At 41.5% G+C, this 106,301-nt stretch overlaps 10 protein-coding genes and 1 non-coding gene across 15 annotated transcripts; 5 read left to right on the top strand and 6 right to left on the bottom strand.

The window, feature by feature from the left end:
• Nucleotides 1-4,596: 4,596 nt before the first annotated feature.
• On the top strand, nucleotides 4,597-25,104 carry phf21aa (PHD finger protein 21Aa). The gene is made up of 14 exons (XM_045222737.1): nucleotides 4,597-4,647; nucleotides 12,776-12,949; nucleotides 13,088-13,342; nucleotides 13,735-13,818; nucleotides 14,451-14,777; nucleotides 15,306-15,428; nucleotides 15,541-15,592; nucleotides 15,748-15,827; nucleotides 16,093-16,153; nucleotides 17,487-17,653; nucleotides 18,202-18,357; nucleotides 20,173-20,248; nucleotides 20,353-20,456; nucleotides 20,575-25,104. The coding sequence occupies exons 1-14, from the start codon at nucleotides 4,597-4,599 to the stop codon at nucleotides 21,028-21,030; spliced, it is 2,166 nt and encodes a 721-aa protein (XP_045078672.1). The 3' UTR covers nucleotides 21,031-25,104.
• zgc:110699 (uncharacterized protein LOC325371 homolog) lies at nucleotides 23,702-29,669 on the bottom strand. Its single transcript, XM_045222430.1, has 7 exons — nucleotides 29,122-29,669; nucleotides 28,595-28,675; nucleotides 28,240-28,296; nucleotides 28,069-28,142; nucleotides 26,765-26,912; nucleotides 26,091-26,184; nucleotides 23,702-25,781 (listed from the first exon to the last, which is right to left on the bottom strand). Exons 2-7 carry the CDS (start codon nucleotides 28,671-28,673, stop codon nucleotides 25,592-25,594), a joined length of 642 nt encoding a protein of 213 aa, XP_045078365.1. The 5' UTR covers nucleotides 28,674-28,675; nucleotides 29,122-29,669; the 3' UTR covers nucleotides 23,702-25,591.
• Nucleotides 29,670-30,638: 969 nt separating this feature from the next.
• On the bottom strand, nucleotides 30,639-32,481 carry harbi1 (harbinger transposase derived 1). The gene is made up of 3 exons (XM_041886893.2): nucleotides 32,401-32,481; nucleotides 31,351-32,033; nucleotides 30,639-31,226 (listed from the first exon to the last, which is right to left on the bottom strand). Exons 2-3 carry the CDS (start codon nucleotides 32,018-32,020, stop codon nucleotides 30,850-30,852), a joined length of 1,047 nt encoding a protein of 348 aa, XP_041742827.1. The 5' UTR covers nucleotides 32,021-32,033; nucleotides 32,401-32,481; the 3' UTR covers nucleotides 30,639-30,849.
• A 191-nt stretch (nucleotides 32,482-32,672) lies between these two features.
• atg13 (ATG13 autophagy related 13 homolog (S. cerevisiae)) lies at nucleotides 32,673-45,087 on the top strand. The gene is given in 19 exon segments (XM_041885186.2): nucleotides 32,673-32,871; nucleotides 33,203-33,283; nucleotides 33,403-33,483; nucleotides 33,592-33,711; nucleotides 33,847-33,893; nucleotides 34,011-34,151; nucleotides 34,267-34,307; nucleotides 34,419-34,515; nucleotides 34,701-34,799; nucleotides 34,929-35,019; nucleotides 35,495-35,593; nucleotides 40,473-40,568; nucleotides 42,593-42,726; nucleotides 42,854-42,974; nucleotides 43,122-43,199; nucleotides 43,317-43,344; nucleotides 43,347-43,429; nucleotides 44,544-44,672; nucleotides 44,928-45,087. Coding segments are annotated over 18 exon segments (1,635 nt in total). The 5' UTR covers nucleotides 32,673-32,871; nucleotides 33,203-33,211; the 3' UTR covers nucleotides 45,006-45,087.
• Nucleotides 45,088-46,055: 968 nt separating this feature from the next.
• arhgap1 (Rho GTPase activating protein 1) lies at nucleotides 46,056-54,238 on the bottom strand. Its single transcript, XM_045222429.1, has 13 exons — nucleotides 53,919-54,238; nucleotides 52,313-52,460; nucleotides 50,626-50,721; nucleotides 50,438-50,525; nucleotides 50,143-50,274; nucleotides 49,786-49,872; nucleotides 49,607-49,705; nucleotides 49,352-49,459; nucleotides 49,114-49,218; nucleotides 48,856-48,920; nucleotides 48,573-48,701; nucleotides 48,284-48,387; nucleotides 46,056-48,063 (listed from the first exon to the last, which is right to left on the bottom strand). Exons 1-13 carry the CDS (start codon nucleotides 54,018-54,020, stop codon nucleotides 47,893-47,895), a joined length of 1,434 nt encoding a protein of 477 aa, XP_045078364.1. The 5' UTR covers nucleotides 54,021-54,238; the 3' UTR covers nucleotides 46,056-47,892.
• Nucleotides 54,239-54,351: 113 nt separating this feature from the next.
• On the bottom strand, nucleotides 54,352-59,360 carry f2 (coagulation factor II (thrombin)). Its single transcript, XM_041885185.2, has 14 exons — nucleotides 59,185-59,360; nucleotides 58,860-59,020; nucleotides 58,652-58,676; nucleotides 58,263-58,334; nucleotides 57,973-58,078; nucleotides 57,746-57,879; nucleotides 57,259-57,567; nucleotides 57,013-57,123; nucleotides 56,797-56,923; nucleotides 55,734-55,901; nucleotides 55,392-55,565; nucleotides 55,102-55,280; nucleotides 54,691-54,761; nucleotides 54,352-54,589 (listed from the first exon to the last, which is right to left on the bottom strand). The coding sequence occupies exons 1-14, from the start codon at nucleotides 59,258-59,260 to the stop codon at nucleotides 54,431-54,433; spliced, it is 1,872 nt and encodes a 623-aa protein (XP_041741119.2). The 5' UTR covers nucleotides 59,261-59,360; the 3' UTR covers nucleotides 54,352-54,430.
• A 173-nt stretch (nucleotides 59,361-59,533) lies between these two features.
• Nucleotides 59,534-64,426, bottom strand: znf408 (zinc finger protein 408). Of its 2 annotated transcripts, XM_045222427.1 has the most exons (5): nucleotides 63,528-64,426; nucleotides 63,098-63,317; nucleotides 62,933-63,000; nucleotides 62,546-62,814; nucleotides 59,534-62,408 (listed from the first exon to the last, which is right to left on the bottom strand). In XM_045222427.1, exons 3-5 carry the CDS (start codon nucleotides 62,992-62,994, stop codon nucleotides 60,457-60,459), a joined length of 2,283 nt encoding a protein of 760 aa, XP_045078362.1. In that variant the 5' UTR covers nucleotides 62,995-63,000; nucleotides 63,098-63,317; nucleotides 63,528-64,426; the 3' UTR covers nucleotides 59,534-60,456. The 2 variants fall into 2 exon arrangements, with proteins under 2 accessions (XP_045078362.1, XP_041741124.2); XM_041885190.2 differs by lacking the exons at nucleotides 62,933-63,000; nucleotides 63,098-63,317; nucleotides 63,528-64,426 and having other exon boundaries at nucleotides 59,534-62,427; nucleotides 62,546-62,624.
• On the top strand, nucleotides 63,668-68,928 carry LOC121574498 (PR domain-containing protein 11-like). The gene is given in 8 exon segments (XM_045222428.1): nucleotides 63,668-63,756; nucleotides 64,632-64,736; nucleotides 65,772-65,878; nucleotides 66,190-66,449; nucleotides 66,603-66,759; nucleotides 66,762-66,857; nucleotides 67,337-68,012; nucleotides 68,128-68,928. Coding segments are annotated over 6 exon segments (999 nt in total). The 5' UTR covers nucleotides 63,668-63,756; nucleotides 64,632-64,677; the 3' UTR covers nucleotides 67,657-68,012; nucleotides 68,128-68,928.
• A 10,599-nt stretch (nucleotides 68,929-79,527) lies between these two features.
• Nucleotides 79,528-93,271, bottom strand: syt13 (synaptotagmin XIII). The gene is given in 7 exon segments (XM_041885193.2): nucleotides 79,528-80,209; nucleotides 80,344-80,427; nucleotides 80,430-80,466; nucleotides 86,237-86,538; nucleotides 88,307-88,444; nucleotides 89,960-90,182; nucleotides 92,620-93,271. Coding segments are annotated over 7 exon segments (1,263 nt in total). The 5' UTR covers nucleotides 92,794-93,271; the 3' UTR covers nucleotides 79,528-79,904.
• A 1,873-nt stretch (nucleotides 93,272-95,144) lies between these two features.
• Nucleotides 95,145-106,301, top strand: fbxo3 (F-box protein 3; the record flags this gene model as incomplete). Of its 4 annotated transcripts, none has more annotated exon segments than XM_045222700.1 (11): nucleotides 95,145-95,279; nucleotides 99,675-99,764; nucleotides 100,093-100,256; nucleotides 100,465-100,579; nucleotides 100,719-100,923; nucleotides 101,888-101,933; nucleotides 102,516-102,600; nucleotides 104,506-104,628; nucleotides 104,751-104,866; nucleotides 105,090-105,271; nucleotides 105,503-106,301. In XM_045222700.1, coding segments are annotated over 11 exon segments (1,350 nt in total). In that variant the 5' UTR covers nucleotides 95,145-95,187.
• trnav-uac lies at nucleotides 102,281-102,356 on the top strand. The gene has a single exon. It is a non-coding gene; the product is annotated as a tRNA-Val (tRNA).

The raw sequence follows: 106,301 nt of genomic DNA, 5'->3' as shown, positions 1-106,301 counted from the left end.
GTATATTGTCTATATTTATCTATACTGGCCTGTTGTGGTCCTCTGTAGCTCAATTGGTAGAGCATGGCGCTAGTAATGCCAGGGTAGTGGGTTTGATCCCCGGGACCACCCATACGTAAAAATGTATGCACACATGACTGTAAGTCGCTTTGGATAAAAGCGTCTGCTAAATGGCATATTATTATTATTATATCATTGTATGTGCTTGTTTTTGTATTGTGCAGGGCTCATTTGTGAAAGAGAATTTAGTCTCAATATGACTTCCCTGTTGAAATAAAGGTAAGTCATCCGAATATTTCTCAGAAAATCATTTTTACGTTCGAAGAGGGAAGGTGCTTTTCTTGTTATTGTAGAGACTCAGTAGCTTGTCTTGTGTTTCTGAGCGTTATGGTAGCTCTGATGTCTGAGAGTTGTCTCATTTTCCCACAGATAACATTTTATTGGCTTTTGAGAGGCATGTCGCTGAGGATGACTGTGATAATAAAAGGGGTTCAACCTCTGGTCAGACCTGGCCTGATAAACCTGGGACACATGGGGGCAGAAAATGCTGAACCTACCTTCTCTGATAATGTACTCCAGGGAGGCTGTGTGTGTCAGTGAGCTGTCTCTTTGTGGGTTGGCATAGGATTTATCCATATTTTCAAGCAGGTTTCAAGCAGCGGAGTAAAGTTGCAGCATTCTGTATTTATGATACTATGTGGTGGTCCCTTCCTCTTTTAAGAGTTGTGCTATTCAACTTGCCCTGCATAATTCAGAAAAAAGGCTGCTGGCTCCCTTTTTAAATGAGGAAGCTCTATTGTCTCGTAATACCTGTCTGCCTGTGTGGCTCCCTAGCTCCCACCCAGGGATAATAAAACACCTTGAGCTCCTCCACTGTATAAATAATGATCCATGGCACTGAAACGAGGCACAATTGAATCGATTTAGCTGCAGTCTGTCCTTTCTTTGACTGCCTCAATGGTCTGTATAGTACGGGCCATTTTATGAGGAGGGGAGCCCTGTGGTTCCAGAGAAATGTAACTGCGATGAATGCTTGGGCAGGTCTCAATTGGCCTGCCCAGTACTGAATAGAGGGGAATCAGACAGACTGGCTGTGACATGTGACGTTATGGCTCACTGTAAAAGTCTCACAGCTGTTGATAAGCTAGTTGCACTTGTGCCATTTGTGAAAACGTGAGGAATAGAAAGACTGTATGATAATATGCTAGATAATGGAAGGACAAAACCATTGATGCCAAGGAAAAAACCTGCTCCTCGTCTATTGTTATCTCATGACTTGCCTTTTCAATACTGTTATTCGTGAGTCACATACATTATCAAGATGTTGTAAATTGATTTACAAAGACTTGCTATGCCCTTATATTGGTTGGCACTGTCTTTGGCCAGCTCTGGGGACACAGGTTTGCTAGTGGAGCATTTTTGGGCAGGGCTGTTTTATGGCTACTTCAGGGATGGTTCAGGACTGCTTGGGGCTGGTTCAAGGCTGGTGCAAGTCTGGTTTGGGCTTGGTTCAGCGGGGGTAATCTGGCACTCAGTCTGAGCTATATTTGCAGCCTCTAACGAGAGTCCCTGCTGCGAGGCCCAGTTATTGTCACCGCTGCTCCTCCATGCGTGGAACAATTGAGTGAGTCTGGATGTGTGTCTCTGCTGTGTGCCCAGGGAAGAGAAGAGGAAGGTAGGGAGGAGAGAGAAGGGTGGGCATAAAAAGAGCTGAAAACTAAAAGTGCTTCACAGTATTGCTCTAAAATGAACCGAAACAATTCCTGCATACAACATCAGGTTGTCCTCCGCTGCACTCTTCTAAATGCAAAATATGCAGACAAACATTGTTTCACGCAATTTCCAATTGAATATACATCAAATGAAGTATTCTGACTCTTTTTAATGTACTTTTTAATTATTAGCACACACTGAGGCAGTATCACACATCAAGTTGTACTTTCCCCTCCTCACACCTTGAAAACACACACAGTAGAAGCATACACATTACATTCAGCCCACCAGGTAGGCTACTATTTCTTCTCTGTGTTAGGTACCTGCGTTGGAGTCCGTCTGCACAGGGTTCGCTGATCTCTGTTCCTTAGCAACAGGTGAGCCATATGGTTGTTTCTGGCACAGAGTCAGAGTCTTTTTGTTTGGCGTGAGCAGCTGACTAGACATTTTCAATTTTTTGTTCTGTGGGCGCTTGTAGGGCGATTAGGGTTGCACCTGTGGCTGGTACAGATGTACTGTATGTCAGTGATCTTCCAGTCACCTCCCAGGGAGTGATGACACATCTTCCATAGACATCTAGCTCCGTCTCAGATAGGAAAGTAAAGAGCCAGCCCCCTCACTGACCTCCCACTTCCCACTTACAGTTCAAAGGTTAGCGAAGTAGCTACACCTCCATTCTACCCTACAGACCCTTAAAGAACATCCTCAACACTTTAAAAGCTAACGGGGGAAGAATGCGTCTATTCTCTTTAAACTGAAAATAATCTGAAAATCCCTATTCCTGAGAAGCGCTGTGGCAGCACGTTGCTAAGTCACTGTTTTGAAAGCAGAGGGTGGGAGTGTGTGTGCCAGGAGGATGTGCTTTAATCCAGCAGCACGGTGCCTCTCTGTGTTAGAATGTCAGCTCCACTCATCCACACAGATGCTCCCTGCTCTGTGGTCTGGAGAGGAGACTGTGGCAGGCCAGAGGAGAGCAGCAGAAAGGGAGCAGCCTGGCTGGCTGTCACTGGGAGAGTGGGGCCAACCTACCATGCTCTCTGGGAGCCGTGTGGGGAGGAGTTTCACTAAGACATGCCCCCGCACTGTTCCACTGCAGGCCTGTTCTGTCCGCCCCCGGAAACCTAAAACTACAATCCGGGATAATCTCCTTGATGTCTGACTAATACAGTGGAAATCAGAAATGAGCCTTATATACTACCTCCTGGGGTGTGCTTTCCTTTGGCGTGTTCTTAAAACGAATGACCCCACCTGCTAGTTCTCTGATACTTACATCACGATCACCATTCTCTCAGTAGATTAACATTTGCTCAGGCTGAATAAAAACATGTTTGTGTGCCATGTGCTTTATAGAAAGCTTTGAAGGTTACTACAGACAATGAGCTTGTTGAGTAAGTGGGTAGATGGATGCTGTGTTCTCTCTATTGTTTTCTATTCTGTACTAAGAAGGATTTGCAGTATGTGTCATACAAGAAATGGTGTAGGTAATTACGAAAGATTATAAATCACATTTCAAACATTATTTTGTAAATATTAGAAGAAAATAAACAAATCACCCAATTGTTAATACTATTAGTTGCTTTATCTATTTCAAAGCAGATAAAGCACTGCTCCTGGTGGACTCAGTAAATTGATTTTAGAAATTAAGTATAAACCAGATTAAACACACATTCATGGTAATGCTAATCCTTTTCCTGCTCAGGGGGCAGTTTACATTGTTCAGCACTTTGTGCTTTGAAAGTAGATTCGTATTCAGTGCCCTACACTTCCTCCCACCCCACTAGAGCGTATCTGCAGGGAGCAGTGCTGTCTGGATAGAGAATAGGTTTTATACATTTACATTTTAGTCATTTAGCAGACGCTCTTATCCAGAGCGACTTAGTGAGTGCATACATTATTATTATTTTTCATACCCCCGTGGGAATCGAACCTACAACCCTGGCGTTGCAAACACCATGCTCTACCAACTGAGCTACATCCCTGCCGGCCATTCCCTCCCCTACCCTAGACAACGCTGGGCCAATTGTGCGCCACCCCATGGGTCTCGCGGTCATGGCCGGCTACGACAGAGCCTGGATTCGAACCAGGATCTCTAGTGACAGCTAGCACTGCGATGCAGTGCCTTAGACCACTGCGCCACTCGGGAGGTTGCTGGTTATACCTGCTTAACCCACTTTCACAGCGCTCTGTGGCTGACTGAGAGACTGACTGAGTAAAAGAGAGCAGCGCATACCCCATGATGCATGTAGTTGCTGAGTAAATACATAATTCTGGCAGTGATGTTCACTGTGCACTGTGCCAGGGTCTGTGTGTGTGTGTTTATGAGGAGACTGTAGAGCTTTTACTATTGTTGCCTCCCTGGGATTTAGCTCTAGGTGTTGTGGTCTTGATGGGGGGTGGGTGTAGAGCTAGGTCTGCTGGGTTATGTTTAGCTTTAAGGCTGACAACATGTGAACGTGCCTCCTGAGGTCAACCTCTGTACTGTGGCCAGCCATGATTGCATTAATAGCAGTGACACATATCCTATTTGACACTGAACAGAACTGTGCAGATTTGTCTGTAGATATGCTTTGCCAGAGGTTTAAGGAAGGCAGATTGTAGCCTACAACCTCTACTACTATGCACGTTTATCGGATGTAATTGATCAATTTACATTTTTTTTTAACGTATATGCTTGTGTATGCTTTTAGAGGCCTTATGATAATTTACTAACCACCCTCTTGTTCAACCTCTTTGTCTCCACTCCTATCTAAAATACAAAAAAGAAGCTGCCTTGTGTTTAACGCTCCCCAGCTAATTGATATTAATGACTACCATTAATGTACAACTGCATAGTAAATATCCCAGGATCCCAGATCCTTTACAGTTCTCCTGTTGTCGACTACCATGATGCCATCCCAAGGTAGCTCTGACTTTAACCCTCAGCTTCAGGCTCTTGTGAGAGGAAGATGAAACTGATGGGATGACCACCATTTTATTTACTCTCTTCTACCATTTGACTATTGTCAAGCAATAATTTCATAATGTAACTAATAATGTAATGTGATAATGTCAAGTAACAATGTAACAGAGTAGATATAGATATCGATACCGTATGAAAGCACCAGAATATAGTGCAACTGAGGTGGCCTGACCTGCGTTTTTAAATCACACTCGTACTTACTGTAATATGCATTCGTCACTCTGCCTTTGTGAAGAGCGTTGTCTTGGCAGCGGAGGGTTTGACAGTTAGGGAAATTGACTATCACTTTAACTGTAACCGGGGTGATAATGAAAGGCACAGGGAAAGGGCAAACGGTGGATAAGGGTTGTGTGGAGGAGCTACGTGATGTCACGCACAGTCAGGCTAGGACAGGATCACTGCTCTTCCTTTCCTGTCACACTCAATGTCTCATCCTCAATATCAAGTGTCATCATCTTTCACTCGCTCATGTTCTCAGTATTTTGCACACAATCTCTGTCAGTTTGTTGAAATGTGCTCTCGTTTTAGTGAAAGAGTGTGAAAATTTGACCTTGCCTTCATTAGACAGCTGTGGCGTGAAAATAATCTCCAAACAATACAGCTCTACCTCACACTTGGTACTTTCTAATTGTCTGTGTGTGCGTGTGCGTAACTGCGTATGTGTGTGTGTCTGTTGTGTATTTGTGTGTGTATGTGTGCTAATAGGATCTTTTGAGCAGTGAATAATTGTAGCTGACGCATTGCATCCTCTGGTGTTTATTACTTCCTCACTAATCTTTGTTAAGAAACAAAAGGACAGAAGTAGCCCTCTAACTCATGGTTTCTCAACCCTCTCCTCAGGGCCCCACCAGACGATTTACATTTTAGTTTTAACCCTAAACTGGCACACCTGATTCAATTAGTCAAAGGCTTGATGATTAGTTGACTAATTTAATCCGGTGTGCCAGTTTAGGGTTAAAACAAAAATGTGAAATGTCTGGTGGGGCTGAGGAGAGGGTTGGGAAACCCTGCGTCTAACTGAGAAAGGCAAGAGGAGTCTACTGCAGGGGTAGGCAGTTCAGCAGACACCTGGAGCTCCGCAGGCACCTGGAGTTCCACAGGCACCTGGAGTTCCGCAGGCACCTGGAGTTCCGCAGGCACTTCATGTTTTTGATTGAACCGACCTGGAAGACCAGGTAGGTTGAATTTAGGCAATCACTGAACTGATCAATTAGCTCAGTTGGTCAGGTGTGGTGCCTAGTTGGAACAAAATCCTGCAGTACCTGCAGCACTCCAGGAACAGGGTTGCCTACCCCTACCCCTGCTACTGTGTGTGGACAGATAGCCCAATGTAATCTGTAGTTCTTTGTATGTGTGCGTGTGTGTGTGTCGTGCGTGCATGTCCAAGCATGCCAGTATGTGTTACAATTACACACACTGGCTGCAGTAGGGAGGCTTTGTATGTGTCATATGGATCTGCCCAGATGGAGCGAGAGGAGAGGAGAGTTGTAACGTGTTAATGTGTGTCTGTGATGGGTTTAGTTCTAGTTCATAGCGAGAGAGAATGGAGGGAGAGAGAGAGAGCGGGAGAGGGAGGACTGTGAGGGAAGAGGTAGTGTGAGAGGAATTTCAATCAAGGGCTCAACATGCTGTTTAAATACCATCAGCACAAAAGGGGAGGGGAGACTGTCAGGGGGATAAATCCTCACACCTGAGAGGCTGAGAGGAGGCAGGCTGGACGGAGGCAGGCAGGCTGGACGGAGGCAGGCAGCCCCAACCCCACCAGACCTCCCTCCACATGGCTGGGAAGCGCCAGATGTGCCGCTCACATTTCATCCTGTTTCAGAGGAAGATAAACATTTAAATATAAAAATGAGAAAGAGATTATGGAGGGAGAGGAAAGCCAGAGTCAGCAGGTCTTAAGCCAATGACGATAGCAGAATGCCAATACACAGTATCCGACTTTTATGGCGAAAGAGAAATCTTAGGGAATATTGATGATTAATACTGGATGCCATCATTTATAAGTCTGTTTATCTTGAGAAACTCAAGTTTCTAGTTTTTGATTGTCACGTGCACAAGTACAGTGAAATGCCTTTCTTGCTTTCTCTTTCCCAACAATGCAGTAATTAATATCATTAGTACTATTAAAAAAAGGAAGTAGAACAAAAAAATGTGTAAGTAAGCTATATAGTCCGTAAATAAGTTTTCTTTTTTACCAATTAAATAAAGCTCAGGTTAGTCATTTAAAAGTATACTGAACAAAAATATAAACGCAACATAGTGTTGGTCCCATGTTTCATGAGCTGAAATAAAACATCCCAGAAATGTTTCATACACACAAAAAGCTTATTTCTCTCTGTGCACAGACTTGTTTACATCCCTGTTAGTGAGCATTTCTCCTTTGCCAAGATAATCCATCCAACTGACAGGTGTGGCATATCAAGAAGCTGATTAAACAGCATGATCATTACACAGATGCACATTGTGCTGGGGACAATAAAAGGCCACTGTAAAATGTATATATTTTTGTTCAGTATATATATCATATGTACAGTATTTGGCCCAGATCTGCTGTACATGGTTTCCATGCTACATCATGACATGATGAGGAGTAGTGGGTCTGAACAGAGATGCCCCTTCATTCCATCTGTTATATCCCTCCCCCGAGATGAGATAGGAAATAGAGAAGCTTGTGTTTTTATAAAGTCAACCTCATCTGTGAGTCACTGCTTCCCCTTCCCTTTGTGTGCCATTTGAAATGACTGCATTCTGTCCTCATTGACAGGGGGATGGCCATTGAAGGCTGTGTGATGTAGTGCCATTTACCCTTGCCTGTCACTCACACACTAGAGATCCCAGTGAGTGATCGAAGTGTCGTAGGGGACTCATGACAAAGAGGTCTGACAATGTCACCTAATAAATAACTGAATAACGGCAATGCAGATGAAGCAAGGACTTTTTAAAACATGCGCTATGGGTTTTGACACCCCCTGAGGAAAGCTAGCAGAGGAAACAGCTGATGCTGTGAAGCCAGAGACTGAAGACCATTTAGCAGAGCATTGGTTCAGATTTTTCCCCTGCAGGCAGCCTTTGGACTTTCCACCATGTATAATTTGTGAACTACAGACCCTCCCAGAGAAAGTGAGAGGCAGGCCAGTTATAGGGCGCCCTGCTGTGAGTGCTGAGTGTGCGCATCTTGAGCACTGGGCCTTTGATTAGCCAACCACTGCTTTGCGCCCTATGTTCAGCAGCCAAGTCAGCACTTCAGAAGACAAACAGGGCTTTCTGCAAGGCCTCCGAACACCCCAACAAGCATCTGGAGTTGACTCACTTGTGGTTAAAATCTATAACTGGAAAGGAATTGTTGCTATGGTCTCTCAACAAATTATTTTAAGAAAGTATATCAGACTGATTGTGTGTAATATTTTGCTATATGTTATTGTCCATTCCTGTTTTGGTTTTTGAGAGATTCCGGTCTTTTGACTTCTTATTTATTTATAATTAATAATTTAAGCCTTGACTACATTTTCTGTACATACAACTGATAAACAGTGTACCCCCATCAAATAATTAAACACTTTGATTTCGCTCTTCAGAGGCTGTAAGACACCGTTCAGTAACACCTGTGACCATATTGTGCCCTCTGGAGGTCATCTTTGCCTGTGCAGGTTTTCTTACCATATCCTACTGTGCTGTGTTCTCTCTCAACAAAAAGCATTCCATCACTAGGGAGACCCCAAAAGGAAATGTAGCTGGCTGAACTACCATATGCCCAAGGACTTCTGCATAATGAAACTTATCCTGCTGTGAAAATGGTCTCTGAAAAGCTGTCAGCTTAGTCTAGCTATTACTGAGCATCAGAGAACACTGAATGGTTATGCTAAAATCACCTAAGGACAGTAGTTCACATACTGTAGCTGTATGTGGTGTAAGAGATGTGGAAAATTTGAGGATGATACAAGATGTCTTGCATTAGCCCAAGATGTCCCAAGACCTTAGCGGCTGATAGCTGTTGTCTGAGAAGGACAACTGTCAGAATCATAAGGGTAGTCTCTGATGAAACCTGTCTCACCATGGCAGCTGTCCTGCTTTGTGCGTGTGCGTGCACATTTGTTTATTTGTGTGTGTGTGTGTGCGTGCATGACATAGAAAGTTATTTGTCCATCAACTCAATGTAGCTGATGGCAATAACAGCAGAGAAAGCTTGAATGTGCCCAATTCTTCTTTGTGGAGCACTAAAGGGCAGCTCATGCATATGCATCAATGACCTTGCCAAATCAAAGCTAAAGCATTACACTGACTTTAAAAAAGTAATGCAATTAATGTAGAGTCCTTTACACGATCATCTAATTAGAATTCTCATAATAAGCGGACTGTAAAAGTCTCGTTTAAAACGAAATCATTAGTTAAACACAAAGTATAAGAGCAATCACTGCATCAGTCCTCAAGGCTTAACAGGAGTGCACTGAGCAGATTATGAAATTACAATGTTGACCCTTTAGTGCTTATTAGTAGTGTTGCATGGTATACTGAAACGTCTGTACTTTTTCGATACTATAACATGAAAAATTGTTCTGTACTAGAATTTGTGCTATTTTCGGTACTTCTGTCAAATGTGTCACGAATCAAGCCTGTCTATCACCCTGCCTGCTCCACTTACTCACTGCTAGCCTGCACTGGGAGTCTGGGCTGCCTCTTGTTAGCTCCCACTCATGCTGCACAGAAGTTAACACACTTGAATAATGCGACACGGCATGTAGAAATGTTGCAACTGTTAATTACTTTTTGCCAAACAGGCTAGTCCATTACAGGCTAGAACACTTTAAAATGGAAGAAGATACTGGTAGCTTCCAGCTTTGTAAGCAAAATGTCCTTGCTAGCTCACAGCTAAAGCTAACATCAATTCACTACCCTAGTACTTTGTTTGTGATAATATGCAACCATGAGGCAAAATATGCAGATTTTCCAAGCTGATTGCCACCAAAAACATTATTCATTCACTTATTTGGTGTCTCGCTCACATCTCTCCCAAAGATTATCTATAGAGAGCATTAGTAATGGCGTCTTTTTGTAGGCACTAACTCCACCATGGTCCGTTGGACAAAGCCCTATGGGGAAAATGAATGCCGTTTTTAGGGGGATTTTGGATCAAATCGCCAAAAAATAAGGTCTGTGGTAAACGCAGGCTTAGGAGATCTTATACGTTTTGTTCTATGAGATAATCTTCATCAGCTAACGTCACTTTTTGTGAATTTTGAAGAATTTATGTAATAAAGCACATAAAACATAAAGGTCATGTTAACTGACTGCTATTATCTCAAATGGAAGGGAAACAGATTTTTTGTCATCTGTAGCCCCATGAAATCAGTCAAAACACATGGATGTCTCAGAAAATTTTTTATGTACAAAATATTATATGCAAATGTAATGATATTGAACTCAAAAGATGCCCAACGATTGAACAGAGCAGTAGCTGAGTTTATCAGTCTGGTTCAAGTGCCATTCTTTGACTGGCTAATATACCATCTTTATTTGCCGTTGTATCGTTTTGGTATCGAGTATCGTGATGGCTTCGAGTATTGTAATACTAAACCTGGTATCGGTATTGAAGTCAAAATTCTGGTATTGTGACAACAGTACTTATTAGTCCTTCATACACATTTCTCTATCTTTGAATAATTTTTGGGTGGAAAGCTGCAGTGCCTGTAGCAGTTAAATAGGCCTGATGCAGAGGAGATAAGGATAAGGGAATGTGAGCAGCATCACTCTAGTAGAGCTGACAGTACCCTCACCTCAAGCCCAATGAAAGATTAAATTAGAGGTGTGCAGTGGTGGGATTATAGATCAGAGGGTGGATGTACTGCATGGATGGAAGGGGGAAGTCACTGGCTAGGACTGATACATCCACATTTGTTCAACTAACACACAAACACATCAGTCATTCACAACAGCACTTCTAAAAACCTCATGCTTATTGCTCTTCCCTGGAGCTGTGTATTTCATGAGGTTGGCCTTTGTTCAGACACGCCTGTGTTTGGTTATTCATTGATGAGGTTCTCATGTGGTCTCCGAGAGTGTTTGTGCATGCATGTCAGATCTATTTCCAAATAGGCTGTTCCATACTACTGCATGATTTGATAAAAACAATATATTCGATTTCAATCAATAGAAAGAAACATAAAGGTTGTTTTCCTATGGGGGATCAAATTAAGTTTAAATGGTATTACAGTGAAATGCTTACTTGCAAGCTCTTTCCTCAACAGTGCAGTATCAATATAACAATTGTCAATGCCAGTAATATATATATAAAAAAGAGCATGATCAATACTGTACTAAGTCAGATAAAAGGTAAGAAAGAAATACATTATTGGGATTTATATTTATTCATTAATGGTTGTATTTTTATTGTAAAGCTACAGTTTAGTGTTTTTGCTTGCTCTGACAGAATGTACGTAGACAGTCAGTTACCCTTGGTTCAGATGACGCTCTCCAAGAAGTTTGGCTCAGCCTGCCCATGGCTTCTGAGAGGGCATTGGCTCACTTTTCACTGCAGTGAGTGTGAGTGAATGGACAGAGGTGAACTAGAGCGGTCAGACTGTTCCGTCTTATCAGACGCAGGCAGCAGAGAGGGGGAGCGCTTTCACTGCATACGTCAATAGAGTGAATGTGAGGGGAGAATGAACTGCGTCTCATTGTGCTGCCTTCATCATGCGTGTCCTCTCCTATCTCCCTGGCTGGCCCGCGAGAGGCAGTGGCAGTGCCAGAGGCAATGCAAACTAGTCTGAAGCCAGGCCAATTGGCAACTGGAAACTGTTTGTGGATGTGTGTTTATGCATGTGTGTTAATCTGAGTGAGTGAGTGAGTGAATGAGTGAGTGTGTGTGTGTGCATGGTTCAGCAATTAGCTCTCTAGACATAAAGGAAAGCAGGAAATAATTATAAACCGTAAAGCGTTCTATGAGCCTACCAGAAAAGGATTGATGCTCACTGTGTGGTAAGATTGCAGACCATTGAGAATGTTTGCAACTCTCTGAGACTTGCTGTGTCAGAACCAGTATAAACCTGTTGTTGGGGGATGGCACAGATGATTTGCCTAGAAGCAGGCTGCTCATGACTGGGTAAGTGTCCTACGTGCCGTAGCCAGAGGGAATCTGGGACACCTGCCACTTTGCTTGCTGTCAAACTGGAAGGGGGTGAGCCTTGTGTGTCTTTGTCACAGTGTGTGTAGAACAGTTTCAGGCTGTATTTTATTGGACCAAATTCCAAAACTGAATTTCAGCACTGATTGTGCAGGAGGCTAAAATGATTGTTCATCCTCATTGGCTTTCTGTTCATGTTTAGCTGTAGTAGTTGGTTGTGGTTAATATATAAACATATAATACTAAATCTGTGCCTTTTTGCCATAACAAAGGGATAGCTAGACGTCTCCAGGACACTTCCTGGTATTCCCCAGTGAGGGCTACTCTAACAGGATTTAGACCTACATGCGTGTGAAAAGAATCCTCATGTAATTTTAATAAGGTCTAGTCAGACCAAAAATGTGGAAACATGGAACATAGTTTTTTGTTCAAAAATATCTACTGGATAATGTACACAGTTTGGATTACACCATTGCTTTAGTTCAGTGCGCGATGTGGCCATTTTTTAAAAATTTCGCTGTGAATTTAACCTGAGGCAGATACTGTTCTCTTCGGTGTGAATTTAACCTGAGGCCGATGCTTTTCTCTTCAGTGTGAATTTAACTTGAGGCAGATGCTGTTCCTCTCTCTTCTCACCCTTTCTGTTCCCATTTACCTCACCACTTCCCTCTGCCTTAAGCAGAAAGCATTTCTATTACGTTTAGGCAAACAGTGCCTTTATTGCCGTTGGAGATTAAAAAAAAATGTATGACTGAGTCAGCAACAGAGGGAATTGGGTTTGTATGAGGTAAAGAATAACATTTGTCAAGGACAGTTGCTTGTCTCTTTTTTTACTTTTTTTAGTGCTTTTGATATTCTGGTACTGGACAGTTTTGTTTGAGTCATCATTATGTATGTACCTCTCTAGCACAGCACAATCCACATGAAAACTCTGAATTCCTTCTGTCGACTTAAATCTGTCTGTCTCCTCCTCTGTCTTGCAGAAGAAGGTGGTGGAGCAGCTGAGGAAAGAGCTGCTGGTGAAACAGGATCATCCAGAGGTCCAGGCCCACCAGCAGCCCCAGCACCCAGTGCAGCCTGATGGGAAGGCCTCTGCCCTGCCTAACCTCCACACCCCACCCTCCCTACCCTCGCCTGACAAACTGAGCACACCACAGGTACTTGCTCACACACACACACACACACACACACACACACACACACACACACACACACACTCTGCTGTAATAGTAATCTGTTGCTATGTGTTGTTGAGGGTAGCCCCATATTCAACTCAGCTTCTCTCTCCTGGACAGAACACGATGACGATCACCCCAATCATCGCCACTAAGACTCTACCTCTGGTACTGAAAGCTGCCACCGCTACCATGCCTGCTTCCGCCGTGACGCTGCGACCCTCCGTCGCCAAGGTCACAGCCATCAGCAACACGCCCAAGGCCAGCATAGGTCACCCTGACTCACTGAGTGCACCTATCAACCTTCAGACATCCAGCAAGTTGACCAATCAGGGAGTGGAGCCGGTTCGGATAGTCTCCAAGAACACTATAGTTGTAAGTGTACTGTATGTACCACATGTCATTCACTCAGCCTCATTGTCTGCACATACAATACATTTACACTGAACTGTCCCTTAAGTCCTGATTGTGTTAATGGTATATTTCTGATTTGTAAACAAACATTTGAAATCACAGGGCACAGATGTGGTTGCTGTCTCCTTTAGATAAGGATGATGTGTCGCCATTTTCTGTGTCGTTGCAGGAGTTTCTGTAAATGCAGATTTCATAAAGAATGAGTCGGATCTGGGATCTATTTTTCTTCACTGTGTGAATTGTACGTGTGAGTGTGTGTTTATGAGTGTGTTCTCATGGTCTATCTTGTTGAGACTGCACATCTGTGTGTTTTCACAGTCCCTAATGTGTGTAAATGGATGGTTTCATCACAGGTGCAGGCCACTGCCCAGCCTATCAAAGTTCCTCAGTTTATCCCTCCACCTAGACTGATGCCTCGACCTACCTTTCTACCGCAGGTTCGTCCACATGGATCTCCCCACCCCTCACCCTCTCTCCAGTAACACTAACAGGGGGCGTTTGGATTGGATATCAGTCCTAGAATGATAAGCTTCTAAGCTTTAATTCATTAGCTATCATCTGACATCATATAACATCAAATGTACTCAATTTGAGGCAGTTTGATTGGATAGCCTACCACAATGGTTTTCTATTCAGAAGTCTGAATAGGAATTCTACTGGAGGGGACTGGTGGAGCAAGTTCTTTTAATTTGTTGTGTTTGTCTTGTGTCCTTATGTGATGTGTGTTCCTGCATATGCTTTTTGTTCAGGACAGAAGGCTTGGCCCAAGACCTGTTTCAGTGGCATTTTCGTAACCCCTTGCTAACTACCTGGCTTCTTCTATGTCAGCAGTGTTGTTCCTTACCACATGCTTTGGCTGTTCCTTCAATCTACATGCCCAGTGCCAACCCACCTCCTGCTAACCTTTGCTGTGAATGTGGCATGCTCTCTGTTGTTTCTGCTTTGTGTGTTGATTACAGAGGGTTAATGACAAAGCTGTGTAATTTATATGCACTTTTCTTGCTGTTTAAAAGACATTGGCCCTTACATACTGTATACGCACTATCTTCCTCTCTATATTGTGGACCAGGTTCGACCTAAACCAGCCACACCTACACCCACTTCCACGGTGCCCATCGCCCCTGCGCCCCCTCCTCCCATGCTGGCTGCCCCTCAGCTCCTCCAGCGGCCGGTCATGTTGACCACCAAGCTGACCTCCACCTCACTGGCCTCCACCACCGGGCCCATCCACCAGGTACGCATCGTAAACGGCCAGCCCTGCGCCAGCATCACCAAGACCCTGCCATCTGCCCAGCTGACTGGCATCGTCATCACCTCGCCAGCCACCGTTACGGCCACCACCCCCCTGGCAACACATCAGACCCTTCAGATCAGAAGCCTCAGCCCTGACACCAAGGTGAGAGCAGGGGGAACGGAGAGGGGGCAGGCGAACTTGATTTGTCTAGATTACATTAATCTCAAAGGACCCAATCAAATGAAATCTATTAGCTTCCAGCTAATATTTTGAGTAGGGCCTTCAGTAGTAGAATTACCATTTTTGTTGCTGTTAAACCAAGAAGCACCCAGCTGTTAGCCTTGCTATTTTGTGTTCATCACAGGCTTCTTACTTAACTCAATTTGGTCTGCATAGACACCCTGCTTTGTTGATGTGCATGGATAGGTACTTGAGCGGCTGCCACAACTCTATTCCAGAGTGAATTCTTAGATGCAGTGAATATTGGAAGACCTCTCAATAACATTCATGAATGGAAAGTCCTCCACCTCCATAAGCCAGGTCATCACCACCCTCTGTTCTGGTTTGCTGTGTGTGAAAATATGTGTTTTTCTCATGGAGAGAGGTCTCTAATGAAGGGGCGTAGCACCCACCATGGAGCGACTGTGGCTCTTGAAATGTGTGGCTAACTCTGTTACTTCTGTCCTCCAGACTGCTAAAGCTCGGGGTGTTACAGAGCCGAAGACATCGGCCAGTGCGCCCTCCTCCCCCTTACACACCGCTAGAGGCACCCCTTCACCCCTGCTGAGGAACAAGAGAGAGGACAACCCCCAGGTGGGCCTATACTCTATACACAGATGCAATGAAAACAGGAAAAGAATAGTATATGGTCAGCTTTGTTTCTGACACGTTTAATAAAAATGTGATTTCTTGTTCTCTCCCACAGAAACTTGCCTTCATGGTGTCCTTGGGACTTGTGACATATGACCATCTGGAAGGTTGGAAGACCCAAATGGAGCTTTGCTTTTTCATAGCACCCCTCACCCTGTTCTGTATACATTTTCACAATAATGTATGCACTTGCGTGAAGACAATGTAACATCAGATATATCCATAGTGTTATACTGACTTGGTCTATTCGATACCTGTGCAGAGATCCAGAGTCGGAGGCAGGAGCGCAAGAGGAGAACGACAGCAAACCCAGTGTACAGTGGAGCAGTGTTTGAGCCTGAGGTACAGTATATAGGCCACTAAGGTTATTATTATGGCATTATGATGATACTGTCAGGGTTGGGGTCAATTCCATTTAAATTCCAGTCAATTCAGGAAGTACATTACAAATTCAAATTCTCTTCAATGGGGAAAATTTGGAATTGGAATTTGGTTTACTTTCTGAATTGACTGGAATTTAAATGGAACCGACCCCACTCTACTGTACCCATTTAACTCTGCTGTGAGAGAACCCTACCTAAGTAGTAAATAAAACGTATATTTACAGCGTAAGAAGAACGGCGTCACATACCTGAACACTCCTCTACACCAAGGCACCAGGAAGAGAGGTCAGTATGAATCTCCTGTCAGGTTATGGAAACACCTAGCTGCTCAGGGTTGTGTGGAGTGTCACACCTTGTAACCTTGTTAACACCACCGTGTCAATTGGACCGCACCCCTGCCTCCCAAATACCAGCAGGAAGGCTATGCTGTCATATCTCATAACTGTGGAGACTAGTATACGTTATTTTGTTGTACTGTGATACTGTCCCATCACAGACTTACTGTAGTAGCTCTGTTGGTTGTGCTGTCATGCTAATGCAATGTAGCTGGCTCTTTCCTTGCCTTGCATTTCCTGCTTTAATGCCGCTTGACTCTGTGATTTTTCCCTGTCAGTAATTAATGCTACTTAACCAGCTCTCTTTGCCCTCTCAGTAAGATGCCTTCCCACCCTGCTCTGAATGTATTGTTGAGGATGGCTTCATAGTTCTGTGGTCCTCTGTAGCTCAGCTGGTAGAGCACGGCGCTTGTAACGCCAAGGTAGTGGGTTTTCCCCTCCAAAAATGTATGCCCATGACTGTATCGCTTGGATAAGTCTGCTAAATGGCATATTATATTATTATATTATTCTGCCTGTACTGTATGTGCTCACCCCAGGACTCCACCAAGCAAAACCCCATGTGGATTTGAGCCATGTCTCTGTCTGAATGCTATGTGTATGGCATTAGCCTGGGTACCAGTCTGAGTTATCATTCCACTCCTTGTCATGTTTAGCATGACACGGAGTATATGGAGTGGAATGTCAACAAAACAGGTTCTGGATTTCAGGCTAGTATGCATGCCAAGCCAAGTCAGACTTCACTGCTAATTTGTTTGTAACATACTTAAGAGGCCTGTTATGTAACAGATTTAGTGGTACACTGCGGTTCTATGGGTAGAACATTTAGGATAATTAATCCTCATATGAACCAAGCATTTGCTTCCCACGTTCTGACTGACAATGTTGAATGTAGCTGTATTTGACCTATTGTTTCATATAGTACATTGAAATAATATTGATATTAGCTGATATTAGATTTTACATTTGTTTCAACAAAGTTTTGCTCTGCGGGTCGATACGATGTGGCTTATATCTTGCTTTGACCTGGTTTGTTCTCAGAACGACTGTCTAATTAACTGTCAGCTTTGCCCAGCTCACCCTTCCTCTTGACCCGACTTCACGCTGTTCCCCCTCGCTGTGTACTAACGCTTCTGTCTGTGCTCCTCCTCTTCCTCTTCCTTATGCGCTAGCCAATGAGGACCCCTTGTCACAGGTATGTCATGAGAATGTTTTTTTATTTTGTTCTCCCATTTTCCTTTCTTTTGTTTTTGTTTTGTTTTGTCGTGTCTCATCTCACCCAGGTCGCCCACCCAAATACAGCAGTGTTCCTGAGCTGGGTCTTCACACCCCAACATCCCCCACCAGCAGTCATTCCGCCTCCCCGGCCCACCATCGGCCAGAGAGGGGGGGCTCTCACTTCCCCGTCCACCCCCACACCCTCCCTCTGCCTAGCCCCAGCTCCGGGGATGTAAGTAGCTGATGGAGAGCCCACTGCACCTACCAGGACTAGAGGAAGCCTCCCCCCAAATCTCCCCTCAGTGGTATCTCCCTGAGTTCCTATGGTTTCAGGACAGACCATACCTCGTTACAACATGAAACCTTCCACATCCATTCACTTTTACACCCTACATGCCATTACATCCATCATTCATTTATGTGTGACAATCTATGTGTGTCCTGGTGTCCATAACCTTACAAAGTGAAAAGTCCCATCCTTTGGCTGAGGATGTTTGGATCAACGCATCACACGTCAGTGCTGTTGACAGTGGTGTTTGGGGTTTGGTAGGGTACCTTGACCAGCAACATTACTCGCGGTCATCCAGTGAAAACTGTGGAGTGTGAACAACACCCAGTGCCCACAAACACAATTACAATGTGGACAGTTTGAAAGCACAGTCAGATTGGACAGGTGTCATTCAGTGAAGTTCGACTCCCTCTCCTCTAGTCCCACATATCCAGGTATGATCGGTTGGGCGTAGTGGCCACAATACTGATTGATGCAATTCTTCCTGACAGGGAGACATCCATGAGGACTTCTGCACTGTGTGCAGGCGCAGTGGTCAGTTGCTCATGTGTGACACATGTGCACGTGTTTACCATCTGGACTGCCTCGCTCCACCCTTGAAAACCATTCCCAGGGGCATGTGGATCTGCCCCAAATGTCACGACCAGGTAACAGCAGCATCTGTCCCTGAAGTCTCAGCCACTTAGAAGCTCCCCCAGCAGTTCCCAGGCTGGTTGTAAACTAAATGCAGCTAAAACAAGCTCCTGCTGAGCCCCAGACACCCCTGTTTATCCAAGGCAGTTTGTAAGAGTGAGATATTAGAAGGTGAATCCTCAGTGAGAACTACTCATGCCACCTTGTCCTAGTGCTCTCAGGAATCTCAGAGCTTGTCTTATTGTAGGGTGGCTGAGCAATAAGACTGTTCCTAGCTTTGTAAGTTCTCCCAACAAAGTTTTTGAACAGGCATGAGAAAGCGCCATGCATTTCATTTCATTATTTGTACAAAATGCTTCTTGCACTGTCATCTTTTTTTTATTTTTTTATCTTGTCCGTCTGATCTCTGAAAGATTTGTGTGATGTGTTTATTTTTTATTATTATTTTTATGTGGAAGTTCTCCACAGGGGCCCTGTATGTGTCCCTGGGCTTTTGGTAGCTTGGTTGAAAGGGAAGACGAGTTATGTTGATGTCCCTCTGTGCAATGATTCCATAACATACAGTATGATAACCTACAGCAACCAATAATCATTTGATTCATGGCCTTGTCTCTCTGTCCTAAAATCCATGACAACAGCGTTCAGAGCCATGATTGTATAAACATCTAAAAGTTGGTGAAGAAATCAGGCAACAAAGATGAGCAATAATGACTGTATAAAATAAATAATTGAAATACTGAGCTATATTTTATGCAAATAGAAATTGGGAAAGTATATTATTTTATACTAATACAATTGTTTAGAGAAAGATTTTGTTTAACAAGTAATAATGTTTTTCTCAAAAAGGTAGCTGTCAAAATTATTGACACCCATAAATACTCGTATAATTAAAGTCGTCAAAAGGTTAGTATTTGGTCCCATATTCATAGCACGCAATGACTACATTGTTGGATGCATTTGCAGTTCATTTGATTGTGTTTCAGATTATTTTGTGCCAAATACAAATGAATGGTAAATAATGTATTGTGTCATTTTGGAGTCACTTTTATTGCAAATAACAATAGAATATGTTTCTAAACACTTTTACATTAATGTGGATGCTACTGTGAATAATGATGAGTCGATAAAGTTACAGAGGGTCAGAGGTCATGCCCCAAAGACATGCTTTCACCATTACCAATAACGGGAGGTTAGCGTGTGTTGGGGGTATGATCTTTGACCCTCTGTAACTTTCTCACTCATCATTATTCACGATTCATTCAGGATTATCCGTAATCATGGTAGCATCCACGTTAATGTAGAAGTGTTTAGAAACATATTTTTGTTCTTATTTACAATAAAGTGACTTCAAAATGACACAATACATTATTTACCATTAATATCTATTGGGCACAAAATAATCTGAAACAACCAAAACTAACTGCAAATGCATCCAACATGTTTGTAGAATCACATGTGCTAGTAATATGGGACCAAATACTAAACCTTTGACCACTTTATTTATAAGAATCTTTAGGAGTGTCAATAATTTTGACCGCTACCTTTTTGAGAGAAAGCAAGTATTACTTGTTAAACAAAATCTCTTTCTCTTAGCAATTTTATTCGTATAACATAATATCATTTCAATAAAAAATTCAGCATACATATATATATATAATATATAGCTCAGTATTTGAATTATACTGTATATCTCCGCTCTCCTGTCTCCACCAAAAACTACTGAAACATAATGGATGGATGGTTGAATGGTTATTACAACAATACAAAAAAGATGCAGAACTAATCCTATTGTTGACATGGTTTCAAATGTTTTCCCTTTTCTTCTTTAGATTTTGATGAAAGATGAGGCAATCCCATGGCCTGGAACCCTCGCTATCGTTCATTCCTACATTGCATATAAAGCAGGTACAGACGAAGACAGATATTAAAAGAGCTACCTCAAATGAATTTGTATTAATATAATTAACACAGCGTTGACTGTAATGGTTTCTCTGTCTTCTGGCTGACAGCTAAAGAGGAGGAGAAGCAGAAACTGGTGAAGTGGAGCTCGGAACTGAAGCAGGACAGAGAACAGCTAGAACAAAGGGTCAAACAGCTGAGCCAATCCATAACGGTAAGCATCACACTGCATGACACTGATGCTAACACTGATGTCATGTGAAGTCATCTCAGAACAGTACATTAACTGGATGGTTAATTACTAATAGGTCTGTCCCTATTTCCCTCTAAAGAAATGCATGGAGAACAAGAACACTATCCTGGCCCGTCAGAGGGACATGCACAACTCCCTGGAGAAGGTCAAGGGCCTGGTGCATCTCATTCAGGGCATGAACTTCTGCCCATCCCCTGAGGCCTCACCGCCACCGCCAGCGGTCCAGACCAGCATCACAAATGGAGGAACAGACTGTGCCAGTGCTGACCACACGGACGACACAAGTCCTGAGGATCACAAGAACATAAGTAACAAAAGTAGGGATGACCTGAACAACAACACAGACGGGGCAGCAGAGGAGGATGAGAAAGAGGAAGTTAAAGAGATTGACAACCTCAACAGCAGCAGCCTCGGCAAAACCTTAGCGCCTCCCCAGACTATTGCACCGGCCCCTGTGGATGTAGCAGAGGGGCCAAATAACACCCACCCACCCAGTCCAGAGACAGGAACCCCCAAATATGGAGAGAGGGAATGAAAAAGATAAAGCATCCCCATGAAGTTGCCCAAAGTTGCCAATGGATTAACACACGCCAACATATATATTTTTTGGGTCGTTGTTATTGTAGTTGTGTATTATTGGATTGTCTGAGAGGACATACATTATGAGTATCTGATCGAGAAATGGAAAGGGACGAAGGAGGGTGATTTATGTACCAGTGGTATGCCAATCGAGGTCAAAGATTATTATTCAAGTCTGATGATATTGACACTCTTACTAATAATAGCGATATTGTTAATAGTAATAAACATCACACCAATGTGTGCCTCCAATAGTCGCCATAGCGCCTCTTTGTGGGGATGGTTTCTTAGGGTGTCTTAGTCTGCAGCTTCAGGGGAGATGGATCCGAGATGTCCAAAGACAAGACCTGCCTGCTCGCCTGAAGATCCACCACATACACCACACCAGAAACAATTGGATCAACCAAAACACCATAGCAGCCATTTGGAATTTAAAAACTACCAGGGGACAAGGTTTTGTTTGCTGCAGTATTTGTCAACAGTGAAAATCACTGAAGTATTGCCTGAGGGATATGATTTGTCCCAAATCACACTTTTTGTCTTAAAGGAGCTCCAGCCCACCTCCATCCATGTATCCCACCTGCCCCATTACAACCACCAAAACCCCTGACAATACAGCTTAAAGTAACATCACAGGACAGATGATGGATCAGCATAGGTCAGCCTCACGTTCAAGTTGTATCCACTGTCACCTCAGTGCTGCCCAACAGACAGCTGGACAGACCGACTACAGTGGGAGGAGCTCAGCATTCAGCTTAAGATCCGTGGTCTTCAGCCGCATCACATGGACTCATTGCATGCTTCATTGACGACGGAGATGTTTTTCTTTTCAATGTAACCTCATCATGACTTGTGTTGCATTGTCCATTGTTGCTGAACTTAGCATTCCTTTTTGCTTGTTGAGAATATGATTGACCCATTTTTGGAGTGATACATTGGGAGACATAAAAAGAAAGCTGCTGCATCAATATTCCATTTGAATGATAGAGTCCATGTGAATGCAGCTCTAGGCATGCATGGGGACTTTGCAACTATCAGTTCAGATATTGTCTGGGAGGTTTTTTGTGTCCGTTTGTCATGCCCCTGGGATCTGTTGCTAAAGGAAACTAACAATTTATTCTGGGGGGATCTATTTCTATTCAGGTCTTCCTAGTTTTCAAATATCAAGATATGCTTCTTCAAAAGTGCTTTTCTGTTTCGCATTACTTTGGTTTCTTATAAAATATATTCGAACTGGAAAATAATATGTAAATAGCTTTGTTTTTTTAGATGTTCCTTGCAATTGAATTATCATTCAATATGCTGAATTCATAACTGCCAAATGCTATTGTATCCAAATACAGCAGGGAAACAGTCCTATTTTCTTATATAATGTTTTTAAGGTTTCAATTAGGAGTCCCCATAGATGGGCACAAATTTTGCATGGCCGTTACATACAAACAAAAGAGAGTGTGGCAATGACATTGTTCCAAATGTTGTTTGGAAAAACTGCCAGGAGCCCTATAGGAAAAGCACAAGCTTGTTGGCAAAAAAAACTGGAACCGAACCACATACACCCGTCCTGCTATAAACATGTCTAAAGTAAATTTGAACATTTTAATGATTATATTTTACACCACAACACTGACAAGTCACCTTTAATTTTACACATTGTTTACCCTTTTGTACAGTACGTGTAGCTTTTATTTATAACCTGCCATTTTACATGATTAAGTCCTTAGAGTTGCAATGAAATGTAGATATATTAGTTGTGAAACACTTGAGAAATTAGGGACATTAAATGGAAATTAAGGAATAGGTTGCCAGTAAACATATAATTTCATTTCACCTACTTGCTGTACTACACCATATGGTATGGGTTCCCCTGGGGTACCTTTTCTAGAGAGTTTGAAGTCGTTTACAAGGCCCTATATATTTTCTCTGACATGAAATGCACCCAACCATGGCAATGTTTTAGACAGATTTAAGTTTTTCAAAATAAAAAATCATAATAATGCAATTAACTGGAAAGCACAAGGGAAGATGCAAAGCGGTTTTAATCTATAGCCAGATCAAGAGGAAAGCATTAGTTAAAGAATAATTGATGGCCCAGTCCAGTGTCTTGTGTGGAGGCCACTCTTCCTTTGGCCTGCAGTACTTGTCATTGTATAGCAATTGCCTTAAGAAATTCTTGCTCCTCGTGAACAAACTGTGTTCGGTGTATTGTTGGTCTTATTTGAGTGTCTCAAAAAAATTCAGTGAATAATGGAAATATTGTCTATTTGTGATGTACCATTTCAGGAAATCGACTTTTCTTTGCACAGAACTGAAATGATTGGCTAAAATTGGAATCTATTGTTTTCACAAGGGGTCAGTTGCTCTGAGTCATCATGTAAGAGAGTTCTGATTAGTTTTGACTTGACTTGCCAGTGTATGAAAAATAAGGATTGTGATTTGAACTACTATTTGAGTTTTCCCTCCACCAAGTCCCTCAAATACAAGTAATTAGCTAATATTATAATGCACCTTTGGTTGAACACTCAACAGTGTTATATCATTTAGTTCTTTCCTGTTTGTACATTTGCCATCTTCACAGAGCAAGATGCAAATTATAAAAGTGGCAGCAGTGATGACACTTTTTTTTTATGGTGCAGAAGCTTAGAAAATGTAGCTCTCAGTGCCTCAATAATGCAATAGAAATAATAAGGATCTCAGCAAATACTCTCCCTATCTTTGCTCAGCATGGTGAGCCAAAAAAAACAACTCCTACAGTTGTCAAAACCTCAACAAAGCTATGCCTACATATGCAAATAGATTGTATGGACATGATTATACTTATAAAAACCATTCCATTTAGAACTGAATTTAACCTTTCCAACCTTGGGAACACTTTACTTTAAGGTACCTTTCATAAAATAGTTATAAGTAGTTTATAGACTGTTATTTAGTAGTTTACAGATTTTAGTTTAAAACCCATAACTAAGAAGTAACACTTTATAGACCAGTGATGAAGGGTATAGGCTACCTTAATGTAAAGTGTTACAGCAGCATATTGAAAACTACAGCTGTACCATTAAATGTTTCATATACTGTATACGTACCCCAATGACTCGTGTAGGAAATTAAATATTCTTCTCAATTAGTGACTTTTATTGGATCATAACTTTGAAGGCAAAGTGCTGAATATTATGGGCGTAATTGTTTGTATTTTCTGATATAGGGAGGAAAATAGGGGAGGATGTGGTATGGCCAACTCAAATATTGTGTAGTACTTTGTGCTGTGAAAGAAAGTAAATGTCATGTTGTGGTAAAAAAAAATTGGAAACAACGTTAATATCCAAAGAATGATTTTAAAGCATTTTTTATTTCCATTTATGATGTACACCAGCTAAATATTATTCACAATGAGAGCAACCAATTAGGAAACCAATATTGAGTAGATTCTTCATCCATACCAGTGCATTCATTACTTTGGATTCTCTGCATATCTTGATTAGTTCTGAAAACAGTTATTCTCATGCTATATCATGTCACATCTGTGGCCTTCAAGTATTCTAGTTGCATTTCATTGCCATCGATATGGAGACCCCCCTTTCTTGTAAACTCTGTCCCACCTCTTACCTCATGCACTCATATCATTTCATAAATTTAGAAGGTTTTTTCTTAACGTAAAGCATTCTTCCTCTTGGTTAAGATGCATTGTAGCAAATCAAGCAAGTCACAGGCACTAATGTGCTGAATATAGTGTAAATGGTTTATTACACAAACTGCATACTCTCTTGTAATATTTGTCAGTTGTATTTTTTCACAATTTTTTTAAAGAAGTATTTGTTTATTTTTGACTACGGTTTTGTTACCTATCCTTTTTGTTGCCTGTGATCCACTGATTTCCTTTACCTCTTTCCTGTACTTTAGTTATTTTATGTAGCTATTTGTATGCAGTGTTTGGCAAATTCCATTGCAGTGTCAGAGTAAGTCGAGATTTTTGGAGCATTCGATCAATTTGTATTTATTTATTTGACAATTTTTTAATAAAATTACAAAGTTGTAATTGTGACTTCTCTTCTCTCTGTATAAATATATCCTGATTATAAACAGCCATCAAGATTTAGTGTGTGACAGTTCTCCTTACAAACACTGTAGACACTAATCTTTTTGTAATAATGGAATTACCCATAATTCAATGTCAAACAGAAGATAATACCTCCTGGTCAAAGTGCAACTTCCGATCCATTTTCAGCTGCTTTCTGTCAAACTCCCATTGATGTTGTCAAGTGCCATATCAAAGCAGTGTGAACCCCTATGCAATTGTGCATTAACCAAATATGTAGCCATAGACACACAATATATATACTTTGTGTGAAATGCTGTCCATTATTTCCAAACCCATGAAGTCAGTGTTCTTCTCCAACTTCTATGTGCTTGTTATAAGGAAACTAGCCACTGACCTCTCGCTGTCAACTTTCGCATAACGCAGATGAAGATAGGAACGGTAGATCTTCAGTCAGTTCTCAGGGGGCCAGACTGAGCTGCCTTGGTCACCACTGCATGGTCTTGCTGCGGGTGAGCTTGCGGCTCAGTGCATGCCTCATCTGGAGCATGCGTGAGCGTTTGTCCATGGCCAGTAGGTGGCGGTGGTACTCCAGACGCACCTCTCGTACCAACTTCTCAACCGCTACCTCCACAGCCGCAGAACACTCCGCCACAGACAACTCAAAGAAGCTGCACCTGAACATACACAAGAGGCTAAAGATACGTTCTCCATTCTTCATCGCCCACTGAAAACAAACGGACGTTGACAACTGGTCAATTTAATGTATGGATATGGTTGAGGGACAAAGAAATGGTTTTCCAGCATGGATCATTCACCACTGGCTGATTATATTTTCATTCACTTGTGTTGGCACTTTTACTACATCTTACTTCACACATCTTCAAAATGTAGTAGGATTCAGTGTTCCAAGGCTAATAGGAATATAACTGAATGGAAATTGTTGCTGTTGGCACCAGACAAGTGAATCAAAGGAAACATGTTACCTCAGATCACTGGCAAGGGCCTTTCCTTCTTCTGTCCGCACCACCCTTCCATTCTCTATGTCACATTTATTCGCAACTATTACAGTAGGCCTGCCTGTTGAAAGCATAAAACAGAGTTTAGAAACCTATTAAAGGGACACAAAACACACACACACACACAATACACACAGAGATGATCTTGTTTAAGATGATCTATCTTGCAAGGATTTTGAGGCTATGCACTGTCGTAAAAGTGACAACTGAGAAAAGACAACCACCACAGTTTGCAGTTACGATAAGCAGACCTACTGTTTTATAAACCTTGCCTGGTGGATTCACTGTCCTGGTGTGTAACAGTGGCTTAAGTCTTTTATTACAGCAAAAGCTGTAAGCAGTCAAACTCAGCTTAACACAGCCTTGATAAAACCAGTTCCCCTAGTCATGAGTGATTTAATGGAATCATTCCGATAAATTAGACAAACCTTATACAAAAGCTGAATTTCCTTCAATGAAAAGATAGCTGGACTAGCCTATGTGACGTAGGTTCTGTAAGAGTCATGGGTGGGTTTGGTTCTAGGCTGCCCTATAGCCTCTTAGAAGATGTAACCTCTGCAATAATGAGATGCCCTCCACCCCAGACTCTATTTGATTGCCCTTTCCCCTAGTGTTTCCAAAGGTCAAAATAGCTGTCTCACCCAGGGTCTGCTTGACATGATCAATAAGCCTCTTTAAGCGTGAGACGGACTCAAAGCTGCTCCGGTCTGTGATGGAATACATAATAAGGAAACCGTCGCCCCATTTAATGGAACTCTCAAGAGAAGGTGCTGCAGAACCCACACACTCCTGCAGAGAGAGAGAGAGATAACAAAGGTTGAGTTTTCATTTAATAAAGAACTAAATACATCTGCACACTGGTTTTATGCTCTTAAAAGTGGTCTGTTCATGGCAACATTTCGACTCTAGCAGGGACATAGCACTTTTGGGAGCATATGCCAGTGTGTGGATTTGTTTTGTTCTCTACGATTGTTTGTTTAAATCAATGCAAATAGTCCGGGTAGCCATTTGATTAGATGTTCAGGCTTGGGGGTAGAAGCTGTTTAGAAGCCTCATGGACCTACACTTGGCGCTCCGGTACCGCTTGCCGTGCAGTAGCAGAGAGAACAGTCTATGACTAGGGTGGCTGGAGTCTTTGACCATTTTTAGGGCCTTCCTCTGACACCGCCTGGTATAGAGGTCCTGGATGGCAGGAAGCTTGGCCCCAGTGATGTGCTGGGCTGTACACACTACCCTCTGTAGTGCATTGCGGTCGGAGGCTGAGCAGTTGCCATACCAGGCAGTGATGCAACCAGTCAGGATGCTCTCGATGGTGCAGCTGTAGAACCTTTTGAGGATCTGAGGACCCATGCCAAATCTTTTCAGTCTCCTTAGGGGGAATAGGTTTTGTTGTGCACTCTTCACGACTGCCTTGGTGTGCTTGGACCATGATAGTTTGTTGGTGATGTAGACACCAAGGAACTTGAAGCCCAAGCACCTGGAGCATGTTTTTTTGCAGGATGTGCACATACCACATCCTTGACCTTGTGAGTTTCCATTTGACAGGTTAAGTGATGAGACAGCTGTTTACTTTTTTAGTTTAATCTTCATTCAAAACTCCTGACAGTAGATGGGATAGTTAATCCACTCAAATGTCCTTGAGTGTTCTTTTCATTGTCGCATCAGATGTTTCTGGTCCTCAGTACCATTATATTTGATCAATGTCAACACTGTTGATATTATGTCCAAGACACTTTAAGGCACCATGATTCAAGAAAACAGACTTGAAAGGAATGGTATGGGGGTCTGGTTGTTGTCTGAGACTGAGAGTAATCTTCCTCTTTGGGTTTATAGAGGTCTGACACAAGGGCAGAGAGAAACAAATCCCCCAAACAGTCAAATATAGACTGAATTCTGAGATCAAAGTAAAGCCAAGAGTATGATGGCCTCAGTCTTTGGATAGTACCTTGTTGGCTGTGTCCAATATCTCCAAATCGATGGTCTCCTTGTCCACAGTTTTCCGACACCTGTAAGTTACTTCTGTATGAGAACACCACAGACAGAATGCTGTCAGCCTAATATAGTCAAGTGGCAACTTACATAAGGGACAGTAAAATTAGATGCAGTTTGTCTTTACCCTTTTTATGGTCATACTCTCCTATGTAGCGCTTGGTGATGAATCTAACACACAGGGCTGCAGTTAAAACAAAGCAGACCATGAGCACTCAGGTATTTTAAATATTTCCCCTTGCGTAGACCTCCCCACATTAGCTAAGCCTAGGCTACAGATAGTACATATTAGTAAATAGCATAGTAAACATCATACTAAATTAACATAGTATCAACAATTCAGAGTATTATTATTTTACATTCATTTTTGTATTGCAGATTTGTCTCACCTTTAGACTTTTTTAAAAAGTCAGTCCTGGATGAGCCATTCAATATCCCACTCAATTTAAGCCATCTCTTCATTTTAAAATAATTTTCAATACCTGTCTTTCCACAGTTGTCTCGTCCAAGTATCACCAACTTTGCCCGTGACATTTTTCTAGACGGTCCAGAATCGGTCATAGCTTGGATGGGAAAAGTGTATTGAAAACAGGCTGCATTGTATCAATATCTAAAACATATAACATGTTATTGTTATCCGGCAAGCCTATTTCAAATTGTGTGGTCATCATGTTGGTGCTTGCGAAAAAGTTCGATTGTGTGGCTGGTTACACCGTTATACCAATAAAAATAAATTGCATGCCAATGAGTTATGTTGATTAATTCTTTATAAACACTAAAACATGTATGAACTTACTTTACAAATAATCACAGCTCGTCTAAATAAGTTGAACACTTTTTTCTTTAGTCTACAACAGTTAGTTCAAAACCAGGATTCAGCCGAGTTCTGAGAACTCCTTCTACGTCTGTTCATGCATATTTTCTTCTTTTTTTAAAACAAAAACGGTGCAACACACATTGGATGTAATTTTGCGAGTATATGAAATATTCTCTATCCTTACTCACTCACTTCGCTATGTCTGGTCCTCCAATTACTCAATAAGTTGCTGGGAGACGTTTGTTCTCCATCACTTGCTCTGGTTTTCAGCTCAGTCCATCCATCGCCTTTAGTTTCCCTTTTCAAAATGAAACAATTTCTTCTTTTTGAAGGCGCGCCCCTTCCAAGTTTCATTAAATTGATTTGATGTATTGCTGTTGATAACCAAGCATGCTGTGCGATGGCGACAGCTTGCTTGGTCTTCGCACCGTTAACTCAAACAAACTGATATGGCGAATAAACTTTTTATCAAACAGTTTCTGGAATAAATTTTTAACTGTTACGTTTTTTTTATTTTTTATAGTTGTGCATAGTTATGCGTATCTCTGATCAGATTTGAAGAAATTGTTGGTTATAAAGAGCAAAATAAATGAAACAGGCATAGACACATGTATTTATTGTAGCCAATTCCCATTTCTGCAAATACATACGTGTCTTCAGAAAAGATTCACACCCCCAGACTTTTTCCACATTTTGCTGTGTTACAGCTTCAATTTAAAATGGATTAAACTGAGATTTTGTGTCACTGGCCTACACACAATACCCCATAATGTCAAAGTGGAATTATGTTTTTAGATTTTTTTTCACAAATTCATTAAAAATGAAAAGCTGAAATGTCTTGAGTCAATAATAAGTATCAACCCCTTTGTTATGGCAAGCCTAAATAAGTTCAGGAGAAACATTTGTTTCACAAGCCACATAATAAGTTGCTGGATTCACTCTGTGTGCAATAACAGTGTTTACCTTGATTTTTGAATGACTACCTCATCTCTTTACCCGGCACATACAATTATCTGTAAGGTCCCTCAGTCGAGCAGTGAATTTCAAACACAGATTCAATCACAAAGACCAGGCAGGTTTTCCAATGCCTCGCAAAGAAGGGCACCTATTGGTAGATGGGTAAAAAAAAGAAGCTGACATTGAATATCCCTTTGAGCATGGTGAAGTTTTTAATTACACTTTGGATGGTGTATCAATACACCCAGTCACTACAAAGAACAGGCGTCCTTCCTAACTCAGTTGCCAGAGAGGAAGGAAACCGCTCAGGGATTTCACCATGAGGCCAATGGTGACTTTAAAACAGTTACAGAGTTGATAGGAGAAAACTGAGGATGGATCAAACACATTTTAGTTACTCCACAATACTAACCTAAATGACAGAGTGAAAAGAAGGAAGCCTGTACAGAATACAAATATTCCAAAACATGCATCCTGTTTGCAATAAGTTACTAAAGTAAAACTGCAAAACATTTGGCAAAGAAATCAACTTTATTTTGTGAGTACAAAGCGTTACGTTTAGGGAAAATCCAACACAACACATCACTGAGTACCACCATATTTTCAAGCATGGTGGTGGCTGCATCATGTTATGGGTATGCTTGTCATCGGAAAGGACTACGGAGTTTTTTAGGATACAAATTTCATTTTCAATTAATGTGTTTTCACTTCGTCATTATGGGGTATTGTGTGTAGATGGGTGAGAAAAATAATATATTTAATCCAACAACAAAATGTGGAATAAGTCAGGGGTATGAATAATTTCTGAAAGCACTGTACATATATACCTCCTACAACCTATATTATTCACAAAATCATCTTTCTTTCTGCTTATCCAGAATCTGGTGTCAACCACTTCTCCATTGCAGGCAGTGTCTCTGTGAACCATACAGTGTTTTCCCCATTGATTCTGAGCATGCAGACCTAGCTGAAGTGACTAAGAATGAGCTCCTGGCGGATTCGGACTGCCTCTGAGTCCACAGCCTCTGGCTTTTGACTGCCCTCCTCTGACTGGTCTGGTATATCAGTCCTCTCAAACGTCCAGGCATCCAAGCCTGATTGCAATGACACATTGTGCAAGACGCAGCAGGCCAGAATGATGTGAGAGCACTTCTCAGGTGAGTACTGAAGGTAGCCTTTGGACCCATCCAGGCAACGGAAACGGGTTTGAATGGCCCTGAACGTGCGGTCCACAATCTCATGAGTGGCAGTGTGAGCCAGGTTGTATCGAAAGTCTGCTGATGTTTCTGGGTACTGGACAGGTGTCATCAGCCATTTCTTTAAAGGATAGCAGCAGTCTCCTACAAGACAAGACATGGCTAGGTTAGACATTATGAAAGAGGGAGGCTTGAAGAGCAAGACAATTTGTTTTTTAATGTATTTTCAACAATTAAAGTTTAAATGGAGGATTATGAGCTATATTACCTAATAACCAGCCTTCATTATTTTCCTGTTCTTCCAATTCCTTGTACACAGAAGACTGTTTAAATATGCAGTTATCCTGTAAGCTGCCAGGCCAGTTAGTCTCTGCACTGAGCAAAAGTCCCCTGGCATCACACACAAGTTGGCAGTTTATTGAATGGAAGCCTTTCTTATTGACATATGAAGAATCCTCTGCATTGGGTGCCTTAATGGCTATATGGGCACAGTCTACAACACCCATGACGTTAGGTATTCCCGCTACCCTGAAAAACTCCTCTTTGGACTGCTGTTTTGTGGCTTCGTCTCTCATGAATCCTATGCACTCTGGAGCTTTCTCAACCAGTGCCTTGGTTACATTTGTCACACAGCGACTCATGGAAGCCTGGCTAATGCCAATGGCATCTCCCATCCTCGTCTGGAAGGATCCTGAGGTATAGAATCCTAAAGCAGCAAGAATCTGAACTTCTGGGCTGATTGCTCGAGACCGTTGCGTACGTCGTGATAAAGTGTCACGCAGTAGCTCCACCAGGTAGTAGATGAAATCTCGAGGGAATCCAAATGTTGTTAATAGGAACTCATCTGAAACAGTCTCTATATCAAACCTGTCGAGAGTTTTATGTCCACGACCATGGAGCAGCAGGTCACAATCCAGGATGGCTATTTGTATAGCCATTTCTACTGATATTCTGTAGGGGGCAAAATGAGAAAGTCATTGTTGAATGCATCAAAATAGAGCCTTGTGTTTTTAGCATGGTCTGTTTCTTTCAATATTATGTTCTGGTCTGGGTTGATATGCTTCCACTCTAACCAAATGTCCAGTTAGCTAAGTCAGAGATGGTCTCTACTAGATATAAAGATGATTGGTTTTCTATACAATTTGTTGTAGCTAGCTAGCTAACGGTACTGGCTAGCATAAAGGCTAGCCTAGCAATTTCCTTATCAGACATTTCTTTGGGAACAGTGAACCAGAGTCACCCGAGATGGTGCTAACTTAGAAGAATACGAACTATAAATATAAATCATTAGTAAAAACACGTCGAATTTGAATCCTACCAGCGTTTGTTGTTGTTGTCGTTGTGACTCGTCTGCGCAAAGTACACTGCGCATGTCACTTTTCTGATATCTAGCAAAAATATGTGAGACGCAGTTTCGATTTTATTTTAAAACAAACAAACGTAGGTAATTATTGTTTCCAAAACAACGTGTAATATGTTTTTATTGATATTAAAACACTGAAATATCGATATTTTTTTTTCTTCTGATTTTATAGACCACAGTGTTGGAGATGAAAGTGCTTCTCAAAATACAACTCTTTCGAAACACGTCATACCCCCAAATAAAATAAACAAGAAATGGGCCAGCTGGTCAAGGCTGGTGTCCCAATAACATAATGCGACGGTGTAACTTAGACAATATAAGAATATATCATATTTTGGGCATATAGGTAACCAGAAGTACGTTGTTCAGTACGCTATCAGCGCAACATTGAAGTACAAACTGTGAATTTCGGATGTGATGAGCTAAGTACGTGCATGCTAGCTAGGTAGCTAGCCATGCTATCAACTTAATTAGCTAGATAGCTACCACCAATCTTGAATGTTTTCTTGTCATTGACAGCCAATATGTTTTTACTAAAATAGTACCTAGCTAGAGTCTAAGTTAGCTAGCTGTTTTTTTTCAACACACACAAGCTTAATATGGACACACTGGAGTTCTTAGCTAAGATGACTATAGAATGGGGCTAGACAAAATCCAGCATTGTTTTTGACTTTGACAAGCCATTGATATAGCCTGCCAACAGTTGTAAGATGAATGTGGCTGTCCTTGCTCACCAGAATGTGTTTTTACGTTACAGGGGCATTCCATGATGGACAGTGATCTAAGTCCTCAGGATAAAAAAGACTTGGACAAGTTCATAAAGTTTTTCGCTTTGAAGGTGCTCTCTTTAATTATACGCAATATTGCCACAATTAGATTATCAAGCACTTTCTACAGTATTCCTGAGCTGATTAATTCACTGAGGTTGATAATTTACTAATTTCTCTCTGTTATCAGACAGTGCAGGTGATAGTCCAAGCGCGACTTGGGGAAAAAGTATGCACACGCTCCTTGTCTTCACCTACTGGCTCTGATTGGGTAAGTCACAATTAATTCTTGCCTCTCAACTCATGAATTTACCTGTGCCAATTTTGTCCTGAAAGGGTTGTAGATTAAAGTCTCATTAAACTCAATTATTTTCACCAGTTCAATCTGGCAATCAAAGATATCCCAGAAGTTACACATGAGGCAAAGAAAGCTCTGGCCGGGCAGCTTCCTGGCATCGGACGATCCATGTGTGTTGAGATCTCCCTCAAAACCTCAGAGGTAAGATAGCACAGACTGGTGTTACAGACAGTCCTTGAGACCAGTGGTCTGGATCATTGGGCATTTGTTCATCAATATATCCAAGTGACTGTAAAGGTTAGAAAAACATTAACATGTTTTTGTCATATTTTCCAGGGAGACTCAATGGAATTAGAGACATGGTGTCTCGAAATGAACGAGAAGTAAGTAATGAGAAAAGTTTTTTATTTTCTTCTTTTTGTGCTCCAGTTTTTGTAGTTGCTTTTTACATTTGATGGAATGTAACACTCATTGTAAAATGTATGATTCTTTTTTTGCAGGTGTGACAAAGATATTAAGGTGTCCTACACTGTCTATAACCGCCTGTCATTACTGCTCAAGTCACTGCTGGCCATAACAAGGGTAACCCCAGCCTACAAACTCTCACGAAAGCAAGGGCATGACTATGTCATACTGTACAGGTTTGTTTGTTTTATGGTACACAGATATGTGTTATCATTATTTTGACTAGTATTGCTAATGATGGAGTTTATCGTGTTAGTAAACAATCTCACTAATAGATACATTCTTTTGCAGGATATATTTTGGAGAGGTTCAACTCACAGGATTGGGAGAAGGTAACCATGCCCGTTATATTATTTATACATTTTGTTGGTTGTCTGTTGGAAGTGTTGTATAGGGCTGTGAAGATTCTGACATTTTGTTGTTTCTGAATGCTGTTTTGTCAGGGTTCCAGACAGTGCGTGTAGGAGTTGTGGGAACTCCCATTGGAACCATCACCTTATCTTGTGCTTACAGGACAAACCTGGCCTTCATGTCCACCAGGTACAGAAACAGAAGCCGTTCTTGTTCACAGCCCTGCATGGCCTCACTCCTCAGCGGTCTCAAATGCACTGCCTGTAAAATCTGCCACTATGTTTTCCCCTTTTCTTCCATGTCCTCTCCTTATTCTCCACTGGTTTTATCGATACACTTCCCTTATTCCTAATTCTACATTCATAATCTCATAGGCAGTTTGAGAGGACGGCTCCGATTATGGGTATAATTATTGACCACTTCGTTGAGCGCCCCTTTGGCAACATGGGACACATGCATCCATGTAACTACAGGTGGGTTAGCCCTAGCCCAAACACCTATACTGACCCAATACAATTATTTATTATCTTCTTTAGTGAAGGTATAAAATAAAGGATAGTGTAACAATCCGGTCATATTTGTTTGACTTCCCTATACTCAAGAGCACCAGGGGAAGATGAAGGAGCATACACTGGGGTGGAGGATTCTCAGGAAGTGTGCACCACCTCCTTCTCCACTTCTCCACCCTCACAAGTACGTATGTCACTGCTTAGCAAAGTCTATCTTTGCAACATGTGTAACTTCACAGGTGCTGTCCATGGTGAGATTTGTGAATGTGACTTAGACTTACTTAGACACACCGATATGTGAAAGACTCCCTCTCATGTCTTATTTCACTTCCAAATGGGTCAGGTGTTTTCTTAAACTATTTTGTCTTGCACCGCATTCAAATAGATATACATATTCAAACATTTGACCCATATTGATGATCATACATCCAACTGTTGTGTGTATTTGTGTTTCTGGAGGCTTGTTTGTGTTTCTGGTGGTTTGGTATTCTCATACCCAAAGCTCATGTCACAAGCCTGGCAGTGGGAAAAGCAGACGTTTTGTGTTGGAGACATTACCAAGCCCCCATACCATATGTGTCCTTTCCATTTTCTGTTTAAGTGCTTTAATTTCTTAGCCCCTTTCTTTCTCTCTCTCTCTTTCTGTGCTGTCTGTGTAGTGTGTGTTCACTGTAAGTAAGGCACATTTAAAGACGCCTAAACCTGCAGTGATGGACACTCTGAAAGTCCCCATGATGGGCCTGGCCTTCTCACACCAAGTGAGTCTTGTGTGTGTGGGCATGTATCTCACTCACTCACAATGCCTGAGGTGTTCCAGGACTATTTGGCCTGTCTTCTATTACCTCTTTAAAAGTAATACAAGTATAGCGTGCTTAAAAGCAAATCAATGAAGCAATCAAATGGGACAGCTCTGTATCCCTTACATTAGGGCGCATATATATATATATATGTTTATTGTGTAGATAATCCTCTAAGAAAACCAATGGTCGTAACCTCATCGCTCTATAATAATCAGTTCAAAAGTTATTGGATTGTTAACCCTTGTAGAATGGACAGAATTAGGGTGACTAAATCAATGGAGTCCAGAAAAAAAAGGTGGTACAAAATCAGGAAAATTGCATATTTTAGTATACACTTTTCAGATTCATTCGAAATTCGTGTTCTTTTTAGAAGATTTCTCACAAAAACAAGCATATCTCTGTGAAATGTCAATGGCACACTGAGCGTTTACCAAGCTTTTTATTTTTAAAGCCTTTTACATTTAATTCAGCTCGTGTCATGCTAATTGCACTTTTTGCGACTCTACGGAAACAACTTTGAAGACGATGACCACAAAATTTAAAATGCTCAAAAGTTGTTACGAGAAACCTGCACCGCTAGGTCAACAGAGCTTGGTGCTTATTATCGGATGTATAATGTTACGAAATCCGACTTTTTGTATGTAATGTTAATGATATGTTAGAGAGACTCCACTGAACGATTCAGAACATGAATAATCATATTTGTAAAAGGTACACTACCGTTCAAAAGTTTGGTAAAATGTCCTTGTCATCGAAAGAAAAGCAATTTTTTTGGTCCATTAAAATAACAGCAAATTGATCAGAAATACAATGTAGACATTATTAATGTTGTAAATGGCTATTGTAGCTGGAAACGGCTGATTTTTAATGGAATATCTACATAGGTGTACAGAGGCCCATTATCAGCAACCATCAGTCCTGTGTTCCAATGGCACGTTGTGTTTGCTAATCCCAGTTTATCGTTTAAAAAGGCTAATTGATCATTAGAAAACCCTTTTGCAATAATGTTAGCACAGCTGAAAACTGTTGTGCTGATTAAAGAAGCAATAAAACTGGCCTTCTTGAGACTATTTGAGTATCTGGAGCATCAGCAATTGTGGGTTCGATTACAGGCTCAAAATGGCAAGAAACATAGAACTTTCTTCTGAAACTCGTCAATCTATTCTTGTTCTGAGAAATGAAGGCTATTCCATGCGAGAAATTGCCAAGAAACTAAAGATCTCATTAAATAGTACCCGCAAAACACCAGTCTCAACGTCAACAGTGAAGAGGCGACTCCGGATGCTGACCTTCTAGGCAGATTTGCAAAGAAAAAGCCATATTTCAGACTGGCCAATAAAAATAAAAGATGTTTAAGATGGGCAGTCTGAGATACAGGTGAAGTCGGAAGTTTACATACACCTTAGCGAAATACATTTAAACTCAGTTTTCAACAATATCTGACATTTAATCCTAGTAAAAATTCCCAGTTTTAGGTCCGTTAGCATCACCACTTTATTTTAAGAATGTGAAATGTCAGAATAATAGTAGAGAGAATTATTTATTTCAGCTTTTATTTCTTTCATCACATTCCCAGCGGGTCAGAAGTTTACATACACTCAATTAGTATTTGGTAGCATTGCTTTTAAATTGTTTAACTTGGGTCAAACGTTTTGGGTAGCCTTCCACAAGCTTCCCACAATAAGTCGGGTGAATTTTGGCCCATTCCTCCTGACAGAGCTGGTGTAACTGAGTCAGGTTTGTAGGCCTCCTTGCTCGCACACGCTTTTTCAGTTCTACCCACACATTTTCTATAGGATTGAGGTCAGGGCTTTGTGATGGCCACTCCAATACCTTGACTTTGTTGTCCTTAAGCCATTTTGCCACAACTTTGGAAGTATGCTTGGGGTCATTGTCCATTTGGAAGACCCATTTGCGACCAAGCTTTAACTTCCTGACTGATGTCTTGAGATGTTGCTGCAATATATCCACATAATTTTCCTTCCTCATGATGCCATCTATTTTGTGAAGTGCACCAGTCCTCCTGCAGCAAAGCACCCCCACAGCATGATGCTGCCACCCGCGTGCTTCACGTTGGGATGGTGTTCTTCGGCCTGCAAGTAACCCCCTTTTTCCTCCAAACATAACGATGGTCATAATGGCCAAACAGTTCTAATTTTGTTTCATCAGAGCAGAGGACATTTCTCAAAAAAGTAAGATCTTTGTCCCCATGTGCAGTTGCAAACCGTAGTCTGGCTTTTTCATGGCGGTTTTGGAGCAGTGGCTTCTTCCTTGCTGAGCGGCCTTTCAGGTTATGTCAATATAGGACTAGTTTTACTGTGGGTATATATACTTTTGTACCTGTTTCCTCCAGCATCTTCACAAGGTCCTTTGCTGTTGTTCTGGGATTGATTTGCACTTTTCGCACCAAAGTACGTTCATCTCTAGGAGACAGAATGCGTCTCCTTCCTGAGCGGTATGACAGCTGCGTGGTCCCATGGTGTTTATACTTGCGTACTATTGTTTGTACAGATGAACGTGGTACCTTCAGGCGTTTGGAAATTGCTCCAAAGGATGAACCAGACTTGTGGAGGTCTACAATTATTTTGTGAGGTCTTGGCTGATTTCTTTTGATTTTCCCATGATGTTAAGCAAAGAGGCACTGAGTTTGAAGGTAGGCCTTGAAATACATTCACAGAAATTATGTCAATTAGCCTATCAGAAGCTTCTAAAGCCATGACATCATATTCTGGATATTTCCAAGCTGTTTAAAGGCACAGTCAACTTAGTGTATGTAAAAACGTCTGACCCACTGGAAGTGTGATACAGTGAAATAATCAGTCTGTAAACAATTGTTGGACAAATTACTTGTGTCATGCACAAAGTAGATGTCCTAACTGACTTGCCAAAACTATAGTTTGTTAACAAGAAATGTGTGGAGTGGTTGAAAAACAAGTTTTAATGACTCTAACTTAAGTGTATGTAAACTTCCGACTTCAACTGTATGGCTTTTTCTTTGCAACTCTGCCTAGAAGGTTAGCATCCCGGAGTCGCCTCTTCACTGTTGACGTTGAGACTGGTGTTTTGCGGGTACTATTTAATGAAGCTGCCAGTTGAGGACCTGTGAGGTATCTGTTTCTCAAACTAGACCCTCTAATGTATTTTGTCTTCTTGCTCAGTTGTGCACCGGAGCCTCCCACTCCTCTTTCTATTCTGGTTAGAGCCAGTTTGCGCTGTTCTGTGAAGGGAGTAGTACACAGCGTTGTACGAGATCTTCAGTTTCTTGGCAATTTCTCACATGGAATAGCCTTCATTTCTCAGAACAAGAATAGACTGACGAGTTTCAGAAGAAAGTTATTTGTTTCTGGCCATTTTGAGCCTGTAATGGAACCCACAATTGCTGATGCTCCAGATACTCAAATAGTCTCAAGAAGGCCAGTTTTATTGCTTCTTTAATCAGCACAACAGTTTTCAGCTGTGCTAACATAATTGCAAAAGGGTTTTCTAATGATCAATTAGCCTTTTAAAATGATAAACTGGGATTAGCAAACACAACGTGCCATTGGAACACAGGACTGATGGTTGCTGATAATGGGCCTCTGTACGCCTATGTAGATAAAATCTGCCGTTTCCAGCTACAATAGCCATTTACAACATTAACAATGTCTACATTGTATTTCTGATAAATTTGCTGTTATTTTAATGGACACAATTTTTTCTTTTCTTTCGAAAACAAGGACATTTCTAAGTGATCCCAAACTTTTGAACGGTAGTGTATATTATAACATAAGGAAGTACTTATGTCATTAGCTACATTATCTACTCTGAACTGTCCTAGAATTCCTAACCTAAATCCTTTCCACATTATTTTTTTTTTTTAAACCTTTATTTAACTAGGCAAGTCAGTTAAGAACAAATTCTTATTTACAATGACTGCCTACACCGGACGACGCTGGGCCAATTGTGCGCCGCCCTATAGGACTCCCAATCACGGCCGATTGGGATACAGCCTGGAATCGAACCAGGGGTCTGTGGTGACGCCTCAAGCACTGATTTGCTGATAATGATTCCTTAACAAATAGTTAGTCATCACTTAAATATATTAATATATTATCACGTTCAATGTCAGGGTAAGTAAAATCTGCCTAGAAGAGCTGTGCTTAAAATTGTTACCCTATCCTCTCTAATTCTATACTTTCTACCTCCTGATGCCTGCTCCCATCACCCCATTTCTCCTCTATGGATTAATTCATGTTTTAGCTCTCTCTCTCTCTCTCTCTCTCTCTCTCTCTCTCTCTCTCTCTCTCTCTCTCTCTCTCTCTCTCTCTCTCTCTCTCTCTCTCTCTCTCTCTCTCTCTCTCTCTCTCTCTCTCTCTCTCTCTCTCTCTCTCTCTCTCTCCTCTCTCTCTCTCTCTCTCTCTCTCTCTCTCTCTCTCTCTCTCTCTCTCTCTCTCTCTCTCTCTCTCTCTCTCTCTCTCTCTCTCTCTCTCTCTCTCTCTCTCTCTCTCTCTCTCTCTCTCTCTCTCTCTCTCTCTCTCTCTCTCTCTCTCTCTCTCTCTCTCTCTCTCTCTCTCTCTCTCTCTCTCTCTCTCTCTCTCTCTCTCTCTCTCTCTCTCTCTCTCTCTCTCTCTCTCTCTCTCTCTCTCTCTCTCTCTCTCTCTCTCTCTCTCTCTCTCTCTCTCTCTCTCTCTCTCTCTCTCTCTCTCTCTCTCTCTCTCTCTCTCTCTCTCTCTCTCTCTCTCTCTCTCTCTCTCTCTCTCTCTCTCTCTCTCTCTCTCTCTCTCTCTCTCTCTCTCTCTCTCTCTCTCTCTCTCTCTCTCTCTCTCTCTCTCTCTCTCTCTCTCTCTCTCTCTCTCAGCTCTACTGCTCTCGTCTTTCTTATCAGCCTCCTGTGGTTGTTGGAGCTGCTGACTTCTGCCCCCCCTCCACCTTAAACACTGCCAACCCACACCAGGTAACCACCCAGATATTGAGCTAGTCAAATCACATTTGATTTGAGGTGTCAATTAACTGTGAAATTGAGGTAAATATGTACACTACAAGTCAAAAGTTTGGACACACCTACTCATTCAAGGGGTTTTCTTTATTTTTACTATTTTTTACATTGTAGAATAATAGTGAAGACATCAAAACGATGAAATAACACATGGAATCATGTAGTAACCAAAAAAGTGTTAAACAAATCAAAATATATGTTATATATGAGATTCTTCAAATAGCCACCCTTTGCCTTGATGACAGCTTTGCACACTCTTGGCATTCTCTCAACCAGCTTCATGAGGTAGTCACCTGGAATGCATTTCAATTAACAGGTGTGCCTTCTTAAAAGTTAATTTGTGGAATTTCTTTCCTCCTTAATGTGTTTGAGCCAATCAGTTGTGTTGTGACAAGGTAGGGGTGGTATACAGAAGATAGCCCTATTTGGTAAAAGACAAAGTCCATATTATGTAAAGAACAGCTCAAATAAGCAAAGAGAAACGACAGTCCTTCATTACTTTAAGACATGAGGTCAGTCAATACGGAACATTTCAAAAACTTTTAAAGTTTCTTCAAGTGCAGTCACAAAAACCATCAAAGCGCTATGATGAAACTGGCTCTCATGAGCACCGCCACAGGAATGGAAGACCCAGAGTTACCTCTGCTGCAGAGGATAAGTTCATTAGTTACCAGCCTCAGAAATTGCAGACCAAATAAATGCTTCACAGAGTTCAAGTATCAGACACATCTCAACATCAACTGTTCAGGGGAGACTGTGTGAATCAGGCCTTCATGGTCGATTTGCTGCAAAGAAACCACTACTGAAGGACCCAAAAAGAAGAAGAGACTTGCTTGGGCCAAGAAACACGAGCAATGGACATTGGTGGAAATGTGTCCTTTGGTCTGGAGTCCAAATTTGAGATTTTTGGTGGGTGAATGGATGATCTCCGCATGTGTATTTCCCACTGTAAAGCATGGAGGAGGAGGTGTTATGGTGTGGGGGTGCTTTGCTGGTGACACTGTCTGTGATTTATTTAGAATTCAAGGTACACTTAACCAGGATGGCTACCACAGCATTCTGCAGCGATATGCCATCCCATCTGGTTTGGCCTTAGTGGACTATAATTTGTTTTTCAACAGGACAATGACCCAACACACCTCCAGGCTGTGTAAGGGCTATTTTACCAAGAAGGAGAGTGATGGAGTGCTGCATCAGATGACCTGGCCTCCACAATCCCCCGACCTCAACCCAATTGAGATGGTTTGGGATAAGTCGGACCGCAGAGTGAAGGAAAAGCAGCCAACAAGTGCTAAGCATATGTGGGAACTCCTTCAAGACTGTTGGAAAAGCATTCCAGGTGAAGCTGGTTGAGAGAATGCTAAGAGTGTGCAAAGCTGTCATCAAGGCAAAGGGTGGCTGTTTGAAGAATCTGAAATATAAAATATTTATTTTATTGATTTGGTTAACACTTTGTTTTCCGTTACTACATGATTCCATATGTGTTATTTCATAGTTTTGATGTCTTCACTATTATTCAACAATGTAGATGCAACAGGATCAATAATAAACAGTAGCAGCAGCGTATGTGATGAGTCAAAAAAGTTAGTGCAAAAAGGGTCAATGCAGATAGTCCGGGTAGCTATTTAACTAACTATTTAGCAGTCTTATGGCTTGGTAGAAGCAGTTCAGGGTCCTGTTGGTTCCAGACTTGGTGCATCGGTACCGCTTGCCGTGCGGTAGCAGAGACAACATTCTATGGCTTGGGTGGCTCGAGTCTTTTACAATTTTTACGGCCTTCCTCTGACACCGTCTGGTCTAGAGGTCCAGGATGGCGCCTTGCGGTCGGATGCCAAACAGTTGCCATACCAAGCGGTGATGCAGGCAGTCAAGATGCTCTAAATGCATAGATTTGAGGGCCAACAAGGGAAACAAAGCTTTGTATAGGTGTTTCAACATGACTCAACCAGTGCTAACTATGGCCTTTCATATGTCCTCTGTAGATGGGAATTCCAGGGAAGGAAGGGGGCGTACCCCAGCAGGTGCCTTTGCAGCCTTGTCATGGTGCCCAGGCAGAGCATGGACGAGTGTCCTCATGCCCCCCTGCTGATCATGTTCCTGTCACGCCCTCCAGCAGGTAAGCCCCAGTCTGCCATGATCCTATTTGACAAAGCGAAGCACCCTGTGGAACTGGGGATCACCTGAGATTATGCTTGCTTGGGAGAAACCTGTTTGTTACAACTTTGCCATGTTATCTTTCAAAGTGGTGAGGATGCAGAGACCTCGTCGAGGACCGTTGAGGTGAAGAGTACGTCTCCCTCTGATGTACTGGAGACCACATTCACCAGGAAAGTGGGTGCCTTTGTCAACAAGCCAGGCACACAGGTAGGGGACAGCCTTTTTATGTCCTTGTTTAAGTACAAACATTCAATATTTATTCCTGGAAGTACCCATTTTTATGAGTAAAGGACAAATTACCAATGAGTGTTATACCCTTGTAATTACTGCAGTATTAATCTATGTCCATTGCAGGTAACCACAGCAAGCCTGGATTTACCATTTGCAGCGTTTGCTCCCAGAGCCTATGACCTCGAGGAAAATGACCCTATGGTAAATCAATTATTCACATAAAGTAATTTGTCACCCTTAAATAACTATTTTCTGGGTTATGGTTAGGAGTCATTTTAGTGCAGACATGGTAATGTAATTACTTCTCCTTTGTCCAAGGTTCAGCCACCGGAGTCCCCAGCCACGTCCTCCCCCTGCAGGGCAGTTTGCACTCCCAAGGCTCTGGTGAGAGTGGAGGTCCGGCACAGGATGACTTTGTTATGGTGGACTTTGTAAGTACCCTGCCTTCTGGTAACACAGATTGCTTTATTTGTTTTCCAGAGGAAAACACAGACAATGATAGATAGTAACTCAATCAATCGAACCTCATTTCTATGTCGTATCAAATGCTGCTACGAACAAATGTCGGTTTCTGTCTGTCAATTGTGGATGTTATCTGCATAGGAAGATATCTCATGAATTTTCTTCATATATAAATGAGCATTACTTACATCACTTAGCAGTGTTCATTTAAGGCACCTGCATACTTGGTTGGATTTGCTTCTAGCAGAACTCGGCTAGACAAAGTGAATGTCTGTGCCTCGCATACTCCCTTTAAAGACCCTTTGCTTGAAAAATGAGAAAAAAGCAGCAATAGTACTGTTTGTCCCTCTTGAGATGCTGTAGCAGTATACACTTCCTCAAAATAGTCTGAATTAATCTAAGATAACTCAAGAAATCTATAATAATTTTAGACGTCTTTGCAGTATTTCTCAACTGAAACAATTTGCATGAAAACGAGTCATCTCTCGTTGAATGACATCAAACACTTCATTGAAGAATCCCTACTGTTGACCGGTCACCGACGAAGGGGTGTAGACTTCGGCTACCGAACTTCGGCTTGCCTCAGGAAAAATTGTGTGCACGAACAGCCGAAAAAACCCTTGCCAAAGACCAAAATTAACAAACTGTTTCGGATGGGAAGCATGCAGACGCCTTTAGAATAGTTTTTCTTTCAGACTGGTATCTGGGCTGTAGAGAGTGACCATGAGAAATCAAAGCCAAAACACCAAAGGCGAATGCGACAAAGCACATAGCAAGACCTAATGAAAACCAAAATCTATCAAAGGAACTAGCTTTTAAAGCAACAGAGGGAGAGATGTCAGCTTTGAACATTTTAGATAAATGCTTCTGATGAAGCTTATGGGAATGAGTGTTCTTAATTCAAACCTCCGACCCCTTATCTTGTGGTTAACAGTTGTGAATTAATTAGGACTGTGTTACTGGCAAGAAAATGTTAAAAACATAACTTCTGGGAATAATATGTGCTGCTGACAAAAAATCGTAGGAAGAAGTCTGTTATTAAGGAAGGTGCCTGTTAGAGTTGTTGCGCTCTGTGTTATTCAGAAGCCTGCATTCTCTAAGGATGACCTCCTTCCCATGGACCTTGGCACATTCTACAGAGAGTTCCAGAACCCCCCACAGCTCGCCAGCCTCACTATTGATGTCAGTTCTCAGTCCATGGCAGAAGACCTGGTAGAGACACTTCTTGACTTCGAGAGAGATGGTTTCTGTTTTGTTGCCGGTGGGGGGTGGAGGGGTCTCCTTGTGTATGAAGTGGTCCTGTTGGAATTTAAACGACTGACAGATAGTAGTGAGAGGGGAACATAGTAGTTACCATTATACGATTTACTGTGTTTTGAATGTCTCTTTTCTGTGGTGCTTTTTAGTCTATAAATCAATATCTTAGTCATTCTGTGTTTGTAATGATGTTGTTCATTTTCCCTACAGGACTCTCTTCCTGAAAAACTGGCAGTATACGAGAAGAACATTGATGAATTTGATGCATTTGTGGACACATTGCAGTAGGGATGACAAATTATCCCATTTAGTCCATCTGCAAGGTCCTGTTGTCTTTCAAGCTTGTTTGCGTTCAGTCTGTGTATGCCTGTTCTTCTCTTAATTGAAATTCCACATTGATTTCTAATCAGAATGTTTCTCTTCAAACCTCACTGGTTGATGTATTGTAGAGTAAGCGAGCCTGTACCCAACAACAGAAGACATCTAAAAAAATAAATAAAAGTGAAGCGGTTTCTTTTCTGATGTGAATAACTGCAACATTTGCTCTAGTGTTGAGCAGACTGTGTCATAGTGTAAATACCAGATCCCCTCTCACCTTGCTGTTATAGAACTTAACACATAATAACAAAGACGTTCAGTTCATCAAAGCTGTTGTCTAAATAACATCAGGAGGCATTGTATTATTGCTGTCCCGTGTGACACTGAGAACGTTCATAGCACCTATGGAGTCAGACGTGGCTATGTTTTAGTAGATGTGAAGAAGCCAAGCCATGTATTGGCAAATGATCAATAGTAGCCACTCTATACCCAAGAAACAAACATACTGTGTAGCTGAATCTGTATATTGAAAGAGAAGTTCCTGTAAAGTTTTTTTTGTAAATGGGGAGAAATGTTGTCCTCGCTTTCTTCTCTAGATTACAATTTTAGGGGGGACAAAATCACTGTGTATCACTACAAATGATGTAGTCAGTCACTGCTCACCTCCTCTAAATCACCATATAAACAAGTTTACTTTTTCCCCTATCTGTAAAGAGGGTAAACATTATTTGCACTTTCAATGTTTCAATCTTAACTCTTCTTGGTTTTCCCAATGCTTTGTTAATATACAGTAGCATGGTCATGTAATAAAATTGGTTTTATTTCAAATGGTCTATTTTGTATTATCGGAAAGGAATAAGCCAGAGGCCCAATATTTCTGATTGTGGTCGTTTGTGATTTATACCAGCACAACACGATGAGCATTTGTCGTCCCTCTTGAAGCTTAAATACAATAGAGCATCAATACTCTTGTCAAATGAGTAAACCCCTCCACACATATCTGAATACAGCAAATGAAGGCACTTTTAACCATCACCTTTTATTTATACTTTATATCCACAACATATAAAAAAGAGATCTTGAAAGTAAGATTGCAGTAAAATACCTAGAACCGAGAAATACTCTTAAAGAGAAATTTCATTTTTCACTGTAGCAACCAGGAAATACTATTATTTGACAATACAGATAAACAGTACAGTAAAGGTGGATAAAACGGGCACAATTTTCACGAGATATGACAAGTGGAGGAGTTGGTAGTTACTTGCCTGTTTGTTTCCTTAAGGCACACAGACGCAAATGGGGTCATAAAGGTTCTACTAAGCCACTGATCCGCATGTCACTGCAATTGTTTCATTGACATGATTAGGAAGTTTTCATACACAGTAAACAAATTCATTTTAATAATAGACAAAACATAGAAGCACAACAGAACTCTTACTTATTCAGTCTTAACATTAGCACTGTTCTTGTTCAGGATATTTTCAGTACAAAGTCATTCAGGATTACAGAGTACAGGAGTTGTACCCCCAAAGGTTTGGCCATTGCAAATTTATGTTTTAAGGTTTAAAAAATATAAAAAATCTTTGTGTTCTCCAATGCAACCATAATTATTTGGTTGAGTTGAATTTGGAACTGAACAAAAACAACGGACGTAATAAAATTAGCAAAATAAGGCTGAAAAACAACACAACTCACCATACAGAAGAAACAGAAATACCGTATGGCCTGAGAGCCCCCTGGGTCTGTAAGTACACAGCATTTCAGTCTATCCATGATTAGGAGCCCTTCTATGCCCCTACTGACTTTAAGGCTTCATGAAGATCTTTCACCAAAATGACACTAGCCATCAGTCTTTACAGCTGGATAGTGATTTTCGATGAATAACTGCTAACTGCCATTAGTCGAGTGTAATAATACACTAATTAAAGTAGAATATGTATCATGAAAACACTGTCCTGCATTGAGAAAGCTAATCAGGCATAACATGAAATGTAGAAGTTACATGATTAAGACTATTAGTTTTTTTTTAAATAGTTGACCTGTACAAATTATCAAAAATGAAGACTTGACAAATGTAATGCAGCAGAAACAAACAAACAAAGGCTTGCTGGAAATGTTTAAAGGGTATACCAGCATGTTTTGTCAGATAAGTACACATTTAAAAAAGTAAGGCGCTATGTGACAAACATTTTTTTATAAACGTAAATACACATACTCTTAAGGTTTTATTTAGCTATAGACTGTAGCTTTACACATAACCATGATTCTTAAATAAGATGTTTCAAAATATAAAACTCCCTGATATAGTTTAGACTACCTCGAATACTGGAGTACACTGGCTCACTGACTGTAGCGACCGATCATTTATGATTTGTTCCAATGCAAATAGGACTAGACATAAAGTAAATGAATATGAAATACATATTGCTCCCCAGATACAAAACATTGCATAAATGTTCTCTGAAATCTGTACCATCAAAATAAATATTTGATATGATTCAAACCAAAACAGATGTGAACTGGTTTAGATTGTTCCAATTGTTTTAAAGTACCAAATCATGTACCCTGTGTTGAACTTTTCCTGAGTGATAGATATCTGGGAGAGACATTAAAGCCTTCATACCTGTCTTCTAACCTGACTTTTGGCCTCTTTTGGCATCTTCAACGCTTCGTCTCCCCTGTCTTTTTTTTCTCTGTGTCCTCAGTCACAATACACTCATGCATTTGGCAACACTACTAGGGGCACTGGGAGAGATACAGTTACACTGTACTAGACCAATACAGAGACAGGGTCAGAGATGGGGATTTAAACACAGAATGAATGGGGCATGGTTAGAGATAGCTGTCAGGAGACGTCTTAGGGTGAAAAGACCTTGTAGTGTTGGTCCAACAGAGTTCTGGTGAAGTTATTGATGGGGCCGATGGCACTGAGTGTCATGGCAGCATCTTGTCCCCATAGCAGGTTGGGTCCGAACACCACTGCCAGGTTGGCGTTGTTCATCTTGTTGATCTCACTCTGTGCGGACACCTACATGGGCAAGCATGCATGTTTGTAGAAGAATATCAATAAGAACAAAACAACTCACTGGTTAATTTACACAAACTGGTGAGGGCCAGTGTCACCAGGCAATACCAAATGCCAAGATCGATGCCCATTTAGACAGAACCATAGAATAACAGGCCTGCGTAACAGACAGTTTGCCGAGCTTCTGATAAGTATTCAGCTGGGGATATGACAGCAAACATACCTGCACCAGGAACTCAATGAGGAACTTCAGGGAGGCATAGTTCTCCTCAGGGAGCATTGCCAGCATGTTCCGGATCGCAGTCACGTGGGAACTGCTGTCAACATCTGAGCAATAACAAATAGACCCTTTACGTAACATGGCTATGACTTAGAACTATCCTCTAAGGATTACGACCTACAAAACAAATTGACAGCGATAGTGATATTTTTAATAGCTATAGTAACAAACCTAAAAATAGATCCCCATCCTCTACCGTGTGGAGGGTAAGAGAGTCTTCCCACAGACTTACTGTGGAAGTTGACAATGTCATTGTAGAGCTGGTATGTGAGGAGGGGCTCTGGTAGTTCTCTGAGGAAAGTCTTGAGGATGACAGCTGCCAAGTGAACGTCCTCCATCTGGGAAAAACTCACCTCCTCACCTGGAGCCACAGACGCACACAATAACAGAGTCATACAAATCCCACAGCTACAGCCAAAGAGATAATTAGGTCTACCCAGGGATGAACGGATTTCATGAACGGACATCATTTTTAGACATTAATTTAAGAGTATCAATGAGTGCAAATCATTCACCTGAGTTATATCTGTGCTGAACATCCCTAACGAGGGTCACGTTGGCTGACCGCCGGAATATTCCCCTCAATTTCAAGACCTAAGACAGGACAGAAAATGGGGGAAACCATGAAAACAAAACCTTTTGTAAAACAGAATCAAGTAGCAGAATTAGCCTTGTTTTGCAAGTCAAATACCAATCCATGTAATTGTCCAAAAACTGAACCTCAGAACAAAGACTCAAAAGTTGAACCAATCATCATCAAGCAAAATGACCACTGGTAAAATCTGAAAGAATGGTGCATACCTTGTTCCATTAAGAAAGCCACTGTGTCTCGCATCACTAATGGAACTGCTCCGTTGTCAGAACTTCTCGCTCTTAGCCTTCACAAATCAACAAGACCAAAACACTTAAAATCTTTGAAACATCCACAGGAGAATATCTTACTTACGTAACGTTAAGGTCGGATATTGAGGAAGTAGAGTAAAATACCACAGCCCTCATCCAGCTACCTACGTTGGCAAGGGGACTCCAAACTGTTGATTGGGCAGTGGTGGACTGCGAGGGGGGGACATCTGGGCCTGAACTGATGGTTTCAGTGAGGCTCTGATTTTTTCATCATAGCTAACAATTTGGGTAAGAGAAAGCAGAGTAATGCACTTAATAATATAGTCAGATATCACAAATAGACATCCATTACGCAAGAGTGACTAATTCATTGCCAATGTTGAGATACAGTAGTTACACGTAACGTGTGAGAAATGTTCTTACTCTCGCACCCGGGTGGGTATCACTAGCTGCTCACACTTGACAATGTCCTCCAGTTCACTCAGGTAGTTGATGTAGTTGATCTTTCGTCCAAACTTGAAGCTAGAAAAGAAAGGATTCATCACACACGGCAAACACTTTACAGTTAAAGGAATAAAGAGCAGAGGTGCTAGAATGCTAACCTGATGAGAGGCTTGAAGAGGATGAGAAGAGTCTTGATGAACATGGTGGGGTGAACAATGTACAGTGCCTTGATGTTCTTCTTGTACCTGAAGAAAACAGAGCAGTCAGCAAAAGTAAACTTGAATCGGTTCATTTGTTGTTTGAGAAGTCAAGCCATAAGTGCAAATAAAGCACATGGTATTTTTTATAGACTTAAATAAGGGTGAGGGCAAAGTCCACTTCCTCTATGGCTTTAGTTTTTAGATTCAGATCTCTGGTGAAATGGATTGCATCTCATCATTCATAAGTGAAAGACTATCAAATGTGCTTTGCGAATATGGTCCCCAGTGTCTGGATGGAGGTAAGGTGGGACTCACTTTCGGTCAAATTCTCTGTAGGCGTCTCTCAGCCAGCTGAGAGATGGCTTGTTCTCACTGGTGAGGCCATTATGGAAGTAGATGAGGGTGTAGTCGCTCTCAACATACTGGTCTAGGGTGGCCTTCAGATACCTGGATTATAGTATGATAGTTGGGAAGTCAATCCTCTTCACTTATGAAAACACAAACACAACGACGACTACTGACTTGATTAGCAGCGGGGGAAACAAAGCACACCAAGAAGCAATTTATTAGACATTTGACAGGATGAAAAATCTCAAGCAATAACACCCACATCAGTAACTTGTGGTGGTCCAGTTCGTGGTGAGGGGGCATCCGACAGGCGTTGAAGACAATCACCTTCCTGCCAAAGTTATCATCACCTTGACAGCAGAGTGCGAGAGGAAACAGTGTCAACTGGATTCAAGACTGAACATGAGATTCAGCACAGATAAGCTACACATGTAGAGACAAAGTTCTTACCTGCTACTTCTACAATCTGATGCCTGGCAATATCATAGTATGGGTGGTCCCAGGTCAGGTGTGACCCCTCCCCCAATCGCTTGGATATGTCCGTCTCTGTTGAGAAATAGGAAAGGGACACATTCAACCAACTCACACGTATCACACTAGCTCATATCTTTGCAGGCAGTGCGCTCTGAATTTCACAACTCCTCAAATGTTTTGGATCTGCGCCGTCACAGACTGTATGTGCTCACTGCTCAGGCACTCTTAGAATGAGTTTGCAAACACACTTTGAGCCTCTTCTCGATGCATACCGAAATAAGTAGATTGGTGAGACATTGCATTTTACGAGCTACCCCACACACACGACTGCGACATCTGCATTGTGTACGTCTGTCAGCAGCAATCTGTAGGCCACGCTGAGGCCACACTGAGTAAACCAATGCCCTTCTCACAGAGTTAGTCAGTAACATGCAGTTGCCCGAGGCAGGGTGAGACAGTGTGCACTTCATTTGGTATCTCATAAGATGAACCCTTGTTCCTCTCTCTTTTATCATCTGTTCATTAACAATAATGATTCTGAGCATAATTCAAACTCTAAATCATGGTGCTGCATCTATTAGCCACAAATAACGGCATCGTCCTCAACATCCCCACCCCTCTAACTCCAATCAGACAGGGGCTGGAGATCTGCTGTGAAACAGAAATTAACCAGAAATTTGACTGCGCCTACAAATAGAATGCATAACTAATGTATGCACACTGCATCAGAGGGCAATATGCAATCAAGTTGTAATAATACGACACATGAGTAACAAAAGGCTCACTGCATTGGGCTGTGAAGAAGGCTCTTCTTTACTCTTCCCTTGGACCAAAGACAGATTGACGTAAAACTATAAGATTGTAAAGATGTTTAGGGAAATAACAGCAATAGTAATGGTCCTATAACAACATTCCACTTCTAAAAACTCAGCTGATCTTACAACAAGCTGATTGTTATCATATTACGAGGGCCAACATTATTTTGCCAGGAATGTGGCTTTTTAAAACAGTGATCTCATGATTTGTTTTACTCAAGGGATTAGGTGGCTTTTAAAACAAATTCTTTCAACAATTCTCACATTTCAGCAAGTGTATTTTTTACATTGTTGCCTAACTGACCACATCTGACAGCACAGAGAGGTCCAGCTGTCCTTTTATTTGACTTTAGGTTATTTTATTTATTTATTTAAGGGGGTAGACAGCTTTAATATTGCAGATAGATTGTAACTTCCATCAATGTAATTGTCTGCATCACTTCCAATCCCCCATATGTTTTTTTTATTTCTCTCTCACACACACACACACACACATACATACATACATACATACATATCCTTTAAAAATATATATTTCCCTTTATTACTTTCCAACCCCACCATCCCTTCCCTAATTGGAGTAAACTAGTGAACAACAATGTTTAGGCCTCTACTTCATGCTTATACATACTATATACATTTTATGGACACAGTCAATAATTATATTTTGTTTGTTTTTACTCCTGAACTTCCTCCGATCATTTTCATGATGTCCATCTGGTATGCTTCTATATGCCATATCTTTCTAACTGTGCTCTTTCACAAAAGCTCACAATATATAACCTATATACTTATTATGGACACAGCATGTCTTACACTAGTTATCTTGTTGTTATTTAGGTTCTTACCAGACTTGCTCATACTGGAGTCATCTGGGGGCCACAGCTTGTCCCCCATTGGAGACAGTTTGAGCTGGTCCAGGGCATTGCTGGGGGGATCATCTACTCCAAGGTCATCATTGAGGTCAACCAGAAGGTCTGAAGACATGGTGGTGTACTATGGGACTCCACACAGAACAAAGTCTGGTCAGGTGCTCAGCCAGCCTCCTGTCACAGAAACAAGTGTGTTCATCAACATCCATCCAGAACTTATCTAATGCAATGAGATAACACCTTCTCTCAGCAGTGGGTTCACTTTCAAGATCTTGTTTTTAGAGTGTTCCTCAAAAGAGAAGCATTCTTCTGACTGTGTCGATTCCCTCCCTATAGCCTAATTTAGACAAATAAAACAGCTAACAAGTGTTTAACAGGCACATAGAGGCACAATTTTTAAGATGCCTTTTCTCTTGTGCTTTGTGGTAAAATCTCACTGCTGTAATGGACCCCGTGCGAAATCAATGCAAGCTACAATATTTTAAAGCTGTACTGATGCGTCATAACTGCAGAAGAGCCACTCCAATGGGGCCAGAAAGGACAATGCATGAAAGCATTACATCTGGACGGAAGAAACAAATAGGTCTATAAACCCTTGTCCTTCACTCTTTCCACAGTCCAGACTAAAAGAAAACTAGACTAGGCCTATTTCACATCTGCAATCAGGTTAGCATTTGGTATAATTTGAGTACATGTCTGTGCAATGCAGCAACAATTGCATGGCTGGTTTGTTTGTGGTAGGCCTACACAACATTTCTAACACACAACGATTTTCGCATGGAATTACCCAATCTTTTTCACAACACCACAGGGGTTGTGGTTGAAGAAGCAGCCTTGTTGTGCCACCCGTTCTTCATTTTACTGCAAGGCTCAAATACAGTCCTCCCCATCTATGAGATGCAATCTGCTAACATTTTGATTCTTTAAATATCACGACTGGACTCAAACACATTCCTGTATGCGCAGTCCACGTGAGGAGAACTGCATTCAGGCAAAGTGCAATAATTGTACACATCTACTCAATTTGCCAAAATACTCCATATTACGAAACACTGGAACTGCCAGATAGCTACCAAATACGGTGATTCACGTCTTAGAGAAATAGCTAACGTTAGCTATCTACCGTTACGAAAAACAAGTCTGCAATTTGTCCCGACTCTTCTAGCTAGCTAGCTAACTACTTTTAACATATGCCCCAGGCATTACGCTGCGATGTCGATAGATTAAAAAAGGTTAGCTAACGTCAGTTACGGTACAGCAGTAGTTCACCTCAATGTTTTACAAATGTCGATAGATTAAAACAAACGTTAGCTAGCTAACGTCAGCTACCAGCAGTAGCTAACCTGTAGCTAGCTAACTACTCAACAATATTTTCGCTGGTAGTTATCTACCTTGTCAGCTAGCAGTATGTTACCATTATTAGCCTCGGCTAGTTAGGCTAACGTTAACTAGCTAGCTAACCACCTAGTTATATGGGGATAATCCAAATTAGCTCGTCTAACGTTTATGTCCTAGCTAGCTACAATAACCCGCAAAATACATTGATTAATTTAAACATAAATAATTAAATTAGCGGATTTACCGTATCTGTGAAGTTGATCCCAGCTGAAAGGCTTATTATGTTGTTAGCTCGCCGGCTACTAACGTTAGCTATGTCAGTGACAGCTGCTTGCTTCACAAACATCCGGTTTTCGTTCGGCGGGTGGAGAGCTCTCCTCCGCAACCACTCCTTCTGACCCCGAAAACGAGACAGAGGCAAAGGTGGCGAGGTGCTGTTGTGTGAACTAGGCCTATCTTTGATTATGATAGCAGAACGTTTCAAACCTTCCTGTCTGATAGCGCTCCAGCTGTGCTTGCTTTTACTTCATAATTAGATCTGTATCTAAAAATTAATATAAAACCTTGTGTACAACAACAACATGCAGAATTCTAGTGGCAGTCTCAGTTCTGAATTTTGTTTTTGTTAATTTCTGTAAAAAGTCATATTGCTGAGTCTACGAGTAATAACAAGCAGATCATGATCAGGAACACACGTTTATTTCCAATATTACATCAGTTTCCTTTGCATGTAGAGAAAATGAGAAGAAATAACAATCAATCATCATCATCACCACCGCCTGTTTTGTCAATAACTTTCTTCATCCACAATCTCATACGGAAAAGATGGGTGTAGAATCCATATTTCCCATCCCTGTCACATCCTTCTCCCCAGGACACAATGCCAATCTGGTACCAACGGTTGTCATCTGGGCTCTGTGAATGAGGATATAGGTAATTCTCATGAGTATATCAAATATAAAGGGGGATATGCAAGACATCTAATGAGTGAAGTTCGTGTTTCTCTAGTTGTATACCTTCATGACAAAGGGACCACCGCTGTCCCCTTCACAAGCATCACCAGTTTTATCTTCCTCTGGTTTGAAGCCTGAAACGTACATTTACATTTACATTTTAGTCATTTAGCAGACACTCTTATCCAGAGCGACTTACAGTTAGTGAGTGCATACATTTTTCATACTGGCCCCCCGTGGGAATCGAACACACAACCCTGCCGTTGCAAGCGCCATGCTCTACCAACTGAGCTACAGGAGGCTAACATGGGCATTATGAGGAAGCAACATACTAATGGTAACACCTGTGATTCACCTATTTTTTTTCAAGTCACACTCTGCACTAATTCACTTTTGGTTAACATATTGGATGGACTTGAGCTGCAGTATACAGCAAATACCGTACTGAGATGAGAGCTGAGAACTGCTACTCACCTGCACAGAACATGTTGTCAGTGATGCGGATTGAGGTAGAGGCTCTGCAGATATCCTGTTCAACGATGGGTAGATGGATCTGCTGGAGAACTGTGGGTAGAGACTTGGGGGAGGAAGTCCATGTCTCATAAAGGTTCCCCCAGCCTGTCACACGGCCTTTATAGCCAGCAAACATCAGTCTAGAAGGAGAAATTGAAAGAAAGGATGCTAACATTGCTAGTATGGGGAAAAACCTCTGAAATTTTAATTCACATTTAATTATTACTGCTAGCTACGTTAAACTCTCTTACGTCTTAGCAACCTTCTTGGTTGGCAGACAGACAGGGTGAATCTCATCAGTGAAAGTAATGGGCCTCCTCATGTGCAGCAGAGCGATGTCCCGGTTCAGGTTCTCCTTCCAGTTGTACTTGGGGTGGACAATTATCTCATCAATGGCCACAATCTTCTCTGTGCCCCTCTCAAACCTGGGATTAGGTTAGAATAGGGTATGAGTCAAGAACATTTTGGTATGGCTATATTATTGTTTTGTCATGTCTTATGGCATGTTATGGTTCACTGTCGAACTGTGCAAAAGTCAATGTGTATCGCTTGTTAATAAAGATACACTGGGAAAATAGGAGATAACCACTCACTTAGCTCTGTTGTGTTTGCCAAGGCGGACCAGAATGTCATTGATGGTGAAGTTTTTGTTCCATGGTGGGTAGAGGATGCAGTGTGCTGCAGTGAGGATCCACTCGTCACTGATTAGACTGGCCCCACATAGCAGCTCCTGGGGGCTTTTCTTGTACAGCATCACCTGCCTGACATCAAAGCATCCATGAATAACAGGTATCATAATTTACTCTTGCCAAATTGCATCTGTGCCTTTCTTTTAAGGCCGAGGCTGCGGATCTGACCTTTCCGGCCTCGTGCATTTCTCACTGTCAATCGTGAAATGATAATTATTCAGGTTTTACCATTGTAACGTCCATGCAGCATCTGCATACCAACCATTTGATCTCAATCAGTTTCATGGGGATATTAATTTAAGATCTTCTTGAGTTATAGACTACTGTTTCAAAGTAGCCTACAGTGCTGTTTTGAATGAGTGTATTTTAGAGCAGATGGTGTTAACAAACTGTAGAATCGTTTCAATCAAATCACATATTTTGCCTAGTGGCGCGCTTTTGAGTTTTGGCCACATGAGAAAAAAACATTTGACAATTTGATCGCAATCATCCTAAAATCTCATAAGAAATGAGGTGGTGTTTTTTGTCTCACAGTAACGTTACTATGCTATTATATTTGGTTATGTTATGTAGAATAGGCTACTATCATTATGTGATCTTGCAGACATTGATTCAGCTTTGCTCTAACTTTATTAAATGGGCACCATTCGCCTGAGTAGCCCTGCTCTCTATGAGTAGAACAGAGACTGTGCGTAAAGTAGAGAATCACGCATGTGCAAAAGCTTCGGGGCCTTTAGCTGTCTGGAAGAAAGGTGCAGTAAAGTCAGATCTGCAGCCACTCCATTCTTTTAATTGGGCAATGCATCGACAACCCCAAAACACATTCTCTAAATGACAGACACAGATAACTTCCTTTCACGCTTCCACCGTGTATATGGTCAAACATGATGACCATGATCCTAAGTAGTAGTCCTACGTAATGCAATACAATAAATGTGGTGTTTTGAATATCTATTCATTTCATTACCATGGTGCACTGCCCACTTCTGCATCAATCCCTTTAACAATACGGCTTCCTTTGTAGGAGTCAATCAGTTCTTGCTCTCTACCGTCCTTCTTACTTATCTTCTCAAACATGGGTCGCTCTCCGCACACTGAAAATAAAGCAGAGTTTAAGTCATGAAAATAGGCTCTTTCCTCCTCGTATCTTACACTTTATGTTAACCAAAATTATACTACTTACCCAACTCTCCACTGCCAAAGCTCCGAGGGCTGAAGAATGATTTTCTGGGCCCAGAGAGTGTTGTCCTTTCCCTTCCGCCGGCCACCTCGTCATAGTTATCTATTGGGTCATCTGAAAGAGAACAACAGTCCAGCACTCACAGTAAAGAGCATTTATGATACGTGTCAGAGATACTTTTTTTTTACAGAGTGTCCTAATATTTTAAGTCAATCATTTAGAACTGGAAAAAGTGTTGAAACAGCTCACCACACATCTCAAGGTCACAGTAGTCCACAGTGGTATTTCCATGCTGGTCCACATAGCACCAGGGTCCCTCCATATCTCCGTCAGGGTTTCTACAGTGGTTCGTCACAAGTTTGACCTCTGGGATGAAATTCTTTCCTTTGCTGAGTGCCAATGCCTTTGGGGAGGCCCAAGGCAGACACTTTTGGCCATTCATGGTAACTGAGAGATCCCCTGTATAATCCAAGCCATTGTTGGCCAGGCAGTCCTTCTTAATGTATGCGGCTTTCCCATCCACTGTAGCAGGTACTTTTGGGGGTACCCAAGGCTCACCTGTAAGGGAACAATCACAATAGAGGACCGCTAAGACATATTGCAACAAGCAACATGCTCTGCACTTTGTTGTTGAACAAGGAAGCATATAAACCACCGACTATCAGTGTAAAAGTACACCCAGCTCAGCAACAACATGCAGCCAAATGTTGGTTATTATGCAGTAGTGAAATCATACCACATTTTGGGACGATGCATTGCTCTCTCCTGACTGTGGGATCCCTGGTGAAGCACCAAGGTCCTCCAGGAGTTTTGTCTGGGTTCCTGCAATAGTTCTCATACAGGGTCTCATCCAGCGAAGTATTGAACTCCCTAAGAAGAGATATTACCCCTCAGCAACAACACAGCAAGAATGGGACAACTTTGAAATGACTTCCCTCAAGTTATGGGGTCAATAATACATACGTAATTCTGTGTGGGAAGTTACTGGACCAGTACTGGCATGTTTTTCCTGAGGAAGTAGTGGAGATCGTACCGTTGTAGTTCACACCATTGCCCACTGAGCACTCTCCTGTAAGATGCAGGCCCACATAATATTTGAGAAACAGGATGTCCTGCTCTAAAACTACATCTTTACATTATAACATTTTCCTGATAGATTCCTGACACCTTTTAGCGGATTTCAACACAAACATTTTGTCAACAAATCATTGACGTATTTGAAATTTGTAGTGTAATCAGGCCATCATTATTACCATTGGCGTTAATACACCCCCTCACTGTTTTTATATTGTCCTTGGTTCTCAGCAGTGAAGTGCCTTTGCAAGCTGTGAAGAAGACAAGCAAGAATTAGAAAACATGCAGAAATACTTGCCTCTACTTGCTTATCATTGCCAAACCGATATGAATGTTTATTTTTTTAAGTATAAAGAGTACAGCATGTGTGGGAAGAGTAAAACGTGTGGGGTCACCAACACTGGGGCTAAAGCCTATTCCTCAACCAAGTCGACTCACATCTGTTGCACTTTGTTCTGGTTCAATACCATCTATTTACATTGGGTGTTGTGACTGATGACTGCACATATTTCATGGATAAGGTTTTGATATAAAACACAAGTAATAATAAATAAAAACAAATACTTACCCAAATAGTTGCCCCAAAAGGCCTTCTAAATTAAGAAAGATCAATTTAGACAGTTATTTGGGGAGGAATCCTATAATCATACTTTATTATGCAAATAAACAGTGTTACCCAGGTAAGCGTAAAGCTCATGTTTCAGTTACCAGTATACCAAGGTGAATATGAATTTGCTCTGCATGATCCTTCAATCTAACAAGCCAGACATTCTCACCGTCTTGTCTGCCTTTTCAAAGACTTCACGGGCTTCTTCGTGGTCACAGATCTCCTCGATGCACTCCCGTTCCAAGTTCCCAGGTTTCATCTCCTCAAGGAAGGAATTTGCCCGTTTAGCACGGATAAAAACCTGTGAGGCCTCCTTGCTGTTAAGAAATACTATAAACAAATATTTGATAACTCAATGCATTGTTTAGTGATATTAGAACTGACAAATTGCCTAATTCACAGTTTAAGGGGTATACATTTTCAGAATATCAATATTTTTGAAACTTGCTTGCTTTTGAGCTTTCAGGGCTGGTAAATAAAAGCTGGTATCTTACCATTTTCACAAAGGGTGATCTGAAGAGTAGAAGAAAATAGTAGAGTGAAAATGAGAGTTGCGGGTATTCGACCCATTGTTATGGATCGTTAAGACAGAACTCCTTGTAAAACCTAGGACATTACCAAACCTTCTCACCCCCTCAAAATCCAGTACTCATTGAAAAACACCCCCACTTTCTGTTACATTGAACCACCTGGTTAATATTGAACCACTGTACTAAGACTGACTCAGGGCTGCAGCTCCCATCTGGGTCATGTCACATAACATTTTGCATTCAGTATTTCCATTAAAGTTTCAAAATATTACATATAGCCATGGATAAGCTTTCCACACAATGTCAAGAATAGCTTTCTCCATTGTTTATTTTCTGTCAGGGCCTACACATGGATTACTTTATATGAAAAAATATATTAAGTAATTACAAGTAGAATATAAAATGATAAAGAATTCAAGGCAATGTCAAATACATACACAATAAATCAACCTTTTAAATACTGCTATCTGCTCTTTTAGACTATGTTAGTGTGTTCCGCTAAGCTGCATAGACAAGCATAGCAACACACGCTAAAGTTGCTCCAAACCAGAATGTTTGTTGATTCATGTCCCAACCATCTAAATATTTGCACCCAAATATCGAATGACGCATTGGATAAAGAGTGAAAAGTCAAAGTCGTGTTCAAAAACACATACAACAGTTGTAAAGCCACCACAGCGGTGTTATTTTCTCTCTTTTAATTGGAATCTTCAACAATAATGATCATCTTGTTGATGGCCCATATTTACAATAGTGTGTTAAAATACAGTAAAGCTATTTAAAAAGCCTTCATAAACATTCTCCAGAGATCAAATATATTTTGGTCAGATATAAAAAGCAAACTATTCATGAGGATTTCTCTTTGTAACCATTAAGACATTTATTTCCTAAAATACGGGGGCAGGTAGTTTTAGTACAGTTCTTGAAAATAACATTTGCAGCAGATAGTGGCTAGACAAGGTCCACCACAGAGGGGAGTCAATATTTGCTGATATCTTTAACTCGTTGACAGCTATGGCTCCCTTCTCCAGTAATCTAAATGGAGTATCCTGATGGTGATATCATAACATATCTTATATTCATGACAAATGTATTTTCCAAGTACTGCTTATTGTCTTCTTTTAGGTAAAGTACATCTAGCAGGCAAAAAAATATAGTTTTTATTCACATTCTTGGTTTTATTTTAAGATTTTTTTAAAAACAGCAACAGAAAGCAAAATGGTGTGAATTGCAGTTTTAAACTCCTGTTTCTATCTCTATTGTCTCTGCCACAGAGCTCAGTCCATCCTCTCCCTGTAGAATCACCAGGTTGCTGTGTGTTTTGTGCTCCCTTACCACAATACACTTATCATTAGAATCTGAGACAATTATCTCAATAACATTCTCATTTAGCTGGATCTGGCCCACATCCTGTTCCAACCCTTCCTCTATTACCACAGAAGATATAGCACTATCATGATATGAGTCATAGGTGCTGACAATAACCTCCCCTGAGTTAGGCATGGCTAAGTCTTCGATGGCCTGAACGTACACTACTGTCCGACCCTCCATGTTCTCTTCAGGGACATCGACCCATGGCTTGACCTCTGTCTTGCGAGGGGTCTTTCTAGGTCTGCCTCGAGCAGGGGCGGAGTGGCTAGACTCCAGAGCTGCCAGAGCGTCAGCTAGCTCCCCAGATGTCCTATCTTCTCTCTTTTTATGGGAGAGCTGGTGGCGAACCAGGCTCTGCATTAGCGTGTAGCCAGCACCACATGTCTGACATTTGTAGGGCTTCTCCTCAAGATGGGACTTCATGTGGCGGCGTAGCTTGGTGGCCATTGTGTAGGCCTTCCCACACACCTCACACTTGTGAGGTCTCTCCCCTGTGTGTAAACGTTCATGGGCACGCAAGGTGTGGGGGTCCCGCAAGGCTTTGCCACATATAGGGCAGAGGTAGACTTCCCCTGTGTGTGATATGAGGTGTCTGCGGAGTTCAGGCACCTGTGAGAAGCACTGATTACAATGGTTGCACTTGTAAGGCTTTTCCCCTGTGTGGATGCGTAGGTGCCCCAAAAGGTTCCCCCGCTGTCGGAATGTCTTATTGCAGTGGGGACATGCATAAGGCCGTTCTCCTGTGTGCAAGCGCATGTGATTCCTAAGGGAGCCCGAATTGGCCAGTTCTTTATCGCAGACAGGGCACTTGAGCTTAGGAGCGTGGTAATTTTCTTCCTTAGCGCGGTGGGCCTCCCTATGAATACGTAGTGAAGGCCGACGGGCAAAAGCCTTCCCACAGATATCGCAGACGAAAGGCCTCTCTCCTGTATGGAGAACTTCATGCTCCTTCAGGTCTCGTTTCAGGCCATAGCTCTTGTCACACTGCTGGCACTTGAATGGCCTCTCTCCCTTATGCATCAGAAGGTGGGCCCTGAAGTTCTCTTGGGAGCTGTAATTCTTACCACACTCTGTGCATAAGTAAGGCTTTAGGTCCGAGTGGGTGAATTTGTGCTTCTTCAGGTGACAGAGCTGAAAGAAACTCTTGTCACACTTGTCACATGTATACCTCCTTTCCCTGGTGTTAAAGAGGTCTGGAGCTGTCATAAGCTCCTCTGGGTCTTTCTTTCCCCCTTTGTCACTATCCTTTGTGATTTCATCTGAGCTTATATTTTCTCTATCCGTTATATCTGTTTCTTGGCAAGCTTGTCCATTTTCATCACCAACTCTGGACGTAATCTCCAGTGTCACTTGACGATCAAGATACCTGTTTTTGCGCCCTTGAAGACGCTTGTGGATGCAGCTGACTAATGAATGCACCTTCCTGGGTTTCGCAGCCAGTCTGCAACTGGCCCTGACAACCTGTGGCCACTGCTCCTCCTGGAGATGTTTTACCACATTACCTGGTTCTTCACTGCTCTTTGGAGGCTCGTCTGCAGGCCTCACACGTTTGTCCTCATTAGAGCGTGGCACATTGGTTCTTTCCGGAATGAAACTTTCTGTTTTTATTATTTTGCATGAGTCAACTTCTCCATTCTGTTCCACTGTTTTCTCACCACTGGAATGAGAGTCTCTCACACATCTCTTTTTCATTTTGTAGATAAGAGGTTTGCTCCTTTTGATTCCAGTCTGGCTTTTCTCCTCCTCCACCACCATAGACTTTGTAGACCCCAGTGGAGAAGTTGACATGTCTGAATCTTCAGTGTGCTCCTCAGGCTCTGTAAGACATACAAATATCTTCCACGTAACATTATCAATATAAATGTCATCATTTCATAACATCAAATCCTTATTAATAAAATATTTATTAGTTAGTGTGTATTAAGAATGTTACTGAATGTGGGTGTCAGGCTACCTGTGAGCTTGAGCTCTTGCTCCGTGGAGTTTACACCTGGGGATCCATCCTCTCTGGACTTGCGAGGTGTAACTTGTTTGCGAGGTTTGCCTGGTGTTGTTAGTGACCCTCCTTGGCTTCCATCGTGTTCCAGAGGATCAGCTAGGAAACTCCAAAGCAGAAGTTCTGTCCCTGGGTTGATGTCTTTGCAGGCCCTTAGACAGAGACTTCCATCCACCTCATGAACAGTAACATTCTGTTCATCCTTTCTCCTTGCATTACAGGCAAATCTGCATAAAACAAAGAAAGAGGGTTTCTCACTCCCAATGACCAAATTAAATGTGACAGTAATGTTAATGTGTTTGCTTCTTTACCTAGAGCTATTCTTCTTTACCTAGAGACACCTACCTAATCCAATAGCACCTGTCCCAAAGATGCCCATTGATTATCGTCTGATATGCTTCTTCCATCAAGCTCTGACGACAACAAATGTGTTACATTCAATACATTTGCAATGTTATAGAAACTTGAGCAAGTGTGTGCCTCCCCCATCACAAACACTCTGATACATACCTCTGTAAAGTCTTCACTTTGGTCAAAGGTGTTGCTTTGGTCTTCCACGCCCAGAAGAATCCCTTTCTGCAGAGCATGTCCTACACACCAGAGCCCCAACTGGCCATCATTTGCTAGAGAGGGGCCCACTGTCAGTCCACGAGGAACAGCATTCAGCACACTGTGTAGGGAGTCCTGGTTTAGGATGGGCCCCTCATACCCAGAGAGTCCATCCTACTCTCTGTAGCCACAAAATGTAGAGACTCACAAAAATGCAAATGTTTTCAATGTCGTTTACAATGACACACAAAAATGCACGTTTTGGATGTAATTTACAATGACTAGCTACATAGGAAGTTGAAACGTATCTCCTTGACTTGTTTCAAGCTGTCATTGTCAATATGATACAGTACTGTATAAGAAACAGCAGCCACATACACAATATATATACCATAGTTATATAGCTAGCTGAGTTTTATGGCCATCGTTTAAGTCCCCTGACGGCAGGCAAGCTTCGTCGTGACAACTTATGTATGCATGAGCATGCGCGGACAAGGCAACGCATTTCAGCGCTAATGTAAGCCCCTGACAAAACAATTAGCCAACGTTAACAAAGTTTGCCCACTAACAAAAGTTGGCCTGTTTAACTGGAAATAGTACACGTCGACAAGGGACCGTGAGTAAGTTTGCCAATGAATTCGTGACACAGGCAGCAAATTATTATGAAGAAGCACAAGCCAACTATTAACTGGCGAGCTAGCAAGCTAACTAGCTATGATTTCAGTAGCTAGCTGGAACAGGCTTGAGTAGATGTCAGAAATCTAGTAACAATAGTTATTAAGCTTGATAGCTAGCTAATAACGTTAACGTTATAAGCGATTATTCTATTTGTTCTTGGTGGCACTGATAATGCTAACTAACAAATTCAAGCTACTGTCTTTGCTACCATGCATGCAACATTGTTGTTGTCTGGCTAACCAGTCGACGACAGTGTGGACATGATACTACTGTTAGGATATCAAACATCTTTCAAGTAGACGTTCGATTCGCGGCAATAACTCGAAAATATTATTTCAACTAACTCAGGATATCCACAGGGTCTTTGACAATTTATAGCATTCGTTTTTTCCATTTGAAAACTCCGGGAAAATCATCGTTCTCCAGCCAAGGACAGAATCCGGAAGTCCTGAAGTTCCTGTCTATCTAAACATTCCGACAGGAAACATGTCCTTTCACGCACATCGTAAATGCTATATTTATTCTAATTCGAATGGTTAAAAAGCCAAATGATTACATGATATAGGCATGGATCTTTAGCTACCGTACCTTGCTGTTTTTGTTCTTTGCCAACTAGCTAATTTACAACAGTTAATTTGTCAGCGGCAAGAGGAACTCATGTTTGTCTCATAGTGCAAGTGCTGTGGTCCCATTTATGGTTTTGCCACTGCCAGACTGAAATTGAATGTCGAGTTTATTTTAAATACTAGGCCTAATTTATTACCTGATCCACCTGTATTCATGGACTGCCATTATATTATGTTTTTTATACCAACAGACCTGACATGGTATGCTGAGGTGGGGAGTCTGGGGACCGATGCACTATGGCAGAGTCACTTGCCATCCAGGACCATTCAACTGAAGCAGAACTATGCACCAAGTAGTAATATGAATCAATTTGGCCTAGTAGCCAGCAGATCCGACCCACCCGCTTGCTTACAGCTGCAGACAGGCTAGGGTCGGACAGGCTTCCTGTGTAAATTGCATCGCAGTGCTAACTGTGCCACTAGAGATCCTGGTTCGAATCCAGGCTCTGTCGCAGCCGGCCACGACCGGGAGACTCATGGGCGGCGCACAATTGGCCCAGCGTCGTCCAGGGTAGGGGAGGGAATGGCCGGCAGGGATGTAGCTCAGTTGATAGAGCATGGCGTTTGCAACGCCAGGGTTGTGGGTTCGATTCCCACGGGGGGCCAGTATATATATTTTAAAAAAAATGTATTCACTAACTGTAAGTCGCTCTGGATAAGAGCGTCTGCTAAATGACGTAAATGTAAATGTATGCACGCATGACTGTAAGTCGCTTTGGATAAGAGCGTCTGCTAAATGACGTAAATGTAAATGTAAATTAAGACACAGCGGAGCCGGCGCGAGATATAGCTCGGAAAAAGTACCTCAATCCAGGGATCACAAATGTGTTGTACTCCGAATTGTCCCATTATCCCAACTGTTACACAGAGAAGATTGAAGACTGATTAAATAGTAGTCTTAATCTACACAGAAAGCCTGTCTGACCCTAGTGCAGCTGTAAGCAAGCGGGTTGGATCTGCTGGATAGCCTAGTAGTAGCTATGTGTTCTATCCTCTACTAATCAATGATCTGCTGTTTTGATCAGTGGAGGCTGCTGAGGGAAGGGCGGCTCATAATAATGGCTGGAATGGCGTGAAAGGAATCAAACGCATGAAAACCAGGTGTTTGATACCATTCCATTCACTCCATTCCGGCCATTATTATGAGTCGTCCTCCCCTCAGCAGCCTCCACTGGTTTTCATGTAGCCTAGTCTGTTTTAAATTGGCTGCATTGATAGCCCATCTTTGCAGGTTAGTTGAATAAATTGATGCTAATCAGGTGCAGTTATAAAAATAAAACATTTGACACGCATCCAGAGATTGTATGTTGATATGCTATATCTTCTTATAGTGAAATAAAAGACATTGAGTCCTTTGAGACAGAAGGAGCCAACCAGAGATTGAAAGCCGACCACTTGCTTTTCACCATTCAAAGACACCAAAAATGTTACTTCTGGTGTGAGTATTAGCTATTTCTGTCCAGTGCCTTTACACACAGACTCGCACCAAGAGCCTTAGACTATGACTAAGAGCAGCAAAACTGTGTTTGACTGTTTCATTTGTTCTGATACTTTGATACATTTCCCAGTGCCACTAGGCCTATCATTATTTATGTGAATATTGCTTATTTATTGCTTATATAATGTAGTCTATAACTTCTATTGTTGCTGTGGTATTATTTTTTCATCCATGCATCATTGCTGTAATTCTTTTTATTATTTTACCTTCAAATTATACTGCCTAAAACGTACCTTTGTCATGCCTTACAGTTTGTGAGGAGTGCAAAGACTATTTTATTGATGAATGCCCCACACATGGCCCTCCAGTTTTTGTGCCTGACACCCCTGTGCCAGTGGGTGTCCCAAACCGTGCCGCCCTTACTACCCCTAGTGGCATTGAGGTCATTCAGGAAGGCAGTGAGGTGGACGTGTGCTGCGTAGACAAAGACATTCCCAGGGGGGCACTATTCGGTCCTTACCAGGGTGAAGTGATGTCACAGGATAAGTCCTCTGGTTTCTTCCCCTGGATGGTGAGTTGAATCCACAAACCTTACTATGTTCTGCAATTCACTCTTCACTAGTATATGGTATACCTCATGAAATTGTCTTCCTAATTTCATGCACCATGTGTAACTTTAAGGCTCTCGCATCTATGTATTTATGTCAATGTTTTTTATCCCTAGTTGGTGGACAAAAACAACTCATACAAATCCATTGATGGTAGCGACGAAACCAAAGCTAACTGGATGAGGTATGTCCGAAACTCTTCAGAGGACATTGAGCGAAACCTGACAGCCTTCCAGCATGGCGAGCACATCTACTTCCAGGTGTGCCGTGACCTGTCAGTGGGGAGAGGCTGCGGGTATGGTACAGTGATGACTACATGGACCGATTACACCGCATGTCCCAGGACACCATCGACAGCAACTTGGCCATAGGTAACACTCCTACCAGCCTCATCCCTTTGCCAGCCCTCTAGTTAACTACCAAACATATTTTATTGCTTTCCAGAGTGCTACAATGTGTGTCATTTTCTACCCATATCACTGATCTAAGATCTCCTAAATAGTTATTCTAAGAAATGCATTAGTATGACTGACTTTGAAGGAAAGATGAAGATCGTTGAAATACATTTTGACCACCAGGGGGAGTCATGTTGCAAAATACATGCAGAAGCTCAAACAGTGAATGGCAATATCAAACCAGTTGTCACCTTTTTGAAATTAATACTTCATATATCAACATGTCGTTTTACGCACAAATATAGTTAATGAAGAGGATTTTGTCATTTTATTATGTAAGAATGATTACATGTTTGTTTATATTATTATAAGCAGTTATAAGGTGCTTACCTGTCAGAGGCTGATCAAGTTGAACTTGGGTTTTTGAATGATCATCTTGTCTCCCTCCACAACAGTTGAAAAGGACTCACGAGTGTGGTCAAGCCCCTGGAATGTTACAGCCCGGGACCGGGAAGCCACCCAGGCCCTCATCGAGCACTACGGGTCCCCAGAGATCCAGGGCCTACTGAACGACCGGACAACCAGAACCAAGCAGATCTTTGAGATCATCGCCAGTCGGATGGAGGCACAGGGCTTCCTGATCAGTGAGAACTCCTGGCAGGCTGGCAAGCGATGCTTCCAAAAGTGGCGCAACATGGAGCGCACGTACAAAGACTATGTGCTGGCGTCCAAGAGGACTGATGCTGGACGCAGGAAACAGCCCAGAGTTCTTTGACCAGTTCCATGCACTCATGGGCCAGAGGCTGAGCTCCAAGCTGGCTACTGCTGACACCCCATCCAGGGCGTTGGCCAAGCTGAAGCCTAAAGCTGTAGCACCAACTCCAAGCCTGCCCCTCTATGCTATTGTAGTCCCATCAGGTCATCCAGTCAAGCTCGGTATCCCCTCCACCTCTAGCCCAGAGGCAGAGATTGGAGTCCATGCAGGCACCACTGAGCCTGAACCGCTAGCCAGGAAGTCCAGGTGCGAACGGGTCCCACATCCCAAGATACTCCAGTCAAATGCGGAGGAGGAGAGGGCAGAGAATCAACTCCAAAAGGGGAGGAGGAGGTTGTGGCTTGGGGATGACAGAGGTACATTTGTAATGATGTTGAATCTTAGCAGTTGGCCCATAACAGAAAAGGACGCAGACATTTTCAAAATCATTGACAGTATTTGTGTAATAACTCTTTCTATCCATGTCTCTAGCTGCTGAGAACGGTGGGTACCTGCCTGTGTGGTCAGAGCGGAAAGTTATCAGTCAGGACATTGAGGCAACGGAGGCATTAGTAGAGCTGTACAGCTCTCCAGAGATCCAGGGACTGATCAGGGAGAAAAGACCCGAACCAAGAGGATCTTTGAGATCATAGCTAGCAGGCTGAAGGAGCAAGGCTTCCACATCAGTGATGTGCCTGAGCAGGCAGGGGAGCGATGCTTCCAGAAGTGGCGGAACCTGTCGAGGGCGTACAAGGAGTACATCCTCCACCCAGAGAAGGCTGACATGGCCAAGAGGAAGCTTCCTGCCTACTTCAACAGACTCCAGGACCTCATAGGCCACCGGCTCAGCATTCAACTATCTGAAGACTCCCCCGAGCCTGATGGCAGCATGGGAGATGCTGAGGCAGATGCAGGGGTTGAGGACATAAGCCAGAATCTGTTACACATTGTGGAGGTGCCGGCGAGCCCCACTGACATTGTCAGTCCCCCCTCCACTTCTGCCTCCTTCTCCTCTTCACAGATAGGAAACCACCTCCATGTTGGACCCAGTGGGCGGAAGAGAAGGAGGATGGCAGACATGTTGGATGTCTTTCAAGGTTACAGGGAGGAAGACAAACGATTGCAAGAGGAGAGGGAAAGGAGGGCAGAGGAGCGCTTTAATCAGCTGCGAAGCCTTCTGCAGCAACAGCACACAGAGACTATGGCGGGGATGAGAGAACTGATCAATTCCATGAAGACGAAAAAACAATGAGATATAGTGTGTATATATATATATATATATATATATATATATATATATATATATATATATATATATATATATATATATACATATACATACAGTGGGGAAAAAAAGTATTTAGTCAGCCACCAATTGTGCAAGTTCTCCCACTTAAAAAGATGAGAGAGGCCTGTAATTTTCATCATAGGTACACGTCAACTATGACAGACAAATTGAGGAGAAAAAAATCCTGAAAATCACATTGTAGGATTTTTAATGAATTTATTTGCAAATTATGGTGGAAAATAAGTATTTGGTCACCTACAAACAAGCAAGATTTATGGCTCTCACAGACCTGTAACTTCTTCTTTAAGAGGCTCCTCTGTCCTCCACTCGTTACCTGTATTAATGGCACCTGTTTGAACTTGTTATCAGTATAAAAGACACCTGTCCACAACCTCAAACAGTCACACTCCAAACTCCACTATGGCCAAGACCAAAGAGCTGTCAATGGACACCAGAAACAAAATTGTAGACCTGCACCAGGCTGGGAAGACTGCATCTGCAATAGGTAAGCAGCTTGTTTTGAAGAAATCAACTGTGGGAGCAATTATTAGGAAATGGAAGACATACAAGACCACTGATAATCTCCCTCGATCTGGGGCTCCACGCAAGATCTCACCCCGTGGGGTCAAAATGATCACAAGAACGGTGAGCAAATATCCCAGAACCACACGGGGGGACCTAGTGAATGACCTGCAGAGAGCTGAGACCAAAGTAACAAAGCCTACCATCAGTAACACACTACGCCGCCAGGGACTCAAATCCTGCAGTGCCAGACGTGTCCCCCTGCTTAAGCCAGTACATGTCCAGGCCCATCTGAAGTTGGCTAGAGTGCATTTGAATGATCCAGAAGAGGATTGGGAGAATGTCATATGGTCAGATGAAACCAAAATATAACTTTTTGGTAAAAACTCAACTCGTCGTGTTTGGAGGACAAAGAATGCTGAGTTGCATCCAAAGAACACCATACCTATTGTGAAGCATGGGGGTGGAAACATCATGCTTTGGGGCTGTTTTTCTGCAAAGGGACCAGGACGACTGATCCGTGTAAAGGAAAGAATGAATGGGGCCATGTATCGTGAGATTTTGAGTGAAAACCTCCTTCATCAGCAAGGGCATTGAAGATGAAACGTGGCTGGGTCTTTCAGCATGACAATGATCCCAAACACACCGCCCGGGCAACGAAGGAGTGGCTTCGTAAGAAGCATTTCAAGGTCCTGGAGTGGCCTAGCCAGTCTCCAGATCTCAACCCCATAGAAAATCTTTGGAGGGAGTTGAAAGTCTGTGTTGCCCTAGCGACAGCCCCAAAACATCACTGCTCTAGAGGAGATCTGCATGGAGGAATGGGCCAAAATACCAGCAACAGTGTGTGAAAACCTTGTGAAGACTTACAGAAAACGTTTGACCTGTGTCATTGCCAACAAAGGGTATATAACAAAGTATTGAGAAACTTTTGTTATTGACCAAATACTTATTTTCCACCATAATTTTCAAATAAATTCATTAAAAATCCTACAATGTGATTTTCTGGGTTTTTTTTCCTCCTTTTGTCTGTCGTAGTTGACGTGTACCTATGATGAAAATTACAGGCCTCTCTCATCTTTTTAAGTGGGAGAACTTGCACAATTGGTGGCTGACTAAATACTTTTTTCCCCCACTGTATATATATACAGTGCCTTGCAAAAGTATTCATCCCCCTTGGTGTTTTTCCTATTTTGTTGCATGACAACCTGTAATTTAAATTGATTTTTATTTGGATTTCATGTAATGGACATACACAAAATAGTCAAAATTGGTGAAGTGAAAATAAAAAAATTACTTGTTTCCAAGAATTCAAAAAAATAAATAACAGAAAAGTGGTGCGTGCATATGTATTCACCCCTTTTGCTATGAAGCCCCTAAATCAGATCTGGTGCAACCAATTACCTTCAGAAGTCACATAATTAGTTAAATAAAGTCCACCTGTGTGCAATCTAAGTGTCACATGATCTCAGTATATATACACTTGTTCTGAAAGGCCCCAAAGTCTGCAACACCACTAAGCAAGGGGCACCACCAAGCAAGCGGTACCATGAAGACCAAGGAGTTCTCCAAACAGGTCAGGGGACAAAGTTGTGGAGAAGTACAGATCAGGGTTGGGTTATAAAAAAATATCCGAAGCTTTGAACATCCCACGGAGCACCATTAAATCCATTATTAAAAAATGGAAAGAATATGGCACCACAACAAACCTGCCAAGAGAGGGCCGCCCACCAAAACTCACGGACAAGGCAAGGAGGGCATTAATCAGAGAGGCAACAAAGAGACCAAAGATAACCCTGAAGGAGCTGCAAAGCTCCACAGCGGAGATTGGAGTATCTGTCCATAGGACCACTTTAAGCCGAACACTCCACAGAGCTGGGCTTTACGGAAGAGTGACCAGAAAAAAGCCATTGCTTCAAGAAAAAAATAAGCAAACACGTTTGGTCTTCGCCAAAAGGCATGTGGGAGACTCCCCAAACATATAGAAGAAGGTACTCTTTTCAGATTACCCTAAAATTGAGCTTTTTGGCCATCAAGGAAAACGCATTGTCTGGCGCAAACCCAACACCTCTCATCACCCCGAGAACACCATCCCTACAGTGAAGCATGGTGGTGGCAGCATCATGCTGTGGGGATGTTTTTCATCGGTAGGGACTGGGAAACTGGTCAGAATTGAAGGAATGATGGATGGCGCTAAATACAGGGAAATTCTTGAGGGAAACCTGTTTCAGTCTTCCAGAGATTTGAGACTGGACAGAGGTTCACCTTCCAGCAGGACAATGACCCTAAGCAAACTGCTAAAGCAACACTCAAGTGGTTTAAGGGGAAACATTTAAATGTCTTGGAACGGCCTAGACAAAGGCCAGACCTCAATCCAATTGAGAATCTGTGGTATGACTTAAAGATTGCTGTACACCAATGGAACCCATCCAACTTGAAGGAGCTGGAGCAGTTTTCCTTTGAAGAATGGGCAAAAATCCCAGCGGCTAGATGTGCCAAGCTTATAGAGACATACCCCAAGAGACTTGCAGCTGTAATTGCTGCAAAAGGTGGCTCTACAAAGTATTGACTTGGGGGGTGAATAGTTATGCACGCTCAAGTTTTCTGTTTTTTTGTCTTATTTCTTGTTTGTTTCACAAAAATATATATTTTGCATCTTCAAAGTGGTAGGCATGTTGTGTAAATCAAATGATACAAACCCACAAAAAATCTATTTTAATTCCAGGTTGTAAGGCAACAAAATAGAAAAAAAGCCAAGGGGGTCAATACGTACGCAAGCCAACGTATATACACACACTACCAGTCAAAAGTTTGGACACACCTACTCATTCTATTCATTCAAGGGTTTTTCTTTATTTTTACTATTTTTTACATTGTAGAATAATAGTGAAGACATCAAAACTATGAAATAACACATATGGAATCATGTAGTAAACAAAAAAGTGTTAAACAAATCAAAATATATTTTATATTTGAGAATCTTCAAATAGCCACCATTTTTCCTTGATGACAGCTTTGCACACTCTTGGCAATCTCTCAACCAGCTTCACCTGGAATGCTTTTCCAACAGTCTTGAAGGATGACCCACATATGCTGAGCACTTGTTGGCTGCTTTTCCTTCACTCTGCGGTCCGACTCATCCCAAACCATCTCAGTTGGGTTGAGGTCATAGGATTGTGGAGGCCAGGTCATCTGATGCAGCACTCCATCACTCTCCTTCTTGGTAAAATAGCCCTTACACAGCGCAAACCAGATGGGATGGCGTATCGCTGCAGAATGCTGTGGTAGCCATGCGGGTTAAGTGTGCCTTGAATTCTAAATATATCACAGACAGTGTCACCAGCAAAGCACCATCACACCTCCTCCTCCATGCTTGACGGTGGAAACCACACATGCGGAGATCATCCGTTCACCTACTCTGCGTCTCACAAAGAAACAGCGGTTGGAACCAAAAATCTCAAATTTGGACTCATCAGACCAAAGGACAGATTTCCATCTGTCTAATGTTCATTGCTTGTGTTTCTTGGCCCAAGCAATTCTCTTCTTATTATTGGTGTCCTTTGGTAGTGGTTTCTTTGCAGCAATTCGACCATGAAGGCCTGATTCATGCAGTCTCCTCTGAACAGTTGATGTTGAGATGTGTCTGTTACTTGAACTCTGTGAAGCATTTATTTGGGCTGCAATTTCTGAGGCTGGTAACTCTAATGAACGTATCCTCTGCAGCAGAGGTGACTCTGGGTCTTCCTTTCCTGTGGCGGCCCTCATGAGAGACAGTTTCATCATAGCGCTTGATGGTTTTTGCGACTGCACTTGAAGAAACTTTCAAAGTTCTTGAAATATTCCGAATTGACTGACCTTCATGTCTTAAAGTAATGATGGATTATCATTTCTCTTTGCTTATTTGAGCTGTTCTTGCCATAATATGGACTTGGTCTTTTACCAAATAGGGCTATCTTCTGTATACCACCCATACCTTGTCACAACACAACTGATTGGCTCAAAAGCATTAAGAAGGAAAGAAATTCCACAAATTAACTTTTAACAAGGCACACCTGTTAACTGAAATGCATTCCAGGTGACAACCGCATGAAGCTGCTTGAGAGAATGCCAAGAGTGTGCAAAGCTGTCATCAAGGCAAAGGGTGGCTATTTAAATAATCTCAAATACAACATGTATTTTGATTTTTTTAAACACTTTTTTGGTTACTACATGATTCCATATGTGTTATTTCATAGTTTTGATGTCTTCACTATTATTATACAATGTAGAAAATAGTAAAAATAAAGAAAAACCCTTGAATGAGTAGGTGTGTCCAAACTTTTAACTGGTACTGTATGTATGTATGTATGTATGTATGTATGTATGTATGTATGTATATACAGTTGAAGTCGGAAGTTTACATACACCTTAGCCAAATACATTTAAACTCAGTTTTTCACAATTCCTGACATTTAATCCTAGTAAAAATTCCCTGTCTTAGGTCAGTTAGGATCACCACTTTATTTTAAGAATGTGAAATGTCAGAATAATAGTAGAGAGAATGATTTATTTCAGCTTTTCTTTCTTTCATCACATTCCCAGTGGGTCAGAAGTTTACATACACTAAATTAGTATTTGGGAGCATTGCCTTTAAATTGTTTAACTTGGGTGAAATGTTTCGGGTAGCCTTCCACAAGCTTCACACAATAAGTTGGGTGAATTTTGGCGAGCTGGTATAACTGAGTCAGGTTTGTAGGCCTCCTTGCTCACGCACGCTTTTTCAGTTCTGCCCACACATTTTCTATAGGATTGAGGTCAGGGCTTTGTGATGGCCACGCCAATACCTTGACTTTGTTGTCCTTAAGCCATTTTGCCACAACTTGGAAGTATGCTTGGGGTCATTGTCCATTTGGAAGACCCATTTGCGACCAAGCTTTAACTTCCTGACTGATGTCTTGAGATGTTGCTTCAATATATCCACATAATTTTCCTTCCTCATGATGCCATCTATTTTGTGAAGTGCACCAGTCCCTCCTGCAGCAAAGCACCCCCACAGCATGATGCTGCACGATTGGGATGGTGTTCTTCGGCTTGCAAGAAACCCCCTTTTTCCTCCAAACATAACGATGGTCATTATGGCCAAACAGCTCTATTTTTGTTTTTATCAGACCAGAGGTAATTTCTCCAAAAAGTACGATCTTCGTCCCCATGTGCAGTTGCAAACCGTAGTCTGGCTTTTTAATGGTGGTTTTGGAGCAGTGGCTTCTTCCTTGCTGAGGGCCTTTCAGGTTATGTCGATATAGGACTCGTTTTACTATGGATATAGATACTTTTGTACCTGTTTCCTCCAGCATCTTCACAAGGTCCTTTGCTGTTGTTTTGGGATTGATTTGCACTTTTCGCACCAAAGTACGTTCATCTCTAGGAGACAGAACGCATCTCCTTCCTGAGCGGTATGACAGCTGCGTGGTCCCATGGTGTTTATACTTGCGTACTATTGTTTGTACAGATGAACGTGGTACCTTCAGGCATTTGGAAATTGCTCCCAAGGATGAACCAGACTTGTGGAGGTCTACCATTTTTTTTCTGAGGTCTTTGCTGATTTCTTTTGATTCTCCCATGATGTCAAGCAAAGAGGCACTGAGTTTGAAGGTACACTTCCAATTGACTCAAATTATGTCAATTAGCCTATCAGAAGCTTCTAAAGCCATGACATCATTTTCTGGAATTTTCCAAGCTGTTTAAAGGCACAGTCAACTTTGTGTATGTAAACTTCTGACCCACTGGAATTGTGATACAGTGAATTATAAGTCTGTAAACAATTGTTGGAAAAATTACTTGTGTCATGCACAAAGTAGATGTCCTAACCGACTTGCCAAAACTATAGTTTGTTAAAAATAAATGTGTGGAGTGGTTGAAAAACGAGTTTTAATGACTCCAACCTAAGTGTATGTAAACTTCCGACTTCAACTGTATATATATATATATATATATAGTTTTGGCATCATCTTTCTATTATTTGCATTTGCTATCTGCCCTGTTATTTGTATTATGTATTGTTAGTCTTATGTATTGTTGAAGACTATGGAAAGTCGTATAAATGTTTATATAATAAGGGTTGTGTCTTTGGCATCCACAGACCACTTTTCTACATTTCACTTGGAAAATATACTGTATCTCACTTCCTGCAAGTGCTGTTATTTTTAATGCCAACTGATTATTTATAGGTGCTTTAAGTCTGACCCGGTCTGTATTGAGCTAAAACATGTGAAACTGTGGCTTATTAGTCAAAATAAACCTCTTGGTTCGAGCATTTTATTTATTCAGTACAAAATGATGTCACAACTGTTTAGCCTCATCACATTGTCTTACGTCAGATTTGACTCTGGCCAAGACAATGGCTCCATTGCTGACACAGAATTCGGCAGCAACAAATACTTTTTTCCCCCATTTCAAATTGAAAAGAGAAGTATCAGACGCATGGGACGGGCTGATCTAGTCAGTACGGTTCACTTATTAATGAGTCAGTGGATTTATTTCCGAGTTCTCAGTCATTCAATTATTCTTCAATGTTCATGTTCTTCTCTCTTTTAAGGGCCATGACGGATATTGGGGTTGATGAACTGTAGTATTGGTTATGTTATATAACAAGCACATTGGAAACAACATTCATTATTAATTCTGGCCATGTCTGCAGCTGCAGGGAGATTGTAATGGATAGTCCACAGAAGACAACTACCTGGAAACGCTGGATGATTTATTGTTACTTTATATCCAAGCACTGCCTCTGCACCAGTTATTTTACATAACAATGTAGCTACATCATTAGTTGGAAGTGCTGTTGTTTAGGGCTATAAAGTGTATGCACATTGCACAGCATTGCATGCATAATGATTGTACTACTTACACACAAGCGGATTGCTCATATCTTAACAAATAGGCAGGAATATAATGCCCATGGCATCCTAAGACAATCTGGCAAATGATCATTCAGAATCTCATGAAGATGCACATTTTTAAAGAAATTACTTTTAATATCTACAAATGATGACAATAAGCACACAAAATAAGAAATTTGTTGAAATTATTTCATAGAAAAAATAAACATTTATTTTAACATGGAAACTGCAACACTTTTATTACAGCAGAAAATATAAGCCTGTGATTGTGAGTCAATGACTAGGCTAGGTACTGTGAGTAGGATTTACATAGGCGTATTGACTGAGATTAATCCCTTGTTGCACTTTAAGGGTGATATGCTTTACAACAACACAAAAGTACTCGGCACACAGTATTACCAGTGTTCTTGTAAATACAACACTGTGCATGTGAAACAGCCATACTTTAGTAGTCAATGAGTTATCACTTAAAAGGTTGATTATATTGCGGTCTGTTACAGTAAATCTTTGTTTTTTGTGAAATGGCTTGGATGGGTGACATTAATGTGTAACTTCATCTCAACATGATAATGGTAGTGCTCATTCAGCTATGAAAATCTAGCGACTGTATAGCAGGTCAGGTCCAAGGTTATATCAGTTACGCATAATGAGCTCTGAGAATAGGAAGTATCCATAAATAGATATATTACATCAATGTCTGCCCGGATGTTGTGTTAGGGGCTGATACTGTACATATTGCTCTCTACATGCCTGGGTATTTGCACATCCTCAGTACAAGTTGACTAGAATCAGATATTGGCATGACATATTTTGAAGATCATGCAGGTAGCTTTTTTATTTTCACACGTTTGTACGTCAGTACGTAAAGTTTCAAATTCCACAGTATGTTTCTCACTGGCGCAGTCTATAGCAGTTCACTTGACAAAAGCTACGTAAAAATAAAACTACATAGGAGAAAAATACCTTTTGTAACTGAAGCAAAGTGGGTTGAATGGAAACAGGTGTGAAATGTGATAAGCTGATAGTTGTATTGTAACTACTTTATATATAACATTTATAACAACTCTCATATTCTCCTAAGATAAAATCCAGCTGCACATATTCATAAAAATTACAAATACAGTATATTACTTGATTAAACACTGCATGATTTTGTGTATAACTTTAGCTGCCTGTGTAATAAGATCAACTTTAAACATAAAGTCCACTGTAATTCCATCACAGTTACAATATATCAATGAATACCAATACTTGTGCTTTCAGTAGTACACAGGGCTTTCGAATCTCCTATCCATTCAATATTGGCAGGCCTTTTACTTTCTGCTAGGTGCATTTTCTCGATTGCTTTCCAAGTGTGTGAAAACATCACTTACAAATAAAATGACAGCTCTACTATAGAATAATTGACTTATATTTATTTACATTTACATTTTAGTCATTTATCAGACGCGCTTATCCAGAGCGACTTACAGTTAGTGAGTGCATAATTATTTAAATTTTTTTCATACTGGTCCCCGGTGGGAAACAAACCCACAACAAACCCACAAACCCACAAACCCACAAACCCAACTGAGCAACACGGGACTTATCTTACCATTACATAGCATATACGTAATCCCCTATACCACAAAAACACAGGCATTACTTATCATATTTATTCTGTTCAGCTATGAAAACAGATCATAGAGGTGGTTAAGTATACAGTGAGGGAAAAAAGTATTTAATCCCCTGCTGATTTTGTACGTTTGCCCACTGACAAAGAAATGATCAGTCTATAATTTTAATGGTAGGTTTATTTGAACAGTGAGAGACAGAATAACAACAGAAAAATCCAGAAAAACGCATGTCAAAAATGTTATAAATTGATTTGCATTTTAATGAGGGAAATAAGTATTTGACCCCTCTGCAAAACATGACTTAGGTCAGACGTTTCTTGTAGTTGGCCACCAGGTTTGCACACATCTCAGGAGGGATTTTGTCCCACTCCTCTTTGCAGATCTTCTCCAAGTCATTAAGGTTTCAAGGCTGACGTTTGTCAACTCGAACCTTCAGCTCCCTCCACAGATTTTAATATGGGATGAAGGTCTGGAGACTTGTTAGGCCACTCCAGGACCTTAATGTGTTTCTTCTTGAGCCACTCCTTTGTTGCCTTGGCCGTGTGTTTTGGGTCATTGTCATGCTGGAATACCCATCCACGACCCATTTTCAATGCCCTGGTTGAGGGAAGGAGGTTCTCACCCAAGATTTGACGGTACATCGTCCCTTTGATGCGGTGAAGTTGTCCTGTCCCCTTAGCAGAAAAACACCCCCAAAGCATAATGTTTCCACCTCCATGTTTGACGGTGGGGATGGTGTTCTTGGGGTCATAGGCAGCATTCCTCCTCCTCCAAACACGGCGAGTTGACTTGATGCCAAAGAGCTCCATTTTGGTCTCATCTGACCACAACACTTTCACCCAGTTCTCCTCTGAATCATTCAGATGTTCATAGGCAAACTTCAGACGGGCATGTATATGTGCTTTCTTGAGCAGGGGGACCTTGCGAGCGCTGCAGGATTTCAGTCCTTCACGGCGTAGTGTGTTACCAATTGTTTTCTTGGTGACTATGGTCCCAGCTGCCTTGAGATCATTGACAAGATCCTCCCGTGTAGTTCTGGGCTGATTCCTCACCGTTCTCATGATCATTGCAACTCCACGAGGTGAGATATTGCATGGAGCCCCAGGCTGAGGGAGATTGACAGTTCTTTTGTGTTTCTTCCATTTGCGAATAATCGCACCAACTGTTGTCACCTTCTCACCAAGCTGCTTGGCGATGGTCTTGTAGCCCATTCCAGCCTTGTGTAGGTCTACAATCTTGTCCCTGACATCCTTGGAGAGCTCTTTGCTCTTGGCCATGGTGGAGAGTTTGGAATCTGATTAATTGATTGCTTCTGTGGACAGGTGTCTTTTATACAGGTAACAAGCTGAGTTTAGGAGCACTCCCTTTAAGAGTGTGCTCCTAATATCAGTTCATTACCTGTATATAAAACCCCTGGGAGCCAGAAATCTTTGTGATTGAGAGGGGGTCAAATACTTATTTCCCTCATTAAAATGCAAATCAATTTATAACATTTTTGACATGCGTTTTTCTGGATTTTTTCATTGTTATTCTGTCTCTCACTGTTCAAATAAACCTATCATTAAAATTATAGACTGATCATTTCTTTGTCAGTGGGCAAACGTACAAAATCAGCAGGGGATCAAATACTTTTTTCTCTCACTGTAGGTATTGTAGGTGAAGTATTACATTGCATTGATGAGTTTCATTGAATATATAAAATGTGTTCATAGTTGGAAATCTTGGGAAATTCTGTGATATCCAGTGATATGTCAGTTCAGTGTATGCTATTGTTGATATGTTATGGGATGCTGTGGGATAAATAATTGCAGGTAATAGGATCATTTCCATATAAGTGGATAAATACTGTAGATTTAGGCTCTTAAATCCTGAGTTCCGGAATTACTCAATCCAGCCTTGTATGGTTAAATATTTATGTGTGGTATACTATTTTGGTATTTGGAAGGGCAAAGCAGACAGGTTGTTATCTTAGTCATAAAGTGGGTGCCACATGGCGATCTGCTTACGGGGGTTGTCTAGCATCTGCTGCCAGTGTTGGAGACCAGTATTAGAGGCCTGTAAACCCAGCTGGCAGCGGCCCAAGGACTCCTGCTCAACAGGACCTGCCTGGTTCAACACCTCCAAGTCCAGACTGGATTTAGACAGCAGCTCGCGGGGAACCTCCAGCATCATCATCTCATTCCACACTGGGTTCATCTTGTGCTTGACTCGTCGCGTCTGCTTCTTCTTCAGCTTGGTAGTCTGGTGCTTCAGGGCCAGTTTCACAGACAGGTCTAGGAACAAGGAACGAGGCTTTCACTACAGTGAAACGGATGGATTATCCATTCATGGTTGTATGATTTGATGAGCAGTTGTAGGCGTCATACAGTATGAGCTGCAATGGGTTGTATTAATAAGCAGGGTGTACCTATGGAGTCCTTCAGCTTGTCCGACTGTAGTCCTCTAGCCTTCATCACCACCACTCCCAGCCGGTTGGCTGCAGGCAGGTAATTATGGAGAGCAAGATCTCTCCAGCTGACTGGACATCCTGCTGATTATAGTCAATTACACCAATTCACTGTGATTAGAACAGGTCACTTAAAAACGTTTATTCTGCAAACAATGTCAATAACACACAGCAGAAAACTTCAACACACAACAGACTTTGATATACAGTACATAGGTTAGAACAAATATCAAACAAGCAATGTCCATTAAGGAATTACAATAAGGTGTGTACACGTGCCTGTTACCTTGACACCATCATTAACGGACACAAAGGTCTGATTCACTAGTAATCAAATGGACTGGATGAATGGCTGTGTGAGTCACCTCTGTGCCTCAGGAAGATTAGGATTCATTAGGCACAAATTATTATAATAACTGCTATTATGCTTCTGATGCTACCGGTGAATCTCATATTGATCTGAAATCGTGACAATTTAGTAAATGGTCTTCGTGCGTGGGTTAGGGGCATTGAAAGTCCTACACATACTGCAATATGCCCCAATATGTCACTTTACTAAGTGGAATATCTGAGACTCTTACAACCAGGAAAGAGTTTATTGTAAAAGTAATATCATATAAACGTAATGTGTGTGTAGGAGAGGCTTTACAGTCAACCCTCCACCTTTTGTCAAACTGTTATCATGCATAGCCAACTGTGTGGAGGGTTGATTAGTGAAAGTAATTGATATCTAGGGTCTTTGGTCATCCAGTAGTGCACATATGAGGAAGTGGTTCATATTATTTCCAAACAGGTCACACACAAAAAATATGGAGCCCACTAATGGACAAAAAGTCAAGGATTTTGCATTAGCCAATATGCAGCACAGACTAAGCACAATTGGCTTTTATAGGGGGTGCTTGGAAATCATGTTAACTACATCATTTCAACAGCACCAAAGAGCACAGTACAATTTTACAGCTTGAGCGTCCCTTTATAGTCTGCGATCCACACCAAGTAAACACTTTAAAGTAGCAGCCTGACTCACTCTTTGATTTGCTGTGAGCAATATATCAAAGGAGTGGTAAGTAATCGATGCAAAGGGATTGGGGTAGTCTTGTTCTTTGAACAGTGTTCTTCTCTGAGTCATAACTCAACTACAACCAAATCAACGGTTTCATTAAAATGTTTTTCTCTCTTTCAACATCTAATAAATAAAATATCTCCTATCTTTCTTCAGTGGAGTAGCATAGTGTGTGATCTCCTGAGGAGCTACAGCACAGTACACTGCTGTGTGTGTCATCCCCGGCTTCTGTCAGCCCCATCTGCTCCTGTGGTCTCTCTATGCAGCTATGACCACTAAATAAAGGGCTGAGAAACTTCACACTGTGTTAAATGACCAATAATTTATAGTTATTCTTCCGCAGCGGTGTATCACTTGCGTCACAACCTACATCATACAAACTCCTGCCTTCCCCTCCCTACATCTCTCAGCCTCCTCCCTGTCCTCGCTATCTCCTCTATCTGCTCTTCCTTTTCATCTTTCACGTGACTTCTTTATCTCATGTCATCCTCGTATCTCTCTCCGTCATCTCCCGCTCCCTCTCCAGCCCTCCATCATCCCTGTTTGTGATTCCTGGCAGGACTTCATGCTCTCTTGCGCATCCCTGAAAAAAGAAATCCCCAGGGTTTGTGATGATGTAGATTCTGATCTCCTGCCTAGCTTGGAGGCTCACGATGCAGCAGCCAGGAAAGACTGGAGAACTGGCTGTTTTTTATTAAATCCCTATTTGCATTCAGGTGTCCCTGTAGCTGAAGTTTTAATTAAAGAACAGCTTGTTGGGTGGACAGAATGAGCTGTTCCGACAGAAAAGAGAAACAAGATCATATTGGGTTTCTAATAAATTCATTTTTTCAAAGGTTTCCCAGCCTCGCAAATGGATCAGAGCCTGAATAATCTGAAAAGGACTTGCAGTATACATTTTGTCTCTCTGTATGTACTCACCCTTTCAGAGATTTCTATCAAAACGTCCAACAACAATCTCCCTTTCAACCCTGTATACAAATCCTCCCTGTGTCACTGAGACTGAGACGTCAAATGGGATTACCTTTTTCTATAGCAGCTTGAGTAGCTGTCCTTTTTACCTAAATCCTCTTTAGGTTAACATAAAGTCCGATGGTTATCACTGTATCTTGAAGAGGCTTAACAGTGCTTGTTACAGGGTAGCCATACAGACAGGCAGACCAAACCTAGCCATTGAGATAAATGAGTTTGGCCTTGAATAAAAATAATTTTGATCACAGTGCCTAGTATTCAGTTTCACCAGATCCACAGAACAGTTGTCTAGTTTGAGAGCTGGGATGGCTCACGTCACTATCAGATCACCGAGGGGTAGGGGCTGTTGAAGGATGCCATGGCAACACCTCCTTTTTATAACGAACACCTCCTGACAGCTCATAGAAGCAAAGGAGAGCCAATTAGCACAGGTTAGCGATAGTTAGTGGAAACACACTTCATCTCAGAGACGCAGGGAATAGATCTCACCCCAATTCAAAATCACTCATGATTCCACCCATTCTTCAAAAGAAGATAAACAGTTACCGTGCTCCTCATTACTAAAAATGATATCTATGATGGTCTCGAAGAGGAACACAGTTCTATACAATTCCATTTACAAAAATATAATAATATTAAAGGGGACTGCACCCGCTGATTTGGCCCTCTTTTTTTGACTTGCTCCGCAAGAAATGCGGGCGGCCATGACAGAAGCCAAACTCGAGTTGGGTTGGGGGTGTGGTTTGATGTGGGTGTTTCTTAGGTGTGTCCTTGCCACCACCAAGACACACCCACTCAATCAACAAACCTCCTGCAGGTTGAGTTCCCAGATTTGCTAAGCTTTCACCCTACAGAGTAATATGAGAAGAATGCAATTGCTGAATTTAGGTAGACATAACTTTCAAATGTAGTAACAGGTCCATGAAGAATAAACAACCCTTTCCATAATACCATAGAAGCAGTGTTCTGCTAGTATGATAATGTGATCTTTTCATCTTTCATTGTCATTCCCAGCCGATACAGACACTGTGCCTATCAGCATTTTGTCTGGTGGTAATGGGGCTACCTTGGCAAACATGTCAGAGCTGTCATACCTTCCTGTGTGGTGTCCTGAATACTAAAGGAGTTCCCTGATCAGATGCAGAATAGATAGGGTTTCTCCCTCCCCATATTGACTGATACCATTCAATTCAATAATAACAAAATACAATACAAGTAAAAGTCTAGTAAAATTTTAATGCAGAGTGCCAGGTCTCTCTCCATTCAGATACATCAGTATCAGTATCTGTCAGTCTCCATGTGCTGGCTCCAAACATATACACACATAGTCACTGTTCTATTACCAATGGCAGTTAGGATAGGTAATATCTGACACACAAGCAGGTACTATGTTGAAGTTTGAACAAGTCAAACTAAACCTAGCTAAATCTGCTCTCCCCATCGACGACCGTTGGTGAGCAGGCAAGAGGTGAGGCTGGAGGTGATGTCTTTGCCATAGCCCCATTGATGGGCATAGCAGCGTAGATCAGCTCCTCGCCCCTAATCAAAGATACTAGTCGGTCATACACAAACACAAACACAAACACAAACACACACACACACACACACACACACACACACACACAGAACACTGGTTATGATTAGCCTGGTGGAACCAACCTGATCGCTGTGTTCACCTTTCTATTTCACTTCAGATATCATAAAATGTGAAGTGAAATAGAATGGTGAACACAGCGATCAGGCTGGTTCCACCAGGCTAAGATATGCCCTGGACATTGTATGCATCTAAGAAGTAGAAAATAAGCAACAAGTAATGTCAGTTTACATAAATTATGTTTCACTATAGGGTTATCAAATCTATCAAAGTAATAAAGTGGGTTACCTTCTGTACTTGTACAAATGATGAGCCTGTGAAATCTGTTGCCGCTGACAGGTGGTTGCTGGCCGGATACTTGCCAACATGTGGCTGACTGTTCCATTCGTAGGAATGCTCACAGCAAGGGCTTGTCTGCATGATGCTGATGAGGGCCCCCTTGCCCGTCTTCTCTATGCTGGGATGGCCTGTGACAGAGTAATTTAATAGACAGCCAAGTGGTAAATTGCATTTTGTTCTAAATAAATAACAAAGCTTTTTACTAACTCTCCTATTTGTATCTACAACTCTAGGGAATTAGCCTACTATTTTATCAAGCCAGATATTTTGGAATACAACTTTTCACATAGCACACATTACCTGTTGTTGTTGATGAAGCAATCTGTTTCCTCAGGGCAGTAACGTGGGTCACTATGAGGCCTCATGATGGCGTGTCCATAGGAGTCAAGAGAGACTGGCAACAACGGAGGAGGTGTCACAAGGGTACTTGTGTCGCATCACACACTTATATTCTGTGGTCTTGCCTTACATGCTTGAAAATAGCAAGTGAACAGTGAATTAATATATTTTTTGGGGGTCGCTAAACCATTACAATCACATTGCTGGAGATGTTATGATACCCACCTTTGCGCCTTCTGGTAGGTCCTGGCATCCGTTCATGACCAGGGGATCAGTCTGGCACCCAATTGTGCATTTTGTCTAACAGAAAAACAGGGTCAACGATTGTCATCATCCCTCAATTATAAACATAGCTTGAGAAATAACATAATCTCATTTGGAAACTAATACTTAACAGATGTAGACTGACTGACTCCAGATTGGATTAGATCCAGGCCGTTGACGCCATTACACTATGCAACCAACTCTGAAATGTTTTGCTATGGCCCTGGGTTTCTTTGAGTTTGTTGCTGTTAGTTCGTACACTGTTGTAGTCAGACATGAGTTAGCTAGTACCACCATAGCTGCATCCAATATCTATTTGTGCCCTAGACACTAGAGTGCATGGAAATACGATTACCTAGCTAAAGTAGCCAAATAATTAATAGGAAACAACTTTGCCATATTATGATGTCGTCAAATTTACTTTAGAGAGATGGCAATGTTGCCATTACTGTTACTAGCGAAGTTCGTCAAAAACAGCTAGCAATGCTAATGTTAGTTAGCTAAAATAAGGTGGTCCCCTCGATCTTAGTTAGCTGGCTAAAGTTGTACTGCATCTGAAGTCAATCTGGCAACATCACAATCATGACTAAAGGTTTGCCTACTAATTCAATTATTTGCCTTCTTTTGAAATGTTATCTTGTCTACATGCCAAATCTGAGTTTAGGTAGGCTAAAGTTAGCCAGCGATGAAAGTTATGATTATCAATATACATAACCAGACACACAACCAGCAGTCTATGTTCTAGCTACCGGTATACTCACCACCACTGGGGACCAACGAACTCCAACCACCTATTCCGCGTGATAGGGTCCTTCGGCAGGGCATGCAAACCATAGTTGTTGGCTGTGCATCCTGCTGGAGGCATGCATTGCATGGTCAATCCACTTTTCAGTCTCAAACGGCCGTGATCCTTTGAACATGTATGTTGGGGGCGATGAAACAATGGAAGTGGGAAGCGAAGTGGGCAAAGGGAAGCGAAGTGGGCAGAGGGCCGATTTGCACGTGGAGCTTGGCAAAAGGGGGCATTATTTGTTGACATAATTGTACTCCAAACCCAACCTTCTTTTACTCCGTTTTAGACGAGACTGACTTTATGACCAGAACTATCCTATTTACACTTTGCAGTCACTTTTGAAACTAGAATAAATGTTGCTGATTCATATCAATGCCACATAGGCTGTTTTCAAAGGGATTAGTTGGTTTTTAGGGGCAGTTGCTCTTTAACTTTGCTGCCAATGCCATCTACTATACAGTATATCCATGGCAAGGACAGGGTAGCCTACCTGTTTTGGTGGTTGAAGGTCGACCCAGCAGTCTGCGTTGGACATCATGCCCACATCAACCAGCTTGAACCTCATGACGCCCAGGTTGGTGTTCTGGGAGAAGCGGTCACAACTGTACAGGGAGAGAGCCACTTCGCCCTCCACCTCATACCCCCCTGGCAGGGAGAACACCATGCCTTCCTCCCAGCGGGTGTGGCTGGTCAGGCGTCGCGATGAGGTCTGGGCCTCCCTCTGTCCTGCTGCTGAGGTCAGGACTGCGGCCACATACCCCTCACAGCCCGACCCCACACTCAAATGCTTCGCTACAGAGGAAGACAGAGAGGGGAAGGAGGCAACAGAGAGAGGGGAGCAAACCCTTAGAATAGCAGTCTATTGATGTAGTTTTAATTACATTTTTACATTTGACATTTTAGTCATTTAGCAGACGTTGTTATCCAGAGCGACTTACAAATCACATCATCCGTGACCACTCATAGTTTAAAGTAGCTATCAGCAAAAGTCAGTGCTAGTAAGGGGGGGGGAGTAAAGTGGCTGTGGGATTATTTAAGATACTCTTAGAAGAGGTAGGGCTTCAAATGTTTTTGGAAGATGGGCAGGAACTCTGCTGTCCTAGCTTCAGGGGAAGCTGGTTCCACCATTGGGGTGCCAGGACAGAGAAGAGCTTAGACTGGGCTGACCGGAAGATGCCCTCACGTAGGGGTGGGAGGGCCAAGAGACCAGAGGTGGCAGAACGGAGTACTCGGGTTGGGGTGTAGGGTCTGAGCATAGCCTGAAGGTAGGGAGGGGCAGTTCCTCTTGCTGCTCCGTAGGCAAATACCATGGTCTTGTAGTGGATGCGAGCTTCGACTCGAAGCCAGTGGAGTGTGCGGAGGAGAGAATCTCATTAGCTATTCCCAATTCCTTATTTCTGAAATAAGGATAAATGACAAGGTCTGCGAAATATCGTATTATGTAGAATACACTGATGTTATAACTTTATAGGGTATGCATTTATAAGGAGAGTATGCGTATACCTAGTAGATGTGTTTATGACAAACAATGCAGAAGCACTTTGTAAACCCACACAGCATTTACCCCTTTGCACAATCAGTGCTCGACAACACCAGCATAGGTCTCTCCAACAGTTTCTCCAACAGCAAAGCATACTGTACTCCTTGAATAAAAATAGTAATTAGTGAAGCTAAGGGCTTGGATATAATGAGATATAATTGAGCACACGGCATGTGATAAACAAACCAAATAGGCAGGACTCACAGACAGCTAGCCTGCAGAGAACCTGTGCCCTCCGTTAGCATATCTCAACAGGCGTATGATGCTGGTGTGAACAGTGTGACAGCTTGCACCCCTACCCCACCACCAACTAACACCCACCCACCCACCAGCCTGCCGCAAGGCAAAGTAGATGCATTGCTGACCTTTTCATTGGGTGACGCATCAGCATCTACAGTCGATAAGCGTCCACATATGGGGACCAGCCAGCAGAGTGCCAACGCAAAAAAATGTCTGAGCCACTCAATCCCCTTATCAAATCACCCACAGTCTTATGAAGGGGGGAGGCCGGAGGATTGCTTTGTCTCACCACAAATGAAATGAATTATTTTGTAGATGGAGGACGTAAAAGAAACAAGGCAGAATACTGAAATAGATGAAGCCAGGTTGACTGTGGCAGTGTTTGTGCGTCATCACTTTGCCACTCTATTAGCTTCGGAAAATTGCTCCACAAGACACGATGCACTGAGGGGATTGGGTTGTGAGGTCTCCATTTACAATTTCCATCTATTTGTCACTCTTGATTGACTGTTGCCTCACATTTATTTATTATATTTGCAGACAACTGCCAATTAGTTTTTTTCTTTATCTTTGTTTTCATTTGCAGAAGACATCTGCTTGTTTACCTCTTTTGATAATGTTAATAAATGAGGTTTGACAGAAAGAAATGCACTGTCAAGGAAGTACTTAAATATGTTTAATAGGTAAACTAGGGTCAACATGTTTAGTGATACCTCAACCTTCTTAATTTACATGAAGTTTACATACTTGCAGATGATACTGTTGAGATTGTTGCCTTACCTTCTATCACGGTGATGTGTAGCTCGCTCTGTTCGGTATAATAGGTGAGAGAGAAATGCAGCTTAGGGTGGAGGATGGAGCTGCTTGTTGTCATCCCATTGGTAAGATCCCTGGCACAGGGGGTTTCTTCCTTTGAGTCTGGGAAAGGAGGCTGGGTTAGGGCTGGGCAATTCCACGGCAACGGAATTGCACTGAGACAGAGACAAACAAAAATGATTGATTTCAAAGATTAACAAACCATACAACTCTATGCACAATAACTACTTTCAACAATTTACAGTGAACATTTTACTAAAACACATTTACTGGAAGAAATGTGCAGATGCAAAGTTTGGTAACAGAATTTCGGGAAAATCTCCCTGAGTTTTTTTATGTGTCCACGTTTTCCAAAAACTCTGTTAAATGTGCGCTCCTAATTAAGATTCAACGATGTCTGCAGAAAGAATGGGGTGTCAGCTATGACATGACACATTGACTTTGAAAATAAATGAATACATATTGGTTATTGAACTACAGTAAGTGAAGTGGATTTACACCCGGTAATGGAATTGTGTTAACATAATTTATTCATGAGTCCCTGATCTGTACTACACAGAAATGCATAATTATGGATATGAATGTCATTCTCTTCCTGGTGATGTATCCTAAATAGGTACACACAGGTATAAATATGCAATATCCTCCTTTGCATATTTGGGTATTATTCTACACACTGGCTATTATTTTAATGAGCCATGAATTGGTAGAGCACGGCGCTTGTAACGCCAGGGTAGTGGGTTCGATCCCTGGGACCACCCATACGTGAAAGTGTATGCACACATGACTGTAAGTCGCTTTGGAAAAAAGCGTCTGCTAAATGGCATTTATATTATTATATTATTAACAAGACCACATTTGGTTGGTCCAGACCGGACCAAATCTGAACCAATCATAGACGTCTATGTTTCACAAGTTTGGACATCTTACATTTGTTATTTGTTTTTTTGTTTGTTATTTTTTTGAGAAATAATTAACACACAATAGTCAAGTGTGTGTGCTAATTGCTTTTCAAATAGTAAATCCACCTATCCATGTATAGCCAAGTATAGCCAAACTGGCTGTTACTGCAAGGCAATTGCATTCAGGTGTAAGAAAGCACCAAGAATAGCAGTAGGAAGCTCTTAGCCCTCTGGGACCAGTCCTATCCATCATGCATTAGGTTCCATTGACTGGACACATCAATAACACTGAGTGGATGAGTGTAGGGACTAGGGAGGGAAGGAGGGAGAGCGGGGCAAAGCCTTTGATCACAATGCTCTGGCAGGAGGAGACGTGAGTTAAGTAACACAAACACAATTATCTAGACTGAGTGAGTGGTAACTCTAATACAATAGTAGGAAGTGATTAACTACAGTAATTACCAATAACATTTGTTTCTGCCAATGAACTGCCAAGACATTTTTATTCCGATTTACAGATAAAAAGTCGTTGTAATCTAGGTCCAAAAATCCATTTAAATTCCAAGTAAAATTTAACCTGAACATTGTTGAATCTAAACAACTGAAGAGTATTACACATTGTATAATGAAGGCACAGTAGCTACGAAAAGAAGAGGAAATGATAAAGGGATTTATTTGGTTTAAATCAGGGTGTTTGTTCTTGGTTGGGGTTTACCTTGTCTGAGGATCGTGAACGTGTCAGAGCTGTCCGTTGCTTGGTTACCAGCATCAGGCTCAGTCGAGGGTCCCTCGGGAGAGGGCTCGCCCCCCTTCTCTGAGGCATGATCAGGGTAGCTGATGACCTCAGATGAGGTCACAGACGGTTTGGGCTTGTATATTTTGGGAAATTTCAACAATGTCCTTGGTTGGATGGGCTCTGTTGATTTTTCCACACTGAACTAGAGGAGGAGGAAGATATGGTTCAAGACAGGCTAATAAAACTGTAATATGATACAAGGTGTGGTGAGAAATCACAGCTAGTTTGTAGACTGCTTTCATTAAGATATAGTGTTGGTGGTGCAGTTCAAAGACAGCAAGCCTGCTGTATGCACAGAGGGGTTCATTACGGCCATAACAGTCCATTATCACTGCAGTCTGGCAATTCACAGGAAAACATGTAACACCAATTTACAGTGAATGCACCTCTCTGACAGTCAGCTAAGTGTGGGCCATTCAGATGGGTGAGTTATGGTTACACTGATAAGAATTTCCATCCATTCTCCTGGGCTTGCATCATTACTCTCCCAAATCAAACTCTAAAACTGGTAACTGGTAGCTATTATATTAAAGTATAGAACTGTATTTATGCTTGTGGAATAAATTGCACATTGTTAAGTTACATTACATAATGGGATATAAACATTTCAGAGGAGGACTAAAGAGTAAGGTTGTTATCTCTCCAACCAGCAAGTGTTCTTTCACCTCCTTAGCAGCACATTTGAGGTACTGCAAAAAGCAAGCTGACTGGAACATGGTGTCCCCCTGGAGCATGCATCATGTGTGAGGGCTTGTGTAAGCTGAGGAAAGGAAGGCTGTGTGCAGCCTGGTCTCGTAGACTAGACGTAACATAGTAAATGTAAATCTGGGACGCTCAAATTAGTATGATATGTTATGTTTGGTATGGTGTTACATAAGACAGAAGGTTAGGAGTTAGGTTAAAGGGTTAACGCAAACGTCTAGTAACCCAAAGGTTGCGTGTTTGAATCTCATCACGGATAACTTTAGCATTTTAGCTAATTAGCAACTACTTAGCATGTTAGCTTAACCTTAACCCTTTAACCTAACTCCTAACCCTAACCTTAACCCTAACAACCCTTTAACCTAACTCCTAACCCTAACCTTAACCCTAACCCCTAGCCTAGCTATCGTTAGCCACCTAGCTAACATTAGCATTAGCCACCTAGCTAACGTTAGCCACAACAAATTAGAATTCGTAACATATCATACGTTTTTACAATTTTTAACATATTGTACGAATTACAAATTTGTAAAATATTGTACGAATTGCAAATCATAACACATCATACGAATTGTAATTCGTAACATATCATACGAAATGGATGATGGACATCCACAAATGAATACATACTAAACGAAACTTAACATATCATACTAACTGGAGTGTCCCGGATTTACATTTACTATATTAAGTCTACCCCTGAGTCCAGGTTGTAGCGTGAGCTGCAGGGGTATCCTGCTCCTCCCCAAATTACACTGACACAGATGTGCAGGGAACCTACGCATTCATTATTAGGCTAGTTCTAGCAGTTTCTTTCCGCTCTAAAAGATTCTGAATCACTCATCACCTAGTCCCAAACTCATCGGATGGGTGGGTGCAAACATGTGCATGTCTTTTTTTTAAAAATTGTTATCTGCTTCTAACACCATTATTTAGCCATCTTCAAATAAGACCCATATGCAGGAGCACTAGACAGCCCATAAGGCCATAGGAATTTCAAATAAACACACTGTAGTTCTTCAAAGTGGTTGCTGAGGTGTTAAGTCTGCTTCAAAGCTGTGGGATCTCACTCTATGACTAATCAGTCAAGGTCAAATGTGGACATACGTACGACACCTTTCGCTTGGCTCAGAGAGAGGATGGGTGGGTTCACTCTAAAGGGGACTGCAACAGACAATCAATCTTTCCCCAAGAAAGGACACGGTTTGTGAGCAGAACTTTGATACAATGCCACAAGTCAAGTCACAGGTTAAGCCTCCTGCAGCCCATAGGAACATGAATACAGTGCTCTACTAACTGTACTCCAGTGCCCATAACAGTAAAAAGACAACAAATGGTCATTAGAGGAGCCAATTGGAGGGCCCTATCTTACCGCAGTCCATTATTGTAATGTAACCCCTATCTGATGTTTTTTTACTGCTGCATTTCCTGTGTTACAATCTATATATCAGTTAAGGGAGATATCAAAGGCTGTCATAAGCAGATATGTGGAATCGTCTTAGCCTACCAACTTCTTTGTTCAAAAATCAAAAGACTAGTTGTTATGTCAGTGTATTAACCAACTGTAGTTAGCTATATTATTTACCAGGATTTCATGCCACACAGAGAAACTGTAGTTACTCAAATCAAACAGACAGGACAAAGCTTTCTGCACTACAATTATAGATCACCTATGAGATAAAAACAGCTCTACACGTGACATGACATTTAGTCAATGTTCTCACTCAATAACCATGGCATTCACTCCAGTCCCACGTCACATAAACCTAGTCACACAGATTCCCCAAGTCACCTGCGGTGCTGGTAATTACCCTCCCAGGAAAGTAAGTTCTCTAAGATCTGAGTCCATGTGCAAGTACTGTAGTAGGGCAGCTCACCTGCTCTGAGGAGTGCAGAACACTGGGTTTAGCCTTCTCTGGGTCTGCATCTTCACCACTTTCCAGCTTGCCTTTCTTACAGGACCTGCAGATCAGTGAGAGCCCAAAGAGAGTGAGGATGCCTGACGCAGTGCCCAGCGTGGCACCAAGGACAGCAGCTGTGGTGAAAATCATGCTGGTCAACAAGGGCAACACAGGAAAAAATAAAGAGGAAGAAGAAAGGAAGCTAAAAATGTCCAAGTTACTCTTCAGGCAGCATTACAAATAAAGATGCTGAGATGCTGATTGGTTAGTCTGCAGCAAATGTCCCTCAAAAATAGGAAGATTTTTCAGGAGACAGGCTGCACTACATTCGGGTCCCAGCAGTTGGTTGCAAGCACTTTCAGTATGCAGTTCCCTCATCCAGAGACAGAGGGAGAATGTTCCTGTCTGCAGAAGAGAACAGTGTGAGAGAGATGCAGTCTGCTTGCATAGATTCAGTGAGAGGAGGGATGGGGTAAGGACAAAGGGAGAGAAAGGAGTGGGAGGGTACAGGCTGGCTGGCTGGCTGGCTAGCTGGTTAGGACAGAATATGTCTGTTTCATTGATGCTTCCCTTCCCAGTCTCTCTTTTGCTCTTTATCTCTAAGTTTCTCTCTCTTCCTTCCTTCTCATCCCCACTACCACTTTCCTGTTGCCGTCAGACACATCCATGTCTGACATCTGAATGACGTCAGAGATAAAAATCCTGCTCCCCAGAATAACCTTTTTTACACACCAACGGAAAGTTTTAAAAAAACTGGCTGATCTCATTCCTTTCTCTCAATGCACTATCCCAATTATGCTGTTCAGCCAGGAGAATGTGCACCACCACAATATTGCTGTTTATTCCTCATGGTTAGGCACAGGATACCTCTCTGAATTGAACATCTCTCTCAATCTGAAATTGCTAGAGTAAGAAGACATTTAATTTAGCCACATGAACAGTAAAAAAATATATATTCTCGCTGTGGGGGAAAATCTCTCATCAAATTCTATATTTGGTCCTCCAACTTTGGCATTAATATCCAGTTTCCATGGAAACAACATAACCCACACTACAAACAGACCCCCCAAAACCTGTGAACATCTTGGGGCAAAGCACTGTTCTTAGCACTGCCGTAACCAAAAGTACAGTACTTGAACATGACACATGAAAAGGCTCATTTACTAACAACAGTAGCTGACTGCAAGTAGTTTCACTTTTGCAAGCTCTTCTGGAAACATGCTGTATAATGAAAGCAATCATCATGGCTGTCTGGATAACTTAATAACACTTCAGTCTTCTTTTACATTCTATCCCCATGTCTAGATGAATCACATCCTGACATTTCCCTCAGGGCACTGGCCGTCTCGCCAAACTGTGTGATGAGGTATGACTTATGATGCCTCAGTTTGGTTTTCCTGACCGCTTTCATTCAGATGGCAATACTGGTTCATAACTCTCATTTTTAACACAGCTCATCTATACATTTGAAACAAAAATATAGCATTCTATAGGTTTAAATGTATCCAGTAATCTACATCCATTGTTACATTATTATCATTTCAGACAGTGAGGGTAGTCCCTTTTAAGACAATACTCATTCATGGATGTGAATTGAACATGCAAGAGCACAATATGTGAATTGAAGGACAACCCAATGTAGAATGTAGGCCTAATCTTTGATGCCACCTTGAGGATGTAAGAGAAAGTAAAAAATAAAATAAAAAAGGCCTACATTGTAAGCAGTTTAAAGGGGCAATCTGTAGTTGCTACATTCATTTTTGGATGTATAACTTAATGATATGTACCCATTGATTCTTGAAGAATACAATTTATAAATGCCTCATGAACTTAGTTCAACTGTCGTACCCAATCAGAACCCAAATTATAAGATTGTTTTACTCCAATGTTTGTAAACAAAGTAAATGTAAACAAACACTATATAGCCTCAAAACATGGTAAAAATTATAATTGATATCATGGCTTGTCAGTCCTTGCATCCATAGCTCTGTCTATGGATGCAACTACTGATTCCTAATTTAACAGGTGGCTTGAACAATCAATCATACATAGCATGAACACTGCACTACCAGCTATAATTATATTTGGTACTATACACAAGGATATAATGTCCCTATCATTTTATGTGCCATATAGGCCTATCAACCAAGCTTGGCCAGAAGACCGGTCTCAAATACAGGGAAGCTACTACACAGTATGTTACTACAATCGAGAGTGCACACAATAACCGTAGGTGCACACATGGCCTATAACTGGAAATTCCCTGAATAGGGCATACGGTTGATGAAAATATTTTATGATTATTTATATCAACCACCCACCTGACCATCCTATTAGTTTGAAGTAATCTCTTACTAATCTGTTGTGTAAATATTTACACAAGAAGCTGAGATAGCTGAGAACAACCTGACCACATTTTTTTTATAAACTTCTCCCTAGTCCCACTTCCCCATGTGCGAACTATTTGATAACAAGAAACCATGCGGAAACGACCTCTGTCACAATAGATGGGGCGGGACTTGAAGCAAAACTCCAGGTTCTAAAATGGCAGCGTCCATGGAGCTAAGCTTGAACAATTTACCCTCCGATCCTTTGCTGTTAATGTTATCCTTTCTTGACTTTAGAGATTTGATCAGGTATGTATAAGACACTTCAGATGGATAAATGCCTGTGCAAAAAATGCCATACGAGTTTATGTTGTGTAATAGAGCTATGCTTAGCCACAGACGCTAGCTTTAACGTTCTCAAGAAGCTGTTGGCTAGCTAGCTAAGCAAATAATTAACTTTTGTTTACTAGCTAGCTTGCTATCGCATGACAGTTTGTTGTCTTTCTTGGTTGTTTTGGTCATGGGTCTTATTCAATATGACAGTTTCAGGAATAGTTATTGCATAACATTTAACTTTCAATTAGCCGTGGGCTAATTTAGCATCGCTAGCTAGCGTTAGCTAGGCATAACAGCTACTGCTGCGTTGATAACCAAGTGGGAAAGTGGTATTTAGTAGTTTGATAACGACTCCACTTTAACGCCCCTCCAACTTGTAATTACTAGTGGGAAACGTGTATATATCATCCATGTGCTCCGACATCTCCCACATGCTGACCTCTGACATCACCTACTAAGAAATGACCTCGATAACAGCATTTACGGCAGTAACATGTATTATTTATAAAAATAAATAGCTTTATTCATATGGTTTTTTAACACTAATTTGTTTACAAGCATGATAGCGCTACTTTAAGTTGATGGTTGATGCAGCTTGTTGGACATTCATTTACATTTTAGTCATTTAGCAGATGCTGAGACTTAAAGTTAGTGAGTGCATACATTTTTTTTCCATACTACATCAGCCAATCATTGTTTCTCAACGAGTTCAAAGCACTTGAATGCAGCCAACTGGTAAAGTATGAAAAATGTATGCACTGGATAAGAGCGTCTGCTAAATGACTAAAATGTAAAAAAGTTTAATGTAAATACGTCTCCACAACTAGTAATTACCACCTTCCCACTTGGATATGAACGCAGCATAATGGTTTGTTTTGCTTTCAGATGCCTTGTTGTTGTAGCTAGCTAACGTTACTTATCCGGTATCCCATTCAAATTAGACGGTAAATGTTATTAAACATTATACCGCGTCTATTCACAAAGCTGTCTGCCGCCTGAGGAGATTTTGCAGACGCTCCGACGCTGTCCACAAATGCTCTTTATAAACACAAGAGCCCAGCACAAGATACAATTTTCGAAAGATTTGGAACTTAAAGGTGCAATATGCAGAAATCGCTCCGCCATTTCCTGGTTGCAAAAATTCTAATAGTTCGCCAAATGTTAGTTTATGTGACAAAACAAGCAATGCGTAGTGTTGAGAATCACTGTACAATCTAAACCGCTGTGAAATATATTTTCAATAACCAAAAATATTGTGTTTTCATCTGTTTGAACCTGCTGTACAAAACCAAAAGTTAAAGACTCAAAAACGAAATTTAGGATGGGGAAGCATAGAAATAGCACGCATAGAACATATCTATTGTTTCTTATACTTGCTTTAATGACAGCATGACAGATCTATAACTCACTATTCTATGGAATTTGGTCATAGCCCAAAAAGTAACATATTGCAGCTTTAACTTTTAATATTAACAATAAATACTTTTTCAAATACAAAATATACACTTACTTTATGCAGTTTATGAAAGTTGCACCTGGCTGTATTTTGAGAAACAGAAAATGTGGAATGGAATGGTCCAATGGAAATGTGCGTGCAAGGTGAGAGGGTGTGTTGTAGGGAGGCAGCATGTGAAAAACAGCCGGTTGCAGCTTTGCTAAACTGCGCACCTTTAGTGTATCTTTTGTATTTGAAAGATTATTTCTCGCTAGTATGAAAGTTAAGTTCCAAAAGTTTCCAAAACCTTATCGCAAGTGATGGCGCCGGAGAAGATGGCTGCCATTTTACAGCACTCTAACCAATTGTATTAGCCTCGACTAACCGGTACCCCCTGTATATGAAATAACATTAAATTTGATTTGCATTTAGACAGAGCGTCGGTGTTAAACAGAGTGTAGGGATTATAGTTCATGAGGGAGTCAGCTGTGATCAGTACCATGAGCTGAGAACCCAAGGGTGGACAGGCTGTAAACTGTGTATACCCAAAGAGGAAGAGAGAGGCCCAACTTGGCTGAAAATCTGTCTCCCTCCAGCAGGTGGTGTTTTGTTGTTGTTTCGCCATCAAGCAAGGAGTTTTTGTATGGCGGTCAATAAGAGAGTGTTGAATTTGGTCAACAAATATATGAATGGCTTATTTGCTACGTGAGGTTTATTTGATTTAATAGAAGTTTCAAAATGCTTATGTTACGGTGTGTACTGGTATAATAGTAAGACATTTACAGTGAGGGAAAAAGGTATTTGATCCCCTGCTGATTTTGTACGTTTTCCCACTGACAAAGACATGATCAGTCTATCATTTTAATGGTAGATTTATTTGAACTTTGAGAGACAGAATAACAACAACAAAATCCAGAAAAACATATCTCAAAAATGTTATAAATTGATTTGCATTTTAATGAGGGAAATAAGTATTTGACCCCTCTGCAAAACATGACTTAGTACTTGGTGGCAAAACCCTTTGTTGGCAATCACAGAGGTCAGACGTTTCTTGTAGTTGGCAACCAGGTTTGCACACATCTCAGGAGGGATTTTGTCCCACTCCTCTTTGCAGATCTTCTCCATGTCATTAAGGTTTCGAGGCTGACGTTTGGCAACTCAAACCTTCAGCTCCTTCCGCAGATTTTCTATGGGATTAAGGTCTGGAGACTGGCTAGGCCACTCCAGGACCTTAATGTGCTTCTTCTTGAGCCACTCCTTTGTTGCCTTGGCTGTGTGTTTTGGGTCATTGTCATGCTGGAATACCCATCCACGACCCATTTTCAATGCCCTGGCTGAGGGAAGGAGGTTATCACCCAAGATTTGACAGTACATGGCCCCGTCCATCGTCCCTTTGATGCGGTGAAGTTGTCCTGTCCCCTTAGCAGAAAAACACCCCCAAAGCATAATGTTTCCACCTCCATGTTTGACGGTGGGGATGGTGTTCTTGGGGTCATAGGCAGCATTCCTCCTCCTCCAAACTAGGCGAGTTGAGTTGATTCCAAAGAGCTCGATTTTGGTTTCATCTGACCGCAACACTTTCACCCAGTTCTCCTCTGAATCATTCAGATGTTCATTGGCAAACTTCAGACGGGCCTGTATATGTGCTTTCTTGAGCAAGGGGACCTTGCGGGAGCTGCAGGATTTCAGTCCTTCACGGCTTAGTGTGTTACCAATTGTTTTCTTGGTGACTATGGTCCCAGCTGCCTTGAGATCATTGACAAGATCCTCCCGTGTAGTTCTGGGCTGATTCCTCACCATTCTCATTCAGGTAATGCCAGTAACCAACTCCACGAGGAGTGAGAAATCTGTCCTATGAAGCCCCAGGCCGAGGGAGATTGACAGTTCTTTTGTGTTTCTTCCATTTGCAAATAATCGCACCAACTGTTGGTCACCTTCTCACCAAGCTGCTTGGCGATGGTCTTGTAGCCCATTCCAGCCTTGTGCAGGTCTACAATCTTGTCCCTGACATTCTTGGAGAGCTCTTTGGTCCTGGCCATGGTGGAGAGTTTGGAATCTGATTGATTGATTGCTTCTGTGGACAGGTGTCTTTTTTTATACAGGTAACAAACTGAGATTAGGAGCACTCCCTTTAAGAGTGTGCTCCTAATCTCAGTTTGTTACCTGTATAAAAGACAACTGGGAGCCAAAAATCTTTCTGATTGAGAGGGGGTAAAATACTTATTTCCCTCATTTAAAATTCAAATCAATTTATAACATTTTTGACATGCGTTTCTCTGGATTTTTTTGTTGTTTTCTGTCTCTCACTGTTTAAATAACCCTACCATTAAAATTATAGACTGATCATTTCTTTGTCAGTGGGCAAACGTACAAAATCAGCAGGGGATCAAATACTTTTTTCCCTCACTGTACATCCCGGCAACTTTGAGATAAAACACTTTATATTGGAGTTGTCTCGAAATGGCTATGCATATTCATGGTATGAGGCTCGTAGTATAGCATCTCTCTCCATTGAATATAGGTGGAAACGATAGGCGGGAGCAAGACAGCCCGCCGTGCCGCTTTGCAGACATTGTTAGGGCGGAGAGACATGTATCTTGACAGGATATCTATAATCTTTGGTATACCCCTTGTGTTCTTCAGAGCTACTTATTTGCCAGATTATTAGCATCCTAGCTAGCTAATGCTAACCTGGTTCTGTTATTTTATAAGCCTCAAATGATTCTCCCCAGTATGAAGTGTGATTTCAAGAGAAATTGGCTAGCTAGTAGAAATAGCAAGCTAGCTTTGCATTCCTAGCTAGATGTCAGCTGACTGAATTTCTACAGGTATCGCACCATCACGTCCTGATATGCAGAGTCTGGGCAAAACACTGAAATTCATGCAAAGAACCTGCTTACTAGCAATAACTTTATTTTATTTTCTATCCTTAGTTGCAGTTTTGTGAGTAGACGACTCAACGAGCTTTCCAGTCACAACCCATTATGGAAAGGCCTCTGTCTCAAACATTGGCTCTTAACCGAGTAAGTGTGTTGATAAACAACGAAAAAACATGGATTTCATCAGCCTATGGACAGTTCAAAGCCCGTGTATGAGAATCTTGTCTGTAGCAAAGAGTAGAGTTGTAGTTAACTTCCTGTGGTTTGTGATGAAGAGTAACAGCAAAACATTCACATAAAAACGTTTCAAACTGAAAAGGATTCAAAATGGCTTGTACCAACATTCTTTTGATCTCTTATTTGATGTATTAATCAGGAATGTTTGTACTGATTACTGAATATGTGTTTATTTTGCAAACTGAATAGTACTGAGTAGTTTTATTTAGCAAAATATTTTGTTGTTGTTGAGCAGGTCAGACAAAATCCAGAAGGCTCAAACCTGGAAGGAACTCTTCCGAGAGTTCTATACTGACTTGGGACACTACATTGATCATTATGGCACCCTAAAGAGAGCCTGGGATGACCTGAAGAGATACCTTGACCAGCGGTGCCCCAGGATGATTGCCTCTCTCAAAGGTAAGCCTCCACAAGGAATACACTCTGCCACTTTAAGTGATTTGATAGCTGTGAGATGGTTCAATGGAACCATTAGGCCTTATTATCATAAAATCCTCAACCAATGTGTTGATGGATTTCCAAATGTATTGGATAGAAAATCCATACCTTTTTTATTTATTTGTCATTTATGTTTGCCTAATTCATTTTTATGATTTCCCCTGAGCAGAAGGAGCGAAGGAGGAAGAGCTGGATAGCATTGAGGCCCAGATTGGTTGCAAGCTTTCAAATGACTACCGGTGCTCGTACCGAATACACAATGGGCAGAAGCTGGTCGTTCCTGGGTATGCGAGTACTTGAATCCAAATATTTGTTTGTCTATTTGTTTTTGTGCTACTGAGCTGAATAAGATGAATTTACATGAAAAAATTGACATGAAAAGTATACTTATGGTAAAAATGATCTACCCCTATTTTCTTCCAGGTTAATGGGAAGCATGGCCCTGTCTAACCACTACCGCTCAGAGGACCTGCTGGATATTGAAACGGCAGCAGGTGGCTTTCAGCAGCGCAAGGGCATGAGGCAGTGTTTGCCCCTCACCTTCTGCTTCCACACAGGCCTCAGCCAATACATGGCCCTGGAGGGCACTGAGGGCCGCAGCCGCAGCGAGATCTTCTACCACTGCCCGGTCAGTTTCCATATGAGACCCCGGCCCCCTCCCCCATTACAACAGGGAGACAGACTTTTATTCTCACACACAGGATAGGGTTGAAAAGAAGAAGAAAGTGGGTAGCATTGCTTAGTAATGATAAACAACTCCTTAATTTGAGTATTTAGGTTTCATATGTTATTTGGGACAGATGCAACTCATTGCAACTGGGGTAGCCATGTTTCTAGTTATGTCACCAAGTCGGTTGCAAACAGCTTCCAGTGTTTACATATCATAAATTGTCTGGGGCAAGGAAAACTCTTTGCCACTGGGGGCAGCCTATTCCTAGCTATGTGATCTCACCACAGGCAGGAGATAATGTTGAATAATGGAAAATAACTAATGGCAGGGGTGGAAAAATTACCCAATTTTCATACTTGAGTAAAAGTAAAGATATCTTAATAGAAAATGACTCAAGTACTTGAGTGAAAGTATAAAAGTATTTGGTTTAAAATATATTTAAGGATCAAAAGTAAAGGTATAAATCATTTCACATTCCTTATATTAAGCAAACCAGATGGCACGATTTTCTATTTTTAATTTTTTTTATTTACGGATAGCCAGGGGCACACTCACACACTCAGACATCATTTACAAACTAAGCATTTGTGTTTAGTGAGTCCGCCAGATCAGAGGCAGTAGGGATGTTTGTAAATGTATTGGATAGATGACCAGGGATGTTCTCTTGATAAGTGTGTGAATTTTACCATTTTCCTGTCCTGCTAAGCATTCGAAATTTAACGAGTACTTTTGGGTGTCAGGGAAAATGTATGGAGTAAAAAGTACATTATTTTATTTAGGAATGTAGTGGAGTAAAAGTAGTCAAAAATATAAATAGTAAAGTACAGATACCCCCAAAAACGACTTAAGTAGTACTTTAAAGTATTTTTACTTAAGTACTAATGGATGACTAATAGGATTGTTCTAAATTTTTCTATTATAGGATCAAATGGCACAAGATCCATCTGCAATTGACATGTTCATCACAGGTATGATGAGCTATTAGTTTGTTACATATATTATAACAATATTTCAGTTATGTTGTGTGAAAATGTTGCAATGCTCAACTTGCAGTGAGATGTTGCAATGAAACATTATTACGCAAATCTAGGAAGTGTTCAAGGTGCGGGTTGCGCCCCCGTTAATCTCTCCCCAATCAGACTTAAACTGGAAGGCACTGCTCACATTCTTGAGATTGTGGACTAACTGCATGCTAGGAGATGTGAAATGTAAACTGTTGTATTGCAACATAGCACTACATGAATGGAATAATGGATTGTTTGCTTGCAAAATTTATATTTATTGATATTCAATGTGTTAGTTCCTCAACATAAATGGCCCTGTGTAGCTCAGTTGGTAGAGCATGGCGCTTACAACGCCAGGGTTGTGGGTTCGATTCCCACGGGGGGCCAGTATGAAAAATGTATGCACTCACTAAAAACTGTAAGTCGCTCTGGATAAGAGTGTCTGCTAAATGACTAAAATGTTAAATAAATGGGTTTGAACTTCTTATGCAGTGTCTCACACTTACTCATTATTTTGCTTCCTCTCACGGTAATTTCTCACCTTAGGGTCCAGCTTTACTGAGTGGTTTACCTCGTACGTCCGTAATGTGGTAACAGGAGAATACCCAATCATCCGGGATCAGATCTTCAGGTAACCTCCATTGACTTTCCCATTCTTGGAATACCTAACTGGTACAGGCAGGGAGGTTGTAGTTTCTGTGTCATGATGGCAATACTCAACAATATGTAGTAGGGCTGACCCATTTACTCGACTGGTCGATAGGCTGTTGGTCGACCGAGATTTCTTTAGTGGAGCAGTAGCAAAATAAATATAAAAATATAAAATATATATATATATCATGGTGTACAAGACACCTGTCTGATTCACGCCTGTCTGAGTGGACTACTCCATTGTGGAGGCCGTGGGGATGGCACAGTCCATCACTCTAAGAGATGTGCTACTGAAATTGTATGTGGTTATATTACATAAGAACAATGGTGCAACACTAATAAAAATAATATTTTATAACAAATGCGCTTTCTCCCAGCGTTGGATAGTGGTCGCTGTCTGCGGTTCTGAAACACATCAGTGCGCTTTTGAATTGGTGCCTTTTCCTAGACCATGTTGCTATGTGCATAATAGCAAAGTTAACCAGCATATTGGTGTTGAGAACAATGCGGCGGAGGCAGCAGCAGAATGAGGAGATGAGAAAACAGCCCTTGCCTTATTGTCTAAGAAAAGTGAGGAGAGAGGAAACCCCAACTTAATTAGGTCTATAATCAATAGCCTAACTGTTAAATGTACCTGGCTTTATAAATCATCCATATATATCTACAGAAATAAGACAGATCCTGCTTCTGTTGCCTGTTTGAGTGTTTGTTTAATAGCCTACTGATTCCGTGAGCACCAAGCGTCACGCAACGTCATGTCAAGTAAACAATTTCACAAATTCGGCAGTTTTTAATCTTTGCTTTGCTGTAATAAAGGCTTTACACTTTTTTCTGTAAGAACAGCCTCTGGTATTATTTATACTTTATTTAGTGTTTACACTGTTCCAAATTGTCAGAAACATTATATTTATAAAAATTATAATGCTCCTTTTTCTTGATCTCCTTCTTATTGTTATTATTACTATTATTATGATCACAAGTAATGTCATGATCATTAGTAGGCTTAGTATAGCAGCCTTGTATAACCACCATTGAGCTGTAGGCCTAAGAGCGCATCCTGTTTAGTCTTAATACCGTAACTTACTTAGGCCTATATTTCAATAGTTATATAGGCTACTGTATCAATCAATAATTCATTAGTTCATGTCATCACACAGCATATGAGTCATTCATGATTTGAAATCCAATCAAGAATGTTCATTTTTTAAATAATACATTGAGCATTGAATAATTAGCTTAAACTGTTACGGTGTTCAGAGTTTGTTATAACCAATTTATTGATGTGATTATGATATGCTATAGTTCAGGCCCTATTGGTCACGTGCATGTGATGCATACATGTGTCACGTAAAGAGAGCGAGGGTTGAGGGAATAGGGAATGTTTTTCACAACTTTTCAGTCAGAAATGGCTGTAATTATGTTGCAGCTTCAGCAACACGGACAGCGCGATAAACACTGTGGTGGTCGCTGCAGCAGGGAGGAGAGCGAGACAACGGGTGCTAGTCACACAGTCACTTGCTGTCTTTTTTTTTAAACACAGCACACCTAGTCTGCACAATCAAATCAATTGTTGGTCAGACTCTAGTCATTTGTGTGTCTTTTTTTTTTTGGGGGGGGAGTCTTAATTATTTAATCAAACAGTGTGCTTAAAGCATCAGACAAGCTCAGTGAATATAGTTGATTTGATTAAAACACATAGGATGTGTCTGTATATGGAAAAATACACGTTTAAAAATGTCGTCCAATCGATTGGTCGAAAGAACAGACAACTCTTGTTCGACCAATATTTTTTGGGGTCAGGGACAGCCCTAATATGTAGTTAACAAACATTCAAATCAAGGCTTTCAAAGGATTTTGAAGGTTTAAGCTTTATCACTATTCACAGGTACGTCCATGATAAGCAGTGTGTTGCCACCACGGGGGATATTACTGTTTCAGTGTCTACCTCATTCTTACCGGAGCTCAGCTCAGTGCATCCTCCACATTTCTTCTTCACCTATCGGATCAGGTACCACTATTTCCCCTACTGATTTCAGCTCCTGATAATGATTAAAAAGATACATGTGTAAATGGATCATAATACAACTGTCATAACTACCCCTAACCTTATACGTTAAATTCTACCCTCAGGATTGAAATGGCAAAGGATGCTCTCCCTGAGAATGCTTGCCAACTGGACAGTCGTTATTGGAAGATCACCAATGCTAATGGTAACGTGGAGGAGGTCCGTGGGCCAGGCGTTGTCGGTAGGTGACTAGACTAGAGAGGATTCTGTGGACTTACCATAATGTTTCATTTTGCATTGTCTCCATTTGGTAGCAGTGGACAAAAACCTGTTGCGATCTAAGAATGATTTACAGCTAACAGATTACTAATGTAATTTTTGTGTTATATATATTAATTAAATAAGTTAAAACTTCATGAATAATTAATGCAAGAGAGATACCAACCACATGACATTGTCTGCAGGAGAGTTCCCGGTGATGACTCCGGGTAAAGTACATGAGTACGCCAGCTGCACGACCTTCTCTACTACCTCTGAGTACATGGAAGGCCACTACACCTTCCACCGCCTCAAGAACAAAGAGGAGATCTTCGACGTCTGCATCCCCCGCTTTCACATGGTTTGCCCTCCGTTCCGTGAGTCAATGGTACGGTCGGTAAGTGTTTATGGTGTATGAGAAGGAGAAGGACATGAGTAATAATTGGATTCAGTTTTAAGAAACTTGGTAAATCAATGATCAGGGCCAACTTTTAGGTTAGGGTTATTAAATTAAAAGGTTTTGTTGGTCATTTTATTTTTCTCACTTTTTGGGAATACAACAAATGGTAAAGTTTTGAAACAAGAACTTGGTTTAATATTTGCTCCCCCCCATCAGCAGGGATCGGCAAGGGATGTTTCCAGTGCATCTTTTAACGAAGAAAACTCATCAGACACCGATGACCATAATGAGGGTGAGATTCGTGGCATTAACATGGCAGGCCCAGGGGGACGATGTCCACGCCACATCTGACACAATTTTCTCACCACAGGACTCAATTAGGAAAGGGGCTGGGAAGGACTTTCACAGTTACTTAAGAGTAAAGTTTGTTTTTATTATTTGTAAAGCTGTATTTACCATTGGCTGATAGTCATTGCCCTATGTGAACCTTTCTACCCCAATGAGATACGACCACACCCTCTGCAATATGCCCTCCCATGCAAATCCCAGATCGCTCCATTGTTTTTCTTTTTTTTTCAACAATGGAGCGATCTGGAACTGGACATTGACGATTGAGAGCAGGGTTGTCACCTCTTTTTCAATAGTAACATTGTTCATTCTCTAGCTGGCTGCCTAGTGCCTAGAGCTCAAGTGCAGATTGTGCTCTATCTAAATCCTAAGTATTCCCTTTTCTCCTTGGCATATGTAGTGTGTGTAGTCATATTCCTTATATAAAATCCCACACCATCTCTACAGGTCCACTGTAGGTATATTGTTAATGCATCATCAAAAAGGACATTTATTTGACATCTTAATCAGAGATGGTCACTGCCAGTGGTTTTCAAACCAACAAAAACCCCAAGGAATTATATGGAAACACACAACTCATAAAAGCTGGGATGTTTGGATATGCTAACAACAGTGACAAAGAGAAGCCCACATCGAAGCTGTTGAGCTACATTGGATGCTGTCTGTATAT

This window comes from Coregonus clupeaformis, chromosome 9 (assembly GCF_020615455.1).
Source record: "Coregonus clupeaformis isolate EN_2021a chromosome 9, ASM2061545v1, whole genome shotgun sequence".
Classification (NCBI taxonomy): domain Eukaryota; kingdom Metazoa; phylum Chordata; class Actinopteri; order Salmoniformes; family Salmonidae; genus Coregonus; species Coregonus clupeaformis.
The sequence above is the reverse complement of the archived record's forward strand: the minus strand, read 5'-3'. Positions and strand labels throughout refer to the sequence as shown.

Coding starts and splice junctions, on each gene's coding strand:
- phf21aa (XM_045222737.1), top strand. CDS start 4,597: ATGATGCCATCCCAAGGTAGCTCTGACTTTAACCCTCAGCTTCAGGCT. Junction 13,819..14,450: donor GACCTACCTTTCTACCGCAG/GTTCGTCCACAT, acceptor ATTGTGGACCAG/GTTCGACCTAAACCAGCCAC. Junction 14,778..15,305: donor GCCTCAGCCCTGACACCAAG/GTGAGAGCAGGG, acceptor TCTGTCCTCCAG/ACTGCTAAAGCTCGGGGTGT.
- zgc:110699 (XM_045222430.1), bottom strand. CDS start 28,673: ATGACCGATTCTGGACCGTCTAGAAAAATGTCACGGGCAAAGTTGGTG. Junction 28,297..28,594: donor AGACAACTGTGGAAAGACAG/GTATTGAAAATT, acceptor TTTTAACTGCAG/CCCTGTGTGTTAGATTCATC. Junction 28,143..28,239: donor AGAGTATGACCATAAAAAGG/GTAAAGACAAAC, acceptor GTTCTCATACAG/AAGTAACTTACAGGTGTCGG.
- harbi1 (XM_041886893.2), bottom strand. CDS start 32,020: ATGGCTATACAAATAGCCATCCTGGATTGTGACCTGCTGCTCCATGGT. Junction 31,227..31,350: donor TAATGAAGGCTGGTTATTAG/GTAATATAGCTC, acceptor CTTGTCTTGTAG/GAGACTGCTGCTATCCTTTA.
- arhgap1 (XM_045222429.1), bottom strand. CDS start 54,020: ATGTTTGTGAAGCAAGCAGCTGTCACTGACATAGCTAACGTTAGTAGC. Junction 50,722..52,312: donor CTCCAGTATGAGCAAGTCTG/GTAAGAACCTAA, acceptor ATTTCTCAACAG/AGACGGACATATCCAAGCGA. Junction 49,219..49,351: donor TTTGGAGTCCCCTTGCCAAC/GTAGGTAGCTGG, acceptor TGATTTGTGAAG/GCTAAGAGCGAGAAGTTCTG.
- f2 (XM_041885185.2), bottom strand. CDS start 59,260: ATGGGTCGAATACCCGCAACTCTCATTTTCACTCTACTATTTTCTTCT. Junction 58,677..58,859: donor TTGAAAAGGCAGACAAGACG/GTGAGAATGTCT, acceptor TTCTTAATTTAG/AAGGCCTTTTGGGGCAACTA. Junction 57,568..57,745: donor ATGCATCGTCCCAAAATGTG/GTATGATTTCAC, acceptor GTTCCCTTACAG/GTGAGCCTTGGGTACCCCCA.
- znf408 (XM_045222427.1), bottom strand. CDS start 62,994: ATGGAAGAAGCATATCAGACGATAATCAATGGGCATCTTTGGGACAGG. Junction 62,815..62,932: donor GACAGGTGCTATTGGATTAG/GTAGGTGTCTCT, acceptor TGTTTTATGCAG/ATTTGCCTGTAATGCAAGGA. Junction 62,409..62,545: donor GCAAGAGCTCAAGCTCACAG/GTAGCCTGACAC, acceptor TATGTCTTACAG/AGCCTGAGGAGCACACTGAA.